This window comes from Lygodium microphyllum, chromosome 18, assembly GCF_053477565.2.
Source record: "Lygodium microphyllum isolate KBCC chromosome 18, Lygodium_microphyllum_v1.1.10, whole genome shotgun sequence".
In the NCBI taxonomy this organism is placed as follows: Eukaryota; Viridiplantae; Streptophyta; class Polypodiopsida; order Schizaeales; family Lygodiaceae; genus Lygodium; species Lygodium microphyllum.
In genome coordinates, this window is record NC_141152.1 from 89709084 (window position 1) to 89853262 (window position 144179).

The 144179-nt window shown below is 42.1% G+C and overlaps 1 protein-coding gene across 1 annotated transcript; it reads right to left on the bottom strand.

Moving 5' to 3' along the window:
* Positions 1–31791: 31791 nt before the first annotated feature.
* Positions 31792–110056, bottom strand: LOC148021135 (protein ENHANCED DISEASE RESISTANCE 2-like). The gene is made up of 22 exons (XM_087698978.1): positions 109179–110056; positions 109021–109095; positions 77865–77918; positions 77700–77765; positions 77485–77588; positions 77065–77123; positions 76836–76952; positions 76685–76722; positions 76458–76558; positions 76260–76355; positions 75093–75157; positions 74867–74938; positions 74582–74743; positions 64930–65132; positions 64803–64842; positions 64445–64608; positions 64225–64326; positions 44665–44709; positions 44422–44565; positions 44209–44304; positions 43995–44096; positions 31792–33174 (listed from the first exon to the last, which is right to left on the bottom strand). Exons 1-22 carry the CDS (start codon positions 109401–109403, stop codon positions 33064–33066), a joined length of 2241 nt encoding a protein of 746 aa, XP_087555104.1. The 5' UTR covers positions 109404–110056; the 3' UTR covers positions 31792–33063.
* Positions 110057–144179: the final 34123 nt, after the last annotated feature.

Consider the following 144179-nt stretch of genomic DNA (forward strand, 5'->3'; position numbering starts at 1 on the left):
GCTAGACGTCCACCTGATCTATTTGAGCCATCGGATGCATTATGTCTTGGTTATAGATGTAGGAGAGCCTCTCACCTATGATGAGGCTATGCGCAAGGGTGACGGTCACTCATGTGAGAGGGCTATGTAGTCTGAGATGGACTCCCTGCATAAGAATATGACTTGGGATTTGATTGCATTGCCTAACATCAAGAAGGCTTTGCCAAGCAAATGGGTGTACAAGTTGAAAAGTACCCTTGGGCACCCTAAGCCGGCTTACGAGGCAAGACTTGTTGCTAAGGGTTTTAAACAGGAGCATGGAGTTAACTTTGATGAAGTATTTTCCCATGTGGTCAAGATGATGCTTCGTTTTGGCCTTAGTCGCATAGCTTGACTTAGACATATATCAAATGGATGTCAAGATTGCATTCTTGCATGGGGATTTGCATGATGAGATTTATATGGAGTAGCCTAAGGGCTTTTCAGAACCTGGCAGGGAGCACGCAGTGTGCAAGTTGAAGAAAAGTCTTTATGGCTTGAAGCAGGCACTTAGGGACTGGTATAATAAGTTTGATGCCTTTATGTAGTCTCACAGGGCTACAGTAGGAGTGCTATGGATCCGTGTCTTTACACGAAGAAAGCTCGTGATGGCTCATTGCTTATTTTGGTACTTTGTATGGATGATATGCTAATAGCAGGGAAAGCTCATGATGAGCTAGATGCTCTTAAATCTTAGCTGAATAAAAGCTTTGAGATGAAGGATTTGGGACATGCCTCTCACATTCTTGGTATGTGCATTAAGCACGATAGGCATCAGGGACTACTCTACCTCTCACAGAGAGATTATATTCATAAAGTCCTTAAGCGTTTTTGCATGCATGATGTGAAGCCTATTAGCTCTCTATTACCTTCTTATGTGAAGGTCTCACAAGCCGATTGTTTGCGACGATAAATGAGCAGAGGGTCGATATGGCCAAGATCCCTTATGCATCAGTCATGGGCAGTTTGATATATGCCATGATAGCCACTCATTGAGATATTGCCTTTGTAGTTGGTGTTGTGGCACGCTATATGGCTACACCTAGTAAGAAACATTGGGATGCCGTGAAGGGTATCATGAGATACTTGAAAGGAACATCAGATATGTGTATTTGCTATGGCAGCCAGGATATTGGAGTTTTGGGGTACACAGACTCTAATTATGCAAGACATGCAGATAGTAGGAAGCCCACTTTTGGCTATGTAATCACCTATACTAGAGGTGTTGTCTCTTGGATGTCGAGGGTTCAAAAGTAGATGGTGCTCTCTTCCACTGAGGCCAAGTATGTTGCAGCCACTAAGGTTTGCAAGGAGGCCATATGGTTGGGCCATTTGGTTCATGACCTTGGGATTGATTCTATACCTACGCTGCATTCGGATTCTATGAGTGCTATTTAGCTAGCCAAGAATCCAATCTTCCATGCAAAGACAAAACACATTGAGGTGAGGTATCACTTCATACGTGGGGTTGTGGAGCACAAGTCTGTTGATGTTGTCAAGATCTCCTCTGACAAAAATCCTTCAGATCTACTCATGAAAAGCCTCACTACTGAGCGCTTTGCCTTCCTCAAGAGATTGATGGGCATTGGATGAGATGACGTTTTTTCTCATCTTGTTGTACATGTGTACATTGTATTGCCTTTTCTTTTTCTTTTCACTCCTCACAGGGGTAGATTTGCCTTTAAGTGGGAGGTTGTTGGGGATAAAGGCGCCTCTACCTAGCCGCCTGTGTATTACTACACTGACAGTACCCGCCACTGCACATTGTAGGTGGTGGGCGGCCATCACTGTCATTTTATTCTTTATTCTTTTAGTCACAGTTTGAATAAAGGAAGGCCCGATCACATATTGTGACTATTGGAGTTCCCATTTGGTCTCTTTCTCTTTCTTCCTCTTGCTCTCCCGCCATAGCTCTTCCAAGCAAGCTTCGATTCTTCTCACCTTTCATATTGCATTTATCGTTATGCAGTTAGTAAAAAGTTGGAGTTCCCATTTGGTCTCTTTCTCTTTCTTCCTCTTGCTCTCCCGCCATAGCTCTTCCAAGCAAGCTTCGATTCTTCTCACCTTTCATATTGCATTTATTGTTATGTAGTTAGTAAAAAAGTATGTGTGTCTATTTGTGGTGCACCTGGTATAAGCTTAAGGTTTTTTGTTTTGTCAAAATGTCTAACAACTTCAACTAGATTTTCAATGAAAGCTTTACAAGAACAATTATTCTTCATGGAAGTTCAAGATGATAATTTTCTTAAAAGGCAAAGGTCTTTGGAACTACATTGAAGGAGACATAGCAGTAGCACCTGAAGTTCTTGCATGAAATACTGCTGCAAAACAAGGCTAAGAAAGATTGGGAGTAGACATAGAGTAAATTCATATACTAGATGTCTATCAGTATTACAGATAGTATAATGGACTATTTGTAGGAATCTAAAATCCTTAGTATTGTATGAAAGAATTTGGCAAGGCTATTCAAAGTAAATACAAAGGCTAGAAAGTTGTAGCTCAAGTCAGAACTAAACCAAGTGAAAAGAGAGAACTTGTCCATTAATGATTATTACTTGAAGATCAAGATTATTATGGAAGCTCTTGGATCTATCAGTGTGGTAGTTGATGATGAGGATGTTGTGTATGCATGCTTAGATGGACTTGGAGATGAATACAAGAGCTTCATATCATTTGTAAATACAAGGGATGATATTTCTAATTTTATTTGGTGATAATAGAAAGTACTAGCATTGTGGTCAAAAAGACCACATTATAAAAATTGCTTCAAAAAGAAAACTAAAATTAGAAATGGAAAAAAGCAACAAGGTAACTATGCATCCAGTAGTAGAAACAATGATGATAAAAGTGAAAAATTGTTTGTTAAGAAACACTTTATGAATGCTATGACTGCTGATGGTTCATTAAAGAATGATATATGGTATGTAGATTCAGGTGCCTCTAAACACATGACTTCTCATGGAGAGTGGTTTAGAGAGTTGTGCACTCTAGAGTCTTCAAGCTATGTGGACAGGGGATGGATATAACTCCCTCATTATTCATATTGAAAATGTTTATTTGACTATGTACGATGGCAAAACTAAGTACTTGGCTATTATGTTGCATGTACCATATATTATAAGAAACTTGGTTTCTGTTGGTCTAATGGTAGAACATGGATTGTAGGTTTGGCTCACATTTGATGGTTGTTATGTAGAAGTTCTAAAAATTGATTGCAATTTGATTGCAAAAGGAACATGTGCTTGTAGATTGTTTACTCTTGATGTAAGTCTGCTTGAAATGGATGTTGCCAGTAAATAATCTACCAGCACATTTTCCTTTTGCAATCAACTTGTAATCATTTTTGAGATCTTCTACATATCAACTATCAAATGTGAACCAAACATGCAATCCGTGTGCTATCATCTAACCAAGAGAAACCAAGTTTCTTGTAATATTTTGTATATGCAGCACATCAATCAAGTACATAGCTTTACTATCCTACATACTCAAAGGAACATTTTCAACATGAAAAATGGGGTGAGATGTAACATTCCCTATATCCATATAGCCCAAAGACTATGGATTGTCCATCTCTCTAGACCACTCTCTATGAGAAGTCATGTGGTTGGAGTAACCTAACTCAACATATCATACATCTTTCTTTGATGAATCATCGATAGTCATAGTATTCATAAAGTGCTATATAACAAAAAACTATTCACTTCGATTTAAGTTGATATATAATACTTAGCTTCCTTAATTAACCCTTTTAAAATGATGCCTCTTTACATAAATTATGCACGGATATAAATACAGTTTCAAATAGTCCTTTGCAAACGATTACAAGAAATATATTACCTACACCTTCTCCAAGGTGCAATGCCATGTCGGCATTCTATCCCTTACACCAAGACCTATATCCAAAGTATCCATATACCTATGCATAGGTAGAATCCACCCTTATCCAACATTAGGTTATTTTGTGAAGACCACCCAAGTGTTCAGTCAATCCTCAACACCCAAGTAAGTTACAACTAGAGCCCCCTCTAACACCCTTGTCACCCACCAGCCTAGCATCCTCCCTGTAGAGAGACTTTATGCATTTGGGGCTAGTCCTAGCACCTATAGACAAATCTAGCCCCTTGGTGAATGGCTTCATCACAAATCTTGGGGGAGACCTAGGGCATATCCAAGAATCTTCTTATGAGGGCACATTATCTTTTTCCAAAATCCATAATCAAGGCAATCATCATATTTCCAACTAGGAAAACATCTATTTTCCAAGAAACAAGCTTATCCTAAAACATTTCATCAAAATCAAAACATTTTCTTTTCAATATCCCATAATAGAATATACAATCCACGACTTATCTCTCCTACCCTAATGTTTAGGGTGCAATACTTCTCGACTTCCTTTGTATTTTTCAAATGTCACAAGCTTTTTTCCTAGTAATATAACACTTTAACATGTGTGATTAGGCACCTATCTTAACTCCTAGTAGTTTTTTCCTTTAAGGAATAATCATAACAAACAATTTCCTTTCCATATCCTAGGGTCATTGTTTTGCAAGTTGCAATATTTTCCTCATGCATGTATAATGATTTAAGGGTATTCAAGGTTCTTCACTACATGAACATGAACTGCTCTTTAACCATCATTGTTGCAAATAATGACAATAGCTAATTAGTTATAAGCTAATCAATCAATTAGTCAATTATTTGACTTAAGCAAAGTCTATCTAAGGTACCTAAGTAGAAGTTGGTGTAGGTGGAGCCTCATTCACATATGTAACCTCTTGTCCCACTATCTAAGGTGCCTAAGTAGAAGTTGGTGTGGGTGGAGCCTCATTCACATATGTAACCTCTTGTCCCATTATGGTTCTCCGCCGCTCTTAAGCCATCGTTGTAAGAAATTCCTCAATTCCCCCTTGTTTGCTCTTCTCATGTTTGAACTTTGAACTAGGAGTTTGTGGAAGCATAAAAACACTTGCAATGGAAGTGTGAGTGGGATTTAAGAGATTGGGAAATTTTATTTAGAGGGGTAGGTTGAGTAAAGAGATTATGATAGAATCTTCAAAGGGTTGAGGCATAATTCTACGAATAGTAGATATAATAAGAGAAAGTTGATGTGATGACACAAAATGGAAAGAATGGTAGAGACAGATTGGTATTTCTTTGAAATAGACCACCAGATTGAAGAAAACAACAACTAGTTGGGTGGAATGGGGGAAGAAATCTCTACATTGTAGATGCAAGTGAGAGTCAGTGCACAACTCTAGTGTGGAAATAGTCCCCTTGGCTCATGTAGATCCTTAGCTATCACTTGTCATACCCCCTTCTCTCTCTCTCTCTCTCTCTCTCTCTCTCTCTCTCTCTCTCTCTCTCTCTCTCTCTCTCTCTCTCTCTCTCTCTCTCTCTCTCTCTCTCTCTCTCTCTCTCTCTCTCTCTCTCTCTCTCTCTCTCTCTCTCTCTCTCTCTCTCTCTCTCTCTCTCTCTCTCTCTCTCTCTCTCTCTCTCTCTCTCTCTCCAAAACATGGCCAAAGGGGGGGTAATTATTAGCATTTTATTCCTTAAGGCTTGAGCCTTCTATAGCCTCTAAGCTATCCCTATGCCTACCAGCCCTTGCAGACACATGCTTGTGCTTTTTGACTAAAGGATCATTGGATAATCAAGCATAAAGCTTTTCCCTACCTTTGTTGATCTGTGTGCCTACTTGAATCTCATGTCAGAGGTGACTACTGCAATGATGGCCCCAAAGATAACATTGATAATGAATGTGATGATGGCTTAGAATGAGCAACATTCATCTTTTTTCATTTTTCATTTTTCATTTTTCTTTATTTTTTTGTATTGAAACAATTGTAAGTAAGATATTAAATCCTCTCCCCCTTTAGGAATCAAGATGTCCTCACCTTGAGAGAGAAACTAGGGTTATCACTCTTTCCATGGTAAGTTTGATTGTACAACCTATGAGTTAGGACCCACCATGCTTTCATTGTGCTACTTCATTACTAGCATTTAACTTCAAAAGTGATGTTATGAATTCAAAGATTGGTTTCTTGCAACATGTTGACTAAATTTATTAGAGTATATGATCTATTACAAGTATAAGGCTTATCGCATCTTGTCTGTGACTTCAACTCATCTTCAAAGGATATAATGTACTCTAGGTTTGTATCATTATCTAATTCTTGCAGTATACCAAATGCTAAACTTATCTGGCTTTTCTTCTTTGTTGGTTCCTCATTCTTAATCCAATTCAAGGCAATCAGCTTGGATATGCCCTAGCTCATGCCATTGGAAATATCAACAAGTAGGGTAACCTCTCGAGGTATATCCTAACTCTTCGCACTTGTGGCACCTCTTCCCTTCATTTCTTGGATCATCAAATTCTTTCTTGTAGTACATTGAGAGGTGGTTATCTCAAGACATTGGCCTCTATTTAAACCAATCAAAATTTTGCCTCTATGGAGAGCATCCTGATGATCCTTGGATCACATGAATTCCAATTGAGTGTCCAAGGGAGGATTTAACCCTCGATAAAGCTTTTCCACCTATTGGGTGATATTTATAATCAAAGCATATTTCTAGAGTAATATGCTACTAGGCTCAATCCAAGCTGGCAAAGCTCAAAGAACTCGTTTATCTTTGAGGCATGATAGGAAGGCAAAAGATACCTCACATGCATAGCTTCTTTTATGAGTTCCCATCATATAATAGCAATTTTCAAGACTCTAGTGTTCTTGTCCCACTACTTCCACCAGAGACATGCTTCCCATATTAGCTTTTGGCCATCATGGCTTGGTTAAGGGTACTCGTCCTTACAACTTAGAAATAGTCTTTCTTGGACTGAATCTGAGAGTGGAATTTTAAGCTGTTGGAAAAGAAGTCAAAAATGTGCCAAAGTTTATCATTTTGTAGCAGAAATGCAACCCCACTAGAAGTGGTGGGTGCATATTCAACCATTTTAAGTAACAATGGAAGGCGGGATTTCAAAGCACTTCGAAAGCATTGAAATGAAACATATAGAGTTCATTTAATATTTTTAAAGGAAAAATAGCATGGATTAGTTTGGTCCTGTCCCTTTGCAATGTAGCACTTCATTAGAAAGAAAATAATTAAAAGATTGTATTCACACAACACATTGGGGCTTATTTGTAGTTAATTTGTTTGAGCACAATGTGTCATACACTTTGCATTTGCATTTTAAACATGGTACCAAGAAGAAAACTCCTGGATGCATTTCATTTGTATACCTAGGTGATGACCAACATTAATTGTGTGAGGTTCCTTAGCTTTAGGGTAGTATGGTAATCTTTGGGGTGGATTTGTGTGAAGGAATAAATCTATCTCCTGGATCAATATATATATATAATGAGTGGACTATGATACATTTGTTCTCTATGTTTAGGTGTGTGAGGTTCCTTGGCTCTAGGGTAGTGCGGTAATCTTTGGGAGGTATTTGTGTGAGGGAATAAATCTATCTCCTAGATCGTTATATATATAATGAGTGGACTATGATACATTTGTTCTCTATGTTTAGATAGTACATCATCCTAGGGCCAAATCCTTGGGGTGTAGGAGATCCCTATAGGAGCCATAGTGTTCAGCTCTAGGGAGGGTGCTCTATTTGTGTGTGATATGAGGGGTTAGTCACCTATATGTGTGGGATACTCCCTTTGTTGGATTTGGTAATGTGCAAAACCATTGGACTACAAATTTTTACAAACAGGTAATTTAGCTAGATCAATATATATAGCCTCCAGACACTCCTAGCTACAAGGCAGTGAGGGTGGTTTGGTGAGCATAAAAGTCCACTAGAGCCCCAGATTGAGTGTCGGGGCCATTTTTGGGTCCCAACCAGTGGTGCATTTGCTAGGAGCTACTAATAAATGGAAGTTCCCAAAACTTGGTCAATTAGGGGCCAATCAATCACTTTATGCCAAAGAGCATCAAAAGAGACCCAATATTTTCGGATAAACACTATCAAGCCAAGATCCAAAGACAGAAAAGAGCCCAAAGGGATAAACAATGTGTTGAAATCCTTGAGAGGTAATCCCCTCAACATAGCAACCCGATACCCCTACAAAGAAGAGGTCTTAGTGACTCTATTGCAACAAACAATTAATTAGGAAGTGGAGGAAGCTCTAGCACTCCCCTTTTCCTAGTAAGTCATCCCACTTTCAGTGGGGATGTAGTTTGATTATCATTATGGTGCAACCTATTGCAATCCCTATAGGAACACCGAATTTGCCAGCCTTAGATTTTCCTCTACCTATCTTTAACGGGTTATAGAGGAGGATGCATAGCTCCACATCAATGATTTCCAAAAAATCATGTTCAATTACCAAATTCAAGATGAGGGACATCTGATGGTGTTCTTTAATATGACCTTGAAAGGGAGGGCTACAATGTGGTATCATGGCCTAGAACCCGAAACCATAACCACGATGGCCCCATGAAAATATCCAACCATATGCCAAGAAGTTGAAAGAGGTCTTTTGCAAATTTCAAGCCTATATCCCTATCCCACCTGCTACCCAACTACAATATTTCTTACATGGAGTTAACTTCAATATCCAAGTGTACTTGAATAGTGCCTGCCTAGCAGATATAGATACTGTTATAACCCAAGAAAAGGGGGTAGAGTCTTGCTTACAAATAGCATATGCATTGAGTAAAAAACTAAATTCAAGCGTAACACTTGGAAATAATTTGGTATTGGTTAGTGGAGATCAAGATGTGATCAATACCCCTGTGTGGCCAATCCAAATGGTAGAGGAAGCATGATGTAGAATGTGCCCTTGTTGTCAGCTCCTCCTAATGCTACTATGCCAATGGCTAGCCAAAGATCTCCTTTTGCAAACCAAGGGTCAATGCAAGTAGCACCCCCTTTACAAGTTGTGCAACCTAGTGGGGGTAGCTCCTGAAGTCACTACTTATAATTCCTCTGCATCAATCATTGTAGAGGAAGTAAAGGATATGATGAAACATTATATGGATATGATCATTGAGCAATACATCTAGATCATCATAGATGATATTTTTTAAAGTGCCGACAAAATTTGATGGGTACTAGGAAGCCTAATGATGTGGGCCCATCACGATCTAGCTATAAGTGGTGTGGTGGGTAAGATTTCCCTTGGAACTATCCCAATGCTAAATACAATATATGCAAGAAGTCTGGCCACCACTGAGCCAATACTTGTTGGAGTAGGGTTAGTTCTCTCCAGCAAGGTAGTCCAATAACCTCGGTCTATGAACCATCGTGTGAATAATGGAAATATTAAAAAGGAGGGCTCTAAGCAAATTTTGCAAAGGGGTAAAGCCACCCTTGAGAAAATGCATGGGATAAGTTTGGTTGATTGCCATCAATGAGAGTACAGCTTCTAACAATGTTAGGGTAGTAACTCAGGGCCAAAAACTGAAAGACGATTAGAAAGATGACCCAGTACAAGCAAAGTTACCCTAAGTCTAGCAAGGTTGAGGAGAAGGTGTTGGATTCCTAGACCTCTTAAAAATAATGGTGCCTCAAAGGCACATGTGGTCAAAAGCAAACATAAATCAAAAGAAAAGGAGGGTACTAAGACTATCATGAAGCCAAAGGAGTGGATGGTATGGAAGGAGAAGAGAATAGAAGCAAACTTCTATGAGTTTGATTTAGAAAACACACTATGTGATAATAGTAGCAGACTTTCGTGAGTTTGATCTAGAAAACATGCTATATGTGAAGTCAAACTAGATGTGAATCTGCTACAATTAATCCAGTTGTCACCAAACATGTCTAAAGAATTCAAGAAAATTGTGTGAATGGGTTATATTCACATAACCTTTTGGTGTCAATCAAGTGAGTACTGAATGATGGGAGCATGTAGAGGAGCACTACCCTAGGGTGCTGGCATATGTCGATGGCATTTTGATAGAAAGTGTTGTGTTGGACCTTGGCTCATCCATAAACATTATGAGTATGGATGGTATTGTAGATCCTAGTGGACTTTTGTGAGCCTAAGAAAGAGTGGGTTGATATTAGTGACTATGAGGATTTAGGTTACTCATTATCTATCCACATGCAACTGATGGAAACTCTTTCTAAATCTGAGAAAAGAAAGATTAAGCAACAAGCATTTCTCTTTTCCATCATAGCAAGTGTCTTACATAAAAAAGGTGTGGATGAGGTTTATCATCATTGTGTGGTGCCTGATGAGCTATCATTTATTCTAGAGGAATGTCATGATTCACCATGTGGGGGTCATTTTTGCTAGATGGGTTTATGGCCTAGAAAGTTGTATGTGCTAGCTCTATTAGTGGTGGTTGATGGTTTTCTAGGATAATTTCAATTATGCCAAGTGTTGTAATATTTTTCAAAGATACAATGCTCAGGAAAATGGTAAGTGATTGCTTAATCCTATTCTAGTGACTTTGCCCTTTGAAAAGTGGGGCATTGATTTTGTTGGATCAGTACATCCTTCATCTATTATACGGAAGCGTTATATCATTGTGGCAATGGACTACTTTACAAAGTCATCTGAAGCTCAAGCTACAATGAAGGATAATGCCAAGGAAACAACTAGTTTTATTATGAAACAAATTGTATGTTGTTTTGGTCCACCTAAAGAACTAGTGTCCCCATCCCCGACCATGGGACACACTTTCTAAATAAGGTCATAGAAGCGTTGACTGAAGCTCTAAAAATTAAACATGATAAAACCACTCCATATAATCCCCAAGAAAATGGACAAGTAGAGAGTACCAACCAATAGCTTGTGGGGATTTTATCCAAGACTATATCTAAGGGTAAGCGCGATTGGGACAAGAAACTTCATGTGGCTTTCTAGGATTATAATACAATGTTCACGAGAGCAAGAAGCCACACCCCCTTTAAGTTGGTATATGGGGAAGAGTGTGTCTTGCCCTTGGAAATTGAGTTACCCACAGTGAGGTTTGCATTGAACCATTCTTTGGGTGAAGAGAAAGCATTGCAAGAAAGGTTGACCACCGTATCACATCTTGATGAGAACTTATTGTAGGCTTCATTACATCGAGAGGTAGGAAAGAAGGGATGAAAGCGGTTTATGATCTTCATGCTAAAATATATAAATTTTTGAAGGGACAGTTGATCATATATTATGATGCACGTCGTATTTCCTGGCAAGCCAGAATCAAAATGGGATGGCCCTTATAAGATTGCCTATATAGGAACAATGGCTCTACAATCATTTTAGGATATTTGCAGGGGATAGAGTTTAAAAATAAAGGAAACTTTAATAAGTTGAATCCCTACTATGTGTAGGGCTGATGTCGACCTTGGTGCCTTGGTAGGTCCTTCTAGATTCAACTTAAACTTGCAGTGGATGCCAAGGAAATTGGATGGGCAAAATCATTCCTTATCTTGAATATTCATATTTAGAATAGCATTACTACCAAGGCCAGTGATCTAGTGGACTAAGGGTTATCACATCACTGAGTGGCAAGATTGATCTTTCATATGTGATATTAAGGTCTATTGCCACCACTATCATAAGGTTCTTACTAACATCCCTATTGAGTTTAGTGAGGAAGAAGGGATTGTACATGTCATAAATCCTCTCTCTCTGCCCGACTTTGACTAACATAAATACAAGTAGGCTTATTAGTATGGTGTGGCCTATCAATAAAGAATGGGTCTATACTTTGTATTTTGATGGAGCTTCTTGAGGGCTCACTAAGATGCAAGTGTGGTTGTGGTCATTAAAGACCTTGAACATAGAATGGTTATAAAAATGGAAGTTTATTTAGGTACCATTTTTACTAATAACATGTCAAAATAGACTGCCTTAATTATGGGGCTAAATTTAACCCGATGTGGTGTTATCCCCCATTTATTGGTGAAAGGTAACTTGTATCTAATGATCAACCAATTGATGGGACTTATAGTGTGAGGGATCCCATTCTACAAATATACCATTGTGCATCCCTGGAACGCTTTAAATTTTTGAGATGGTGACTTCTAAGTTGGATCCCTATTAGTGTAACTGCTTTGTGGATTCATTAGCTAATTATGCTTTTGTTGAGGACATATTTCTCAACTGTGGTCATGAAGGGTTATTAGAATTACCCGATCCTATTAGCCTAGTGCTACTTTGGGGGCTACTTGTTGACATGTCCTACTATGGCTGTCGATGGTTAGTATGGGTGATGAGCTAGATAGTGATTGACTATCTTTCTATTCTTTCATGGATACATCAGATAGTTTTACGTCATATTTGATAGACACCACTTGCCATTTATGTAGGGGGTTAGCTAATGATTTGATACATTTAGTGTAGGGATTGAGCGGTCTATATCCTTGGTCTAGTTTTATGCTTGAGCTGGGTTTATGTGGGGACCAAGGGTTTGCTTTTAGCAATAGATTGTTGATTGTGTGATGTACAATTATATTTCATTTGGCTAAGAGGGTCATTTCTTTTGTTGAGAAATGATTTATTTCTTTAGGCCAAGAGGGCCATGTGTCTGTTTGGTGCAGGTGTATTTGATATTTTTCTATTTTAGTGTTGCACCAAATAGGTCAAAAGAAGTGCCTGGAGGGAGCCTCTTGATACATAGAAACTTCTTGTGGCCAAGTCCACATGTTATTATTCCTTTCCAAGAATTTTACCCATTAATTTGAATGTATATGTGTTTGTGGGAGCTTTTCTTCCTTTGGGGATTGGCAATCAAGGCATGAAATCCCAAGACTAGGTTAGGTATGTCTGGGGAGGTTTGAGCAGTTGGCTACTTCCTTTAAAGACATTGTCTGGTATGAAAATAGCTAGTTTTTAGAGTAGTCCTAGTGACCTTGCCCTTCTAGCCTACTAGGAGGGTGATTCTAGGAAGTTTGGTTAGTTGTGAGGCAGTTAGAAAAGCCTTCCAATTAAAGGAAGAACATCATAAATATGTTTAAAATATATACAATATGGAGATATGTAAAAAGGGGTTCTAATTCCTAAACAAGAACAAAATAATAAAAAAGGAACCAAAAAAGAAGACAAGCATATGTTTCTTACCCTGTGTGGGCTTGGTAGGTTCCTAGGGGGGACGAGTCAATTCCTAGGGATAGCATCTAGCCAAAAGAAATAAGGATGGTTGGAGCAAAAATAAAAGTGAGTGTGGAAAAAGGATTTAGTGTCACCTTGCAAGAGCTTGGTAGGTTCTTGGGTACCAAGATTGGACCTGACCAATGCCCTATTCTCCTTGGGTCACAATACACTTAGCTCCCTCCTTTTTACACATCTGAGTATAAAATAATGAAGGATAAAAATTTAGATAAATGGAAAAATATGATTTGCATGGATCAAGCTATAAGGATGCTCATCGAGTGAGAGTTTTCGGTCTAGTTAACCTAGGTTAGATAAAAAATTAGATAAATGGAAAAATATGATCTGCATGGATGCTCATCGAGTGAGAGTTTCCGGTCTAGTTAACCTAGGTTAGCTAGGTGGGTCAAACCACCACTTAGGATGACCTCTTTGGCAATCCTTTTAGCCGGTCTATGTTGGAGCAATTGATTAACAACTAGCTTTTAACTTCTTGTTAGATTTTTCTTGGCCTATCCCTCATGGAATTCATGCCTTGATTTTTGTCAAGGAGTAGGGTGAGAGTTGTGTTTTGTGTTATGTTGTGTTCTTTATTTGAAGCAACTTGATGCTCTTTTTATGTGTGTGCAAATCACTTCATCACTTTGAGAGATGAGTCACCCTATCTCATGGTCACAAATGAGAGTAGGATTTTAAGCTAGAAAAGAGGCAGAAAATGTGCCAAAGCTTATCATTTTGTAGCGAAAATGTGATCCCACTAGAAGCAGTGGATGCATATTCGACCATTTTAAGCAATAGTGGAAGGCAAGATTTCAAAGCGCTTTGAAAGACGGACCTCACAACAATCACGGATTCTTATTGATTTTTTAAAGTGGCAAAATGGATCACAAAAAGTGCCAGGCAGTGTGGGACTTCAAGGCGATCATGCAAAAATGGTGACCTTTGGGATCTCCCTCCCCTAAATTCAATGCAAGGTGGTGATGGGGGGGCATTTTTTTGGTGATGGGGCAAAAAAAGGCCCCCATGGCAATGCACAAACGAAAAGGGACGAGGCCATAGGCTGTCAAGAGCCTCCATATACCCATAGCAACAACTCACATCTGGCTTCTCTAATTTTTTACTTTTGATCACCACTCTCACCTTTGAACATGGCTACCTGAATAAGAAAAATCAAAAATAGTTTTTCTCTCTCCTCCCATAGAGCATTCACACGGTGATTATTAAGAGGAAGATCAGGATGGAGATTGGTGGTCTCTCAAATGGACATGTAATGATGTTGATGGTAAGAAGTGATGGCTAGTAATATTGGAGATCAATTGGAGGCCTAATCACTATCCATGTATTCAATTCTTAAGACTCAGAACACGCAAAATGGTGGTAATCCTCTCTTTTTTAATAGAAATTTGAATCATTTTGTCATTTTATGGTGCAAATCATATTCATGTGTGGAAAAAATTGGACTGAACTTGATTATGATGTATTGGAGGGCTACAAATGATAAAATGCAGAACTTGTGTCCGTGGTTGTGAGTTATTAATTTTTAAAATTCTGAAATGCATGTGTTAGGGTGAAAATGGTATTTTCCTTGCTTTCATGTGAATATATGTTGTTCATGTGGAATGATATCAAATGTGATAATGGATCACTATCCAATTATTTCCTTAAATTAGAAAAACCAAAAAATAGAGTATTTTATATAGAGAAATTTAAGAAGAATACCAAAAATGTTGGGTTTTGGGGCAAAAAAAAAAGCTAAACATTAGTTTAAGGGTGAGAGAAATCACCAAAAATTAAGAAAAGTACATGAACATAAATGAACAAATACAAAATGAGACTGAAATGCCAAGTATCTTACATGGAAATATAACTTCTTATACATTGAAATAAAGCATATAGGTCCCATTCAATACTTTTAAAGGAACAATAGCATATATTAGTCCGGTGTGCTATCCCTTTGCAATGCAACACTTCGTTAGAAAGAAAAATCATTGAAAGATTGCATTTGCACAACACGTTGGCTAATTTGTAGTTAATTTGTTCAAGCACAATGTGTCATACACTTTGCATTTGCATTTTAAACATGGTACCAAGAAGAAAACTCCTAGATGCATTGCACTTATATGCCTAGGTGATGACCAACATTGAGTGTGTCACGTTCCTTGGCTGTGGGGTAGTATGGTAATCTATGGGGAACCTTTGTGTGAGGGAATAAATCTATCTCTTGGATTGCTATATATATAATGAGTGGACCATGATATGTTTGTTCTCTATGTTTAGACCTAGGCCCAATCCCTTGGGTGTAGGAGAGCCATGTAGGAGCCACAATATTCAGCTTGGGGGGGAGGGGCCTATTTGTGTGTGACATGAGGGGTTAGTTACCTATATGTGTGGGATACTCCCTCTGTTGGAGTTGGGAATAGGCAAATTTGTTGCACTACAAATCATTACAAACACGTGATTTAGCAAGATGAGTGTATATAGCCTCCAGGCGCTCATGGCCGTGAGGCTATGAGGGTGGTTTGGTGAGCAAAGGAGGTTGGCTAGAGCCCTAGAACTAGTGTCGGGCCCATTTTTTGGTCTCGATAGAATCCAAACTTCCATATCAATCCACCTACTTCCCTTTAGGTTTTTCTTTAGTTTGCTAATTAGTCCTAGCATGATTTAATTTGACATATAATAATCAGCTTCCTTAATGAACCCCATTAAAATTATGTTTCTTCATGTAAATTATGCACAAATATAAATACAATTTGAAAGAATCCTTTGCAAATAGTTACAAGTAATATATTACCTACACCTTCTCTAAGGCACAATGATGTGTCAGTATTTTGTCTCTTACATGGAAACCATATCCAAAGTACCTAGATACCCATGCATGGATACAATCCACCCTTATCCAACATCAAGGCCTTCCAGAAAGACTACCCAGGCTTGTAGTCAATCCATGATGCCCAAGGAATTGACAACCAAAGCCCCCTCTAACACCCTTGTCACCTCATAGCCTAGCGTCCTCCATATGAAGAGACTTCTCACATATGGGGCAGGATCTAGCACCTATTGCAAACAAACCCAACCCCTTGCACTGAATGGCTCCACCACTAGTCTTGGGGGAGACCTAGGGCGTATCCAAGAATCTACTCATGACAGCACATTATCTTTTTCCAAAATCCACAATCAAGGCAATCATCCTATTCCCAACTAGGGAAACATCTCTTTTCCAAGCAACAAGCTTATGTTAAAACATTTCATCAAAACCAAAACATTTTCCTTTGAATATCCCACAAGACAAGATACAATCTCTACTTATCTCTCCCAAAGTGCAATTCTATAGAGCGATACATAATAGTCTCCCTAGTGTTTAGGGTGCAATACTTCTCAACTCCCTTCATACTTTTCAAATATCATAAGCTTTTCTCTTAGTGATATAACATGCTAGCGTGCAACACTTTAACATGTGTGAGTAGGCACCTATCTTCACTCCTAGTAATTTTGTCCTTTAAGGGATGATCATAATAACAAACAATTTTCTTTCAATATCCTAGGGTCATTATTTTGCAAGTTGCAAATTTTTTGACATGCATGTATAATAATTTAAGCATATTCAAGGTTCTTAACTACATGAACAAGAACTACTCTTTACCCATCATTGTCGCTAGTGACAATAGTCAATTAGTTATCAGCTAATCAATCAATTAGTCAATCTTTTGACTTAAGAAAATTCTAACTACGGCACTTGAATAGAAGTTGGTATAGGTGGGGCTTCATTCACATGCACAACCTCTTGTCCCACTCTAGTTCTCTTCGCTTTCAGGCCATCATTTTCAACACTTATTTCTTAAGTCCTCACTCTCTGGTATTTATCAAACTTAAACTTTGAACTAGGGGTTCGTGGAAGCAAGGAGACACTTGCAAGGGAAGTGCAAGTGGGGTCTAAGAGATTGGAAAATTCGCTTTAGAGGGGAAGGTTGAGTAATGAGATTATGGTGGAATCTTTAAAGGGTTGAGGTGTAATTTCACAAATAGCAAATATGATAAGAGCAAGTTAGTGTGATGACACAAAATGGAAAGAATGGTAGAGGTAGATGAGTATTGCCTTAGAATAGGCAAATAGGATGAAGAAAATGGAAAGTAGTTCAATTGAATGGAGGGAAGAAATCTCTGTATTCTAGGCATGGGTGAGAGTCAGCATGCAATTCTAATGTGGAAAATGTCCCCTTGGCTCACATGCATCCCTAGCTATCACTTGCCATTCTCTCTCTCTCTCTCTCTCTCTCTCTCTCTCTCTCTCTCTCTCTCTCTCTCTCTCTCTCTCTCTCTCTCTCTCTCTCTCTCTCTCTCTCTCTCTCTCTCTCTCTCTCTCTCTCTCTCTCTCTCTCTCTCTCTCCTTCTAATTATTCTTCTCTCTATATATATGTGTATGTATGTCTTTGTGTGTGTGTGTGTGTGTGTGTGTGTGTGTGTGTGTGTGTGTGTGTGTGTGTGTGTGTGTGTGTGTGTGTGTGTGTGTGTGTGTGTGTGTGTGTGTGTGTGTGTGTGTGTGTGTGTGTGTGTGTGTGTGTGTGTGTGTGTGTGTGTGTGTGTGTGTGTGTGTGTGTGTGTGTGTGTGTGTGTGTGTGTGTGTGTGTGTGTGTGTGTGTGTGTGTGTGTGTGTGTGTGTGTGTGTGTGTGTGTGTGTGTGTGTGTGTGTGTGTGTGTGTGTGTGTGTGTGTGTGTGTGTGTGTGTGTGTGTGTGTGTGTGTGTGTGGCCAAAGGGGGATAATTATTAGCATTTTATAGGTTTTACAGCTCACGGTTTGAGTGTTATATAGCCTCTAAGGTACCCCTATGCCTACCAACCCTTGTAGACACATGCTTGTGCTTTTTTACTACAGGATCATTAGATAATTGAGTGCAAAGCTTTTCCCTAGCTTTGCGGTGAAAACTGTGATGGCATCCCCAAAGATGATGTTGATAACAAACATGATGATGGCATGGAATAGGCAATGGCCATCTTGTTTTGTTCTTTTTCTTCTATCTTTCTTTATTTTGTTTTAAAAAAAATGTAAGTAAGATATTAGACCTTTCTAGTAGATATATGCCTCTTTTAGAATGCCAATATCTCTTCCATCATCTTCTTTTCCACTTCTTTGCAAGCAAGCTTCAAGTTTCATGTTTAGTCCTTCTAGATGTGCCTCTTTTAGCCTTTTTTCACATAAATATAATACAACAATAATCCACCAAGTGCACGAGCATGCACATGCATTTTGCGTACATGTATCCAAACCGATTGCATTCTCTCCACATAGTTATCAACAAACAAACAAAGAATCACCATAAGCTATGCTATGGGTAATAGGCCCCTAAACAAGCATCCAAATGAAAAATATAAATGTGTTTACAATATACTTAGTTTGTAGTTACTAAGTCCTCCAAAAAAAACAAAATTCGCTCTTCTTGGTCTCACCTCTCTTGATGAAAACAAAGACTATACTCAACCCATTGCCTCTTTCTACTCATTTGTAAAATTGAAGCCATGTACCTCATACTAACTAGATGGGAACCTACACAACCCTCAATGTATCTAAGAATAATAACATGATCATGTACTTTCTCGATATCATGCACTCATGTATGAATTAGGAACCCCTACACATACTTGTTGGAGTTTTGCATGGCCTCTACTCACCTAACCCCTAAGTCTCTCACTCTAGGGTTCCTAGTTAGTGTGTTAAATTTCCCAGTGTGATGTGCACAATATCTATACTTAATGATGGTGAAAACTCTCATGCTCATGCAACTAGGGTTGCTAATATAGCCTTAGCGAGCCTCGTGCCATGATAATGCATAAAAAAAGGTCTAGTTCACTGCATCATCCCCCATGGCATGGATGTAGTTGAGAAGTTGAGGTATAAGAAGCCGCGATGCAATGCTTTGAAACAATGTGCAAAAAAGTGCTCGTATCCCTTGTCACTAATTATTTGCAATCATTTAGGATTCAAGAAAACCTACCTCCCCTCCTTGCTCCTTGACTCTTTGCATTATAATCCATCATTCATCTTATACAAACAACCATCCTTAGCAAACACATTATAGACATTATTAAAAACTAACCATGAAGCAAGGTTTGAACTCCTAATCTACCTAGAGTTTGAGTTTTTTTGAATTATCAAGACCTAAAAGCAATAGCCACACATTCAAAGAAGATTAAAAAGCTAGCTACTCTATCTTAACTTAGGCATTTTCTTAGTTTTACAAAACATGCATCAAAACATCACCATGGACACCCATGATATGTGGTACTTCAACAATGGCCCCATTGTGTTGAGCTATACTTGCATTTCTTATGAGGCACAATTGCAATTTTATTCTCTTTCACAATGTGAAGTAAGCCAATATAGCTTACAAACTAGTACCTAACCAGGCTTTAGCATGATGGATACACATTGTATGATGAGATCTATCAATCTCCATAATGATGACTAAGCATTCATCTAATATAGAAACCTTTTAGAATGATTCTTTTATTTGCAAACTAGCCTACTAATATTTTTTAAATTTTTGACATAATAAGTTGACATCCCCAATGTCAATGGATTTATTATCCACCTTTGATCACTATGCAATCTAGTAGTCTCTCTCAAAAGATAGAGATTATTACTTTCCATCATAAGACTTCTTCCCACATTGTCAAGAGATCAAGAATATCATGGACATGTCTACATGCATTGCTTATATGCCTTTGGCCATGGTTTTACTCTCATCGCTCTATGGTTCTATAATAACTTCCCAGCCCCTTTACCCACTAAAACTAGGCTTCAAACTTTGTCATCATCTATGACAAATGGAGGTAATTCAAAATAGCCATGGCATTACATTGTGTGTGTGTGTGTGTGTGTGTGTGTGTGTGTGTGTGTGTGTGTGTGTGTGTGTGTGTGTGTGTGTGTGTGTGTGTGTGTGTGTGTGTGTGTGTGTGTGTGTGTGTGTGTGTGTGTGTGTGTGTGTGTGTGTGTGTGTGTGTGTGTGTGTGTGTGTGTGTGTGTGTGTGTGTGTGTGTGTGTGTGTGTGTGTGTGTGTGTGTGTGTGTGTGTGTGTGTGTGTGTGTGTGTGTGTGTGTGTGTGTGTGTGTGTGATCCCTTCAAAAATGAAACATGTAGAATTATTGAAAAATCTATAAATTTGTTAAAATTTACTCAGTAATTCCAAATTTATACATAGAATTTAACTTCTCACAAAGAGATTACCTTAAAACAAAAAATAATATATATGTACATTGAATTTCTTATATAATATAACAAGTACATGTTTACTTTGAACATGTAAGGAGATCTCCTATTTCTTGAAAAGTACCATGGGGGGGAAAAAGAAAAGTCAATTTTGTCAAAAAGGAGTCCTTATGAGAAACTAGTCTTTCCAGGCTAGAGTGGGTGAAGGGTCCAATTATTACTTGCATCCATACAAAAGTATGCAAGTAAGAACCTTCTTGCTTAATGTGTATTGCAAGTGTTGGCGCAAGACTCAATTGTCATCCGTACTACTACTACAAAGCTGCTTAAAATAATAAACCCTAAGGACGAATATCAATTGTCTTGGAAAAAATAATGCACCATATCAGAACTCTATTGAGCATTCACAAAAGTGGATAGAACAACTAAGATATTATAATGGGTTAAGTTACCACTACACAAGTACCAATAAGAACACCCATCATACCACTACTGATTTATCCAATAAATGAAGCTTGGACTCATAAACACTGTCTTGTGTGTTGACAATGATACAGACACTTTGCTAGAAGCACAGAAGTAATATGACATTTCATTCAAAATGAGAGCAAGTACAATGCTTTATAGGAATAGACTAGGCTACACTTTCCTCCACTGTGCATATGGGATCCTGCATCCTGAGCCCACACTGCTCCATACAAAGAGGCTAAGCTAGGTATGATTGCCAATATCTCAACACAACTACAGAAGTACAAAGTGTGTAGAGGCTTTAGTGAGCAACCAATTGCAAAGTGTGGGCACACCACAAACATGGTAAACACGAGAGACTATCGGAGAATAGGCTAAGTGTGGGTACCAAAGACATGGTGGACATCTAGAGGCTATAACAAGGGCCTCACAAAGTGTACAGAGGCTGTAGTACAAGGTTACATGAGGAGTTTACAAGCTTATGTCAGAAGAATTAGGGTTAGGCAATACAATAAAAAAGTCTAGTAAAAATTTGGGTCAAGGACCGATAGGCCCTTATGGTTTTTAGCATTTTTAGATGTCATTGTGAATCTTCTTCCCGTGGAGGTCAGTCACATAAATATATGTATGTATCACGTGTAAAGCAGCTCACCTAGTGGACCATTTGAGTTGAAATTTTGTCAGGAGGTAGCCCATATGATAAACTTCAAAATCCCTCTAGTAGCCCTTGACATTGTGAGGCATGATGATGGCGCCATCAATTGAACAATAGTAGACTCTAGCTATGGCTTCTTACAGTACCACCTCTGAGTAATCTTCTAATATCTCTCTACTGGAGTGAAATTTTCTCAAGCCCTCTTAGCTGAAGTAAGTCACGTATATGAACAACAAATGCTTTATGATAACTCATGGAATAATACTCATAGTAGGGAGAGAGAATAAGTCCAATTTGCAGCATAAAAATTTACACCACATTTGTGTTTTTCAGCAATATCAGGATGTATGTTGCACAATGTCAAGCAATTTTGGGCTGGAAAGATACGCCTTGACCTAATAGAACAACTCCTGAGAAGAAATCTTAAAGAGATATGGTTCCTTCAACAGAGGTAGGTAGGTGCTGTCTATGGCCCCCAAGAGAGATAGAGTGAAGATGGAGGTGGAAGGTGAAGGGTTTATGTCAAGCTGAGCTAACCAAAGGTTGAGAGGAGCTGAACGAGTGATTTATAGAGCTGAGCCATGCCCAACTGGGCTCTGATACCATGTAAAAATGTCAGATCTAGAGCATGGCTATGGAGGTTGAAAGAGGAAGAGTGAGCTCATGAGGTAACAAACATCAAGACCAAATGTCACACAAGTGAATTAGGTTCCAAGATGGAAGCTTGGACTCACAAACACAGTCTTGTGTGTTGACAATGACACAGATACTTTGTCGAAAGTAAAAAAGTACTATGACATTGCATTCAAAATCAGAGCAAGTATAATCCTTTATAGGAATAGACTAGGCTGCACTTTCCTCCACTATGCATATGGGATTCTGCATCCTGAGCCCACACTACTCCATACAAAGAGGCTAAGCTAGGCATGATTGCCAATATCTCAACAGGCTTACCATCTTGCCTAGCATTGGCCTTGATTACATCGGCTAGAAGAGACATGGTAGTAGCATTCTAAGCTAATCAACCAGCATGACATGCATATTTTGAAAATATACTTTCAGCTTTGATATGTAAGAGAGTATAATAGAAAAATTGGATGGGGAAGGGTGTTTCCTTAGCAATTTAGTGACTCATGTATTACTTAACTTACCCCTTTTACAATTTAAAATCACAGCCAATAAGATGGTTATGGTTAGGAGTATGATGCTCAACTAAAGAGAGGGATTAATTGAATCATAGGCATGAATGCATTCATAAATGATTGAGTAGATGAAGGAGTAGGCCAATACATTCCCTTGATTTAATCAATGCCAAGAGAGGGCTGATTCTCTAATCTCTCTCAAATAAGAGGATGGAGCTCAACAAATGGATGAAGAGAGAGGTCAAGAACTATGAGACATACCTCAAAGATGCTTGAAGAAGTGGTGGTAGGTTGCCCAAATCAAGAACCCATGTTTCTCCTCTAAATCAACCTATGCATGGAAGAAGGCCGCCAATCCCATGAAATCTTCAAGGGGAAGAGTCTTGAGCTATTGCCAATGGCTCCCGAGGCAAGAAATTAAAGATTCTTCTATAGATCTTGAGTTGCAAGGAAGGTGCCATGGGCGCCATTGATGTTGTCCGCTCCAAGGTTTCAGGAAAGTGCCAAGATTAGATATCTCAGTCAATAGGGCTAAATCTTGCTCAAACAAGTGCCAAGAACTAGGGGATAAAGTTGGAGATCAATGCCTTGTGTTGGAGCAGGAGGAGAAGGACCGGATGCACCACCATGAAATGCATCAGAAAAAGCAAGGCTGTCCTTCCTAGAGGCTCTAGTTGGGTGAGATGAGGCTTATGGGTGCTCTACAAGCTACCTAAGGTGTCAGGGAAGTAATGAGAGATGGCACTCAAGCTCAAGAGAGAGGAGGAAGATCTTGGGAGCTCAAGGGTTGGAGGTTTCATTGTTGCCTCAAGAAACTGTTAGGAAGAAGAGGGAAACTCTTTTTTGGAAAAAGTAGTCACAATAGTTAAGCCATTGTGAGGTGCCCCGGAGGAGTCCTCTTAGTAGTCGATTAAAATTCATATCCATGCACATCACCATCCAGTCTCCCCATGGGAAACCTAAGACTTAGTTGAATATGGGAATCTCAATTCTACTTCACAAGGGAAGCGTGGACAAGTCACCCCTAACAGCAATCTAATGCCCACCTAAGAAAGACCACCTTGTAATCAATCAAAGGTAAGAGTAAGGTTAACACCACACTTGGTTCAAAGAGAGTGAGAGACGGGGGAGAGTGTAACTCAATCCCCCTACCTATAAGGTAAAATGTCAACTCCAGTCCCCCCAAAACAGTGTTAAACCTAGTAGCTAATCCTACCGATATTGGGAGGGTCACGATTTAATGAGCTCTATCTAGTGTTGAACCATGGCATACATCAAGCTATCAATTACAGATGCATAAGGAACATTGACCAGTTTAGCATTTTTCTCATCGAACTTGGGGTTTTATTCTTGGCTAAGTTTCAAATATGGAGGTAATGGAACATTGATTTCCTTCACTCTTTCCATGTTGAAATAGTATAATATATTTCCAATGTATTCATTTTATGATAAATGGAGTAACTTTTTGTCTTTGTACCATATAATATGCATACCAATGGCATTTCCTATACTATCCTTGATATAAAAGGTTGCAGGCAACCTTTTCTTTAGTGCATCCACATCTATGACTGACTTTCTAGCAATCAATGTGACAACCATATAGAGAATTAAAGTCATAAGGCTACCATCCATAGCCTTCCTAGTGTACATGCAATAATCAGTCTCACTTTTAATGTATCCTTGAGCCTATATGAAGGCATCAAGCTTATGGTACTATTTCCTCGAAGCTTGTTTCAACCCATATAAGCTCTTATCTAGCTTGCACACCAATTGTGCTTTTCTTTCCACAACAGACCCTTCAAGTTGTTATATATAAGTGTCCTCATGCAAATCTCATGCAAAATATATGTCTTTATGTCTGTATGAACAAGCTCAAACTCTTCCTTGGTAACCAATGCAAATACCATACAAATAAGTATTAGTGAGAATATCTCATCAAATCAAGCATGGGATACTAATGTTATACTTAGACAATGCATCAGATGGAGATATCTTCAACTTGTAGATCCACTTGTATGGTAATGTGTGTTTTCCCTTAGCTAAATGAATTAACTATTGGGGTAAAGGCCAATGGCCAATAGCCGGAGGGTAGGCACCACCTCTATATATGAGTGTATAGTGTGTACATTCATATACATATACATGAATGTACACATTGTACATTCATATAGACATGAAGATAATAAAGAATAAGCATAACATTCAATGTGCCTACAAAACTCTCATGTGCTTTTCTCTCTCTCTCCTGTAAACCTAGCTTAAGCACAAATTCAAAGATGCCCTTCCCTTCTTTCTTCTATTGTCAAGTGTGAATGTAGTCTGAGCACAAATTCAAAAACCTTAGATTCTCCCTATCCATTAGCTAAGTATTCACAATTACATGAAGTATTTCTTACATGGGCTTTGTTAACTTCCTTTCTATATAACGAGAAAGGATCATTCTTTCTTCAATTTCCTTGGCTTTATGATCTACGAGAATAATGATTCTATGTTGACTTCATGTATCTCACTTTTGCATGAATAGAATTGTGTTGTAGTGACGGCCTTCACTGGAATAGTTTGTGTAGATTGTACCTCCATGAGAGATGTTTATGCATAGTCCAATCATTTACATGTCTATATCGACTGCAAGCCTACATAGGCTTTAGTAGTTCAATTTTGGTTGATAGAAGTGAAGCTCTAGGGTAAAAAGAACAACTATAAAACAACTAATAATTTGTGGATTGATCTCATCATATACAAAAGAGTTTTCAAGATCTAAGATTATAGAGGTATGCTTAATAGCAAAGAGCATATAGTAAAATAGTTTGAGCTTTCTTTCTAAACAACTCGGTCCCCCCACTCTAGGGCCAACCATTTGCTCTACTATGGGACACTATTTAGTAGTTTTATGCTACACAAGGTTCGAGAAAACTTTGGTATGCCCTCTGATGAAGGAAAAGGTTAACAAAAGATTTATTATGTGTTATTTGCATAAAGCTCACTGCTTATTACCACCAATTCTAAGTATTGTTTGTTGTAAGAGGTTAGCAACAATAACCCAAGGAGTGGTATTTTAGCAACAAAACCCAATTGAGCAAAGCTAACATTTCAATTGCACACATATGTGATGAGTCTCAATTAAATGCACACAAAATTGTCATTGTAAAGAAATATAGGATGGAACTTGCAACCTACCACTACACATACTCAATTGTTAAGGCAAAATATACAATTTTCAAGAGTGTAAACATCTAGAAGAAACTATTTTACCACCACAATCCATGAGGGTAATAATATGAGTGATGGAAACATATTTTCCTTTAGAGAACAAATAATGATAAAAGGATATTGCACCACAGTTCCCTAGAGATCATGGCCATAATAAGTTGATAATGGAACCAAGTTAATAGCTCCTTTGTCAAGTGTTTCATGTGGATTTGTGATGATGTGGTCCTCTCAATTCCAAATCAATTATGTATAACATCAATGCACACTAGCAAAGCTCACATTCTATAACTTGAGCAACTATCTAACTTTTCAAATGAATCCCAAGGTTTTCTCAACTAACTTACCTCAATGATCTTGTCTAAAAATTGATAACCTTGTATTTACAATTACCAACCCAATGAGTAAAATCCCTATGTGCCCATCCATTAGTTAGACCAATACCTTGAACTTTGACCTATTTTGAAGAATTGATACCACTACTTCCCACTTCTTCACCTTTCGCTTTATAAGTGACCCACTATAGACATGCCTTGTCAATTTCGATCATGCTTTGTATTATGGTTTTTATATTTACCAAAACTACGAAATAGGACCACATACACTCCCGTCGTTTAGCTTTGGTTTTGCTTGTCCAACATCTTGAACCTTGGTCTATTTTGAAGATCCATACACCATCATTGCCCACTTTGTTTCCTTTTTCCTTATAGGTGACTAACTACAAACATTGCTTCAAATTCTAGCCATGCAAAATATTGGCCTTCAACCCAAACTACTTGCACAAACTTGGAGAATTCCTTGTGAAAATAATAAATATTGTCATATTCAAATCAACACATAACAAACAATTTCCAATAAATATTTATTTAATAAGATATATGTTTGAATAGTATCAGTCACATATTTCTCAATCATTTATACGTGGCAACTCTTTTGAATGCTTTTTAGTAGGGTTCAAATCCACCATTTAAACCAATTTATTTTGCACTCAATACGACATGGAACTTCTTGATTGATGGAGTTTCTTCAATCATGAATGGATTCATTCGTGTTAGCACCCATATTTCATTCAAGAATGCTTACGAAGATATCAAAAATCAAACTCACAAAAATTCAATATCGATCCATATATTTCACCAAGAATATTAACAACATAGGTGGTTTCACTATTAAAATTTAGTAGAACAATCCCTACAAGTGAAACACTTACCAAGCATTTAACACAAAGTTTCGATACATTTGATTATTTTACTTTTTAAACCTTTAATTCGTAGTTCTAATAGATGTACAACAATAATCTTGCAATGACATCAAATAAGTTTTACACCTTTAATATTTTTGAAATACACTTAATACAGCAAGCCTACGTATCAAATATAACATCCATTGTTAATGGACAATGGCAATAAATTTCAATGACAAAAACATACAAAGGACACTTGAGAAAAGATATTGTTCAAGGGGAAGTTTTGTTTGTCTTACATAATGTTGTTAATGTCTTGGATGTGAGAGAGAGAAAGAAAGAATGTGGTATTAACATCCTCAAAGGCACATAGGATAGAACGACAAACTCAAGATCCATATTACCAATGGCACAAAAAAAACGTGAACTACTAAGGCTACAAGAGTTATGATATAAGGTAATGACCCTAAAGTAGCCTAACACTTAGGATTTTTAAACTCTTCTATGATGGCTTTACTGTTGAGATGACAAGCTCAACACATGCGGACATTGATGATGGACCGCCTGGTTAGATGAGTCCACACATCTACACTTAGCACATCGGTGGTCATTATGGCTCACACATGGCCACTGACTCATTACTTATTATATTCAGGTTGTTACACCTATTTACAACTAGCATAGTTATAGCACCAGTCGACTAGTGTAGTCGGTTATGCATTGTTTGACTTAGTAGGCCACTTTCCTTTATGTTGTATCTTATCTATACTTTGTGTACATCGTAAAGTGTGTGGAAGAAGAAGAAAAAATCAGCAAGAAAATGTTTTGGCCTCCATCTCTCTTCTTGTCTCTTGAGTGAGCTTCTCCTTGTGCATTTTGTGTATGTTCGGCGCAGCATCTTGAGCAAGTCCCCCACCACGCGATTCTTGACATTTACGACCTTAATAAATTGCCCATTCGCCCTCTTTTCTAGTCAATTTTATCTTGGCAGAGAGAGAGAGAGAGAGAGAGAGAGAGAGAGAGAGAGAGAGAGAGAGAGAGAGAGAGAGAAGAAGAAGAAGAAGAAGACCACCAAATGGGTATAGCTCCATTGGTTAAGTTGAATGCATGGTGGTCTTAGTCTCAACTCTATATTCCACACAATTATTTTATATAGGTATAGAAAGAGGGGGATTTGAACGAGAATTAATGGGTCTCAACTCAATTACAAGGAGGAGGAGGACGGCTTTTAGGAATAATCCCAAGATGCCATAGAGCATGCTGCTCTAGGGTCCAAGTTTTGAACCTTGGTTGATCTACTTGGAACACTTTCTTTATCCATACACCACTATGAATGCAATATCTATTCTACATATTATTTAGAGGTTTTCCTTGGGAATGCGGAACCAACTAGAAGGCTCCCAAGCCTATGTGGCACAAGGAGGAAGTTTGGTATCCAAGAATAATTTTATTGAAGGGTGAGTGGGGGTATATTCTCTCTCTCTCTCTCTCTCTCTCTCTCTCTCTCTCTCTCTCTCTCTCTCTCTCTCTCTCTCTCTCTCTCTCTCTCTCTCTCTCTCTCTCTCTAATGAATTTCTATTTTAATTAAACATATGAAATGATATTATACTTTAATGGTTGATTATGTTCATGGAATGTATAAATACTCTAAAAATATCCACAAATACACATATACTATAAAAATAGAGTTGAATTTTCTTTTTTATTGAACACATGGGATCAACCAATAATTTTTATGCTTGAATATGTTGATGTAATGCATATATGCTATACAACCAAACACAGATGCACATATATATCCTATATATCATTGAGGGGTTTGCCTTGGGGATATCGAAGCAATCAGAAGACTTCCAAGCCTATGTGACACAAGAAGAAGAAGTTTGGTATTCAAGAAAAAAAGAGACATTTTTCTTGAAGGGTGAGTGAGGGTTTCACATGAACACATACATACACACATACACCCCGTGTGTGTGTGTGTGTGTGTGTGTGTTTTAATTGGATATATACTCTTTTTTAACTAGACATGAAATGATATGATATTTTAACAATAAATATATTTATGCAATGTATATATACTCTAAAAACATCAAAAGATACAGATACACTATAAAATAAGAGTTGATTTTTTTAATTGAACATATGGAATGGGACAATGGATTTAATTGTTGAATATGTTCATGCAATATATACATTCTCTAAAATCACAGAAATACATGTACATACACATATGTGCACGCATATATGCATATATAGATATATGCATATGTACTCACACACATGTAAACATATATGAGAGAAAAATAAAGAGAGCGCATATGAGAGAATGGATACAAAAACATGCATGCACATATGTAGTTACACAAATACATACATGTACATACATATACACACAAATGTATATACATGCATACACACATGTACATATGCACACACACGAGGTGAAAAAGGATGAGAGACGAGGAAGAAAAAGAAAGTCTAGAAAATAAAAATCATGGGAGGAAGCAAAAGAGGACACATTTACGAGCACACAAATAGATACACACGTATAAAACACATATATACATATGTACACATATATGAGCATGTATGCACACGTGTGTGTGTGTGTGTGTGTGTGTGTGTGTGTGTGTGCGCACATATACAAGGCATAAAAAAAACAAGATGTAAAAAGAAAAGAAAAATGTGTGTGTGTGATTCGCATACATACATACATACATGCATGCATAATACATACATACATGCATACATACATACATGCATACATACATACATACACATGTATACATATATGCTCATACATACGTTCATATATATGAGAGAACAATTATAGAGAGAGAGAGAGAGAGAGGAGAGAGAACAACAGATACACTTATAAAACATAAACTTATATGCACACACACACATACACATATATATGAATATGATATTACTAATACATATGATATAATTATATATTGATTCAATAATATATGCATTAGTTGTAGTAATTATTACATTAACATAATTGACTACATATTAATCATTGACAATTCATATATTACCTAAATGTAAATAAAAGATGTATAATACACACATATAATAAGTAATATGTATAATAATGTAATAATTTTATCGATTAGTTTTAATTATTAGTAAGTCAAATCACTATTAATTTCAAAATATATACTTTTATTTTTATTAATAAATTATATATATATACATAAATATATATATTAATTACTAATTATGAGAGAAGAGTAATAGTCCCATTATGAAAAAATAATAGTAGTAGTAATAATAATTCTTAGTAATATAATTTATGGGTTGCCAAATTTATGTAATGTTATAAGCTCAATGTGTAAGGATGGTATGCATGCCATGATAAGCTCAATGCGAATAGAAATCAATATTAAATATATTTATCTGTGAGATACATTGAGAATGGCCACTGTGGAAATATAGTTTAGGCTTGATCCTATTAGTATTGGTCTTCCACTCCCTATATATTAGTGAGTGCCACATTCCCATGTATTGTATTTTCGTACATTCAACATTGTATTAGTCTATGTTGCCAGAGATGTTGAAGTTCGGATTGAGTTCCTTATATCAACCTCCTATGAATCCTCTTACCGCATGAAACATACTTTTAAACCCCCTAATACAAAGCATCGAGAAAACACCGACGCAAAGTGCCAAGAGAGTCTAGGCACAAAGCACCTAGTATCCTTCATACAAAACATCACATGCTAATGGAAAATAGCAATAATTTCAAATGACCAAAACATATAAAAGCCACTTGAGAAAATACACTATTTAAGGGAAATTTTTACTTGTCTTGAATAATCTTCTCCAAGTATGATCTTGGGTATGCCACAAAGAGAGAGAGAGAGAGAGAGAGAGAGAGAGAGAGAGAGAGAGTGTGTGTGTGTGTGTGTGTGTGTGAAACAAGAGTGGTTTTTAGGAACGATCCCAAGGTGCTTTAAGGCATGCCCCACAATTCAAGTTTTGAACCATGTAACACATCTTATCCATCCCACCACCATGAAGACAACATATCATTTACACCACCTATCAATTCTACGAGAAACAAAGAGGGAAGACGAACAAACAAATGTAAATAGATAGATTAGCATTTGTGGAAGTCCAAAATGGCCTAAAATCCAAGCATGGAGTACAACTAGAGCAGTATCTCATCATAAAGTATGATGAGACCTAGTCATACCAAGAAGTATAAATCTTATCCCAAAATTTAGCATGCACAAAGAGAGAGAGAGATTTCACCATGTCAAAACCATTTGAACTCTCAAAAAGCAACTGTTGGTAAGGCCTTCAATGAAATCGGATAGTTAGCACAAAAGTTCAGGCATAATAGCAACAATAGTTAGAAGTGAGCTAATTTTTTTAGAGAGATCGTACCAAATCAAACCCCCGTGTGATGCCATGTTTTGCATCACATAAAAATCTGCTCTTATTCACATGATGGGGAATTGACATGCTCTCTCTGCATGATTTGGATGAAGGGCCAACTAGCAAACACATATTGGTCAAACACTTGATTTACTCAATTGACAAAAACATAGAACATACGTGCAGATTATTAGAATACTACACATATACAGGTGAAGAGAAAAATGTCAACAGTATTGCACATAAACCACTTATGTCTTACTGGCTTTGCTGCATAATAACCAATTGATATATATGCTTCACAACCCTCAATCCCAAAAGATTAGAAGGAAGAATAGCTATTAACCTTTCATTGGCAAAGAGCTGTACATAGAAAGTTTTTTACTTATCATTAGTTTGTGTCACCGTTGAGCTGACTAAATAAAGCCAGACTAGAATAATCGTTGTAAGACAATCCGCCCACCAAGGCGAGCAAATGCGATGCCTCCCATAATATTTTATGATATAAGCGCAAACCTTCATGCATAATACCGATAACAATAACAATAACAATGATACTAATAAAATACAAAAGCACCCGTCGCGACACGAGAACTGAAAGGCGTCAATGTTCTACATCATAGATGCATGGGCTGGGTGAGTACAAATAGGCTTTGATGCTGCAATCCCCCACACTACTAGACCGTGCATCAACTGTGCGGAATATATAGGTGAGGTGCGTTCTCTCATTCATTAAATAGATTACTGCATTTATATATTGCAGTCTAACGCCTGGTAATAGTATGGAGCATGTTGTTGGCGTATACATTACAGGCCCAATATCAGCATTAATGGAGAAAGTAGCAGCACGTTGCTGACCTGAGAATGTGCTGGACGTGGATCGGATTGTGCGCAGCACGAGGCTGCCGGTGAGGTATCGGTGTTTCTACCACTTATCTCAAGAGGTTATGGCCAAACCCGTGACAACTTCAGGCAGATGGCAACAGTAGATTCCAGAAAATTTGGTGCGATGCCGTATCTGTGGCAACCCCCATGCGGCGTGTTTCCATTATACCAATACTTAAAGAACAGCCAATGTCGAGGCCATGTCAGTTTCTCCAGCCCGGACACCTTTGCCGCCATGGGGTTTCACCAAGTCCAAAGCATTTGAACCTCTAGAATACAATGGCAACTCTTGATACAATGTTTAATTGCTGCATGTATGTCCAAAGATGTTGGCACTTCGCACCATTTTGTTTCAAAAAATATAATGTTTTGTAGGGGAAAAATCGGAGACAAAGTAGTCTCAATCTAAAATATACAGAGACTGAGGTCAAAATTAGCCGGCAAAAGCACTCTGTTGGTGCCATAACTCTGCACGTCTAGATTTTGTACATCGTATCATGGCCTGTTAACCTCACCAGAGCCCAAGCACTTGGTGTTGAGCATTCAATATCTCACAAGCTACATGTGAGTCTATGTGATTTACCTGTAAGCCATGCATGTTATACCTTCTCTGCTTCCTAGGTGTATTCTCCCATGCCATCCATCACTTTCAACTGCATATTTGGCTACCCCAAGCGCCCCAGCAGATACATGACAAAAGAAATGTGATGCTGAAGCATGCAAGTTGTTATACCAAGGTTCTTCTTGAATGACAAAGTATAAATTGCATGGTTTTGATCTGGCATAAGTCCCATCCTCCTGTGCTGCAAAAATATCATTTTACAAGTGCAGAAAATTTGACAAGGTTGAAGGCCTATGCTTTATAGCCACACAATAAAGCTCAGTCAATGGAGTCCCTGTCAAGGTTTGGAGGTACAGCTTTTGAAAGTTCAATCCGCGATACACGCACTGTACCAATCAATCTCTCAGGTAGTTCATCCACCGAGTTTCCCTGTAAAATCCACACACGATGAGTTTCTGAATTCGTACAAAAGATTTGCTTTAGTGCATCACTAATGAGACCATATTTTCAATCAGAAAACAAGGCCTTTCTACATTAAGCAAAAGGGCACTAAGTATATCAGAAATCAAGAGAACTTTTGAGGCTATCATGAAATGTGTGTGGGTGGGTGGGTGCATCGGTGTGGTGGTAAGACTAGCATGCATCCAACAGAGTGGGTTTTGGAAAGCCAAAATTGACCAATTCTATGCAACCACACATGAAGGTTGCTTTCCACTTTTTGCATTGCTGCGGCTATTGGCATATCTTCTACAAAACGCCACTGTGTTTGAGACAAAACCAAAGTACATCTATGCCTAATGTCATCTCATCATGAAAGTGATATGCATCTTAGTACAAGGCTAATATCTAAATATCTAGAGATCTCCAAGTCTGAAAACTGTATGTACTAGATATCTAGATACAGTAGCTACTCTTTGAATCTCAAGGTCAACACATGATCCCGGCTATGATGTGGTCCAAGGCTGCTCTGCTGATGTGTCGGGGGTTGAGCCTCCTGTGCCTCGCAATGATGGCTCTAATCTATGGTATAGGCCCCTCAATCATGAACAAGGTGGTCAAGGTCATCGTGCTTGGAAAGTGCAAAGGCCATATCTAGTGTGACTCCATGGTATGGGGTAGGTGTAGTTTGGTAGGATGACTTTGTATTTGCTGAGGTAGTACTGCCTGTAGATGTTGGTATGTGGAAGAAACTGTCACTGCTCTCTGCCTAGGTACCTTCAAGCGAGCTGGTCTCCTATCTCGTAGTAGTGTTGTGCAGTGTCTCTGGAGCTCCACAAGAAAAAACCCTAGACATCTCTAGTCCTTATTCCCCATGACACGCCGAAGGGGTCCAAAGCCCTTACAAAAGAGGCAATAGTACCTTCCACATATGCCAAGGTACACTATACATCTGCATATGTAGTGCTCCTCTGTCTTGGGCTCTCAATCACAAAGCGAACGTTTCTTGTTCTCTGTTGGAATATCTATCCATCTACTTGTCTCTACCTCAGCTGATGGGAGGAGGTGCATATCTCCAATAGCAACCACAAACTTTTCACTTTTTTTTTGGTGGGGGGGGGGCCGAGGTATACAAACTCTCTCACATGCTCCACTCCATCTCCTTCGAATGTGAACTAGTACACAAATCACATCACCCATGCTACCCAAGTGTTAAACACCATGGCCTTAGTCTTTCCAAGATTTACTATGTGATCTCTATCTCTACAAAAGGCATGTAGTGCATTCAAGTGGCATTGCAAGCCCTCCAACAAATCCAAAATGAGTACAATATCATTGACATATAATAGTATATATATCAACACTCTAACTAGACTAGCTCCACCTTCAACTCCCCTATTAATGTAGTCAAACACCTTGTTTATGTATTACTCAAAAAATGTAGGTGAAAGCAAACATCCTTGTTTTACTCCTATGGTGCTGTCAATCCTCTCAAACATCCCCCCAAGTGTCCATATACAGCCTGTCACTTTCTCATATAATGCATAAATATTCAACTCCATACACTTTGGTACTCCAATGTCCTACAATCTTTGAATGAAACATGCTCAATGTATTGTGTCAAATGCCTTACGATCGATGAAGCAAAAGTAAATCCTCAAGTCTCACGCTTGGCTCTCAATAATCGCCCTTAGTGTGACGATATGGTCTAGTGTGGTATATCTATGTCTAAAACCAGCCTGTCCCTATACTCTCCTACGTCGCATCTCAACCATGCAATGAGCTCATGCTCCAAAATAGATCTTTATATCGTAACCAATGTGTGACCAATCCTGATGGTCCTATAGATACTAGGAACCAAAGGGTCATCATTCTTAAAAAGTGAAACTATGGTATGGCGATCTGACAAAACTTCAAGGAATCCCCCACAAATTGCTCTATTGAACATACATACCAATATGGGTGCCAATGTGTCACAAGCATACGAGAAGTGCTCTGCCACCAAACCATCTTTATCATGTCCTCTTCCATGAAGGACCACTCTGTTGGCTTATGAGCCTATGGAGGCTGCATGGGTGGCTGTCCCGGTACATCATACACCGTCTCCCATTGCGAAACCAAGCATCTAGCACTGTAGTCTATATGGGGGGTTGTCTCTTAAGCAACGTTCTCCGTGCTCTTTTGTCATCTTGTCTTAGGAATAGCCTGTGAAGGAAACTGCTAGGGTTTGCACTGAGGACACACAGAGTGTACGACCACGACAGAAACACAAAGAGACAGACACAAACACAGAGCAAAACTCAAACCCTAAACGCAAAACTCAAAAACTCAAACCCTAAACGCAAAACTCAAAACTCAAACACAAACAGAAGAAGGGAGAAAGAGAACACAACTCTGAAGTGAATGAATGTTGTAAATGAATGTAAGAGTGTAGAGTGTGCTCAAGGGCAGAGCAATGTCGGAGTGTAACGTCCACCGAAGTCGGATCTCAAGTCTGTGACCACCAGTCGGAGTGTATGAGTATTGAATAGTGAATGGCAGCAGACTAATCACCAAAGCGCAGCAATCTGGAGGCTGTAAACTGGTAAACGCAGCAATGTACCACCTATCGGAGGCTGGAAACTGTGCACAGTCTGCTATAAACGGTAGGCTGAAATAGTGTCTGAGAGTGTCAGGGCCTGCAATGCTGAAAACGTAGGCTAGCTGACCCTAGAGATGATAGACAGCAAGCTAAACAGCAATCTGGGACAGTCTAGAGCAGTCGCCAGCAGCTGAGAGCTGTCACCTATAGCAATGGACAGGCTAAAGATAATGTGGCTGCAGTCAATGATGGCTGTACAGTAGATGGAGACGGGCTGCAGGCTGGAAACTAGGCACCAACAGCAGTAGAGGCTGTGTGGGCTGGTGTAACCTGTAAACAAGGATAATGGTTGAATCAGGGCAGCCTGTCTATTGATAGATGTGAAAGGGCGCCCCAAAAATTAGGGTTTCCACTAAACTCTCTCGAAATACTCCCCATTTTAGGATTTTACTCTAAAAAAGCATTTTTAGTGTGTTTTAGGGTTTTTTTAAGAGGCTAATCAGCAAGTAATGCATATTTTAGCTCAACACCTCCTCTCAGGCCCAAAACTGAGCTCAAAGGTTAAGCCAACCATTGTGATGTTTATGTACCCCAAGGCGTCCCACCCCAAAGCAGCCAAGGCATCGGACAAAGAGTGCACGTCAGCTGCCCAGTGGCCTACCAAGACTACAGAGGCGATGGTTATCTTACCAAGGGAATCCAAGTAGTCACCCCAGAGAGGACAGGGCATCGGACAAAGGGTACACGTCGGCTGCCCAGTGGCCTACCAAGCCCTACAAAGACGGATGGAACTACATGGATTTATTTTTTTTTTAATAAGTGAAGTAAATTTGATGGGATGCGGCCGATTGAGTAAAAGTGACCCAAAAGACGGGAGTAGGGAGGGTATACCCAACACACCACAAAACAGTACAAGCTAACCCATCACTCAGGGTGTCGATGACGATAAAAAATAGGTGATGAGGTATCCATGTGATGAAGAAGGATGGTGGTATGGTAACAACAGCTGCCGGTGGAAACAGCCTAGGATCTGTGCAAGTGGTACTCTGCACAATGAGATGCAAAGTATGCTACATACTGAAGAATGCTCATGTAACAGGTGCCACTTGGACAGTGTCCTGCGTGGGAAAATTGTTCACTTGTCCAAGCGTCCTAGTACAAGGATGATGTAATCATGCAATGCAAAGGGTAAGGTACAACAGGGAAAATAAGCCGATGTCGAAGACAAAGTGCTGAAGCCTGTAGAATACCAAGAAGGGTAGGAACCCCCTCTCAACCTGGATGTAGATGCCGAAGAAGGAAGAGGAGCCTGATGTCGGTCTTCATATGGTGCCGAGAACCATAAGGAATGAAGTGGATGAAGCACCCAGCTAGAGCAAGGTAGAAGTCACCGCCATGATAGCATCAAGAGAGATGCTGCACGATCCGCCTCGGGAGGGGAAACTGCCATGCTGGAAGAAGAGCAAGCACTCCTAGGATGAGGAAACCATGAAAGGAACGGTGTGCATCCCCACATCTCTAGCCCAAGGAGGACCAAAGCAATCTACAAGTTAGCCATATACGAAAAGACAAAACCCTACAAAAGAGATGAGAATTTGCAAAACACAGAGGTTAGTGGTGAGATGCTCCAAGGTAAAACAGAACAGAAAGAAAATCTAACTCAAAATAAATGCAATGAATGTATATGTGTGTGAGTAAATATAGCGGAAGACAAAAAAATGGAAAAACTAAGCATAATGAATCCTATGGGCCTGACTCTAAGAGTGCAAAAATTTAATACTGAACTGACCTAGGGTATCCGAAAGGACCTAGAGACATGCGAGTCGAAGAAGGTGGCTACCATCGCGTATGTCCTGTAGCAAAACTCTGCTAAGGGAACACCTGACAAGGTGGAGAGAAAGGTGAGATAGATGCATGAAGTGAAACGGGATCGGAACATGCTAACCAATCAACCAATCCTTCAAGGGTAGTAAAAGAGATGGGCCGTTAAGGCTGTACTCGAGCCACATATCCAACAGCAGCAACAACGAGTGCTGAAGGAGAAAATGAAGCAAGAGCGGAGGGCGTAGCCCCACTGGACTGTGCAGTCGCAGCGGTCTGCTGAGGCTTTTTAGGTGAAAGACCTTGGACCTTAGAGCAACACTCCTCGTCCACAATGCTTGTTCTCTGGCAATGTGTGCAAAACCAGTTTTTCTTAGGAAGTTGCTACCAGATAGGTCTAGATTCTTTGGTTCCATCTGAGAAAGAGGAGTCACTCTTTGAGTGACTTGCCTTCGCATCTAGCGAGTTCTTGCCACTAGTGGTTGTCTCTCCCGAAGAAGGGGCAACCAATCCCTTCTGCTCTGAATAAGGCTATAATGAGGATTTTTTGTGGACTTGATTATATAACCTCGCGTAACGCAAGAACTGGCACTCAAAACCGTAAAAGGTTGGCAATCTAGATTGGGAGATGATGGGTTGAATGAAATTGAAGTACTTGTCGGGCAACTTATTCAAGAAGAATATAACCTGATCGTCATTTGACTTTGGAGAGCCAGTAGTAGCGAACTCGACAAGTAACCGCCTATATTTAGCCAGCTTGACTTTCAGATCATCCCCTTCCTTAATAGAGAACTCTTGAAGCTCAAAGTCGAGATTGATGCACCGAGTCCGATCACGAGCCACATAGCGGTCGAGAAGGTGACTCCAACGCTCTAACGCGAGCGAGAAGTGCTGCAACTAAGAGTGAAGCTCAGGAAACAATCCCTGCATCAGCTCAACATTGGTTGTGGCATTGCGGGCTCTCCATTGACGGATGTAATCAAGGTGAGCTAGTCTAGGGTCCGGCATAGGCTCTAGACCAATGACGAGGTCCCAAAGACCCTGAGACTCAAGCACTTGTTGCATGAAATTAAACCAAGTGGTGAAATTTGACCCGTTAAAACGTATCTTATCCGTGAAGGCATTCTTGGCCGTTGCAACAGGAATGGTAGTGCTCAGAGATAGATAGTGTGAAAAAGTGTAGTGTGGGTAGGATGGGGAAGTGTAGTATACTTGGGAATGAGCCCCAGAGTGCCCACCAGGCATGCGTGTAGTGTGCAAGGTGGATCCATAGGTAGGGATAGGTTGACTAGGCATGGGCATGGTAGCCACATAAGGAACCCAAGGAGGTGGGACGGAACCACGGTGAGCAGAAGATGGGAATCCCTACGTAGGTGTAACCCAAGGAGAGTGTGAAGACGCACCATAAGTTGAGGATGGAAACCTTGCATATGAGTGGCCATGGGAGATGTGAAGCTGGGGATAGTGAGGGGGATGTCCATTGCAGTCGTCCCAGGAGTTATGGGTGTGCTCATGTGCTACAAAGTGAGAGACACTGTGTTAAAGGGTGGCATTCCCCCTAACGAAGTACCATGGTGCAAAGAGATAGAGAATGGAGTGGAGAAGGAAAATGTACTAGAAGCGGAGATGGAAGATCCAACCCCTAGGGTGTGTGATGCAGATGTGGAGTATAATCCAAGGTTTTGGAAAGATGATGAGAGGTGTGATATAGAAGAGGGTGGGATGGGAAGGAAGTGAGAAGTGTGTATGATATACTCAAATGAAACAGAAGCTATAGATGTACCTTAAAAGAACATACGCAAAGCCATCCGGATCCTGTACCTTAAAAGAACAAACAAGCGAGGGTTTTGATTCATGCAACACAAAAGAATTATACAAACCTGACATTGGACCTGGCTGAGATGATGAAGATGGATCGCCAGACGTTCCGAATGCCGTATGTCCTCCGTGATCGGAGACGTAGCTAGCCTCACCAACCGGTCCGGATATGGTAGCAAAACTAGTAGGAGGTGTGTAAACATCACCATACTTGTTGCAATAGTACTCCTCAAAGTCCTCCTCTGTCATGTTAGTGAAATCTGGTGAAGATGGAGTGTCGTCCTCCTCGCCGAGTCCATAATGCCGTCTCAGGGCCTCCAATGATGGAGAAGCCTAATAAGACATCATAGGAACTGGAGAAGAAGATGTCTAGAACATTGTAATTCGGTTACGAGTCATATTGTTTGCCTCACACAAAGACTAGCTCTCCACAATATCCGCAGGATACTCTTTACAAGAGCACCGGCTCTGATACCATGTAAAGGAAACTGCTAGGGTTTGCACTGAGGACACACAGAGTGTACGACCACGACAAAAACACAAAGAGACACACAAACACAAAGGGCAAAACCCAAACCCTAAACGCAAAACTCAAATCTCAAACAAAAACAGAAGGGAGAGAGAGAACACAACTCTGAAGTGAATAAATGCTGTAAATGAATGTAAGAGTGTACAGTGTGCTCAAGGGCAAAGCAATGTCGGAGTGTGACGTCCACCGAAGACGGATCCCAAGTCTATGACCACCAGTCGGAGTGTAGGAGTACTCAATAGCGAATGGCAGCAAGCTGGTCACCAAAACGCAGCAGTCTGAAGGCTGAAAACTGGTAAACGCAGCAATGTACCACCGATCGGAGGCTGGAAACTGTGCACAGTCTGCTATAAACAGCAGGCTGAAACAGTGTCTGAGAGTGTCAGGCCTGCAATGCTGAAAACGCAGGCTGGCTGACCCTGGAGATGATAGACAGCAGGCTGAACAGCAGTCTCGAACAGTCTGGAGCAATCACCAACAGCTGAATGTTGTCGCCTACAGCAATGGACAGGCTGAAGATAATGTGGTTGCAGTCGATGATGGCTGAACAGCAGATGGAGGCAGGCTACACGCTAGAAACTAGGCGCCAACAGCAACAGAGGGTGTGTGGGCTGGTGTAACCTACAAACAAGGATAATGGCTGAATGGGGGCAGCCTGTCTATTCAGAGATGTGAAAGGGCCCCCCAAAAATTAGAATTTCCACTAAACTCTCTCGAACCACTCCCCGTTTTAGGGTTTTCCTCTAAAAGAGCATTTTTTGTGTGTTTTGGGACTGTTTAAGAGGCTAACCAGCAAGTAATGCATATTTTAGCTCAACATAGCCCAAGCTCAAATGTGATGCTCTACAAGATGAGATAAGGGATGATGACAATGGTCTATGTGTTTATGACTAACATATAGCCTTACAATGATCAATGGGATGATGATACTTAGGCACTAACTAATTCATGCTTAAGGTCTACAACTTTTCAAATTTCTAAAAATAATCAATAGGAAGATAATAGACAAATTTATTATTAGTGCTAAGAAGCACTCATTACCAAGCATAGGTGAAGCACTTGACATTAACCCAATTGTAACCGGCTTGAGAAGTCACCTTTGGTTGAGGATGCTTTGAGTTTAGAGCTTTCAGCTCTGCAACAAACTCCACAAAATCTAAATCAATGATCAAAATCACTGATAATGACTTCAGTGAGTGAAAAAACTCAAAAAACCAAGCTTTGAAGCTTTTGTTAGCTAAGCGCGAGGATCGAGACACGTGAGGCTGAGATATGCGCAGTGAGAGAGAGTGAGTGCAGAGTATAGAGTGAGAGTGAGAGAAAGCAAAAGACTCGATGTGGGTATAATCACGAAGTGTTCCACTTTAGGTTTTTGATAATATATATAAAGTACATGTGTAAGGGTGTGTGCACACCTGAACACCGTAAAAAGCACAATGACCCTTTATTCCCAACAACCTCCCACCTAAAGGCAACGTGCCTGAAGATAGAGGAAAGAATCAGCTAAGTCTATATATGTACAAAGCTGAAATCACATATACTATCCAACCCCCACCATCTAGTGGCAATGAGCAAACCGCTCTACTAGAAGACCCTTCATGAGGTCTGCAGGGTTATCATCGATATGTACCTTGACAACCTCAATGCTCTTGCTATCAAGTATATCCTTGACAAAAATAATACTTCACTTGTATGTGCTTTGTCTTTGCATGAAAGACAAGATTCCGTACTAGCATGATAGCACTCTGACTATCACAATGGAGGATAGGAACCTCTGTAATGCTAAGCTCTCTCATCAAACATAAAAGCCATAAAGCCTCCTTACATGCCTCAGTGGCAGCCACATACTCTGCCTTTGTAGTAGACAATGCAACACACTTTTGCAACCTGGATATCCAAGAGATTGCCCCCCCTGTGAATGTGAACACATCTCCTTAAGTAGACTTCTTGCAATCAAGATGACTAGCATAGTCTACATTCGTGAAGCCAACTATAGATGACTTCTACTTTCCAAAGCAAATGCACAAGTCCTTTGTGTCCTTAAGGTATCTCATGATACCTACCCTTCACTGCTTCTCAATGCTTATTGCCAGGATGTGCCATGTATCTGCTAACCACTTCCATTGCAAATGCAATGTCAGTTGAAGCATAAGGGATCTTGGCCATCTCAGCCTTTCCATCATCAAATGTAGGGATGTCATCTGCATTAAGTTTCACATATGGAGACAAAGGTACACCAATGGCTTTCCCCCCCTCCATATTGAAACGCTGCAAAACCTTAGTAACATACTCCTACTGTAACAGATAGAGAAGACCCTATGATCTGTCCCTGAGTATACACATGCCAAGAATATGATTGGCCTCACCAAGATCCTTCATATCAAAGCGACTATGTAGGCTTTGTTTCAAGGAGTCCAAAGCATGAACATCCCTGCCTACAATCAGCATGTCATCCACATACAAAACCAAGAGAATAAGGCTGCCATCTACTACATTCTTGATGTATAACCAGTGATCAACTTGAGATCTATGAAATCCTTGAGATTGCATAAAAGTATCAAATGTATGATACCATTCTCGTGGTGCATATTTCAGCCCATATAAACTCTTGTTGATTTTACATCAGAAAAACATTTTTCAAAATCAATTTCATGTTCTTGCTTGTACCCTTTAGCAACTAGTTGTGCTTTGTACCTTGGCAAAGAACCAGAAGTGACTTTCATTTTGTAAACCCATTTGTATGGTAGCACTTTCTACCCTTTAGGCAAATGCACCAAATCCCAAGTGCCATTTTTCATGAGAGACTCCATCTCTAACAGCATAGCCTTATGCCATTTCTTGCAATCTTTTCTATCCATTGCTTCCTTGAAGCATGACGGCTCACCACAATCTATCAACATGATATCAACCACATCATTGACACCAGGAACAAACCTATCTGGCTATCTTTGCATTCTGGTCCACCTACGAACACAATGATCAAGATTTGCTGGTTGTTCAGCCTGCAAATTTGCATTGATAGCTTGCTGTTCTACAAGTTCAGTATGTTGTACAGTGGTTCTGGTTGTTCCAAAGGCGTCTGTTCTTGCTGAAATTGTGATACATTATGGGCAATAGCTTGTTTGTCATTTTCAGCATCATTCCCTGCATTTCCAAGGCGGCCATTTACAGCAAGTATTTGCTGCTATCTAGCGGACATCCTTTGTTGTCCTATCAGTACATCTTCCCGAAATACAACCCTTCTAAATTCCTCAGTCTTTTCAACTTTTTGGTCAAACATATTGCATACACCAACACCTGTAATGCTGAATGTGCAGGGAATTCCACTTCAGCAACATGTTCATCCATTAGGGAATAATGCACAGCATGTTCCTTATGGACAGCAAACAATTCCTCAATGTTCTGCGCATCTAGGTTATCTTGGGGGTGGATCAGTCTTTCAAGCTATGGACACCACTACACCGCCAATGTTGACATGCAAAATGCAGTTGGTTTTCCGCCATTTATGCTAGGTTTTAGGGGAATTATCATGGGGCATTGCAATTCAAATGCACATTGGCACGTATGATGACATTGGTATGTAGCCAAGAATGCAAACTGAAATGTTTGGTCAATTGGGAGGTCATGTTGGGCAACTATTAAATGCAAATGCAGCAATGGCATCATTGTACCCACCATTTTTACAGCCACTAGTATACGATAACTTGACAACTTTGGGTAAAGTTAAAGACTACAAAGAAGGTGGGGCAGCAGTCAAATTTGAAACCTTTGATGGTATGCAGGATAGATTGAAGGCTTTGACCTTCATTCAACAATTTGATGCAGCCTACTCTGGGAGAAATTTTTTGGAGCATTTGAAAGTGTGCGAGGCAACCACTTTCTTAAAAGGGAATGCAATTTAGTGGTAGACAACAATTTTGATGCAAGGCAAGGCACCATGATTACAAAGAGATAAAGAGAGACATAACTCTAATCTGATTTTGTGAGCACAAAATGCCACTTCTTAGCTAAGAAGTACCAGAAAGTCAGAAAATGAAAACTCAAAAAAGTATTAAAAAGTACCTGAACCAAGAAGGCCATATCAACAACTAGTGATGATATTACGCCAAAAACTAGTCCAAGTACTCCATTAGCTACAGAAGACGACCCAATATCAACATCCACCTGCAAATGCATACACATTAACTTCAACCTCAGCACCATTTTCTAACAAGAAACCCACTCAAGGTGAATCTAACATCACCAACTCAAGTCCTAAACGACAGCAGATGGCCACCTCTAAGTATCTTTTTCCCCGATAATAATTGCAATCCACAGCCTTTCCCAGAATACAAGGGGTGCTCCCAACACTTTGTCTCACTATCCAAGATCCCTGCAAACAGAGCAAGCACCGACTCTTGAAATACCTAAAGCAACTAGAAAGGCAAAGTAATGAAAGTTGTGTACAGCCAGTCTACAGGTTCAAATAGTCCAGAAAAGTAAGTATTACCTTTGGGACTGATGGAATTAGCTTCAACCTGTTGTTCCTAAACCCATCATCACCATCAATAAACCTATGCAGCAATGATCCAGGAGGAATCGGCTTCTTTGCAACAAAGTACAGAACCATACTGTAATGCATTGATGCGGGGACCTATAGCAGTAGATCCATTCAAATAAGTAAAATCACTTTCAGCATAGCGGCCATACAGCTAAAAGAATAGACAATGTTAATGTGCAGAACAGCATTGACCTGTAAATTGAATAATAAGGTGAAGAGACCCTTTTCAGAAGCCACCTGATGCCATTCCCACACCAGAAAAACAAGCTTGTTACAGAGCTTTACACACTTGTCAATAGTACTAGCAAAGTTTAAAACTTCTTTAGATTCAAACAACCTTGGAAACTCTCTCTCCCTCTTTTTTCTCGTGAAGATAATCGAATTAAGAAGTAAATATTTACATCAGACCATCAGGTCAGCAAAGAAAAAACAGACACAAATGAAAGTCTACCAAGACTGTAACACAAAAATATCACACAGAAAGGACAGCTGGTGTGGAGCGAACAATATCCAGCCAGGGAGCAAGAATGTCAAGAAGAACCAGATCAGCTGACACCATAGAGGAGATCTGCCATAACACTAAACCACGAACATGGGCCACATGACCGTGGATGCCTGATGCTAAATCAAAAATAAAGGCATTCCGAGTACACCAAATATGCCACAGGGCTATCCATCTAAAGAAATGGACGAGGTAGGAATAATCTGAATGCAAAGTAGACATAGAGGTCATCTATGTGTGAAATATGCTTTAGTGCATGTTGAGAGTGTGTTTAGGTGTGAATATCTTCTAGTCCACTCAACAGTTAATAAGGGTCAAAGGTTTGGGTGAATACCTAGGCATATATATTGGGACCCTGATCTATTACTTCAATTTATCTTGTACATCTCTCTCTCTCTCTCTCTCTCTCTCTCTCTCTCTCTCTCTCTCTCTGTGAGTTACATCCACCATAGCTTCTCCTATCTAGCTACACCAACAAACAATGGTATTAAAGCTACCACCGCCACCACCACTATGGAGACTCAAGCTTAGCTTCCATTTCTCTTCCCTATCTAACAACTACCACCAACTCTTCACAGTAGCTTCTCTCTACCTAAGTCACATTGCGAGTTGTTGCACTAGGACTGCCTCTAGCTGTTCAACAGACTACAGCCCATCATCACTACCTATTCACCACATCAATGCCACTACCACTAGGTTTAAATGGCCTTCCACCAATTGTCCGCCTACACAATGTCATCACCTCTAACGCTCTTTACATCAACTCTATCGACTACTTGCCTAAGTTGCACACTCGTTCCCGTGCATTGCCGTCTAGCCTACTACTTGTCGCACCTTCTTGCAGCCACCTTTGCTCATTCACCTACCGCCTACTTCCATCTTCGATGCCAATTGCTACAAACCATCGCCCCCCTTCCTCAATTGCTGCCACTATCCGAGTGACCCTCACTTGCTTCTCTTCTACTTGTCATTTTCCTAAACCACGAACATTTTCCAACACTATATGCACCTCATCCAAGAGCACCACGAAGTTCCCAGCTCTTTTTTGCTTCTCAACCGCATCAATTTCTATTTTACAAGAAGTAAATCTTTCTACTCTTTTTCTATCTTTGAAAAAATATCATGAGCAAAATGTCATCCTACATTGGCATGTTGTAGTATGAAATTACCATTGGAAATTTCTCGAGCATTGGCTTCTCAATCTAGAAAACTAAAATCTAGCTTATACTTGTGAGAGAAGGCATGTGGAAGGCAGTCTCCACCAACGAACCAAAAGACATTCGAAAAAATCTCAGACTCCATCATGACTAGTCAGAAAAGAATGAAAGCATACTAGCCATCATCCAGCTCAATCTCTCAAAACACCTTCTTCTTCATCTTCATCTCAGCAAGATGGTCAAAAAGGTATGGGAAGACTTCAGTACCACTTTCAAAGGAAATATAAATAAATCAAATGCAACTTCATAGACTTCCCTATAATCCATTCGACTCCTCCCTCGAGCAACATGTAGATGGCCTCAATCTTCCCTTCCAACAACTCACCACACACAAAAGTCATCTAGACGGTAAAAACAAAAAGGTCATACTTCTTAACAGTTTGGTAAAAGAAGACAAGCTCATATTGATTATTACAGCTCTCAAGGTAGGACAAAAAATATGCAAGGAGATGGTCGCCATTCTCATGGACGAGGAACAACCAAGTAAAGAGAGAGAATTGATCCCCATTGTCTTCTTTACTAAACACAAGGTTCCCAAGTGCAACCAAAGCAAGCAAATTGGTCATACAATTGACAAATGTTACAAGAAGGAAAAAAAGCAACAAGAGAAACTGTAGTGACGGGTTCGTACGGAGATCGAGACAGGCAGTCATTATGCGCAGTGATAGACAGAGAGAGTGAGATAGAGCAGAGTCGAGGGTAAGCACGTTTGTAGGTACAATGATGAGAGTGTATCTCTAGGTTTTTAGATAGATATATATGTGTCAGTACAAGTGCTAAGGGTGTGTTCACACCCGAGCACATTTAAAGGCACGAGGCCTTTATTCCCAACAATCTCCCACCTAAAGACAATGTGCCTTAAGAGGAGAAAAGAATCAGCTATGTCTAGGTATGTACAAAGCTGAAATACATATATCTATCCAACTCCCATCATATGTCAGCAATGAGCAAACTGCTCTACTAGAAGACCCTTCGTGAGAACGTCTGCAGGGTTATCATCTGTATGCACTTTGACAAGCTCAATGCTCTTGATGTCAAGTACATCTCTAATAAAGTGATACTTCACCTGTATGTGCTTTGTCTTTGCATGAAAGACAAAATTCCATGCTAGCATGATAGCACTCTGACTATCACAATGGAGAACAGGTAACTCTAAGATGCAAAGCTCTCCCACCAGACGCGAAAGCCATAAAGCCTCCTTGCATGCCTCAGTGGCAGCCACATACTCTGCCTTTGTGGTAGACAATGCAACACACTTTTGTAGCCTGGAGATCCAAGAGACTGCTCCTCCTGTGAATGTAAACGCCCCGAACAACATAGTATGCTTAACAATTATGATATTCGCTTGTTTTCGAGATTTAATATAAAAGAGAATGAACACTTAAAGCTGAAAATAAAAATTACTCACAAAATTACAACCATGAAAATGTAAAAGTAATGGAGACAAGATTGAGGGTTGAAGATGGGCAACCCTCCCCGAAGGAATGTATTTCTGCTCAACCCAGGTCCCTTAGGAAAGAGCTCAGTTACAATCAACCTGAGAGTGAGGAGAAGTAATTCTCACTCTCACAAGATCATGCAAAGATGTACAAACACACATGCATTATCTATTATGCAATGATAAGAACTGATTTCTTTATAGTATGAGAGAAGAAAGAGGGAAAATCAGCCTTTCTCCATCGTTGAACAGTAGTACATGGATAGGGCTTGCTTTTTGTTGCTAAAATGGAAGAAAGAGCTTGAGAAGGAGGTGCTGTAATGAATTTACAAGCTTGATGTCCTGTAAAAGAGCAGTGATAGAAGAGGGAATATGGAGGAATTTGATGATAGAGAAGTGGGGGATGATGATGGGGATGGATGGGGCCAGTTTCTGGCTATCTGTGGGTGCTGTACATGAGTTTACAGCAAAGAAAAATGATGCTGAATGAAGAAAAACGAGCTCTTATTTATAAGAGAGGGAAGAGCTAGTACAAAAGGGGAAAGTGGAGTAGCACAAGACAAGTGTCCAGCCACATGTCATGAGATGTGACAAGTGGTGGGACACTTGAAAACTTGTGTGACAAGTGTCTTGACACTTGTCTCTTCTCTATGGCCTTCCTTTTTGGGCTGAATATTGTCAAGAATAGAAACAATCAAATTTAGTAAGCACAGTCAAAGTACAGAACTTACTATTTTTAGAATGACATCCCTATTTTTTAGAACTAGCATTTTTAGGCTAATTCGAGGCTCCTAAAATTTAGGGATCTCCTAAAATTTAGGGACCCCCCCAATATGGGTGTCATATGAAAGCTTTTAACGTATACATCGCAAAAACGGTATCAGAATCTTCATGTGACTTTCCTATGCAAAGAAATGTTCATTTCAAGCTTTCAACCCACACATGCACATTATACAAGCATTTCATGATCATGCCATCTTGTTGATTGTAACTGTCTGTTCTGGTGGATCTAGCCCACACTTCAAGACATCAATCCTTTCTGTGTGCAAGTCTAACCCTAATATGCGTGAGTTCTAGTCACAGGCGCCCAATCGGGCCATATAGGTGGAAGTGTGAACTATCTTTTCTCTAACCCACCGCGTGGGTCCACCATAACCTGTGACCACTCATCAGTGGCCAGCTCCAATGCACTTTTCTTTATATCTAATTAGTGCAAAGGAAATAAATTTAATAAATCATTATATAGACAAATTAATGAAAAAGGATACAAATTCTGTTTCTATAGAGTTGTGACAGTGAAAACAAACACATACCCACAAGGGGACTTCCTGCAGTCTGCATGACCAGCATAATCTGCATCCGTAAAGCCAACAACAGATACCTTCTGCTTTCCAAAGCAGATGCACAACTCCTTTGTGCCTTTTAGGTATCTCATAATACCTTTCACTGCATCCCAATGCTTCTTGCCAGGGTTTACCATGTATCTGCTAACCACTCCCACTGCAAAGACAATGTCAAGACCTGTAGCAACCATAGCATACATCAAACTGCCAACAGCTGAAGCATATGATATCTTAGCCATTCCAGCCTTCTCATCATCAGATGTAGGGCTATCCTCTGCACTGAGTTTCACATATGGAGGCAATGGAACCCCAATTGTTTTCCCCCCCTCCATATTGAAACGTTGTAAAACTTGGAGATGTACTCCTGCTGAGATAGATAGAGTAAGCCTTTCGATCTATCTCTGAGTATTCGCATGCCAATAATGTGATTTGCATCACCAAGATCCTTCATGTCAAAGTTGCCATAAAGACTTTGCTTCAATGAATCCAAGGCATGAGTATCCCTGCTAGCAATTAGCATGTCATCAACTTACAAAACCAAGATAATCAGCAGGCTGCCATCTGCTGCCTTCTTGGTATACAAGCAGTGATCCACTTGACTTCGATAAAAGCCTTGGGATTGCATGAATGTATCAAACTTATGATACCATTCTCTTGGTGCTTATTTCAGCCCATACAAGCTCCTTTTGAGTTTACATACCATTTTTTCTTTCCCTTGTTCAACAAACCCTTCAAGCTGCTGGCAACTGCATATATATGTCTTCATGCAGATCACCATGTAAAAATGCAATCTTTACATCCATCTGTATGAGCTTCATATCCTCAACTACAACCAAGCCCAAAATGGTTCTCAATATAGTCATCTTGACTACAGGAGAGAAAATCTCATCAAAGTCAATTCCATGCTCTTGCTTGTACCCCTTTGCGACCAATCTTGCTTTGTACTTTGGTGAGGAACCAGAAGTGACCTTCATCTTGTAAACCCATTTGCATGGAAGGGTTTTCTGCCCTTTAGGCAACTGCACCAAGTCCCAAGTGCCATTTTTTTCAAGAGATTCCATCTCTGACAACATGGCTTTATATCATTTGTTGCTATCCTATCTATCCATTGCTTCCTTGAAACAAGACAATTCACCACAGTCTGTCAACATGACATTTGCACCAGGAACAAATCTGTCAGGTTGTCTAGTAGCCCTAGACGATCTCCTAACCCAATGGTCATTATTTGCTGGCTGTTCCTGCAAATTTCCATTTTCAGCATGCTGTCCTGGCATTTCAGCCTGCAAATCAGCATTAACAGCTTGCTGTCCTGCTTGTTTCTGCATATATAGTGGCTCATTTTCATGGGCAATAGCTGGCTGATCATTTCCAACATCATTTCCTGCATTTATAGATTTATTTACAACAGGTATTTGTTGCTATACAGTGGGCACATTTTGCTGTCCAAAAGGTATTTCTTCCCAGAATACAAACCTACAAACCTCCTCAGTCTTTTCGGGCTGTTTATGCATGCGATATTCCCGGAAGATAACGTCATTGCTGCATACTACTTTCCTTTTCTCAGGATCCCATAATCTCTACCCCATTTCACCCTCGTCACCATATCCTAAGAAAATGCATTTACAGGACTTTGGCTCAAGTTTGCTGCACTTTTCTTTAAGAATGTGCACAAAAACCTCGCAGCCAGACACTTTCAAATGAGCATATGAAGGTGGCTTGCCCGACCACGCTTCTTGGAGAACCCCCCCCCCCCCCCTGCATTTTTCTTTATGAATGTGCACAAAAGCCTCGTAGTCAAACACTTTCAGATGAGCATATGAAGGTGGCTTGCCCGACCACGCTTCTTGGAAAAACCCCCCTCCCCCAAAGACATGTTTGGTGACCGATTAATTAAGTGAACAGCTGTCACAACAGCCTTTGCCCAAAAACCATGGGGTAATGCAACATGAGACAGCATCATATGGACCTTATCCTGTATGGTCCGATTCATACGCTCTGCAACTCCGTTTTGGGGCGGATTATGAGGGGCAGTAAGCTCCCTCTTTATTCCTTTGCTCTCACAAAATGCCTGAAAGGCCTTGGACACATATTTCCCACCATTATCTGAGCGAAGACACTTAAGTATCTTATCTGTCTGATTTCAGCCAATGCCCAAAATTTGACATACACCCGAATGTACTAACTATAGAGAAGAAGATTTCAAAGAAAGAGACTTTTTGTGAGACATCTGTGCATGTTTGCCATAAATACAATGATCACAATGCTCAAAATCAGCATAACGAAGACAAGGCAAGTAACCCAAACAAAAAAGCACTTTCATTCCTATTTGACTCATGTGTCCCAACCGGCCATGCTACAAAGAAACGCTTGGTTGTTCAAGTCATGGCAACAACATGGTCACGCACACTAGGTACATGAAGTGGATACAAAGTATCACTCTTGCAACCTCTGGCAATAACCCTAGATCCCTTACAGATCTTCCATTTTCCATCACCAAAGGTGGTATGAAAACCATCATCACCTAGCTGCTCTGTGCTAATCAAGCTCTTCTTGAGCTGAGGTACATGCCGTACATGCTGAAGTTTAAAGACAGATCCATGCTAAAACTATAACTGCACACTGCCAATACCTGCAATCTCACATGCATAGTTGTCTCCAAGATGGACAATACCATACCGACCCCCTGTATAGGTAGAGAACCACTCATGATGAGGGGTGACATGAAAGGAAGCACCTGAATCGAGAATCTAGGTATGCATGTCATCATCTGTATCTGCAAGTAAAGCATGTGCACCAAAATGTGAAGAGACTAAGATTACATCACTCCCACTATCACTGTCATCAGTGACTACATTCACCTCTTCAATTGTTACACTATTCTTCTTAGGCTGACTGTCCTTCTTCTCTTTTTTGCTATCATCTGTCTTCTTGCCTTTTTATTTCTCTTTCTTCCATTTGTAGCAATCACATTTAAAGTGACCCTTCTTGCCACAATGATGACATTCAACATCTTTGCCACGTGATTTACTGCGTCCCTTGCTATCATATTTGCCCTTTTGCTGTGATCTGTCCCTAGTATGCAAAGCACTCGAAGACTTACTAGATGCACTGTTCTCCCAATTCATCTCTTCTATCACGAGGACGTGAAAATTTGATGCTTTGCTTATATTTAATTGACATTTGATTAAAGGATTAATCAAAAGTGCAATTAAAAGATGCACATGTGTTGCACATGTGAGGTGCAAGCTACTTTTTCACAATTGAAGGCCGAAGGACCCTGTGAAAAAGATAGGTGTCAAAGGCAAAAGTTGTAACAAGTTACGCTTGTTAGATTCTAGGTGAATTTTGGTGTCAGTTTGCCCCTAGGACCATTAATTGGCCATTAAGTGTCAGTGGTGACACTAGGGACTAGGCATTAATTAATGGATTAATGCTTGTCCAAGGGTCAATTAATGCATGGGACCACTTTGGGTTGCAAATGGCCTAGCCAATTAATTTTTGGATGAGCAAGGTCAATTTTTTGGGCATGGATTAAGAAAGCTGCCACTTGGCAAAACTTTCCCATGCAAGTGGGGGAAAGGCTAAATAGGGCTGACAGGAGAGAGAAATCTCGGTCTTTTTCATTTTGGACCTGTTGAAAAGAGATATTGGACTGTTGCTGCCAGCTTTAGGGGCCATTGCCCAGCCATTGGAGACCATTTTGGTCATGGAGATTGCATATTCTTGACCTTGGGAAGCTGGCAATCGCTGTTGATGCAATTTCTCTTGAAGATCACATGCTCTGATGCTCCTATTGTTGTTAGTGCATCCGTTTGGGGCTGGTACAGCAGGGCAGCAACTGATTTTGATCAGTTCTTCGCGACAAATCTCGGAATTCTCTCTCTCTACAGCATTCTCTCATCTCCTTCAACCTATGCTTAGCCATTCTCAACGATTCTTCAGTCATTCTCAGCCATTTTTGGTGGGCTGATCTGTAATTTCTGCAGTAAACCCTAATTTACAGCAGAAATTAGGGTTTGACAGCCACCTTGGGATCCGTGCCAAAGATTGAAGGCTCAAGGGACTGAAATCAGCAGCTGATAATTGAAGATTATCAAGGGATTTTAGGAGTTAGCCCATCCCGAATTGATTTGGGGCAGCATTTGGTCAACCAAGGGTCAAATTGGAGAAGAAGTCTTGGGTGAATCAAGGGGCAAATGACCCAAAAGGCTTGCTGGTCATTTATGGCAACAAGAGCAATTGGTTAGCAGGAGGAGATTGAAAAATCTCAAGTCGTACTCCTTTCAATTGAATGAAAGCTAAAGAAATACTGCAAGGGGCGCCAATTTTGGGGCCAACAGGGTGTCTACTATCCAAGAATATTATGGTAAAGTGTGTATTTCATTTTATGTGCATTTATTTATTGCTGTAATTAACTCTTAAATCAGGTTATCACCACCCATTCCAAGAAGGAAGGCTAGTTTCATCTTCCATAAGTAAAGCACTCTCTACATCAGCATACAAAAGGATCACATTAGAATCGCTCATAGCAATCCTAAATGTATCCCAACTCTCTGGTAGAGTGCAAAGCAAGAAAGTAGCCTTAAATTCCTCATCAATCATGAACTTCAAGGCAACTAGCTGGTTGAAAATGGAGTTAAACTCACTCAAGTGAGTAGACATTGTTGTATCCTCTTTCATACGCAAATCCATAAGCTTTTTCAGCCAGTACACTTTGCTTACAGTACTCTTTTGTGCATACAGTTCTTCCAATCTAGTCCATATAGCATATGCGGAATCCAAACCTTCAATGTTGAACGCCAAGGCATCAGAAATCGATAGCTCTATGGCTAAGCATGCAAGCTCATTTAACTCATCCCAATCGTCCTGTTCCATGTCCGCGGGCTTTGCCCCTTTTGTTTTGATCGCCTTTGCCTGCTTCTTTTGCAACAGGATATTGTAGCACTGCTTTTGCCAAACTGAAAAGTTATGTGCACCTTCAAGCTTCTTTACGTGCATCAGATCATTGCTGTCATTGCTGCCAGCCATGATTTTCAGCCCAAATGTGACCAAAAAACAGCAAATGCAAGCCCAAAACTATCACCCAAGTGACCAAGGTACAAACAAGTACCAATCAACAATAAATGACCACGCAGCCAAACACTTTCAGATGAGCATATGAAGGTGGCTTGCCCGACCACGCTTCTTGGGAAACTCCCCCCCCCCCCACAAAGACCTATTTGGCGGACTTAGCTAATTATTTTCTCCTCTTAAGGCACATTGCCTTTAGGTGGGAGATTGTTGGAAATAAAGGCCTTGTGCCTTTAAATGTGCTCGGGTGCAAACACACCCTTAGCACTTGTACTTACACATATATGTCTATCTAAAAACCTAGAGTTAGACTCTCGTCATTGTACCTACAAACGTGCTCACTCTCGACTTTGCTCTATCTCACTCTCTCTGTCTCTCACTACGCATAACGATTGTCTATCGACTATCCTCACTACCTACGACTACCCATGATGCCTGCAGCTATCTCTTGCCAACTCTGATACCAGTTTGTAGTGACGGGTTCGTACAGAGATCGAGACAAACAGTCGTTATGCGCAAAGAGAGACAGAGAGAGTGAAATAGAGCAGAGTCAGAGTGAGAAAATACCAAATGATGATCACTAGAGTGAGGAGAGACTGAGGCGACTGCAACAAGAGGTGATTGATGAGGTGGGCGGCACCAAAAAGCTGCAAACCTGGCCATAGGAGAGCCACCAAGAGGATGGAGAAGCATGTTAGATGCCTCTTGCAAAGGAGAAGACCAAATGCAAGTAACAAAGGGTCACCTAATGCTGGGGAAGGGCTGCTACTTAATCCCAAGGATTGTAGAGTCCAAACACAAGCAGCAAGAGAGGCTGGCAATGGCAAGGATGCCAAACGCAGCTAGAGGAAGGGCAGCAGCAATGGATGGAGGAGTTGTAAAAGGTGTGGCCGTGGCAGCCGTCACAAAGGTTGAACCACCACATGGATTAAGACTACTGGCTGAAATTTGCACAAGAGGAGTGAGAACCTACACAAACAGGGATGAGGCTGAATGGTGGGCAACCTATCTATTTATAGATGTTGAAGGGTGCCCCAAAATTTAGGGTTTTGGGGGACCACTAAAACTCTCTCGGACCGCACACCAATTTTGTGTTTTGCATTAATTAAGCGTGTTTTGGGGCTGTTTAAAGATGCTAATCAATTGTAAAACGTGTTTTGGCTCAACAGTAAGACCTTTCCATCACATATTAGGGGAGGATACTTTGCCCAGATTTTGAATTAAATATGGTTTGTACTTCTAAGTATTTTCCTAGATCCTCAAAGGAATTATATCTTTCAAGGGGGTTTATAATCAGTTCCTATGCCCTCTACATGGAGCCCGAGAGTTATACTTGAGTTTTTGGACCCCTACTCATGTGCATTGTGCCCCGCAGCCATGCTGCCCTTTGATAAGCCTCTGATCCATGCACATGCACCACCAAATCATTCCCAACTTTAACTCCTTGAGCTTGTCGGTAGACCATCCCATGTTCTAGCTCCAGTAACAAATAACCTCTCTATCTTGTTATCTCCTCTCTAGAATCTTTTGTATGGGATTACAGATAAGATCTTCCATTTTCTTTTTATGTTTCATATCATGGATTCAATCACTCGTGACACGAACAGGGGTTTATTAGTTTTTAACACCTTGGTATGTGATCTTCATGTGTGAACACACTTTGGTATGTCTTAGAGTATGCATTTAGGTGTGAACACCTTCTACACCACTCGGCATTTAATAAAGGTCAAAGGTTTGGATACATACCTAGGCCTATATATTGAGGCCCTAGTCCTTGTACTTTGATATCACCAATCACATCAATCTATTAACTATATTGCTTGATACTTGTAGATGGAGAGGCCCCAAGTCATAATCATCTCCCGCATAATCAGGAGTAAGTCCTCAATGCCCAATGAGATAGCCAAAGTAGATATGGGAGCACCACCTATTGTGGCTAAGGCCCTTTTCTAGACAATGATTTTTAATACACAAGCTTTGGAGCCTTCCAAGATCTAGACAACTAGCACTACAAGGTGACACTGAGTGTTGATATGCTCAAACAAACACATGGTTGCAGCTACATGGGCTACATATGGATCACCTTCCACCTCTACAATATAGCATGGATTCTCCTTTTTTAGAGCTCCATAGAGAGAAGCTCAACAAGATCATCAAGATGGACGTTATTCAGCTACACACAACGAGAACTTGGTTGACACCTACCCAAGATCTAGGGACAAAGATAGCTTTCTACCACAAGCATCTTCTACATATATTCCCCGATGGTTTTGTAATATGGTCAAGATACATAGACACACACCTATCCCATAGAGTATAGTGTGCCATTAGTCAGCTTTGCACATCCTTGCACCAATTATGAATAGAGACCGGTTGCTATGGAGCATATTCCCTACCCCCAAAGAGACAAATTTGCCAGCTTTGCTAGCTTGAGCCGAAGACTGAGGAGCACTACATATGCGGGTGCCCGGTGTACTATGAGATCAAAGGATGCTTCCACTATTTGTTCCAAGAGGGATCCAAACCACTATCTAGGGTGATGGACTTCCCAAATTAGCATTGCATTGGACTCTTTCTTTTCAAGTTGCACCAGTCTAGAGACCACTATCTAGGGTGATAGACTTCCTAGATTAGCGTTGAATTTGACTCTTTCTTTCAGAGTTGCACCAACGTAGAGATCACCTCTTACAATCCCAAGGAAGGCAGTTGGGGATCCATAGCAGCACACCATTACTTTTTTAGAGTTGCAGCTACATTTGACACTTCAAAGTATGCTGAAGACCGATGACTGCTTCATAGGGACTCACCTTAAAGCCACGAGAGATATTGAGCATGCCACCTACAACCCTCCAACTTGAGGAACCATTGAAGGATACACACAATATCGGAACATTATCAAGCAGCTCTACCTTAGTGCTGCAACTTATTCATGTTGGATACATCCATGAGAAAAGAGATATTTTGGGATTGTAATCATCCTCATATCAATTCCACATTGTATTAGATCCCTAGTATTTCTTAAAATTTTTGGTTATTTGTTGTTGCCTAGGTAGATGTTTCCTTCTCAATTACAGTTTCTTTATTCTATTTGGGAAACATGATAGTTTCTTGAATTCAAATATACCTATTTTTGTCTTTTGTAGGTGATGTTGCAGCCAAGATGATGCCAGTTGCCTCTTTCTCTCGCTATGCAGCTAGTCTCTACACAACAGCAAATCAGCCTCCTCTCCACGATCCACTAGAGCCCTGCCTAGAGACCACCACCTTCTTCACATAGAGTAGGGTCCGTGATCCTATCAACAAACTCAACAGAGGCAAGGCATAGGATCACAATGGATTAGTAGTCGAGCACCTAATTCGTGCTAGGGAGTTGGTGGCAAGGTTCCTAGCATACATGTTTAACAAAGCCATGTGGAAAGGCCTCCCTGAGAGCTCGAGCACAAACACTATTGTGCCTATCCTCAAGTCATTTTCAAGTGATAGCAATCATCTCCAATCATGTGAAATCAAAATGCATCATAAAACAATGAAGAATCCCACTTATGCATTAAGCCACATAAAAATCCATATGTATCTCGCGTTTGAGAAGCCACTGACGCTCATCAATGGCCACTAACGCCTCTCTAGCCATCAATATATGCTTCATAATGCTTCAACATCATCCACGTTCAAAATCTTTCATCTCAGCTCACCCCTCTCTCATGTTGAATCAGCCATGGAAACAAGCACTAAGAGGAGAGAGAGAGAGAGAGAGAGAGAGGAGAGAGAAAGACTGAAATCAGAGACTTTCATTCCTAATGTCATATCACACATGCATATAGTCAAATTTAAGCCCTCAATGCATAGATTGGGAATATGCCTTTCATCTCTGATCAATCGGCCTAATTGAAAAGCCATATTCATCCAAATCAAGGAGATGTTAAATAAATTGCATCCCCTTCCTCCTCCTCCATGCTAAAAAATGCTTTTTAATAAAGCCCTTAACTTAATTCTTAGCTTTGGAAGTTAACTGGTTCAATTTCTGCATGTTCACATTGCTTGAAAGTGATTCAAGCTTGGATGGAGGACCAAACAACAAGTTCGGAATCGTGAACAGACTAGATGCCTAGCTTTGTAGCATCCAAATCTATCAAGCCAGTCTCCTCATGCACTTTTAGGCTCCCGAATCCAGTAGCTATTTTATAATGTGAAACCTTGCGGGGATTAAATGGGGGGTTAAATGGAGTTCGATCGACAAACAAAGACTTGCATTGGGTTCCTGGCATCAAAATAAATCTAGGAAAACTCCAGCTCATTGATCCATACTCATTTTATTTTTGAATGAAAATTTTCTCTTTTACACCTCTCAAGCCACTTTTACGCTCTAAATTAGGCTCCAAAAATCCACTCTCATTGGCAACCATGGGATAGGACGGCTCAATCCGTCAAATCTACGAAGTGACATACACATCCAACAACCATAAAGAGCATCAAACCTGCTTCAAAGAAGAAAACACAACAAAATACAAGAATAGCTCTCCCCCTATCCCCTAACCAAATTAAGGCATGAAGATCCACAAGGAATAGGCCAAGTATAACCTGACAAAGATCTAGAGCTAGTTCATTCCACCTTGACTGCCAGTCCCCAACAAAAGAAAGAAAAATCCCCAAAGATTTACATAACCATTCAACATAAAGGGAAAGAACTCATAAAGGAAAGAGATCACCTAGACTTGGCCACAAGAAGCATTGGTGTAGCAAGAGGCTCACTTCAAGCACTTTGTCAGACTAGCTAGATGCAAAACTACAACAAAATACCATTAAATATACCCGCACCAGACAAACACATGGCCCTCTTGGCCTAATGATATCACGACAAAAGAAATGGACATCTTGGCCTAAAGAAATAGAAAATTTCATGTCAAAAGAAATGGCCCTCTTGGCCTAAAAAGCATACGTCATTTTGCTCTAACCAAATATGGTCTACTAGGCATATGAATTGCATCTTATCAGACTAACCAAGCTAAACCAAAGCGACATAAGGTGTGAGGGCTAGCCTCATGCCACATATGCATGCCAGCTCACTATAATTCAATCATTGAGTTATAATCCTGGAGTTTTTGTATCCACAAGTCCAAGCCTTCCCACTGATATAACATCAATATGGGCTTTTCCTTTTTGTGTGCTATTAGCTAAATGAATGACCTCCTTGGGCTCATATGTTCCACCTTGATTGTCATTCCAACATATTGATCATCCAACCTTTCTAGAGTCCCTTCCTACAGGGAGAATCATAGATTTATGCTCATTCAAACCTTCACTATTTGGATTTTTAAATATGTCATTATTACAACCCAAGCTAGGTAGGGCTTAAATCCTAGGCCCATCACATCGATGCATCCCAGAGCGACGTCTGATCACATCAAAGTGAAGATGACCATAACCAGCATGCCAAAGCAGTCGAAGCTCGTGGGAAGACCGCGCAGCTAAGGCTATGAGCACATAAAGCCCACCCTCCTGGAAGCATGTCCAAAGAACGGTACCTGTAGAAGCACACCGCATCCGGTGTAAAGACCACACAGGTACCAAGCCATGTAAGACCATGAACAAACAATAGGTTAAAACCTAAATCCAAGAACTTTGGCCGAAGAATACTGCCTATCGGACAATAAAGGAATAGTTCCCACTCATCAGACAAGAACTGTAGAGTTGTCGCCAATGGTGAGAGTGCCCCCCCTGGCATTCAAGTCCCGAAGCCAATCGTGTCTATAGGTCATATGAGAAGAGGCCCCACTATCAACAAGCCAAGGCTTCTCCTAAGTGAAAGAAGCAAGAGTTTTATCCTCCTCGGTAAAGACCTGACAAACTCTATCGTCGTCGTGGTAGCCTTCGAATCCTTCTCCTTTGGCTTCAAATTTTGCCAACACTTCTCCTTAAGATGAGTTCCCTTCCCACAGTGTGGCCACTATCTACAGTAAATCCCTTGGTGGAGTCAAAGCCACGGGCCCTGAGTCGCTCGTCATGCTCCAAGACAAGTGGTGAAAGTTCCTCTCATGAGAGGGTCTCGTGGGTCCTCGATGTGATGAGGCTAATGTAGAAGACCTCGAGCCGAGGAGATGGCAACTAAGTCAAAAGAATCATGGCCATGTCTTCAAAGAATATTATCTAACCAAGAGAGACAAGCTCACCTCTCATGTGGCATGTCCTCCATCTTTGTGATGTGCTCCTTCATACAAAAGGAATCATCAAGATTGAGCATCCGCAAGGATTGGGCTTGAGAGTTGAGATGATCCCACAAGGCTACACAGTCCATAGAAGTTCCATTTGCAAGATCCTCCTTAGGACAGGGGATGGAATCTGAAACAAGAGCCCAAAGATCGAAGGTGTTGAGTATGCACTCCAGCTTACACAACCACAATGAATAGTTCGAACCATCAAGTTTTTCTTCTTTGGGTAATGAAGGTAAGACAGGCACCTACACTGAAGGTAGACGGTATCTTCACTGAGGAGCCTTCCGTGAAAGATGAATAGAAGGGGGGACTCCTCATGCCGACTATAAATGCGAGAATTGTGTCTCCACTCAGAAGAGTATCTGGAAAGAAGCTCCTCCTCTAAGTCATCAAAACTCGTGAATTGGTAAGATATCTTCAAACATGCAATCACCCAGAAAGTTGTGTTTGACAAAGAAACAACTGTCCCCTGCCACTAGGAAGTAGTCGCACAAAAAGTGGTCGCCTACAACAAAAAGCTGTTGCCAAGTCTCAAAAAGCTATCGCTTCCAGCAATATGTTGACGATTACACCAAGAAGCAAGCACCGACCAAAAACGCATATTTGCATTTTGATCAAAAATGCAAAAGTTGATGCCACCTGATGCCAGAAAACTGCCGCCTCGTCCCTGGAGACTGTCACCTAGATGCCTGGGGGTGCAAATGGGTAATGGACCACCTGCTCAGGCAATAAATGCAATAAACACAAGCTGGAAATCTGCATTTGGGAAATTTGGGCTGCTCCTTCGTGATGAAAACCTGCTCTTTAGCAAGAAATCTCCAAACTGTGTCCTCACTTAGGCGATGATACCATGTGAGAGTGCACAACAAAAGAGAAACACGAACATAGAGAGAAGCAAAGAGAGAGAGAGAGAGAGAGGAAGCAGAAGATGATGGAAGAATACTGAACTAACTAAAGAAGAATGCTAAAACAATGACGATGGACTAATCACTCCATGCATGCAGCACCAAAGCGTCAATGAGGGCACCGGATTAGGCTGATGACAATGGCAACACCAAGCAAGGAACAGAGTGTGCACATGCAAAGGGGAAGACTGAAGACTAAAGAGTGTGTGTCTACCAAGTGGGGGGGCTGGCCATAAATAGCCATAAATGCCCAAATCTGGCCAACCTGCATCAGTGGAGGCCAAAAATGCTGGCCTAGGAATGCACATAGGAAGCCAACAAATAAGGAAAATGTACCTAAATTTCCAGAGCTTCTATGTCTCCATCAGACTCTGACAGGAGCTCACAACCACGAGATGACAGACTGAGATGACTAACACAAGCAAGCTAACAAGCACGGCATGAACAAGACGGCAATCAAAAAACAAAGGCACTTTTGCTAAGAGATTATCACAGAGCGTGGCTGACTTTAACATTACCATAAATGCCCCATGGTCCCACAAAAATCTCTTCCACAAAGTCACCCAATAGAAGAGAATTCAACCAATGGCAAATCCAAGAAAGCACAGGGATTCGGCCTATAAAGAAAAGGATAACCCTCTTTCATAAAATGTCAAAAATGAATGCAACACTGTCTTTGTATCTGTGAGAGTGCGCAACGGAAGAAGAACATGAACACAGAGGAGGAGAGAGAGACAGCAGAAAATGAAGGAAGAAAATCTGCACTGACTGTAATGAATGCTGAATACAAAACTGTGGACTGATCAGTCCCTGCACGCAGCCCGAAGCGTCAGTGAGGGCACCAGATCAGGCTGATGATGACGGCAGCACCGAAGACGGAGGAAGATGACGGAGTCGGAGTGTGCACCTGCCAAAGAAGGAGGGAAGATGATAATACAACTGACTGCCAAGTGGGAAATGGCTATAAATAGCCAAAAAACCCAAAAACTGGCCGACCTGAAATTTGAGGCCATAAATATGTCCGACCAGCATTTAATGCTGGTAAAAATGCCAGGAATGCTCAGAAAAATCCCAGAAAGGGTGGACAATGTCCGGCAGGTGAGGCAGGTTGAAGAATGCAGAAACTGCCCCGGGAAATGCACATAAAATCCCAACTAGAGGAGAAAATGCACTGAAATGCAATAAACTGAGTGCTCTAGAATGAGCTACCTCCTCCGTCAAAACAAGTGATAGACAAGTCAGAGCTCCTAAAGTCCTCATCTGACTCAGACTGAGGCTCACAAGCAGGAGATGACAAGGCATGACAAACATGACTACTAACAGTATCCACAATAGCTTCCAAAACATCATCTTGAGCTTGGACATGGAAGGTCTCACAATTGTGTTGGACATAATCTCCAAGTAATGTATTAGTAAACTCCGAAAAGTTTTCCCAATCTAAATCTTGTGATTCCTAAGTGGTAGATGTCACCTGTGCATAGGAGCACGGCCAACGATCATCCAGTGGAGGTTCCTTAGGATCTTTCATCAAAGCATCAGAACCATATTTGCTGCCTTTGACAGGTGGCTACGCATTAGGATCAAGGTGAACTTCATAATAGGGGACTGCCATCTTGGTACATGGAACCATTTCTTCCCCTCCTCAGCATCTAAATCAGGCCCCAAAGCCTCCATCACCTAATCAATAAAAGTGGGGTTCAATTCAGATGACAGCTGTAGGAGCACAGACACGTCTCTCTCTCTCTCTCTCTCTCTCTCTCTCTCTCTCTCTCTCTCTCTCAAAAGGATGAAGAGCCCCCCTATCCATCCACCCTAGACTTTGCTTTTTGGTATGATGTATTCAATATACACTCCCATCTGTCTACTTCTAGTGCATTGTGCATGAGGTTTTGCCTTGTTACCCTCATGTATTCATCCTATTACCTCAAGTGACATTGCTACCATCTATAGTCCAAAATAGTCAAGTTTTTTTCTTTTCGTACTAATATCGTATCATATCTTATAAAATCTTAAGGTACCAATTAGTATCTATCATATTTTATCATACCTTTCGTACCTAACAATCCTGATCTCAATATGTCACACTTTGATACTTAGTGACGATCATTTTTGTACATGGTTGTCTCATAGGCCAATTTTGGCCTCAATAGATGTTTATATATATAGTACATAAAGACACCGAGGCATGATACTTTATGGACCTAGGCTACAGAGATGGGCTCACAAAATTGTATGTAGCAATTTGCTATTCTTCTCTAGCCAATTCTAGGTATAGACCATCAAGAGATGTAGCAATAGGCCCCTCTTATACACCACTATATGAGGATTTTGGTGGTTTGCTTGTAAGGGTGACATATTGCTAGCAGGGGGCTTTAACACAATCATAGATACCACTCAAACACTATTGTATGGCACACGCGATGCCATATCTTGAGTTGCCCCAAAGAATGGGAATATGCAAATATCATATTGCGACATTGGGGAGATGACAAAGTATGGTATATACTCCATCACACTAGGGATGCACATGTGATGGTCACTACCCTTTCCACAAAGGATACAGTCAAGCCAGATCATGGCATTTATCATCACAAGTCCCATAGAGCACCAGCTATAGAGACAGAGATATGTGAAGCAACATCCACACATGACATCAAGATTCGGGCCACTAGCTCCCATCACAACAACTAGTGCCTTGGCAACTTGCCTAAGCAGATATTGTCAAAGACATGCTTGAATCCTAATCACATGGGATAGGAAATGGGGATGGGAGACAAGGACAGGAGATGGGCAAGAATTGCCATCCTTGTGACAACATAGCCACATGGGACAAGGATGTGAATGGGAACTCACAACCATCCCAATATTTCTAACCCAAAAATAGAATTCCTTAGGTAACTTTCACCTTTATCTTCCCTCGCTCCCCTCTCTCACCACATAGAAACACGCTTCTTAAAGAAGGCACGCATCCCCCTCTTTCTCACACGCACTTTCTTAAAGAAGACATGCATAAGTTGCATATACACTAAAAACACATCCTTTAATCTGGTACTATTATTAGCAATTACTTGTGCAGCACAACCCTTCCGACGTGCAAGATGATCCATCCGCTCATTATCCTTGAACCAGTCAACTGAAACCAACTGAAGTAAAGATTCTCCTGCTGGAACCTGTTGCCATCGAAAACTGTGATAAGTATGAAAAAGAAAGTTCTCAGACATCTGAGTATCTCAAACAGAATAACACATGTTGGGACAAAACAGATTAAAAACACAGTACATGACTTACCTTTGAGCGATCAAATGGGAACAATCTGCTGCGAACCCTGAAGTTATTACAATGAGGAATGCTCCAGCAATGTCGAGCATTCCCTTGATCATCTTGAGAGACTGTGCTTGGAAAGGCTGACAAGTCTAGCAGTTCAGGAGTTTCTACTTCTGCAGACATTGGAGCTGCAAGCGCAAGTGCATGTAATTTTTTATCCAAATTAAAGGTACGCTTAAAAGGCTTCTGAATGTTGTCTTTCCAAGATAAAGAAGAGACCATTTTATCACCCTCAATGAGTTTTTCTAAATTAGACTGCCTTATAATAATTTTATCCCACCGAGAGACTGACTGATCACAAAAACCGTGAATCTAGCTATACCTGGGGCAATGCTCTCCTTACATGACTTCTCCTCGGTTGCCTGACCAAGAGAGAGATATACAAGCACTTTAGAAATAACCCAATTCTAGTTATAAAGAATAAACAAACTAGTGAAGAGTATCAGTACATCTTGATCAGCAGTTTGCACATCATCTTCATCATCAGAATCATCATCCTCTAAGTGCACAAAGGTATCAGAAGTGACATGTTGGATGGCTGGCCGCTTCCTTCCCTTCTTGGCCGGGGCAAGCGGAGGATCCAGCTTTACAATTCTATTAAATTGTGGCACAATCTGGGTATCATCATTCTGAGCAAACCATTCACGCAAGCCTGAAAAAGGCAAAAATGAACTACCCATTTAATATTCAGTCACCCAGAACCAAGTATTTGACAAAAGTGCTCAAGCCCTTTATTAGCAAAATATTGGTAATTGCATCCACACTGCAAGAATTCTAATTAGCCAGACAATCTTAGTAAAAGCACCTAAGAAACTTGCTTCTAACAAACTGAGAGGCCCAGGAAGTTAATTCTCAATATATATTTATTGATGAACATGAGTTTTTTTCTCTTGCTAACCTTCCAGCATAACTTGTCCACAACTTTACATATAGCAGCTGGCATATCCAAGCCCAGCTAAGGTATCAAATCAGCCAGAGGATACCAGTATCAGCAGCTCATAACTTGACAAGTTACTAAAAGATCCCTGACTTGAGTTTCACCTCTTTCAACATAATGTTTTCAGGTCCCATTCTCAAATGAGCAATTTTAAATCATTTGCATCACATGATTTAAAATGATGTTATGTCCACACAGGATGCAGGAGGAAGTAAGGAGGAAACTAGATGCAGTAAGCACCAAAGATTCACCAGCTTCTTAAGGCCCACCAGTGCACCACACCCATCCTCCCATACCATCCACTTTACTACAGGGGCTCATAGTGCAGACAGCACTAGAGATCGAGGCCACAGGGAGATCCAGACTATGCAGACACAAACCACTGCACACATATTAGACACAAATTACTCAAATCCAGGCATGACATCATAGAGATGTGGAGGAGAAATTACACCACCTACAGCATAATGATATATTTTATCCGCTCATACCCACTGATTGGAGTTAGTGGTGGATGATTCTTTAATCATTGACCATCATGATTGTACCCCTATAGCATGCTAGATAGGAAGTAAAAGATACCATGAACAAACACACAGCAGTACGACAAATGCCAACTGCAAGGGAAGTCGAACAAAGGTGAAAGCTCAAACCAAAGGGTGAGCATTGGGGTCAAGGACTTGGGTCCCGATTATGATGAGCTGAATGAGAAATCGGAGACACCATGAACAGCATAAAGGAGTGCGCCGTACTCGGACGATCCCAGATGCATCCAGCCATCCAGCTGAATGAGTAATAGGAGATGCCACAAGCAGATGAGGCTGTAGGACATCAGTGGCACAGTGAAGACTGCAAATGCAGCTGAGATGAGCTGATCTGATGTGGCACAGCACCATGTTGTCCCTGTGTTTTCTGTGAAGGACAGCAGCAACATTAATAGAAGACTCCTCAAAGCCAAGAGGGTGATGGTCAGAGATGTGGCAGACCTAGGATTTCTCCTAGTACAGCAGTGTGATCAGCTGGCACAGAAAAATAGCGCAGAAAGGCTGTGTTTTGGGTTGGACCACCTGCATAGAAGGAGCACCACCAGTGGTCAGAGATGTGCCAGCTGGGGCAGCAGATATCTAGAACTGCAGCACTAGAGACTGGAGCTGTTGCCAAGGGATGGAGAAATGAAAAAGCCAGCAGTTGGGGCAGGCGTGGAGGCTGGAGATCAGGCAGAGTGATGGGATAGGTGGTATAAGAATGGCAGTCCCCCCAGCCCTGTTTAGAGAGTTTTTCTGGACATTTGTCCTACCAAAAACTCAAAACAAAAGACAAATAGATTGGCCAATAACTGTGAGATTAATAAAGGCCTAATTTTTGGTAGCTTAACACAACACCATTACATGGGATATACCAAAAAATGTGGTCATTTCTCTTCTCCAATAAGAAGTCTTGACTTCTTTTCTTCTCCCCCCTTCTCTCAAACACCCTAACTGTGGGCAACGGTGGGCACCATGCAAGCATGGGCAATGGTTGTGTTCCCATGTTGTTACATCTTTGGACATTTCATCTTGGTTGATGGATCATGGCATTAGCTCTTGGGATGTAGTCATGGTCCGATATGCTACTACCTCCCAGGCTTGAGGGTGAGCTTGTTTGGCACTATCAAGGGAGGTGAGTCTGATGTCCATTCCCTGCATGTTCTGTCATGGGTGCGACTCGTGTCTATGAGAGTGCGTAGCGGAGAGGAGCAAGAACACAGAGTGAATAGAGAAGATGGAAACAAGAAAATCACAGTGAAACTGAAGGAACAAACTAACTGAACCAAAGGTACAAGGCTACAACAGTCAGCCCCTACACACAAAATGGAGCATCAATGAGGGCACTAGATAGAGGCAGGAGAAAGATGACTGAATGCTAAGAAGCACTAGCGATGGAATGAACAAAATGTGGAGCCATGATAAATAGCCAAAACTGATGAGACTGGCTGACCTGATCAGGCCAACCTGCATTAAACTGTGGAAAATGCTGCTCATGTGATAAATAATGCAACCAATGCTGCCCCTGCCCATGACAATGTCCGCCCTGCCATGTGACAATAAATGCATGCCCAGAACGAAGGAGAACAGACTATCCAGTGAGAAATGCAAAAAGGACCTAACTTAAACAGCCCCAAAACACACTTAATTAAGAAACCTTCTTAGTTTAAAAAGAAACGCGATCCTAGAGAGTTATTGTGTCCCACATGCAAAGCCCTAATTTGGGTACCCCAAACTTTCTATATATAGGCATGCAACCCACCACTCTCCACTAATCCCGTTTTTGCAGGTTTCAAGAGCCGTATCTTTGCTGCCCACACCCCGTTCATGGAGGACATCGCGGTCCGAGCTTCCCCCAGCCATCTATTACCATCTGGAACTTGATCCTAGCCGTTGTTCACATCCAGCAGTTGTTGCCTGCTACCAGATCCTTGTGTTTACTGCTGCTGCCATCAGCTGGACCTATCGCCTACTACCAAACACTATCGCCATCATCAACAAGCTGAGTTTTGATGAGTTTCTCTCTCCTCCAACTATCACCGGCATCTTCTACACAGTCCTCTGCCCCTTCCAACTGTTGCCAGTGTTTCTCTCCTCGGGTACTTGCGTTTTTAGTCTTTCTCTCTCCTGCACTGCCGTCTGCATCAGATCCAACCTTCCCTGGCTGCGTTCGCTAGTGTTCGACACACGAAGGCTGCCTTGCTCATAGAAATAGGAAACGGCCGGAGCAATCCCCCTAGCACGCGGAATCGTTGTCCCTGGCACAAAGCCGTCATGGGATGTGTTGCTAATCGATGGAATGTTCCCTGTCTGAAACGGGACAGGGAACGCCACATGGCACCCACTTACCTTCGGCCGGCCGCTACTCCCGCCCAATAGTCTACAGACTGTGACTGCACATTTCTGCCCGCTTTGTCAGCCCGTTCCTGCCCCCGGTGACCAATCCGCCAAGCTCCAGCCACCAATCCCCCCGATGACCAGTCCCCGCTAGCCGCCAATCCCCCCATCTCCTCCCGCCTCCAACCTCTCTTCTTTCTTCTTCCTTCTCTTCTTCCTTCTTCCTTCTCTTCACTTCCCCCTTCTCTTCTTCCTTCTTCCTTGGACCTTCTCCCTTGAACCTTCTTAAGTTCTCTTCCTTCTTCTCCTCTTCTCTTCTTCCTTCTCCCTTCTCTCTTGACTCTTGACTCTTGAGCCTTCTAAGTTCTCCCTTCTCTTGAGACTCGAGATCTCACTTCTCTCGAGTCATTTTTATTTCAATTTTCAGCCTGAAATGGATTTATCTTTCCGCCCTGCTCGTCGGGTTGGTGGTCGAGGAAGAAGGTTCGATGATTGGTCATGGTGGAAAGAAGTAAATGCTGACTGCCCATTGAGTGGTGGAGGATCTCGACCATGGACTTGCAAGCTTTGCCCATACAAGCGAACTAGTTAGTAAACAAGTTAATAAATTGAGCCGAGCATTTGTATTTCGAATTTTTATTGATTTTTAATTTTTCAAAGTTACTTAAATATTAGAATATGGAATATCAATTGCCACTTGTTCCGTTTTATGCATAATGAGGTCCGAGCTCATCTCCTACATGAGCCAAATTTAGAGGTACAGTTTTGTCCGAATGTGACCTTGGAGAAGCAAAGGGAGCTTCATGACCGTGTAGCAGGTCAACAAGCTTATCTTGCATCTAGACCACGACATATTGCAGTTAACCCTGCAACTTTTGTGACACCATCCCCATCAGATGTATCTAGAGCAGGGTCACTATCAAGAAGTGCTACCTCCACACCTACTACAGGCATTGCATCGGCCATGGCATCAATAGTGCCACATGTTGCACGTAGACAAAGCACACTTGATCCTAGTTGGGATCCCAAGAAAAAGAAAGAGGTGGATACATTAGTGGCACGTTTTTTTTTATCATGACCACATTCAATTTCAGGTAGCCAGGTCAGAGTATTTTAAATTGATGTGCAAGAAGATTCGTGAGTATGACCCTTCGTATGTACCTTCATCATCAGAGACCTTACGCACCACTTCGCTCGACAAGGAAAAGCACCTTGTGGAGCAAGCAGCAGTGACTAGAAAGAGCCTGTGGGCTAAAAATGGAGTTTCCTTGATTGCTGACGGTTGGAGTGATACATGCAAGCGATCCATTCATGGTATGGTTGCTTATTCTCTTGGGGAAATGTATTTCATATCTTCACATAATGCATCAGGGACAGGAAAGTCAGCAAATGTACTTGTAGCAGAGTGGGTTACAAGTATTGAGCTTATTGGCCCAAAGCATGTTGTGGAATTTGTTGCAGATAGAGAGCCCACAAATAGGGCAATAGGTGCTATTATCCAGGGATATTATCCGCATATCACAGTTTCATATTGTATGGTTCATTGCTTAAACAAACCTACTTAAGGATATTGGCAACCTGTCATGGATTGCACCTGTCATAGGGAAGGAGCTCAAATGGTTAGCTTTGTTTTGAATCACCAGTTTCTTCGCCATCACTTCTCTTTGCGGTCGAAGAAGACACTTTTAAAATACTCCGATACTAGATTTTTCTTTAACTTCTTGATGCTAGGCACATTAAGAATACAGTGGTGCCTTGAGGCAGTTATTTCTTAGTGATGAGTTCACCTCATCAACATTGGAAAATACTCCTACATGTATCTTATACTTGGAGAAAGCAAATAACTCTACTTTTTGGGATGATGTAAAGTAGATAGATGCTATGGTATCACCTATTGTGCATTTATTGAGGGTTATGGATGCTATGCAACCTTGCATTGGCAAGGTATATGAGGCTATGGATAGGTTGAATGAAAAGTTGCAAGAGTTGGCACCAATTGCTGACATAATGAACTCCATGGTATGTGCAATATCATGCATACGAGCTTGCCTTCTAGTACGACCAGCCATGGGTGCATCCAGATGACTTGTAAATACCATCTAGGCATTTGTCTTGCCTCCTCACTGTGCATAAGCTCTTGCTGAATTTCAGTTTCAGCACTTTGCTGAATATTCAGATCAGCCAATGGCTGATTTTCTGCATTTTCCAAAGGAGCAGCTGGCTGAACATTGAGTTCACTTGCTAAAATTCCAGCTGAATCACCAAATGTAATGGGCAACAGCCCTTCAAATACATCACGGGCAGCCTGATATGTGTCTAAACCAGGCAAGGACAATTCTGATTTTTCATCAAATGGTACATCCCTACTGACATACACCTTTTTAGAAACAGGATCATAGAGTCTGTAGCCTTTGCTCTCACTGCTATATCCCACAAAAATGCATTTGACAGCCTTGTTATCCAACTTTTTCTTGAGAACCTGTGAAATGTGTGCATATGCAAGGCACCCAAAGGTACAAATGTGTCCAACAAGGTTTCCGCCTGTTCCAAGCCTCAAAAGATGTAAGTTTCTTCAATGCTTTGTAGGGCATCTGTTCAGAACATGGCAAGCACACATGACGGCTTTCATCCAAAAGCTATGTGGCAAGCTCTTTGCTTTCAACATGCATCTGGCCATCTCCATGAGTGACCAATTCTTCCTCTCTGCAACCCCATTCTGCTGTGGAGTATAAGCAGTAGTGTACTGATGGGCAATGCCCTTCTGCTTCAAAAAAGAATTCAGCATAGAGGACATGTATTCCCCCCTCGGTCCGAACGGAGAGTCTTAATTTTACAACCATACTGGTTTTCAATAAGTGCAATAAAAGCCAAAAATGCATCATACACTTCTGACTTTTTGACCAAAGAGTAGACCCAGCAAAATCGAGTAAAGTCATCAATAAAAGTCACAAAATAGTAACATCCTCCCAATGACCTTGTCTACATAGACCCACATACATCTAAATGCACTAATTGCAACCTGGCTATTGCTCTAAAAGCAACATCACGTGGAAACGAAAAACGATGTATTTTTCCCAAAATACATCATTCGCACAAGTGCTCAAGAGATCACACAGTAGAGGTAATCCATCTAGCATCTGTGTACGTTGTAAGAGCGTCAGCTGCCAAAGTTTACATGCCCCATCCTAGCATGCCATAACTTTGCCTGTATAGCAGGAGTAAGAGTGGATTCCAAGTACGCTGACTGATCAACTGAAAGAGCATCATCTTGTATAACCCCGACATAAAGTGTCTGTCAAGATCAAAGTCATGTGTTCTTTGTCTCTCACCATGCATCTGTCATTATCAAATGTGACCTGCAATCCACAACGCACCAAAGAAGAAATAGAGAGTAGATTCTTCTTTATGTCTGGCACAAATAAAGCATCCTGCGGGCGGAGAATAGAGCAATCAATGGCTATGAGCACAATCTCCCCAATACCTCTAGCAGGGTATAATGCATTGTTGGCACACTGTACAGACTTGCCAACTAGAGCTGCACCAACAGAAGCAAATAAATCTCTGCGAGATGTAATATGCCTTGAAGCACCACTGTCAAAAAACCAAGTGCCTACATCCTCAGTAGAGATAAATGCTCGATCAGCCCAAGATGTGTCATAACTGCACGTGTAAAAGCAATAGTCCCTGCCTGCAGCAAAGGACGCGGACTTAGTAGCAGTGGAAGGAGCATCGAAAACAAACATTATTGACTCCTCCTTCTCCTTGGAAATGCGCTTTCTGCACTCAATGATGTAGTGGCCTGCCTTCTTGCAATAATGGCATTTGCCCTTTTTGGCTTGCATGCCCCCTTGTTTTTTTACTTGCAAGTGATGTGCCAGAAGTCCTAGAACTCTACTGAGCATTCTTTACTTGGTTGCTTTTGCCTTTTTGTCTAGCCATAAAAGCCTGCTCAGAGGCTATGGCATCCACACCACTATTTCTTCTTGTTTGCTCCTCCTCTAGAAGCAAACTCACTAGCTAAAGAAAAGTGATTGGCTGCGCGGCAATCCTCATGGTGAGGTTTAAGGCCGTATGAAAAGCCAAGTACGAAGGAGGTAATGAGTTCAAAGTGATAGATATCATCTATGCATCCGAATAGTACTCATCAACATTCATGAGTTGTTCTCGCAAGTCCTGAATTTTGTTCAAGTAATCCTGAATAGAATCACCCTCATCCCTTTTCAATGTCTCTAGCTCTTTCTTTAAGAAAGAGATGCGTGTCTCATTCTTGCCTACAAACATCTACTCCAAAGTTAGCCAAGCTTCTCATGAAGAAGCTGTTGAACGAATATGGGGGATTATTGACCGCTGAACTGCTAATGTAATCAACGACAAAGCCTATGCATCCCGTGTATCCCATGCTTTTCGAGCTGGTTCTTTGGGAAAGTGGTTGAAGTGGAGCAAGCTGAGGTGCCCGTTGTGCACATCCTCCTAGAGAAGGAGTAGCTAGAGCCACAACTCCAAGTCTAGCTTCTTCTCCACTGACATAATCCCAAAGATTTTTCGCCACAAGTACATTCTTCATCATGAAGGAGCAAATTGAATAGTTATTTCCATCCAATCTGTCTTCCTTGGATACATAGGTGAAGATATCTCCTCCCTGATTTGCCATGATAATCAATTACCAAAAGAAGCAAAAGTGCAATGTCAAAGCAGGACCAAACTAGAAATCTGAAAATTTTCAAAAATTGCAAGAAATAACTTTCTGCAATTAGTATACAGAGGTGCACTCTGTCAAAACTGTCATTAATGCACGCAGTCCAAGGTGCAATCAGTATTCGACAACACTGTATCAGCAAAATCCCAAAATTACTTACCCTAGATTTGTTCAAAACAGTCTATCAATGACTGTAACTGCAATACATATGCCAATGTCCTCAAAAAACATAAAAGCCCCAAAAAATTTTATAAATGTGCCTAGAAATTTGCATCCAATGTGTCCCAAACACGTTTCCAGAAGTCTGTGCCTACTTGCATAGAAACCCCCTCTTCCAAAAATTTATTCTAGAATAAAAAAGGTTTTTAAAAATACCTTGGTAATGACGGGTTGTCGCTGACCACAGGCAGGTGCCAAGTCAGAGGGGTATTCAGGGTGGTGCTAACGGGCGACGCAAGGGCCTGATGGTGGCCGTGGAGAGGGCGGACGTTGGTCAGGTCATAGGCGATGTCAGAGGTGGTACTCAAACAAACGGGTGGGCAACACTCAACAGGCAGGTGTCGCCGGTGACGGGCACAAGGGGCAGAGTTGGGCAAACGGAGGAGCTATAGACGCAAGGTCGAAACGGCACAGGGAGAGGCAAGCGCCTGAGGTCCAGGCGGCAAGCGGCAGTGTCCAAGTGGGTGGGCGCACGTTGGCGGCGCTCCCAGCAAACTGGCGGGCTCAAACCAGGGCAGAGGCAGCACAAAATAGGCAGCACAGACAGGCAACGCTGCTGGCACTGGGAAAGGCTGCAGAAGACGGGCAGCTCTGGCGCTAGCGAGCAGGGTAAGGGCAGGAGCTGCCGCTGAGACTAGGCACTGTTGTGGTGGACCTTTCGGGTGCAGGACGACCTGGCTGACGAGCTCCTCTACTGACTGGTGCTGACTGGACTGAACAGAGCCAATGCTCTGATACCAAATGTGAGAAGAAATCAGGATCGAAGCTCAGCATAGCAATCAGTAGACAGTATGAGAGTGAAGCACGACACCCAATGCAATAGTCTAAAAGAGTATAAGCTGAAAGTACCAAGGTACAACCCTTAAACCTTAGGATTGTAAAGGGTGTTCACACCTGAACACGGTAAGTGCCCGTAAGTGTGTGTCATAAGCACATACGAAATAATACCATAAGTCTGGGGGAAAAGACTCTCCTACCAAGACTAAAAAGTGCCCCAATGTCCTACTGATCACTGACACTCCTATGTGAGCATAGGTGTAAGTGAGGCGTAAGTCAAATACCCAACAATTCATAATCCAAAATGAATTTTTGAAGGATTCTAATAGTGCAGAATAGCAACAGCTCGATATATTCTGGCCATTGTGAAGCCAGAACACAGCACAAAGTACTCAAACACCCCTTCCTTACCATTTTAAAATTTATGTTAGAAAGAGACAACAGCAAACAGAAGCCAGCTCCTGACAGTTTTCAGCAAGTAAAACTGGTATTGCCATGCATCAGCAAGAAAGGAAAGCTGGAAAGAAAACATGTGTTTTGACTTGCACTTGTATCTTCTATTATACAAACACATGCTAGAACAAGTGGGGCTAAAGACCCAAGTGATTTACCTGCTACACTATTTAGCATCTGCAGCAAGCAGTGCTGCTGGTAGAATGGGAGGTAACTAACACCCCAACCTCGCAGATCAATGTGAATTTGATGCTCAACTCTAGCCCGAAATCCTCCAGAGCCTGGACGAGGTTTGAGGGGTGAAATTGTAAAACCTCCACCTGCAAACAAACAAAATCATGAATGGAAGGCATGACACAATTATGAAAGACAAAGACTGAAGATAAAGCTTCAAGGATTTCAGAGCTACAAGTAGGTTCCGGGCCAGTTACAGAGTTACTCACTCTCCATATGCGCTCGCACACAACCTGGTTGAGGAGGACAAGCTGCATGTTCCCTTGATTGAAATACAATAACTGCAGAAAAGTTGAATCTGACCTCAACAACTATTTTATTAACTCCCTGCTGATTAAACCATAGACAACCAAAAAACATATGTTCTACCTGATACAGAGACAACATAATGCTATGAGAGAGTATATTAGTTATGAGATCCAGCTTGTTTCATACCATATAGCCCAGTGTCAGTGCGTCGCCAATACCGTGTATAGCATAAATCTCTGGGCCATACTAGCCTACATGTCATGGTATACCAACTTAGGTTACAAGGGACCACCATGTGAAAGCATACACTTGAATATGCATGATTTATGAATATCTCAATCCTAAGGGCAACCATAAGATCAGATCCTTAAAACCAGCAATAACAAACTAAGGTTGCAAAGAAAGAAGATCAAGCCAATTACTAGACAGTGAAACCAACTTGAGGTTGAATGCCAATAACCAATCCACAGCAGAAAAACGGTGAACCACAAAACCCATTGGGAAGTCCAACAACCAGAGCTAAAAGGTTTTTCAACAGAACAGAAACATTGATAAGGTTATTCTTGATGCATCACTTGTGCCTACCATGCTCGGTGGTGTACTAGGCTCATTTTAAAACTTAACTATTACTATTCTCTTGGTTGCAAAATGCAATGACAAATGGTATTCTTTTCACGAGTTGGTTTGCGATTGCTCTAGGAGAAGCTTTAACTGCACCAGTATGAGCTCAGGCAAGGGCAAGGTCAAGTCTGGATCATCATTAGCTGGAAACCCAAAGGGAAAACTAAACTGTTTGATACTTAGAATGCAAAGAATGATGGAAAAAAGATAAACAGATCTAATTTTCCAAGAAACCTGGCCATGTTATTGAGAAAATACTGTAGATGCATAGCCTGTGAGAAACAACAGCTAGACAAGTCAGCAAAACGAGCTCATGGGAACACTGCATCAGATTAGGCATTTGTGCAAACAAGCTAATCAGCAGCTGGGATTTTCAAAGCTCGCAGATGGGGTAACCTGTTATTGAGAAAATACTGTAGATGCATAGCCTATGAGAAACAACAGCTTGTCTAAGTCAGCAAAGCTAGCTCATGGGAACACATCAGATTAGGCATTTGTGGCATGTGCAAACAAGACAATCAGCAGCTGGGATTTTTGAAGCTCGCAGATGGGGTAACCCATGAGTGTCAACTTTCCTAGATAATGTTCCAATCAGAACTAACCTGCCATTACTTAAAGAACATAACAGGATAGAAACAATAAGAGTTCATCACAGGTAGGAAACGATCCCACTTTTCATGCATGCAACATTAAAACTTGCCTGCACATCAAATAACAACATTAATTTTGTACCAGTTACACCAAACAAGTTGCAACCGCTGATACAATATGGCTGTGTGCCCGTTTACTTCCTCCACCATCATGCCATTATGAAATGTACTGTCCCATCTGCGGCTCAAACAACCCTCAGCAATCAACAATACCACTCAACAAAATATCATTCTCAATATTGCTGATTTACAGAAGATGAGAAGATGATCAAGGATTTACTCATTTCGTGTGTCATCCATTCCCATAATCAAGGAAAATATGTCTTCGCATTTTGCATCCACAACACCAACTGCTTTCATTGCCCTGCTATGACTCGGGGACTGTTGCAACAGATGTATAGAGAGCACATGTTTTGGCCATTAAAACCTAATCCTGAACAGATAGGTGCAGAATAATTCAATCTGATGAGACAATATTTACACATTGGAGAAGGTTACAAAGCTCACACTAGAATCATCTGGAATCTCTTCAAATATTCGTAATCCTGCAAGCGCAAAACTTCACAAGCTAAGAGTGTGCATATTTGATCATGAAAATAATCAAGGCTTTAGGTTAGGCATTATTCAACAAACATGCTATTGTGAAACTATGAAGTACCATTTTGGCAGCGAACCAAGCGCCAATGCTTTCTATAACCACTTAAACCAGATAAGGTTTTGTGGGTAACCTTGGAGTCTGCTTCATTGCTCGCATCGGTATATGAATCAGGCAGACCTGGAAAACCAGCCTACCGTGGTTTAAATTCATAGCACATTGTGAAATTTCTGGATCCAGATATGAAGATGTCCCTTTTTGGAAACAACGATGGTCAGATAAATTGGCATACCGTTACGATTTGGTGGCTCAAATTTTGTAACATTCTCATCTTCCTGTGTCATAGGACTCCTATAGAAATAATAAACCACTTTTTGGCTGTTAAGAAGAATGAATCCTCACCGAAAAAAAGTCTACTAGTTTTGAGAAGAGCCAACATGTTCTGAGTTTCTTTGTAATATCTTTAATCTAACAATGAAATCTGAATTTTGATTACAGATTCTCATTGATTTCAGACCTCAGATGTAGATGAAATTGGACATCTCTACTCAGGATTGCATGTAAATTTTGACCTTAGATCAAATTTGGCATCTCTACTGCATATAGTATTATGTAGTCTAAAAGTTAAGTCATTATATTAGCATTGACAGCAAGCACTTTTGAGACTCTCCACACAAATGTGCAAAAACAATAATTACAATAGCTGCCATACTTGTTTTCACCATCAGATGAAGAAGTCCTCTCATGGCAGACAGCCCCCTTAATGTCAAGCCGTGACCCTTGAGTGTTCCCATTAGTTACTTGTAGGTTCGGATACTGCCATTATTTGAAGACAGTTGTCATTCTTTATAACATTGTACTAAAACACCCTTTGCCAGGTCAGATAGGCCTCTTATACGAAAAAAAGACAGAAACTAACGTAAGCACCTGCTCGATCACTTGTTCAATCGCTTCCTTCCATAGGTTGGCCTCAGGAAGCTTAAAGGAAGCCATCTGCAATATGTTTTGTCAAATAGCCATATTGTGGCAAGCTTTTAGCAATAGTGAACTTCAGGCATTTCGCTTTGCAACAAAAATAAAAAGACATCATACCGTGATATGGCTGGACTTATCTTTCTTGTTGTAAACAGAAATAACATACACACCCTGCAAAAAAGTCGGTATAATGATCATCCCTTCTAAGAATAGTAGAGCTTGATGGATTTATTATGTTGTTGGGTACATTTTTATCAAAGAAATATGAAGTAAATGTCACATCCATGAGCTTTTGCAGCTTACTAATGCTCTAGCCTCTCACATGCATATGAAAAGCCAGATTGTCTGCACAAAAACCAATAACCTCAGGCCCTTTATCAGTTATCAAGGAAAAAACAAGAGTAGAAAAGCAGGTGCTATGCAAAGTGACCTTACATCATCTATGGGCAGGATGCAATCCTGCTTACAATGGAATTGATTTCATTAACAATCCAAGAAATCCAACTCAAACAAATTTAGTAAGGTAGCAGGTTATCTGAGACCAGTGATATCTACTGTCAGACTTCAACTAAATCATCCTGGAAGACCAGTGCGGGTACCTCCTCAAATTTGCTGGACCACAAGTGAAGTCAGATAGGCACCTAGATCCGACTTTCTGTCACAACTGAGACATTCTAGGTATAGCCTCCAAGAACACCTTCTATCATCCTGGAAGACCAGGGCAGGTACCTCCTCAAGTTTGCTCAACCTCAAGTGAAGTCAGACAAGCACCTAGATCTGGCTTGGTGTCACGAGTAAGACATTCTAGGTATAGCCTCCGAGAACACCTAATTCGTGGCTGAGAAGTTCTGAAGCTCGCTAATCACCTGAAGTAGTGATGCGGCTACAGATTCCCTGGCCTTCTGTCAGTTTCAGAGGGGGGATTCCCAGGGTTGTAGGAGCTTCTGTAAGGTTTTCCATCTTCACAGCGCCCTTTCATCATGCAGCAGTTGCTTTTCCTTCTCTAAGCCACCCTTCCTTGCTCCTAACACACACATATCGTGCCCTTTGTCCCTGATGTCTTTGACAGGAGTCCTTTTCGGTGTTAAAAGCACCTTGCTATCATCATTTGGCCGAGCCAATAACTATTATCAGTCATGTGTGCCTTGTGTAGTCATTTGCCGCCTGTGAACCTCAGTCTGAGTCAAATGAGGACATTAGGAGCTCTGACATTGTACTTGTCTGCCACTTTTATGTGTTTTAGACACTTTGGATGGAGGGCACATTAGTGCATTTCTTTTTGTGCAATTTTGGCTATTTTTTAGGGGTTGGAGCACATACAGGGTTTTCCCTCTTTTTCACCTATATATAGGCAGCTTGCCCTCCCACTTTCATTATCCATCATTGATCCTTCGTGATCAGCCAGCCCTCCTCATTTTCTCATCCCCTTGCTACCATCGAGTGCCCACACCGATGTGTAGAGCCACATGTTGGGGCTGACCGTTGCAGCCTTGTACCTTCAGCCATTGCAATCACATTGTTCCTTCTCTCTCCTGTGTTCTCTGTCTCCTCCTCTCCATGTTCACTTTCCTCTTTCCGTTGCCCACTCTCACATGGTATCAAAGCCACACGTAGGAGCTCGATCAGCGACAAAACTTGCCAGGCATCCCCACGTGCTGCCGACCTTGAGCTTGGAGTCAAACAGGGCAGGGCAGCCCCATTGCTAGGCTGCATTTACCAAGGCATATTTGTGTTTCGCTCCTAACTGGCCTCTACCAAGCTGGGCGGCACCATTACTACACCTGGACAATGTCAAAACAGGCTGGGCGGCCATTCTATTGGCTGGGAGACACCAAAACAAACCTGTGTTTTCTACACACAGCCCCCAGCACACGTGCTGCAGAGCCAAGCCCTGCATTACCTGCGTTTTTGTGCAGGCAGCCCCTATATCTCTGCATTTTGTTAAAGCAGGCCATCGGTCCTCCCCACATGCTGCAGACCTTGCGCTTGGAGTCAAACAAGGCAAGGCAGCCCCGTTGTTAGGCTACATTTACCAGGGCAGATTAGTGTTTTGCTCCTAGACGGCCTCTACCAGGCTAGGCAGCACCATTACTACACCTAGGCAATGTCAAACAAGTTGGGTGGCCGTTCTATTGGTTGGGCGACACCAAAACAAACGTGTGTTTTCTGCAGGCATCCCCCAGCACACTTGCTACAAAACCAGGACTTGCATTACCTGCATTTTTGTGCAGGCAACCCCTGTATCTCTCCGTTTTCTGCAGGCAGGTCATCGGTCTTCCTGGGCGGCACATTTGCAAGCTGGGCAGCACGTGTTCTCTAGGTGGTCTGTTTACAGGCAGACATATTTCTTTCTTTGCTACGATCTCATACTAACTGGTCTTTGTTGACCAAGGCGACTTCTTTTGGGTGCTGGGCAGCCTCTTTTTCAGGCCAGCAGCAGGGCAAATTTGCGTTTATTGCAAGTACACCATTTCGGGGCACTCTTGGTACATTACCAGCACTTGGATTGGCTGCGATTACAAACTAAAGACCTGTTTGGTCGTGCCGCATGGAGTGTCTCCTTGACGATTGTGACCTTTGGAATTTTGTTTTAGTCCCTATACCCCCACCAACCGTGGATCCTCATGATGGTGTGATCGTGGATTTGGCGGCTTTATGGGATCGGTTGAATGCCAAAGCCCGCTCTTCTCTCCTTTTGAGTTGTACAAATTCTATACTTATGCATGTTAGACATCTCCGCCCTGCTGCAAAAATTTGGAGGAGATTGGCATCTCTCTTCCAGATCGAGATATTTGGGTTTTTCTTATCTCTTGAGTCGAAGCTACGACAACTCTCCATCTATCAGATTCCCCTACGATGAGGGATCACATCCACAAGATGGAGGAGATTAGGGATGAGCTTTCACTCCTTGGTACAAACATTTCTTCGGAGGACCTAGCTATGTCACTTCACTCACATCTTCTGTCACCAACATATGATGTGTTCTACACCAGTCTTCTCACTTCTCGTAGCCGGGAGACTCTTACTTGGGAGGAGCTAGTCCCATTGGTGCTTGAGCAGGATGCACGTCGCAGTGAAACTGATTCTTGTGGAGCTCGTGCATATGGCCGTGCTTATATGACTTTATCTACAAGTACAGGACAAGCCAAGCAAAAGAAAGGAAAGAAGGAGAAGTTGGAGTCATCTTCCGACTCTAATATAGCTTTCGTGGGGCAGCATAGAGGATATCCCATGTGCCCTCATTGCGGGAAGACCTCGCACCCCAAGGAGAAGTGATGGAGGATATACCCTCACCTTCATCAAAGAGCAAAGGGTGGATCTACATCGGAGCCTTTGTGGAGGATCCTTCTTTGATTCTCTCTTCTTCTGAGCAGCCTTGGCCCATTGCCAATGATGCATCAAGTCCTATGACTCCTCAAGGTGATTTGTTATACGTTCTCCGTCCGTCAGAGGGTATCATCACTATTGGTGACCTTTCTTCGGTGCCTATTACTGGTGTTGGCACCTTGCCTCTATTGTCTAGCTGTCCATCGAGCTCCATTTCTAAGGCCCTACCTGTTCCAGACTTGGGCTTCTCTCTCCTCTCACTTCATGGCCTTTCTCAACTTGGGACCCACGTTATCTTCACCGAGCCAGTCATCTTTGTTAAGGATTCTTCTCTAGGAGCCCCTTTTGGAACAAGTTGGCATGAGAGAGGGCTGTCTATGCTCCCTTCCCCTTCCCCTTCCCCTTCTATTGTGCATGGCCCTCAAAGGCAAATTTCTATTGCCGCAACCATTCCCCATTGTACACCATTTATCCCACAGGTTCCATCCCATCCCCCACCATCTCCTCTGGTGGTTCCCTCGTATCTCCCATCCCTTTCAAAGAGGGCTGATATTACCCTTTGTGTTTCTAAGGAGGCTTCCCAAGATCGTGAGAAGTTTTTAAGGTTTCCAATCTACTTTAGGCCTTTCTTTTATATAGCTACCCCTTTTCTTTGTCATCAAGCCACCATTCCATGCCGCTTGACCCTTGGTCCTTGGTGTCTCTATGCAACTTATGGTGCCTTTGACAGTTCCTCAGAATCGTCTCATAGTTGGATTAGAGGCTTGGCTCACCCATTCCTGATTGGAGTTTTCAGGAGTGAACCGTTCAAGGCCTCTCCATTTCCTTTGCCCTTTGGCAGCCTTCCATTTGCTCGGATTTTTCTATGGAGAGGAGGTCTTGCTCCTTGGCTAGCTCTCTTCCACGAACTACATTGGCATCGGCACTCTTCCTACCACCCTTGGATCCGCATCTCCTTTGGCCTTCCACCACATCTAGGATCTGAGAGGGATTGTTAGCAATCGTGTGACTTGTCGTGTGACTTGTATGTGTTAGAGAGTCATTTCCTGGACAATAGTGTGCAGAACCGTACCGCTAGAGTGCCATGTCAGTAGAGCAAGTGCCGAGCAAGAGCCACGTCAACTGCCACACATGCCAGGTGGCAGCAGACTGATCAGTCAGACAGTTTTACCATTATTTTATGCAGTCGGCTGCATTTACTGCAGCCGTGCTGGGCACTATTTTTTCTTGGCTATTTATAGTTAGTTTGTGGCACTCTCTCAGATATTCTGATCTGACATCTGACAATGTCGGCTTGCTGTGACAGCGTTCGGGCTGACGAAGATCGAGGTTCTCACGGCGGAGACACACACAGATATTTTCTCTACACCCGTGTATATTTCTACACCCGTGTATATTTCTACACCCCTATACAACATACTACACTGCAGATTTTCTGCATTTCACTGTCTCCTCTCTCTCTCTTCTCTCTGTGTTCACTCTCTCTCTCAGTCTTTGTCCTACGCTTCCGCATTGCTGCACTCTGACATGGTATCAAAGTGATGAAATCGGATTGACTGATTGAAGAACCTACCTGAAGAGGAGATTTCAGCGCGACACAAGGCTATGTTTTCAGCATCCGAAGGCGAGCTGGAGGGCTGTGCATTTGAACAAGGCTGAAGCGAGTATGGGCGTGCGAGAAAGAAGTCCAGCTAGTGAATTTGTTGCAGGTTATTGCTGTTCGAAGGGGAGGAAGGCTGTGTTTTAGGCCTTCCACTGCAAATTTTACCTTTTCATCCCCTCCAGCGGCTGAAGAAGGTTCGGGAAGCAGAGGAAAGAGCCCTAACAGGTTGCGTTTACACAGTCAAAGGGGGCTGATTTTGCGTTTGTGCAAGCATTGCACGTGAAATGTCTACAAAGACTGATTTGTATTGCTGCGCGGGGTGAGATGCAGCTGATTCCAAATGGACATGGTGGTACCCACACTTCAGAGGTGTTGCATGTGCCACACTTGGGGTATCATTTGCTTTCGGTCCATAAGATTTGTTCCCTTAGTCTCTTGGTGGAATTTGCTAGTGATGCTATTCGAGTCCTTGATCGTGGATTGAGGAAGGTTCTCTCTACAAGGTATGAGGAGAATGGCATTTACAAATTGAAGTCTTCTATAGCGCTTACCTCTCAGACACAGTTTGAGCTATGGCACGCTCGGTTTGGCCACCTAAACTATGAGTACCTTCGGAAGACATCGCGAGGATCGTTTGTCTGAGGTTCTCGAACATAGTGGTGAGCCATTAGCCATGCATCTCCTGCATTCGTGGAAAATTGCATCGGGATGCGATTTCCAACAAAGCTTCAAGGCGGTCTACTTCACCTCTGGAGCTTGTATCTACGGATCTATGTGGCTAGATGAAGACCAAGTCCCTGAAGGGAAGCTTGTACTTCATGTTGATCGTAGATGACTACAACAGGATGACATGGGTCTATTTCTTCACCTTGAAGTCGGAGGCTTTCTCCCACTTCAAGAATTGGCTTCTCTTTGAGGAGAACCGATCTGGCCGCCGACGACTGAAGACCTTGTGCTTAGACAAGGGTGGTGAATTTGTGTCTAATGAGTTTGCTCATTTTTGTGCAAATAGGGGCATTCACCAGGAGTTTGCTAACACCAACACTCCTCAAGAGAATGGCATTTTGGAGCAGAAGAACCGAAGTCTGATCAAGATGGCGCGCACCATGATGGAGCACCGACAAACACCTCAGTTTCTGTGGGCCGAGGCAGTGGCTACCGCAGTTCATATCCTCAATCAATCTCCCACTTCGGCCGTTGACAGAATGACACCTTTTGAGGCTTACTTTGGGACTAAGCCTGATGCCTCTTATTTCAGGATCATTTGGGTGTGACGCCTATGTGCACATCCCAAAGACGCAGCGTGACAAGTTTGAGGCGGCTTCCCAACGACAAGTTTTTGTTGGCTACAGCTCCCAATCCCAAGGTTATCGTCTGTTTGATCCTGTCAAGCGGGATGTCTACATGAGCCAAGATGTGCGGTTCGTGGAAGTTCCGGCTACAGAGGGGGGTGAGGAGCACCCAGGGGAGAGTTGGGCTCCCGAGACAGTTCCTTTGGAGCCAGAGCCTTCTAATGGAGATTCTTCTTCTAATTCAGAGTCTTCTCTTCCACCGACCACCCCACTGGAGCTTCCGCCGGTGGATGTCCCCGAGTCTTCAACAAATGGAGAGCGACAAGGACCTCCTCCTCGTTGGGCCCGTAACACACTACGAGATTCAGGGATCAAGGGGGTCCCTGAGGAGTGGGAACCGCAGGATGGACCATGGAGATCACGGAGGAACTAGGCACATTCTATGGAGCTTGTTTGCTCTAGCTATTGTTTGATGACCCGTGTTATGCAGGATTGAGAGCCCACTTCAGTGAAGGAGGCTTTGCAATCTGACCATTGGCGAAAGGCTATGGAAGCCGAGTTGGAGGCTATTGAGAGGAATGGCACTTGGTCTCTTGTGCCTCGTCCCTCCCACAAGAAGGTGATTGGCATCAAGTGGATCTTCAAGACCAAGTACCTTAGCGATGGTTCTTTGGACAAGCACAAGGCTCACCTTGTTGGTAAAGGTTTGCTCAACGCCCAGGTATTGACTTCCATGATACTTTTGCCCCCACTGCTCGTATGGCGACTATTCGAGCTATTCTTGCTTTGGTTGGCCATAGGAGATGGCCTGTCTATTAGTTGGATGTGAAGTCGGTTTTTCTCAACGGTGACTTGCAGGAGGAGATCTATGTTGAGCAACCTCCTGGCTTTGGACCGTCGGACGGGAAAGTCTACAGGTTGAAGAAGGCCTTATATGGCCTCAAGTAAGCTCCGCATGCATGGAACGAGAAGATTAACTTGTTTCTTCAGTCCAACTTGGGCTATCGGCACTCCAAGGCCGATCCCCACCTTTATGTGCACACTTCCGAGGCTGGTCATGTGTTGTTCGTGTTGTATGTTGATGATTTGATTCTGACAGGGGATCATGCACAGAAGGTAATTTTCTGTGTTTCACTGTCTCCTCTCTCTCTCCTCTCTGTGTCCACTCTCTCTCTCAATCTTTGTCCTACGCTTCTGCATCGCTGCACTCTGACAATATGGTCATCTCTTACCTATGTGAGCCTTAGTCTAAGTTAGATGAGGACATTAGGAGCTCTAACATTGTATTTGTTTGTCATTTTATGTGTTTTAGACACTTTATATAGAGGGCACATTAGTGCATTTCTTTTAGTGCACTATTGGCTATTATTTAGGGGTTTGAGCACATTTGGGGTTTTCCCTCTTTTTCACCTATATAGGCAGCTTGCCCTCCCACTTTCATTATCCATCATCGATCCTTCGTGATTAGCTAGCCCTCTTCATTTTCTCATCCCCCTACTACCATCTAGCGCCCATACCCTATGTGTTGGGGTTGACCATTGCAGCCTTGTACCTTCAGCCATTGCAATCACATTGTTTCTTCTCTCTTCTACATTCTCTTTGTCTCCTCTTCCTATTCACTTACTTCTTTCCATTGTGCACTCTCACAATAACTTGGCCCATCCATTCCAGACAGGATACCTTCTGTGTGAACCACTTGAGGCCTCTCCACTCCCACTAGCAAATTTAGACCACTCATTTCTTTGGGTTTTCTTTCAGAGGGTGGTCGTGCTACTCAATTGAATTTCATCTTCAACGGATTATACTGATATTAACATGTTCCACTCTTCCATCAGAGATTTTGCTACCCTCAAATCTACTATAGACCCTTGGAACCTTCTTCAGAGGCTGTTCCCATTTAAGTTTCTTGTTCTACAAGCGATTCCCCTCCGAAGTTCCACCTAAAGAGGATAGTAAGGCTTTCCAATACAAAGAGGAAGATCCACTTCCTTTCACCAAAGTGTGGAGAGATGGGAGAAAGACCTAAAAGTGCACCCTAATTAGGTTCCAAGATGAGGTGGAGAGATCGACTTTCATGAGAGAGAAGACCATACTACGTGGACTTCCAAGAGACCCCAGCTACATAGACGATGATCTCACTGAAATGTCGGTGGAACATAATGAGCTAGTATGCCCATAATAATCAAAGCTAGGAAAGAGGGCAAGACAGCAATATACAAAGATGGTCAAGTCATCACCGATGGCTAGGCAGTTGAATAGGGACACAAGGACTATGAGACAAACACCCCAAAGATAACGGATGACAATGTGGAACCATAATGGTTCACTCTCGACACACCCAAGGAAAATGGAGGAGGTGATGGAGAACTAGGATTTGTTCATGATTACAGACACGCACCAAAGCCCTGAGAGGGGACTGCCTAGAGTACAAGGATACGTCTAGGAGACCACATGCAAAGGCTGCACAAGACATTAGAGCATCATCTGAGGGTCAAGAGGAGCAACAATCCTAATCAGACAGGAGCTACAGGACTAAGTCTGTATCATGGCATGAGACATTGACGCATACATGAGAATCAAGGTGGAGGTCTCCTAAGACTAGATGCTATACTTCGCCCTATGTTACTTTCCTCTGAGGGGATTAAGATATGCCACTAGGGAGACACGACAACAAAAGCGAGTGGTGGGTAATGGAGAAATAAATGGGAAGCCACCATTCACAGCTCTCTCAAATGAGATTGTACACTAGGAGAGATTCTCCTAGTGGGAGATTTTAATTACAAGACACATAGTAAACACTATGATACATGATTTTGAAGACCTAGGGTAACTACATGTGATGGATGTAGAGGATGCAGACATGAGCAGGGTATCAACTAACACTGGAGGCGATAGCACACGATATGGCCAGTACCTGTTAGAGCTACGGTCATGACACCATCTCATTATCTACAACGAGATGAGGAAGCGGCCTAGAGCATTGATCTGCTTCCAACCCATTGGTTCCAGCATAGTGGACTATGTCCTAGGCTCCATTGAGACAATGGAGCTACTCGGATCCTTCACCATCCCCCCTACCAAATTGGAGTGGCCCATACCTACCTATCCCTCACCATATCCACTCCCCATACCCATAGGTTCTAGCCGCCGCCAACACCCAACCCACCACCTTCTATTTCACACATGAGCTAGCTAACATATATGCTCACCATGTCTATGATGGGCTCACCTAGTTCGAGCACAAAGCTTCCCACACTCTACACATACTATGGGATACACCCAAACTAGGACCATACCCCGAACTTGATGGTATGATGATTGAGTACAAGAAGCTATACAGACACCTCCAAACCTAGAGAGGGCTATGGCATATTACAAAGAGAGAGACATGTATGCAGATGAGGAACCTTGCTCATGCAAGCATACAAGGAAGCACAATACTAGGATATATACCACCTATTCATGAGCAAATATGTGGCCACAGCATGGTGCAAATTACAGAAGCCATGCCACCTCACACCCATCGAAGGCCGAGAGACACAACACTCCTATGCAAAGACTATGTGATATACCACATCAGCCACTGATTCCACACCCTCCAAAACCTTGCCCTAACACATCCACTTTCTTCACACATGATATGGTGAGAAGAGCAGCAAAGCACTGACAACATGGATGATCAATGAATCATACAAGTATACAAGGTGAGCATTTCATTTGTGCAATGGGCATTTTGGCCCCTCTCCTTGCTTTCATGTTTAACAGGACACTAGCAGAAGGCTTTCCAAACAAGTGGACCGTGCATACCATTGTGCCTATCCACAAGATTGAAGATCTCCTAGATACTAGTAACTACAAGACCATCATAGGGACCATAGATTGGCCAAAATATATGGCGCAATTATGGTAGAGCTAGGCACCTATGTAGACAGAGGGAGACTGAGAGCCACAAGACAACCTAGATTTAGATGAGGGTTTTCTACCCTTGACCACATCTTCACCATAAAAGGCATGATTGAGCAGGTGAAAGCTAGGAAGAAGAGACTCTACTACTTTATGGATTTCCACAAAGTTTTTAAGTTTTGATATAGTCTCACAAGATAGGCTAATAGAGAGGTTGCAGACACTTGAAATCCCATCAAGCATGATTTAGGGCATCTATGCACTATACGAGAGGGTGATAGACCGAGTGAGATGTCCAAGAGAAATTTTAGACATGGTCTCTAGCACCATCGGTGTAACACAAAGATGCCCTCTTCCCCCCTACTCTCTTTGGACCCTACGTCGACAAGATAGAAGATCACATTACACAAGGAGATGAGGTGGACATAGTAGGTACATTTGCTTCTATTATGCTTTATGCTAATGATATTATCTTGGTCTCTGAGTCGCATGAGGGTATATAATGACATCTCCATGCCCTACATTGTTGAGCTAAAACACACTTTACAGCTGACTAGCACTTTTAAACAATCCCAAAACACAATTAATGAAAAACACAAATTTGGTGCACGGTTCGAGAGAGTGTCAGTGGTCCCCCAAAACCCTAATTTTTTGGGGCAACCTTCAACATCTATAAGTAGACAAGCTGTCCACCATTTAGCCTGATCCTTTTGTGCAGGTTTCTCACTCTACCATGCAGAGTTCAGCCATCAGCCACCTACCATCTATTGTCCAGCCATCACCAACTACCACCCATCACTATCCAGCCCTAGGCGGCCTGTTTTCAACCGTCACCCTACTATTTGCAGGTCTCCATTTGTTGCATCATCGCGTCATCATTGCACGTGATTATCCTGCGTTTTCAGCATCTGGTGCCAAGCAACAGGCTACTACCATCTCTCCCACCGGGCAACTGCTTCAGTACCTGCGTTTTTGCTATCCAACAGGCCGTCTACATCAACAAACGCATATCTTATTGTAACCTTAGTTCCCTAACACTTTGGTGATCAGTGTTTGGTGTTTCCCGCACTCCAATACTTTGACTAGTGGTCACAGCACTTGGGATCCATCTCTGGTGGATGTCACTCTTTGACACTGCATTGCTCTGCCCTTGGGCATTCTATACACTCTTACATTCATCTACAACATTCATTCACTTCAGAGTTTCTTCTCTCTATGTTTGTCTCTATGTTTGAGTTTTGAGTTTTTGCATTTTGTGTTTTGCGTTTAGGGTTTGAGTTTTCTGTCTAAGTCTCTGTGCTTCAATCTTGGTCGTACATGCTATGTTTCCTCAATGCAAAACCTAGCATATCTTCACATACATGACCTCTACACACAATGTGGAATCATCGTGGATTGGCAATTAATCTTAGGAAAACCAAGGTCTTGATCTTCCACAGTGGTTTTAAGTCATAGTTCATTGGGATCCATTTGTTCCTATTTTCACGCTTGGTCTAGACCCTTTGCATCCTTTTGCATTTTGATCCACACTCCGTTACTTTGTGTTTGTATCTTAGACAAGGTTTCTTTAATGTTGATTCAGTATTATCACTAAATTCCATGCATTGTTGAGCCTATTCTTGGCATATGTGTATGTCGTTCGTGTCGTGACATTCATCTAATCTCGCCACATGTGACTTGCTTTTCACTGAAATTGTTGAACTTAGGTGTTGTTTGTTTGGCTCGCCAAGGTCCAAGGATCTCTTACCAACTCCAAGTATCTCTCGTATTCTCTACTCCACTTCATTGCTTTCTAATTGGAATATTATATATTTAATCATGGCACTTCTACTCAGCTTTGCCTGTAACTATCATGGCTTGACCTTGTTCTTTAGAGGATTTCTTTTGGAGCTAAGAGTTTGTTCAAGACAATATGGCAATTGTGAGTATCCTTCATTGTCCTTAGATCAAGACTTGGACTTTGTGTATCTAATTAGTGCTTTTAAAAGCTTTCATCAAGGATGGTGGTTTGCAATGCTAGTTCGAGGATATTAGTGGCATCTACACATGCTATGTTAATGAGTTAATGTCTTTGCTTCTTTGATGATGATCATGTTGATGTCAATCTAAAAAAGGTTAATTACACATTAAACCTTAATTAGTTCATTTAACCAGCCCCAAATCTCAAACTTTAATACTAAAAGAGTTTCTATGTCCCATAAGCTATCTCTCAAACTTTGATTGGCTCCTCATCCATAAATAGATGGTGTGCATAGTTACTTGCTTACTTGTTTCAGCCTACCCACTTAGTTAGACTCTACATCATCACATGGCCACCAACTCCATCGCCTCCTACTACTACCCTTTTGATCCCTGCCTATTTCTCCAACATGTCTCAACTCCGACTAGTAGTTTTAGCACTCGGGTCCCTCTCCATTGGATGTCACATTCCAACACCTCCCTCAACCTCCTCCCACAAGAGCAATCACCTATTGGACAGCTTTGCCTTTGAGCATTGTAGGCATGCATTCATTTGCTTTCAGCATTCATTCACTTTCATCAAAATATATTCTTCTCAATTTGTGCTTTCTCAGTCCAAACCCTAGCACATCTTTATAGTTGGTTGGGCTAGTTCCATACAAATGGTGAACAAGTTGCTTCTACACCAAGCTATGACTCCTCAATGTGACTTTGATGCTTCCCAAGGTGGCTTCTGTGACAAAGATGGATGGATATGTCTCCTATATGAGAAATGGAAGCGGAAGAGAAGCACTCAAACAAGAAGAAACGATGAAGGCAATGAGAAGAGAACTTAGCTGAATACTAGGTGAAAGCTGAATACAATGATCGGCCCCTCCACCCGGTACAGTGTGTAGCTATAGTGAGGGCACTAGAAGTGAGAAGGCTAGAATAGGCAAGAAACCCTAAAAATAACTCTCATGTGGCCTACCATAAAGAAACCCTAAAAGTGCTCTTGATTCGCACCCCAGCTAAAAATATGGATGGGGCCAAATAATGTTGGGATATGAAGGCCTGGTAAACTCCGTGTATAGTACACGCACATTGTACATGTGAACGCACCCTTACGAGCCCCAAGTATAAATACATTTTATTCTTTGTGTACCAATACATTGGTTGATACACTCTTATCGTCTCGTACTTTCATTCTGCTCACTCTCTCTCAAGTCGTCACACTCACTTGTTCACTCTTGCTCGAGCTGCATCCCTATCGCTTCCAACAACTAGTATCAGAGCTTAAGGTTCTATGTACGCTTACCAACTCGAACACGACCTTCAAGAGGCAAGCGACAGGCAGAGTCGACTGGTAGCAGACGTGCAGACAGGTCGTCGGGAACATGGACCAACCAGGCGGTAGCTACTCTCGTGTGTACCAACCAAGCGGCACTGGGCAGCAGGCGTGGACGAGGCGCCTATTACTGCGTGCGGTGAAGACATGAGGCAACTGATGTGTTTGGCAAGGAGACGCCGTGTCGCGACGGAGGGGGCCATCATGGAGAACTTGTTAGCAGTCATGTTTGTCATGCCTTGTCATCTCCTGCCCGTGAGCCTCAGTCTGAGTCAGACGAGGACTTTAGGAGCTCTGACTTGTCTATCACTTGTTTTGACGGAGGAGGTAGCTCATTCTAGAGCACTCAGTTTATTGCATTTCAGTGCATTTTCTCCTCCAGTCGGGATTTTATGTGCATTTCCCACTTGGCAGTCAGTTGTATTATCATCTTCCCTCCTTCTTTGGCAGGTGCACACTCCGACTCCATCATCTTCCTCCGTCTTCGGTGCTGCCGTCATCATCAGCCTGATCTGATGCCCTCACTGACGCTTCGGGCTGCGTGCAGGGACTGATCAGTCCACAGTTTTGTATTCAGCATTCATTACAGTCAGTGCAGATTTTCTTCCTTCATTTTCTGTTGTCTCTCTCTCCTCCTCTGTGTTCGTGTTCTTCTTCCGTTGCACACTCTCACATGGTATCATCACCTGACTGAGAGCACGGAGGACCTAACCTTGTGGAGAGATACCTCACCCCTCTTCTGCTGCTGTCGCCTCATCTCCAACTACCCAAGCGGTCCATCCAGGTGGCCATTCTTCTTGTGTTTGCTGCAGATGACTACTCCCGAGGCTACCACGTCATCAAACGATCCCTCCTGCTTGCGTTTACCATCAGGCGGCCCCTCCTTCAACTGGGCGACACATCATCAGGCTGCATTTTCTTAACCTGGTGGTCGTTTCCACTCCTGGTGGCTCATCTCCTGCTGGCGACCCACTCCCAGGCTGCGTTTTGGTGCTGGCAGCTTCTTTTCTAGTGATCTTCATCAGATATCCTTGCGTTTTGCAGCTCCAGGTGTTTGTAGGCTATCATAGCCTGTGTTTTGGTGGTTGGTGACCAGACTACTGGTCCTACTTCAGCTTCAGCACAGTTTTCTTTGGTGTTTGGTGTTTTGCAGATTGGAAGATGTCTTTTCATCAGTTTACAGGCTTTGATGACTTAGATGACGAGCTTTTGTCTCGACACTCATCTGAACGAAGGCGTGATTTCTATCACGAGGACCGTCGTCCGGAGTCTATTCCTCTTTCCCGTCCCCCTTCTATTCCTGTATCTCGGCGATCCCCTTCCAGTGGGCCGAAGATGCAGCCTTTGGTACCCCCTGTACAGGTACCCGTACTTCCTCAGCTGCCCAATTCTAGAGCCAGATCTTTCCTCTTTCTGAGTTTGCAGGATTTTGTCCTTGTTCATGTTCACAGGTTGAAGATTGCAGCAGACGTGTGGAGAAAGCTCGCGTCTCTCTATCAACAGAAGACGTTTGCCCACCGGATATCTCTCGAAAAGAAGTTGCGGATGCTCGCTATTGATGATAGTCCTTCCATGAAGGACCACATCAACAGATTATAGGATATGAGGGATGAGCTTGCATCCCTCGGTCGGACGATATCTTCTGAAGACATGGCTATGATTCTTTTGACTCAGCTGCCATCGCCTCGGTTTGATGTCTTCTACACCAACCTTCTTACATCGAGGACCCGTGAGAAGCTTCTATGGGAGGAGCTATCCCCGCTTGTCTTGGAGCATGACGAGCGACTCAGAGAGGTCAGTGCTAGTGGATCCGACTCCACTAGAGCCTTTGTTGCAGGTTCGGAAGGACAGAAGAAGAAGAAGACGAAGTCAAAGGCTAAGAAGAAGGACAGTTCTTCAGGCTCTGACTCAGATTCACAGAGACCGAAGTGCCCACACTGTGGGAAAGGGACACATCCAGAGGAGAAATGTTGGAAGAAGTGTCAGAGATCATAGCCTGTTTTCAGGCAGGCAGCAGCAGGCAGCAGCTGCACAGTCCAGCTGCACAGTCGGACTGTGCAGTCGGACTGCCACGTGGCAGTCCGACTGCCTGCAGCTGATTTTTATCAGGCTGCGCCCTATTTTGGCGCCCCATCCTAGGCAGATTTTCGCCTATTTATTGCTGACGTTTTCAGCAGTCTGGCATTCATTCTCTGTCGCAGATTACAGACCGGTGCCGTGCAGATCTCTGTCTCTGTTCGCAGATTTCAGACAGCAGACAGTGCAGACTGCAGCAGACTTCGAGGTGGACAGCAGGTCGCATCGTCGAGGTGGAGACACGCAGTCCAGCGCACTGCGCCCGTGTATATCTTTGTATTCAGCATTCTTTATACAGCAGATCTTCAGTGTACACTGTCTCTTTCTCTCCCTTCTCTCTCTGCGTTCTCTCACTCTCAGTCCTACGCTTCCGCACCGCTGCACTCTGACATGGTATCAGAGCAGTGTTTGAGGGCTGACTGAGCGCAGAATCAACCTGAAGTGGAGTTTCCATCGCGACACAAATTTGCGTTTTTTTGCGTTTAAGGGCAGACAGGAGGGTTGTGCCTTGGAACAAGGCTGAAACGAGTGTGGGCGCACAGGAAAGGAGTACAGGTGGTGGATTTGCTGCTGTTTACTGCTGTTTGTCGAGGAGAAAGTTTGAGTTTTCAACCTAAAAGTGCAGGTTTTGCTTTTTCATCGCCTCCGGCGGGTGAAGAAGCTTCGGGACGCTGAAGAGCCTTAGCAGGCTGAGTCTACTCAGTCAGAGGGGGCTGCTTTTGCGTTTGAGAAGGCATTGCAAGTGAAGATGTCTACAGAGATGGACTTGGAGTTCCAGGCGATTATGGACCGGAAGGTGCCTGTCCTACCGGCTCTTCCTACAGATCAGAAGCTCGACGGCGACAACTACCGCATTTGGCGCGTTATGATGTTGGCCATTCTGGAGTCCTATGATTTGGCGGAGTTGGTACAGGAAGATATTGACCGGCCCTCGGTAAGAGATGAGTCCAAACTCTCTTCCGATGCTCGTGCGGAGTTGGCCAGGGCCCAGTCTCATTGGGACAAACTGAATGCCAGGATTCGATCCTTTCTCTTTCTATCATGCACTACAGCCGTGATCGCTCACATCGAGCACTTGACGGTGGCTCGTGAGATATGGCTGGAGCTTGATCAAATGTACAATCGGATGACCCTAATGAAGAGGGTTTCTTTGAAGGTACAGATGCGGACCTTGTCCGTCAATAAGTCTTCTTCGCTAAGGGAACACATTAATAAGTTAAGGCAGCTACAGATGCAGGTTCAGAATGCGGGGAAGCCGATCTCCTCCGAAGACATGGCGATTACACTCTTGTCCCAGTTGCCGCCACGATTCGGTACATTTTACTCTGCCCTTATTGCTTCAGGGCGAGAGTCTACTCTTCGTTGGGAGGAGTTGGTTCCTATGGTCTTGGACCAAGAGGAACAGTTAAAGGGACAGAATGCTTCCAAGACGGAGGCGTTGACAGGTCAAGCCTCTCAGAAGAAGGGGAAGGACCAAAAGAAGAAGAAGGGGGATAACAAGTCCAAGAAGGACAAGGAGAAGGACAAGGACAAAGACTCCACATGCCATATGTGTGGAAAGACTGGCCATTGGAAGAAGGATTGCCCTGACAAAGACTCGAAGGACACCAAGAAGAAGGAAACCAAGGATTCTGGAGCGGTGGCTGCACCCTCATCAGCTGCATTTCTACATCTAGTTGTCATTGAGGACGCTTCACCGAATGTTTCTGATGCTGCGATGGCGGCTTCCCAATCTCGAGAGTGGATTATTGATAGTGGTGCCTCACGGCACATGACTCCTTCATCAGATGGTGTTGCCCAGCTGCGCCCGTCGCGTGGGCAGGTTCTCATTGGAGACAGCTCTTCAGTTTCTATTGCAGGTCGGGGTAAGATGCAGCTCATTCCGGATGGACGAGGTGGCACCCATACTTCAGAGGTTTTGCATGTACCAGGATTGGGGTACCATCTCCTTTCAGTCCATAAGATTTGTTCCCTTGGTCTTCTGGTGGAGTTTGACAGTTCTACAGTGCGAGTCCTTGATCGTGAATCGAGGAAGGTTCTATCATCTGGATATGAGGAGAACGGCATTTACAAACTGAAGTCTTCCACTGCCCTCTCTACTCTTCTTCTTACCTCACAGTCACAGTCTGAATTATGGCATGCTAGGTTTGGTCACCTGAACTATGACTATCTTCGGAAGGCGTCACGGGGACAGCTTGTTCGAGGGTTGCCGGATATAGTGGTGAGCCAGCAGCCATGTGTCTCCTGCATACGGGGGAAGCAGCATAGAGATGCCATTCCCCACACCGCTTCGCGGCGGTCTACTTCACCGATGGAGTTAGTATCTACGGATCTATGTGGCCCTATGAGGAATGAGTCCCTGCGTGGGAGCTCGTACTTCATGCTGATCGTGGATGACTATAGCAGGATGACATGGGCCTACTTTTTGGCACTAAAATCAGAAGCTTTCTCACACTTCAAGGATTGGCTTCTCTTTGAGGAGAACCGATCAGGCCGGAAGTTGAAGACCTTGCGATCCGACAAGGGAGGTGAATTTGTCTCTAATGAATTTGCTCGGTTTTGTGCAGATAGAGGAATTCACCAGGAGTTTGCCAATACGAATACTCCACAAGAAAATGGTATTCTCGAACGGAAGAACCGCAGTGTGATCGAGATGGCGCGCACCATGATGGAGCACCGACAGACCCCCCAGGTTCTGTGGGCCGAGGCTGTGGCTACTGCAGTCCACATCCTTAACCGATCTCCTACTTCGGCCGTGGAAGGGATGACTCCATTTGAGGCGTATTTTGGATCGAAGCCAGATGTTTCTTACTTTCGGGTCTTTGGGTGTGATGCCTATGTTCACATTCCCAAAGCTCACCGTGACAAATTCGAAGCGGCTTCCCGCAAACAGGTATTTGTTGGCTACAGCTCCCAGTCCCAAGGCTACCGACTCTATGATCCCGTCAAGCGGGATGTATATACTAGCCGTGATGTGCGGTTTGTGGAGGTTCCGGCTTCTTCAACGGGTGAGGAGCATCCCGTTCTTGGAGATCCAGGGGAGAGTTTGGCTCCTTCTACAGTTCCACTGGAGCCTGTGCCGTTTGATTATGATTCTGTTTCTGACACAGAGTCTACTGTTCCACCGGATCCTTCTGAGGAGTTACCACTGGTGGACATTCCAGAGTCTTCTACTGATGGAGAACGACGAGGGGAGGTTCGGCCTCCTCCTCGCTGGGCCCGTGACACACTCCGTGATTCAGGGATCGAGGGGGTTCCTGAGGAGTGGGGACCGCAGGATGGTCCGCGGCGGTCACGGAGGCACCAGGCGCATTCTTCGGAGCTTGTGTGCTCCAATTATTGTTTGATGTCCCGAGTTATGCAGGATCGAGAGCCCACCTCCGTGAAGGAGGCTTTACAGTCCGTCCCATGGAAGAAAGCTATGGAAGCTGAGTTGGAGGCTATTGAGAGGAATGGCACTTGGTCACTTGTGCCACGCCCCCCGAAGAAGAAGGTGATTGGAGTCAAGTGGGTCTTCAAGACCAAATATCTCAGTGATGGTACTTTGGATAAGCACAAGGCTCGCCTTGTTGCTAAGGGTTTTGCCCAACGCCCAGGGATTGACTGTCATGACACCTTTGCCCCTACAGCTCGTATGGCAACCATTAGAGCTGTTCTTGCTTTGGCTGGCCATAGGAGATGGCCTGTTTATCAGCTGGATGTGAAGTCGGCCTTCCTGAATGGTGATTTGAAGGAGGAGATCTACGTTGAGCAGCCTCCTGGCTTTGGTTCTTCAGATGGGAAAGTCTACAGGTTGAAGAAGGCCCTGTATGGTCTCAAGCAGGCCCCGCGAGCTTGGAACGAGAAGATTGATTCGTTCCTCCAATCTCAGTTGGGATATCGGCGGTCCAAGGCCGATCCGCAGCTGTATGTTCACACTTCCGAGGATGGTTGTGTGCTGTTTGTATTATATGTTGATGATTTGATTGTCACAGGTGATGATGCACAGCAAGTCCAGGAGACAAAGTCAGCTTTACATCGGACGTTCGAGATGACGGATTTGGGGCTACTCCATTTCTTTTTAGGACATGAGATTTTTCAGTCTCAGAGGGGGATCTTTCTCTCCCAACAGAGATATGTACAGGAGCTCTTGGTGTCTTTTGAGATGGAAGATTGTCGGGCCCTCTCTACTCCTATGGATCCGAACTGGAAGGCCACTTCCCACTCAGCTTCTCCTTTGGCGAATGCTTCCCGCTATCGACAGTTGATAGGGTCTTTGATTTGGCTTCTCAACACCAGGGTTGATCTATGTTTTGCTGTTGGGCTCTTGGCAGGGTTCATGAGTGAACCTAAGACGGTGCATTGGCAGGCTGCTCAGAGGATACTTCGGTATCTGAGGGGGACGTCTGATTTGGGGATTCATTACCCCGCAGGGACAGATGGGTCAGATCTTGTACTTGCAGGTTGGAGCGACTCGGATTGGGCCGGTGACGTGGACCACAGGCGGTCTACAACAGGTTACTGCTTTACTTTGGGTGCAGGTGTTATTTCTTGGAGTAGCAAGAAGCAGCCCACGGTAGCCCTTTCGTCTACTGAGGCGGAATATCGGGCCGCATCTTCCCCCACATGCGAGGTTGTGTGGCTTCGGAGATTGTTGGAGGAGCTTGGGTGCCCCCAGACTCGTCCTACATTGCTGCGATGTGACAATGAGAGTTGCATTGCCTTGGCAAGGAACCCTGTTTTTCATGCCCGGACGAAGCACATTGAGATCCAGTACCACTTCATCCGAGAAAAGCTTCTGGATGAGACCATCACTGTGGAGTATTGCAAGACGGAGGATAATCTTGCGGATTTGTTTACGAAGGCGCTTCCTCAGGCTCTACTTCGGCAACATTCCAGATCCCTCAGGCTTCTGCCCTGTCCAGGCTCTGAGAGGGGGTGTCAGAGATCATAGCCTGTTTTCAGGCAGGCAGCAGCAGGCAGCAGCTGCACAGTCCAGCTGCACAGTCGGACTGTGCAGTCGGACTGCCACGTGGCAGTCCGACTGCCTGCAGCTGATTTTTATCAGGCTGCGCCCTATTTTGGCGCCCCATCCTAGGCAGATTTTCGCCTATTTATTGCTGACGTTTTCAGCAGTCTGGCATTCATTCTCTGTCGCAGATTACAGACCGGTGCCGTGCAGATCTCTGTCTCTGTTCGCAGATTTCAGACAGCAGACAGTGCAGACTGCAGCAGACTTCGAGGTGGACAGCAGGTCGCATCGTCGAGGTGGAGACACGCAGTCCAGCGCACTGCGCCCGTGTATATCTTTGTATTCAGCATTCTTTATACAGCAGATCTTCAGTGTACACTGTCTCTTTCTCTCCCTTCTCTCTCTGCGTTCTCTCACTCTCAGTCCTACGCTTCCGCACCGCTGCACTCTGACAAGAAGTACCCTCACCTTCGTCCAGGAGCGAAGGGTGGATCTACATCGGAGCCTTCTTCTACCTCTACACCAGCTGTTACCCATGAGTCAGTGTTCCTTCATATCCATGCTTTGGAGGAGGATCCTTCTTCCGTGGCTGCAGTGTCTTCTGCGCAGCCTTGGTTAGTCGACAGTGGTGCTTCGAGTCATATGACTCCCCGAGGTGATTTGTTACAGGATCTCCGTCCATCAGAGGGTTCAGTCACTGTTGGTGACATTTTATCGGTGCCTATTAGTGGTGTTGGCACATTGCCTTTGATTATCGACCGACCTTCGAGCTCCTTTTCACAGGCCCTACATGTTCCGGATTTGGGCCTTCCCCTCCTCTCAGTTTATGGCCTTACGAGGCTTGGCACACACGTAATCTTCACCGAGCATGCCGTTGTTATTGAGGATTCTCTTACAGGAGCTGTCTTATCTACAGGTTGGCAGGAGAGCGGGCTTTACAGGCTCCATTCCCCTTCTTTGATGCAGGGTCCTCCGAGGCAGTCTATTGCTACACCCGTTCCCGCTTGTGCACCTTCTATTCCACAGGTTCCTTCCCATCCCCCACCCTCTCCTCCGGTGGTTCCCTCGTACCCCCCATCCCTTTTAGAGGGGGACGATCTCAACGATGCGGCTGTGGATTCCCTGGCCCCTAGTGTTTTAGAGGGGGATTCCCAGGATCATGAGGAGCTCCTTCAGCAGCAGTCTACATCGATGGACTTCATCGACCTTGGCATTCCTCTTGCCACCCCAGGATCCGTTTCTCCCTTGGCCTTCAGCCACATCCAGGATCTGAGAGGGGGTGTTGTGTAACTCCTTACTTGGAGTGTTTTGCTATGTTCAATGCAGGCAATTATGGAAAGATGTACCTTGGAAATAACCATGCTTGCAGCATTGATGGGATTGGCACCGTACACTTGTCTTTAGACAATGGTCAAGAGCTTGTGTTGAAAGATGTCAGATATGTGCCTGGTATTAAAAAGAGTTTACTGTCTATTTGTCAGCTTGACTTGCATGGCTACACCACACTGTTTAGTAGTGGTTTGTGGAAAGTGAAAAAGGGTTCCATGCTGATTGCAAAAGGAACCAAGAAGGGCACATTTTATTGTTTGCACTGTAAAGCCTTGAATGGCAAGTTTCTTACAGTTGCTGAAATTTGCAGCCACTTGGAGTTATGGCATAAGAGATTAGGCCATATGAGCCAAAAAGGACTTAATATCCTTTACCTCTCTGAAGAGGGTTGATGGAAAAGACTCTAAACTTGATTTTTGTAATGAGTGTTGGTTTGGAAAGCAAATAAAAATTCTTTTTACTTTGGTGTCTCACGTAAGTCCAATGTCTTGGACTTAGTGCATTCTGATGTATGTAGTATGCCCATGAAATCATTGGGTTTTGCAACCACTCTCCAAACAGGTCCTGAAATACCACAGGCTGAAATTGATGATCAGCCGGTTATTTTTGAGCCAGATGATGATGGACAACAAATAGAAGCACAAGGAGGTCATGGACAGCAAGTTAGGCTTGCTGATTATGAAAATGAAGGTGCTGTACAGCATGAACAGAATGCTGAAAATGGTTTACAACAGCAAATGAATGCTGAAAATAATATACCTCCTGATGTAGACCCAATTCCTGAAAATGTTGATCATTGGGTACGCAGGTCTACACGCGTAAGAAGGCAACCACATAGGTTTGACCCCTCCTTGCATTATGTGATGCTTACAAATGAGGATGAGCCTCTTACATACAAAGAGGCCAAGTCATGTGAGTTCAGCAGTAAGTGGGAGCTAGCTATGTAGGAAGAGATTAAATCTCTATATGCAAATGATACTTGGGATCTTGTGTCATTGCCAAAGGGAAGGAAGCCACTTCCAAACAAATTGGTGTACAAAGTCAAGACCGTTGATGGAAAACCCAAGTACAAGGCAAGGCTAGTTGCCAAAAGTTATGCACAAAAAGAAGGGATTAACTTCCAAGAGGTCTTCTCACCTATTGTGAAGATGACCACTTTACGTGTGCTTTTTGCTCTTACTGCTGTTTTGGATTTAGAGCTATATCAAATGGATGTAAAAACAGCTTTTTTGCATGGTGACACTGATGAGGAAATCTACATGAAACAACCCGAGGGCTTTCTAGTTCCTTGAAAAGAGCAAATGGTGTGTAAGCTAAAACGCAGCCTGTATGGGCTGAAACAAGCACCACGGCAGTGGTACAAAAAGTTTGACACTTTTATGCTATCTCGTGAGTTTACACGCAGCCATGCAAATCATTGCTTGTACATGAAAAAGGATACAGATGGCAGCCCCATCATACTTGTTTTGTATGTGGATGATATGTTACTAGCTGGGAAAAGAAAGACTAGCTTGGATGCTCTCAAAAATCAGCTGAAATCAGCTTTCTCCATGAAAGATTTGGGGAATACATAGCATATTTTGGGCATGAGGATATGTAGAGACAGAATGCAGAAATTGCTGTTTTTATCTCAAGAAAAGTACATTGGAAAGGTACTGGACAGATTTAACATGGCTGAAGCTAAGCCTTTTGGGGTATCCTTACCTCCTTATCTCAAGCTTAGCAAGGCCAACAGCCCAAAAGATGACGTGGAAGCAAATGCTATGAAGGGAGTTCCTTATGCATCAGCTTGTGCTCTCTTATATATGCTATAGTTGCTACTCGTCCAAACATTACTCATGCAGTGGGAGTTGTTAGCAGGTTTATGTCAAATCCTGGCAAAGCACATTGGGAGGATGTCAAGTGCATTCTTCGATACCTTAAGGATACACAAAGAAAAAGTATTTGCTATGGGCAGGGTGCACTTAGTTTGCAGGGTTATTGTGATGCAGACACGGCAGGTGACTTGGACACTCGTAGGTCCACCAACGGGTATGTCTTTACAATTGCTCGTGGGGCTATTTTCTCGTGTTCTAGGTTGCAGAATATTGTTGCACTGAGTACCACTGAAGCTGAATACGTATCAGCTACTGAAGCTTCTAAGGAAGCTATATGGTTGAGCAGACTTGCAGATGATATCGGCATATCTATGGGTACTGCAGTTTTGGGATGTGATAGCCAAAGTGCTGTGTATCTGGCTAAGAATACCATGTATCATTCACGCACAAAGCATATAGATGTGCAATATCACTTCATCTGACAGATTTTGGAAGATGGTCAAATCACATTGACCAAAATTAAATCACAAGATAACCTTGCAGATGTTCTCACTAAAAGTCTAAACAAAGCTCAGCACGAGCATTGCATTCGACTAGTGGGAGTTGGTTAGCTAGAGGTTCATATCCGACCTTTAAGTGGGAGGTTGTTGGTATATAAAGGCTTGGTAACCTCCGTGTATAGTACACGCACATTATACATGTGAACGCACCCTTTACGTGCCCTAAGTATAAATACATTTTATTCTTTGTGTACCAATACAATGGTTGGTACACTCTTATCGTCTCGTACTTTCACTCTACTCACACTTTCTCAAGTCGTCACACTCACTCGTTTACTCCTGCTCGAGCTGCATCCCTATCACTTCCAACAAATAATAGAGATAGATGACAATAAGACAGAAAGTGACCAAAATGAGTGGACTTAGCAAAGCTCCTAATGGCCCTCACTAACTTAGTGTAGGGCTTATAACCAGGAGATCACCATGACAACTAACACCCCCTCTCAGATCTTGGGTGTACCCAAACTCGCAAGGGACACAAAAGATAAACAACTAAAGGTAAGAAGTGAGAAGACTAGAATAGCCAAGAAACCCTACAAATAACTCTCATGTGGCATACCCTAAAGAAACCCTAAAAATACTCTCGACTGGCACCCCACCAAAAAATATGGATGGGGCCAAATAATAGAGACGAATGACAATAAGACAAAAAGTGACCAAAATGAGTGGACTTAGCAAAGCTCCTAATGGCCATCACTAACTGAATGTAGGGCTCATGACCAAGAGATCACCATGACGACTAACACCCCCTCTCAGATCTTGGGTGTGCGGCGTGCCAAACTCCCAAGGGACACAAAAGATAAACAACTGAAGGTAAAAGAAGAGCCTTTGTTGTGAACCTAGACAATTTAGTGTCTCACGTGCCTATAAATAGGGCATGGGCTTCATCCATCGTCTCTTTGTTAACAAATATGCCAGCTCATGTGTGAGTCTGTGCATGCTAGATTGGGCTGGGCAAATGATCGATATTTAAGGCATTTTATTGTGCATTATTTGTGGCATTTTAGGGCATTTTATGCCAATCATGCTGGCCGACCAGCTGCTATTCATGGCATATTTATTGCCTATATATTCTATGCTCCTTCTTAGTCATTGTATTCATCACCTGGAGGTCCTAATTGGAGATAGGAGCCAATGCCAATGTCTCTGTACCCAATGAATCACTGTTGTATGCGACTGTCTCGTGTCTTGGTATATGGATTCCATTTCCCAAGCATTCTTCTGAGTTCTCCTTCTTTTGCAATGTTCTTCTTCTCTCTCTATCTTGTGTTCAACAGTCTATTTCAGCATACATATACACTTCCATTGCTACATCCACTTCTGACATGGTATCAGGATTCAGACTACAAGATGATGGATCTATGTTCCTGCTGATGTTTTTCTACTGATTGCAAGTCTGTTTTACACCTTCTGATCAGATGACCTGCTGCTGCTTGCTATCCAGCCCATTTTTAGTCTACTCCAGCCTGCAGTTTGAGCACACGAATCTGCACTTTCAGCGTGCGTCAACATTCTGCCCTGTTTTCATCAGTTTGCTGCATTTATTGCTTCATTTAGCCTGTGTTTTGGTTTTTTGGCCTTGATTGCTGGTTGGGCGAATGTGTGTACAGGTCGTGTTTGCTGTTTCTAGATTTTTTGGCTGTATTTTTCACTTCTTGCAGCAGTCACCCTCCTCTTCTAATCAAATCTTGGTTTCCACTACACATAGACTCTCATTTTGTGCAGTCTTTGCTTTGGTTTGGCTATCTTCTCTCTCTATCCACTTTCTATTTTCTATCTTCTCTTCCTATCCTCACCAGATGGCTCCTCCATGCACTTCTACTAATGAAAAGTTACATGGCCTTGACTATCTAAGTTGGAGTGTTGTTATGAAAGCCTGGTTTGCAGAAGCAATTATGGTACATTGTTTATGGAGCTATTCCACGTCTTCAACACCCTTTTCTAGTTCCAAAAGATTTTGATGAGGACAATCATGAGGAAGTTATGCTTACATGGGATACGGATGATGCGTGTGCCTATTCTGCTCTTCTTCAATGTATTTTCTAAAGAAGTTCTACCAATGGTTATCTCCTACAAGGCATCTCCAGAAGTATGGGTGAAGCTTTGAATGTTATACAAGGCACCTTCCACCAAGAATGCAATGACGCTTTATGGCCAGCTCCAACAGATGGAGTTCGAGCCTCTAACGACACTATTCAGTCATTTTTGCTCCATGTTATACAAGTACAAGACCACCTTTAATACATGCAGTCTGCTCTTCCAAAGGCAATCTTGTGGGGATGATACTCTATAAGCTCCCCCAAAGTTTGATGGAGTGGCCAATGCTTTGAGGACGCAGACATCCTCAACACCTATGAGCTTTACCTATATGTCCTCCATGCTGCTTGAGCATGAGGCATCTTTGCGTCTACAAGGCAAGCTTCCACCTCATTATATAGGTTTCGATGAGGTTCTTGCAACTTCCAAGAGGGGTAACAGGAAAAAGAAGTCGAGGACCCATTGTTATCACTGTGGTAAGAAGGGACACTTGTAGAAGGACTATAAAGAGTTAGCGGCTTCCAGGAAAAAGAAGAAGAAAAAGACGCAGGATGTGGACTTCTCTATTAAGTCATCCTCCTCCTAAAACGCCGATTCAAATCCTCCGGTCCACGTGAGGGCCAAGGCACGGAAGGGATCCTCATCTTCAAATCGAGGGAAGGGCTTGCTTGCCCATTCCTCTGCTACTTTCAATACAAGTAATGCCATCATCCCTCACGACTCTTCGATGCTAGAGAGGGAAAGTGAGAGGGTGGTGAGATGGGGTGGGTGAACCTCATCTATATAGGTATACCGGTGCACAAGTTCTAAAGAGAGACGTCCCCGATGCATAGATCAAAATCCGGCAGATTTGAATCCTAGAGCTGGGATTGACATTCAAGTTCATGATGGGTTGGTATCAAATAGAGAGTGGGATTGGCTCCTAGTCTAAGCTCACATGAGGGGACACTCAAGCGGTCTAGTCAAAGACTCGGGGAATCCATGGTCACATATATTTAGAGGTATTTTTGACAAGATGGACTTAAATGCTACTACAAGACATCATTGACCGACATTGAGAGCTGCTTTGATTCTCCCCTATTTTCAAGAGCTCGTACAATTGACATCAACATCAAGCTCTCTCCAAGTCACCTCGGTGGTGGCTTGCGCATCCATTGCTTGGGTATCCATGGTTCTACTTTGGTGGACATTGTTGTATGTACTATGATAGGACATTATCATTGCATATTAAATTTTTATCAGATCACCCATGATCTGAGAGAGGGTGTTAGCAAATATGTCAGCTCATGTGTGAGTTTGTGAAACCAGCCTTCCTCCTCGAATAAGGTGGTAAATAACCTAATTGAGCACTAATTACAGTAAGCATAAAACTCACATAAACTGAAAATGCATACTTTACCACTTTAATCTTGGACATTGGACACCCTGTTGGCCCCAAAGTTGGTGCTCCTTGCAATATTTCTTTATCTTATATTGCAAATGGAAGGAGTACAACTAAGATCCTTTGATCTCCTGCGCTAATCCAAGTGCCTCTTATTGTCAAAACTAACCAGCAAGCCTCCAAACCAATTTTCCCCTTGGTTTGCCTAGGGATTGGCCTTTACCCTGCTCCTTGAAAGATGAATTCAGTCCCAAATGTGATATTGGCTAACTTGTCTCTTGAATCTCCCTGAAATTTCTCAATTTCAAATACTGGAATTCCAATCCTAGGCCCTCAATTTTGAGCATGCATCCCAAGGTGGCTATCAAAACCCTAATTCCTGCTGTAAATCAGGGTTTATGGCAGAGATTGACTGAAATCTCTTCCTTTGATTGGCTCAAACTGATGGAAAATGCTGAGATAACTTGAGAAATGGTTGGGGGATGAGAAAGAATGCTATAGAGAGAGAATTTTCAGAGTTTGATTGTGAGAAACGCTAAAAATCTACTGCTGCCCCTCAAACAGCAATGGAAGCTATCATCTATAGCTTAGGACCACCAGCAAGACTGCTGCCCCCTCTTATATGCTGTCATCTATAGCTTAGGTCCAGAAAGACTGCTGCCCCCTCCTATATACTGTCATCTGCACCAAAAGGACCTTGGGTTGTTGTCACCTGCTCTAGGAGGGCTCCAAATTGCTATCACTTGAGGTAGGATTGGTCCATGGTGGCTGTAAATCACATCAGTAGCATCTCCTTGCTCTCTAACAACCTCCTTCTCTCTCACAATGGCTGAAATAGACTTCCACCAGCCCCTAAAAACGTTTTTCCCACTTGCATGGACAAGTTTTGCCAAGTGGCAACCTTCTAATCCCGTTTTCCAGCATTATCCAGCTTATAATAATTATTCTAGTGCTCAAAAAATCAATTTCACCTACCAATAATTAAATTGGCTAGGGCAATTTGTCTTCCAAGTATCCTTGAGCAGTTATTGACCCTTAGACTGACATTAATTAATTAATCAATGCCTAGTCTCTAATGTCACCATTGACATTAGTGGCCAATAAATTAGTCTAGGCCCAAATTTGACACCCAGTAGCACCTAGAACCTGTAAGGCATACTTATTACAACTTTTGCCTTTGACACGTACTATATCCTCGAGGTCATTGGCCTATTACTATGAAATAACTGCCATGTGCATCACATGTGCTAAATAACCTTGCACATTTAAAATCAAATGTTATTCACAATATTAGAGCATCTCAAAATTTCACATTCATGTGATAGTCTATACATGCCAAATTGAACTGGACACATGACCAATATTTTAGACATTTTATTGTGCATTATTTGCAGCATTTTAGGACATTTCATACCATGGCATATTTATTGCCTATATATTATGTGCTCCTCCTCCTCAGTCATTGTATTCATCACCTGGAGGTCCTGATTAGAGAGATGAGCTAGTGCCAATGCCCACTCTCTCATTTATTATTCATCATCCCTCATTACACATTCAGTCTTAGCCCTCTTACCACTGTTGTCCACACCCCTACCCTGGCAAACATCTCAGTTTGTGGTGTTGTCCAACCGATTGTGACACCATACCAATACACGATTTCATTATAGTGGTCTTCTTAGCATCACCATCAACTCTATACACTCTAGATTGCTATGTTTTGAGTCCGTACTGCTTGATGGCTTGTTCTTCATCATCTCCATCGATGTGTTTGCTCATTTCATTCCTCCCTAGACTGATACAATAAATCATCTTCATCATTATTGTGTGTTTCCAACTCCTGCTGCCACCCCAACACCCAAGCAATAGTTCCCAGCCATTAGCCCCTTAATGGAGACTGGATTTGCAGCAAATTCATGCCATCTATAGTAGGTTACACCCTCTTTATTAGACCTACCTCAGATACTTGCGTTTTTGTGTTTTCTTCACTCCTAGAGGCTGCCCAGCAAAATCGCCTTGATAGCATCCATCACCCTGGAGAGATTTCAAGATGTCCTTTATCTCCGACAACTCCTGAGGACTGCATTTGTCCCTTGATGACTCAGTGTAGGTTTTCAAGTAGGAAATGACCAAAATTCACAGTAACATGGGATGGCCATTTTTAAGCTTCTCGTCCTAGTCCTAGCCCATCCATGTATTGTCCCAGTCTTTGTCGAAAGATAGAACGTTATGCTTTGATACCATGTTGAGAGATGGTAGGGTTTGTGGCAGTGAAACATTGAGTGTACGGAAAATATTGAGACAAAGAAACTAAGAAACATTGAAGAAGATGAATGAAGGATGATGAACATTGAATCATGTTGATACAATGGAGCAAGAGCTCAAAGATGGCAACGTTGTTCTAGCTGATTAGGCAACAAAACCTAGAAGGATTCCGCATTGTGAAAGGAGCAAAATGCAATCCTTTAAGCAGAGGGGTTGATAACAAGAAAAAGATTGATAACTTTCATTGGACATGGTTCAAGCAACCACTTTGACCCTAACATATTTTTCATGTCTCAGAGTTTTTGGACCCTCATGCCACAAGCAACTAGTGCCTACTCGATCGAGGTTCTTTACTATTATCTTGCTCTCAAGTTGGCTTTCCTGTCATAGAACTTTTCCATTGTCTCTAACTCCTCCAAAGACATTTACTCATTTTCGTATTTTCTTGTGTAAAAAGGAACTTGCTATATCCAAGTGTCTTGTCCTTGAAAAAGAAATACCAAGAGATCCTAAAACAAGGGATTGGGGCTAGTGCTCCACGTTTAGTAACATTCACAGTGTATCCATCTATCAAGTTCAAACCAGTAAGGGTAGCTTTTATAAAGAGAAAAGACAAATAAGACATGTTTCACTAACAAGAATCTAATAGCATATGAAAAACCTAGTAATTACATGCTCTCACTCAAGCTATACAAAGATTGGACCTCCAAAGTTCAACTTCATATGTGATTGACACCTCTCATCATGCAAAGGAGTCATGAGAGGCCTCCTTCATTTTCTCAAAGTCTACCATGTCAAGATTCCTCTCTTTTGCCCAGTGGTTTACTACAGCATTTGCCAATTCCATTTATTGACTTTCTTTTCAACTCATTGATCTCATATCACCCCTATACTACTTCAGCCATTCAAGCATGTGCACGTTAGCTTGCATTCAAGTTTTCTTGTTTGGATCTCACTCGTTGTTTGACACTCCAACTCATAGATCTTAGGATCCAATCGGCATTCGCAATTACTATGTTACAGCAGCCAACAAGATTTTACACACTATTAATTGCCATACAGAGACTAGACTAGCAGACTGCTACTCCAATCCATTCCCCTTAAAGTTTGCCACATCCAACTTTTTGTTAATTGATCATCACTATGGAAGATCAACCTTCTGATTGTTGGATGATGAAGTAGGTTAGCACCATTGATGGTTAGAGCATCAGAAAAAGCACACATTCATAGGATGAGAAAAAGTATGGATCACCAAATGCATGCAATGCCAGATTTAGTAGATTATACTTAGTCTGATCACTGCAGATGTCTGACAACTTTCATCACCAAAAGCAAATCCAAACATTACAGGATATCCAGGACAGGCTCCCCTCTCAGCATTTGCTTAAACTTTTCTCAACAATTACTGTTTCGGAGGAGGAAAGACGTTGCTGAGCGAAGTTCACTTACATGACCATGGTGTGTCTCCATGCCTCTGTCTTCGACTCTACAATTGGCATCAAGAGAAAGCGACTTGATGGGAACCTGAATAAAAATCTGTAAGGGAACGTCGAAGCCATAAAAGACACAAAGTCAAGGCAAGGAGAAACAGCAAAAGCTCGAATCACCTCGTTGTCCAAAGGCTTTCTCTTGTAATAGGCCAGAAGCCTAGGCTCCAAAACGAAATATCGCTTGTGGAAAAACGATCGGCCAATCTTTCGTCGTCCATATCTCACCATGAACCCTTCTCGAATGATCTTCGTCATGTCCCTTACGTTGCTTTTTATTGAAGGCTCAATGGACGCCTCCTGACTTGAGCTGCTCAACCTTTCTTGTGAATCTGCAATAGCCATTACCGGGCCAAATTCGTCCGCAATCTAATGGAAAGGGCCGGTCCTGTGCGGATCAACTCGACGATCCGTCCGCCAATGCTGCTCTCCTACAGAAAGGTCTGTAGGGAGAGCAGTAAAAGACTTTTCGACTACACGATCTACTTTGAAAGGAAAATCGTCTCGTGATCGATGCGGAGCTTGATGAAGCGGAGAGATGGATGCGAGCCGAGGCTTTCAAACCCTGAGGAAAAGGCCAAGAAGGTAAGGACGATGCAAAAGCTGTGGTTTGTCAATAAGGCGATGGCTAAAATCTTCCTCCGACGGCCGAGGCCGGCGATGTGCGCCGTCCTCGTTAATAGTTGAAAGCGAGTGCCATTCTACTGCGTCAAAGCAGGAAAAGACTGCGAGACAGGAAGAAGGGAGGGGATTGGAGCTCCGGGAAGGGAGGAAGGAGAAGGAATGGGATTGCAGAAGTAGAAGAAGAAGAGAGGGACGGGAGGAGAAGGATGGACACTGAAAGGGAATGCGGGGAGACGACGATGACAGCTGGGGGCGGGGGAGCTGCCATCTCGCGCCCGTTCTTTCTCGCATATGACACCTCCCCTACACACGCACACATCTACCCTCCTGCGTCTTTTGATTGTCTGGTCATCGTTGACATCGTCCAGCCCGCCGTTTCCCGCATATGACACCTCCCTTATACACGCACACATCTAGCCTCCCTTTGTGCATTGGCATGTCCTTTGAATGTCTGGCCATCGTTGACATCGTGTCCCCCTAGCTGCTGTTCTCACGGGCATGCCTCAGCTGGCCAACAAACACCTTTTTGACAACTCATGATTGCACATAAACAATGAGGGATGACTATTCGGCCAACCTCCTATGAATTAGCATAGCATGTCTTTTGATTGTCTGTCCACTTTTTAGATACTTATAGATATTTGTGTCGCCAACGAGCGTAGCCTATGGTTTGAACTTACACACCTATGAAACTCAACCCACAATCAAACCAACTAGGCTACGACCCCATTGCCTTGTATAGCCATTTTTAACATCATGTCGCCCTAGTTGTTAATCTTGCAAGGGGGGCACATCTAGCCAAAGTGTAGGTTTCTACCATTTGATGCGTGTTGCCAGTCCAAAGAGATGATGATTGGCCATATATAATTTATTATTATTTTTCCTATAAGGGCATGCTACTATGATGTCTAATCTTGGATAGACAAATGAAATTATATCAAATTATCTATAACTCACTAGTACATGTGGCACTTCTCTCCCCTTTCTTTCTCTCTTCTCCTTGTTGTTTTTCCCCCTGTGATTAAACATCTAGAGCAACTTGACACATCATGTATGTTTGCAAAGAGCTAATCAAGTTATCATGTTTCGAGCAATGCTCAAGTTCACCCCTAGTGCCCATGTTAGTATTGATGTGACAATTGAAATTGCACCAAGTTAATCAATCTCACCATTGCACAATGCAATTTTCTCTCCTTTCTCTCTCATCTTTTTGTGTTACTTCTTTCAACACTCATTTTTGTGCACTTGGAACCAACAAACTCTTGTTGCCTCCTTGCAAGATTTACTTATTCCCAACTAATACTCCTATACACCTCATGCTCATTGCAATGCTATTGTAACAATTTATGTGCATTATTTGATATAGCAATTGAAGTGAACGTAGTCAATCAAAGTTCCCAAGTACATGTCAATTCTGAAAACGAACAAGAGGGGAGAGAGATGAAGCACCCAAGACCACACACACACACACAAAAGCAATGGAAACTTGAGAACACAAAGAGATAGGGTTGAAATCTTCTTCTTATTTTCGCCAAATAACTAAGTTTACAATATAATAAAGGAATAATATGAAAGTACCACGATGTATGTACACGTGGTCACTAAGTGTGAACCCATTAAGAAAAAAGAGGTGGCACAATGAATGTGCCATAACCAAGGATGGACTACGTGGATGTAGTCCAATTATAGAATCACTGGTGTATCCTCGTATCAGTTGCCTAACACATTAATGAATGATTTTGTACATCACCAAAGCACATAGTGGATGCCAACTCATGTAGAGCTCGACATCCCAACACTCCCCCTCGAGCTCAACATGAGCTTGTGAACTCCAAGCATAGTTCTGAAGAAGCATTGAAGCTTCTCAACTCCTAAGGCCTTGGTGAGAATGTCAGCAACTTGATCCTCTATGTTGATATAAACCAAAGTCAATATCACTTAATAGATCCCGCTCCTGAATGAAATGGCAATAGATCTCTATGTGTTTGGTCTGTACATGATATACTAGGTTCCTAGCCAATTGAATGTTGCTAAGGTTATCATAGTAGATGATAACCTTCTTATCCATGTGCATTTTCAAATCACCAAGTAGGGTACTAACTCCCGTGTATCATTATCCATAAGTGCAACCATTTCTTCCTCCATAGCACGATCCCAATACTCATTATCCAGTGCATCCTCGAAGCATGTGGGTTCCACATCCTACACAACCTTAGCCATGTATGCCTAGTGATGAGCTACATAGCTATCAACTGTCAATTGTTGTATTGGCTTTCTTACTCTACTTGATTTGCGTGGACCTAGATCTCTACCATGTGCTTTAGCATCTTCTTGTCCACACACCAGGTGTTTTAATAAATGGAATCCCAAACTCCTCATTTAAGCTCTACTTAGAGCCATCTCAATTAGCATCAACATGAGAGAAACTTGATGATACATCTATCACAATGTGTGAGTCCCCAACTTTCATTTTACATTTTCTTGACATCTGTAATGTACTTGATGGAGTAACATTTTACCTCAGTTTGCCATTCCAAGGCCTATCAAGAGGACCATGACTAGGAGACTCGTGTGATGCACTCAATGTATATGACTAGTGACCTATTTTCTACACAACCATACTCTCATGCTACTCATCAACCCCTACTATATTTTGCACATTACTGTATTAGCTACTCATTTCATAAAATACAATATCCATATTAACTCTAAGCTCACGTGTGACAAGGTTATAACATCTATATCCATTTTGCTCAAAAGAGTGTCCAACAAATACATATTTTTATGCTTTGGGATCCAATTTACTGCGCAACTCATCAGTAATATGCACATAAGCAATACATCCAAATACTTTTATATGGGATAAATTAGGTTTTCTACTAGTAAACTTCTCTTCAAGTGTCATACCATGTACAATAGCAGTGGGTGTATTGTTCCTAATGTTGTAGAGGGAGCTCACACTCAACCGCCAAGACCCACTGACCACTTATTGCTTCAAGCGTTTCAAGCTAGCTCTAATGGCTACATCTCACATAGCCGACGCGCCTTCGAACCTACGAGTGTAGTGAGCTTACCTCAATGCCGAAATGAGCTGCCTTCTCCCTCGCACACACCGGTAGCTCCACGATCCTAGATGCTAGCACAAGTATCCTCAAGCCTCTTCCCTCGAGCTCCATCCACCATTGCCGCGCAGATGCAAGAGAAGAGAAGAAAAAAGGACAAGAGGAGATGGTGAAGAGCTTCACCCTCTTGATCCCTCACTCCCACATACTCACTCCCTCACTCTCTCACACTCCCTCTCTCAAGAGCACACACACAAGAAAGGTAAAGAGAAGGAGAGAAGAAGAGAGGATTCTTGTTAGCCACATACCCCAGAATCAGCTTCCATTCACTTTTTTTGAACTTTATATACAAGCCCTAAAATCCCATGGGCACCCATCCCTTTTTACATGATCGACCGTTGTGACAAGGTCATTTTCCTATTTCCCTCTTCTTGCCTCATGCCTTAAGCCTACACCCATCTATTCTTTTATAAATGGCACAAGAGGGAGCCTGGCGCTCTTTTACAAGAGTTTTTTGAGGTGCCTTCTATTTAGAATTGCACTTTTTGCCTTAGCTTAACTATAAGGGCCGCCCTTGTGCCTTTACTCTTTTCCATCATTTTTTCGCTCTTTGCTTCATATTTCTGCCATCTTGAATTGAGGTTAACATTACCCCCCTCCGAGACAGGTGCCAATCCCATGGCACTTTGAGCTCTTTATTGTGGAAGGGGGGCACTGGGCAAGTGATTGGTGGAGTGGTGATAGGGCCATGTGTGGGCTCCGTTGATTGGGAAGCTTTGGTAATGATTTGGATGGAGAACCCAAGGTATGTTGGGTGGATGATGGGGGCCTCCGAAGTTGGTGGTTTGCATCATCTTGTTGTACCTTAAAGGAGAAGGTGCTCTACCTAAGGGGAGTGTCTACCTTACCATGCAGTACTCTTGCTCGTGATGGTGGAATGGGGAGCTGGGTCTAACCACAGGCAAGCCTGGGTGATGTCCCACACTTGAGGACCCCGTTCGTGCGAAGGGAGGTGCGGTGTGTGTAGCTTAAGGTAACATGTCTAACTATAGGCGAGTGTTACCTCCCTAGGTATGTCCTCCCCTTGAGGTGCCCTAAGCGTGAAGTGGGGAGTCAAAAATGGCTCAGGGGTTAGGAACGGAGTTGACCAATCCCAGCCACCGGACGTGCCTAACTTGAGGACCCCTAGGTGCAGTGATTGTGAGCTATGTGTCGTGAATTGTGTTTGGACGTGTCGTGTGCTCCTTTCATTGTTACTTGCTTGCTGTCTTTGTGTTTGGCCCCCTTTTTTTAAAAAAGAATTAAAATTGAGTTACTTGATTCGGGCAGTAGCTCATTGCTAGTTATTGTCATCAGAATGTGGTGGGGAAGGGGATTTAATGGAGTGACTCAAAAATTTCTAGCTCTGCATATAACCCTTAAGGTTCAAGTGGACCTGGAGAGAGGTGGTGGAGAGGAATGGGTAGTTACGGCGGGTGAATTGACTGTCACTCATTTCCTCAAGAATAGCGAGGTAGAAGGAGGGTAGAAGGTTGGCTCACATCATTAGGCGGGTCACTGCGCAGCTATCGTGGTGTTAGGATTAAAAAAGAGTGCTGGGAGACCACGTTCTGCTAGGGTGGGATCCTGCTTAAGTAAGATTTTTAATAGCCTAAGGTAGTTGCATGTGGTAATGAAGGCTGGATCGGGACAGGAGGAGAAGTCAGCAATGAAGCTGGTCATGGTAGCATCTAGGCTGTCCACCACGGTGAAAGTGAGGGCTTGTGCTAAGGTGGTAGTGCGGGGGTTATATATGATGGAGAAGTCGTAGCGACCATGGATGTTTACATCAAAATCTACCCCTACCCTACGAGGATACGTTATGAAGGTGGGGTTGTTTCTCTTAGAGGGGAGGGTATTACAAAAAGCCATCCATAAGAACACATTGTAGTCATAAATGTGTCTCTGCCATAGCGGCTCACACTCGTATCCAAGCACAAACCGAGGCACTTCAAAAATCTTATTGTGCCAATACTCCGCATCCTCGATGCCCCGGAGGTTGGGATTATTCCCTCTTTCTTCCAGCCATTGTTGGCTTAGCTGGCTTCCAACACCGATCACCTCTTCCACTACTTTAAGGGGAAGGACTCTACATAGGCCGTTGGGAAGGAGGAAGCGGAAGTTAAAAGGTTGTTTCTCTTTTTCTTGTCTCTCCCAGATTACAAGTTCAGCATGGAAGCTGGCTAGCAAGTCACTTAGGCATGGTGGAAGAGGTGCAGACGGTTGTGCCATAGGTTTGGCCTTCAATCGTTGTCGAGCTTCTTCTACCATTTTCTTTCTCTTTTCCCTTAGGACAGCTTTTCTTTCCGCATATGTGTTTGTTGACGGCGGCTGATTAGGGTTGTGGGATCACTTCTTCTTCGAATCTACCCACATCAAATTGCAGGTTAGCTTCACCCCTTAGGCGATCTTCTTGCTGTATCTCCTCTACAAACCCTAATGCATCAATCTCTTGGGGGATTAAGCTGCCATCAAACAGGTACTTGTGTTGTTTCTCAGGTCCATGAGTCTCTCCTCTCTTGGTCTTCCAATTCCCTGCTCATTCTCTCCTGCTCATTTCTTCCAAGGCTCAACTTTTCAGTCACGGTTTCCATCTCTCTGCAGTGTTGCTCTTCGTTTTGCTTCCTTTCTTCTTCCTTTGCGGCGAACTCTTCCATGCTTCGTTTGATCCAATCTGTTTTTTATGTCAATTTCTCATGTTGCATGATTAACAGCTTGTGTTCTCTTTGCATATTCACTAGCTCTTGAGTTTCATCTTCGAGCCATTGCCGCCAGCTTTCCTCCTTGTCATCTTTGGCCTTCAGTTCCTGTTTTGGCTCAAAGATGTTCTTTTGTTGTGTAGCTATTTGCCTTGTCTTTTCAAGCTGGAAGGTTTCCACAGACTCCTTTTCCACTTTCAACTCGACCACCGCTATCTTTCTTTCCTCCTTTGCCTTCTCTAGCTGAGAGAGCAATTCATCAACATACTCATCATAGTTTGTTGGTGGCGTCATAGTAGCAGGGGTTGGAGTGGTCAAAGCCTCCACCTTTTTGTTGAGATATCGAGCTCCACTCGTGATATGCCAGGGTGACCGTTGTGCATTTACGTCACCGACGTGTTAGTTGCAGATGCGGTTGGTACACCGCCCATGAATAATAGCTAGATGACAGCTATCCTTATCTACTCTAGTTCGTGGCTCAGTTAGTATGCCACCTTAGTTATTTGAGTTTGGTTTGAGACCCATATATAGGGTTCTTCTATTTCTTTGTATTAGAGTTCTTTTGGCTTACACAACTAAGAGGAAAACTGTTTTTCAGCCTCCACCCTTGTGTGTATTCCCCCATTGTGCAAGCAAGAAAGCTACAAGTGAGACTCCTTCCTTCTCTCCCACAATCTTGACATGGTATCAGAGCCTTGTTCGTGGTAAGGAGCTCAAGAAAGCAAGCCAAGCTCGCGGTGTTCTGGTAAGAGGAGCAGTGTTGCTTTCATTTTCTGTTTTGGGAGTAGATCTCTGCAGGTAGCACAGTCAGAAATTGCAAGAGTGCATTGTCTCAGGTTGAGACGCCCTTCGCGGTGAAGCAAGAGGGCAGTATATGCTGCGGGAGACAGGCTTTAGCTCTTGGCGACCCTGTTTTTTTGATTTGAGGCCATTTCAGGGCCTGTTTTGGAGGCGGAAGTTTTCTGCACGCACTCAGGAAAAGGCCCAATTTTATACTGTGCAGCCACTGTTCTACAGGTCGGTGAAAAGTTACTGTAGAAATTGCATCGTATGCCTGTGCGCAGAGACATTGGGAGTTACAGAATCATCCTTGTTGCCTGTTGATGCAAAATCGTCACTAGGAAGTGACTGTGTGGTTAAATACCACTTTCATCAGTTTTGCAGATTTGCCCTTGTGAGGCTGAAGCTGTGTTCTCTGCAGTGAGAATTTTTTGCAGTATTCTGTAATGGCGTCTGATTCTCTTTCACAGATTGTAACTGAGAAGCTTGACAAGAACAACTTCCAAGCATGGAAGTTTAGAATGACGAATTTCCTTATGAGAAAAGGATATTGGGAATTTGTTGCAGGAAATGAAGAAGAACCAGTTCTTCCTGATGTTCCCAATCAACAGCAAATGCATGCATTCAAAGCATGGCATGAGAGAGCCAGGAAAGTTATGTACTGGCTGTCTATCAGTATTTTAGACTCTATGATTGTGCATATTCAGGATGCAAGTACGCCAAAGGAGGCATGGGATACTTTGTCAAAAATGTATAGCACAAATACGCAAGCCAGGAAAATGCAGCTCAAGCAAGAGTTGCATAATGTGCAAAGAGAAAATATGAGCATCAATGACTATCACATGAAGGTGAAGAAGATTGCAGATGCACTTGCTTCCATTGGGTCGCCAGTGGAAGATGATGATTTAGCTTCTGTAACCTTGAATGGTCTAGGAAAGGATTATGCACAGTTTCGGACATCCATTTCAGTTCGTGAAAGATTTCCTGATTTTGAGGAGTTGATTGCTCTTCTAATTTCTGAGGAGCAAAGAAATGGTGGTGCATCTTCTTCAGGAGGAACTTCAAAAGAAACTGTCTTCTACTCAAATGCTGGAAGAGGTAGAGGCAGAGGTAGAGGAGGCTGATTTAGAGGCCGTGATAGAAATCAGAATATGCAGCAAACTCAAGAAAACCAGTCCTATGGAAGAGGGCGTGGTAACTCTAGAGGCAGGGGGAGCCAAAGAGGTCGTGGTGGATGGCAAAGAGGCCAAAATGCAAACAATAATGTTGAATGCTACTACTGTGGTAAAATGGGTCATATGGCTAAAGACTGCTATAAAAAGTAGAATGACATCATGAATGGAAAACTGCAACAAGGGAATTATGCATCTTCTAGTAGACAGGGTGATGATAGAAATGAGCATTTGTTTATGGTGCAGCACATGAATAATTCTGTGACAAGTGCAGAAGAAAGCAATGATGTATGGTATGTTGACTCAGGCGCATCAAACCACATGACAGGTCATGCAGAATGGATGGAGGATGCAAGGAAAATGGAAAAACCAGGATTTGTGGAGACTGGTGATAATACTGCACATCCTATTGTGCAGATTGGAAAAATTCATTTGTCTATGCAGGATGGGAAAAAGAAATACCTGTCCGATGTATTTCATGTCCCGAATATCACCAAGAATCTGGTTTCTGTTGGTCAAATGGTTGAGCAGGGCTTGCAGGTCAGATTTAATCCTTATGGATGCTTTGTTGAGGATATTAAAAATAAAGGTCGCTTGATAGCAAAAGGAAAGAAGAAGGGCAGAATGTTTACATTGGATGCAGACATGCCTGAATTGAGTGCAGCAATGTTTGCACATGGGACCCGTGTAGTTGCAGATATTGATATCTGGCATAAACGCATTGGTCATGTTAATATACAGCGACTTAAATCAATGCAGGCCCAAAACATTGTTGCAGGATTGCCTAAATTCAAGGTTGCAGAAATGCATAAGGTATGTGAAGCCTGTCAGTTTGGAAAACAGGCAAGGAAACCATTTCCTAGACATGTTCAAGAGAGTAAGAAGCCATTGGAATTAATCCACTCTGATGTGTGGACTACTAAAGCTGCATCTCTTGGAGGCTGTCATTATTTTGTCACTTTTGTTGATGACTATAGCAGAAAAGTTTGGGTATATTTTATGAAAAAGAAAAGTAAAGTTTTTGGGCATTTCAAAACTCTTAAAGCTATGGTTGAAAAAGAAACAGGCCTGCAAATAAAATGCCTAAGGTCAGATGAAGGGGGAGAGTACCTCTCAAATGAGTTTGCAAGGTTCCTGCAGGAGCATGGCATAAAGCAGCAATATTCATGCAGTCATACCCCACAACAAAATGGAATTGCAGAAATGAAAAACAAACATATTGGAGAGGTATCTCGTGACATGCTCAATGAAAAAGACTTGCCAGATTTCTACTGGGCTGAAGCAGTTGCTACAGCAGTCTACATAATGAACAGGACTCCCACTGCAGCAATACATGGGATGACTCCAGAGGAGAGGTATACTGGTAGGAAACCAGATATTTCTCATTTGAAGATTTTTGGTTGCATTGCCTATGTTCATGTGCTAGATGAGTTGAGATCCAAGTTGGATCCAAAAGCTGAGAAGTGCATCTTTATTGGTTACTCTCTGCAGCAGAAAGGGTATAGATGCTATAACCCTTCTACTCGTAAGTTTACAGTGACCAGAGATGTTGTTTTTGATGAGATGAGCAGCTGGTATAAATCAGTAAATGTGATTGATGATGTAGATGCACAAAATGGTAATGCTGCACAGAATTCACAGCAGCATCACAAAATATTAGTGGACCTGGAGTGTCCTCTAGCAGTGGTTCATATTCTTCGCCATTGACAGGCAGATTGAGATCAGGAGAATCTTCTCAAAGCAATGTTGATAGTGGTATGCAGGTATCACGAAAAGGAAAAGAGAAGGTTGATCAGCCCATGTTTGATGTGAATGCAGGTCACTCTTATGTGGATGGTAAATCCAGTGGCTCAGAACAGAGCATTGATGATGAGTTGGGTATTCCTTCTATTGTTATACCTGGAGTAAGGAAGACCAGGGATGTTTTGAGAGCACCTGGGAGTGAACCTACTTTGCGCAGGTCTACGAGAGCTAGGTATAGTGTGGATAGGCTAAAATATGATGGATTTATAGCCATTCACTATGCATATATGGTCAAAGTGATACAGGAACCAGAACCCACTTCTTTTGAGCAAGCCATGGGAAAAGAAAAATGGGAGAAAGCCATGGATGAAGAAATGGATGCCTTGGAAGCAAATGCTACATGGGAATTGGTACCTTTACCTAAAGGTAAGAATGCAATTGGCTGTAAGTGGGTTTATAAGGTGAAGCACAATGCAGATGGTTCTGTGAACAGATACAAGACAAGATTAGTAGTCAAGGGGTATGCACAAACATATGGCATTGACTATGAAGAAACATTCAGTCTGGTTGCAAGGATGGCAACCGTAAGAGCATTCATTGCTATGGCTGCATCAAAGGGATGGTCTTTACATCAGATGGATGTAAAGAATGCCTTCTTGCATAGTGATTTGCAAGAAGAGGTCTATATGGAGCAGCCACCAGGTTATGTGCATGCTGTTCATCCTGAGTTTGTTTGCAGGTTGAAGAAAGCCTTGTATGGCTTGAAGCAAGCACCTAGAGCATGGTCTGACAAGATAGGGCAGTATCTTGTCACTATTGGCTTTCAGATTTCCAAGGCAGATTTCTCACTTTATGTGAGAAAAACAGAGAAAGGTATTATGCTACTTGTCATTTATGTTGATGATTTGATTATGACATGTGACAGTGATGAAAATATCATTCATGTGAAAATGCTATTGAAGCAGAAGTTTGAGATGAAGGATTTGAGAGAGCTGCGTTATTTCTTGGGCATTGAGGTGATTAGATCACCAAGTGGGATACAGCTCTTGCAGAGGCGGTATGGATTGGACATGCTGTCCAAATATGGGATGACAGGCTCTAAGCCTATTTCAGTTCCTTTGGAGCAAAATGTGAAGCTGAGCACAGATGCAGGTGAGCTTCTGGAAGACCCTACTATGTACAGACGCATAGTAGGAAGCTTGATTTATATGACTATTACTAGGCCAGATTTGAGCTATGCTATTGGATTGGTAAGTTAGTTTATGCAGGCTCCAAGGAAATCGCATTTGGATGCGGCTAGACGCATACTCAGGTATGTGAAGTCCACATTGCAGTATGGACTATTTTATGAGACTGGGGTTCAGATACAGTTGCATGGATACATTAATGTTGATTGGGCTGGTAGCATTTCTGATAGACGATCTACCAATGGATATGTGTTCTCTTTTGGGAGTGCTGCAGTCACTTGGAGCAGCAAGAAATAGCCTACAGTTGCCTTATCCAGCATAGAGGCTGAGTACAGGGGCGCAGCAATGGCTGCATGTGAGGTAGCTTGGTTGTATAAGCTACTTTATGATATGCATCAGCCTACAGATGGGCCAGTTGTCATTTATTGTGACAACATGAGTAGTATACACTTGGCAAATAACCCAGTCTATCATGCTAGAACAAAGCACATTGAGGTGCATTATCACTATGTGCGGGAGAGGGTTTTACTAGGTCTTATTGATCTAGTTTATGTCAGCACAGAGGATCAGGTAGCTGACATATTCATGAAGGCATTGGGCGCAGAGAAGCTGCGCAAGTTCAGAGACCTGCTTGGTGTGCAGGAATTGGGATTGAGCTCAAGGGGGAGTATTGAGATATCGAGCTCCACTCGTGATATGCCAGGGTGACCGTTGTGCATTTATGTCACCGACGTGTCAGTTGCAGATGCGGTTGGTACACCACCCATGAATAATAGCTTGATGACAGCTATCCTTATCTACTCTAGTTTGTGGCTCAGTTAGTATGCCACCTTAGTTATTTGAATTTGGTTTGAGACCCATATATAGGGTTCTTCTATTTCTTTGTATTAGAGTTCTTTTGGCTTACACAACTAAGAAGAGGAAAATTGTTTTTCAGCCTCCACCCTTGTGTGTATTCCCCCATTGTGCAAGCAAGAAAGCTACAAGTGAGTCTCTTTCCTTCTCTCCCACAGTCTTGACACTTTTGGCATTTCGGATCTTGCCTAGACTCGACATCTGTGGCCGGCCTTTTCTACCCGATGGCCGTAGTCTCCACACTCTTCCCTTTGACTAGTTCCTTATTAATGAAGTATTGCATCCACGCCACAAAATTGTTTACATTGACACTGGTGGGGACGCTTGGAGTGAGAGTGATTACTTTGCTAGTGGGCACCAAGAGGGGTGGAATGGGATGAATGGGAGCCTTGTCTTTGCCTTTGATGACCATAGGCGGTATGCCTTCGGGTACCTGAGAGCTTGAGCCAAGTTTCTCATCCCTAGGCGGATTTAAAGCCCCTAGGTCATTGAATCTACTTTGCTGTTTTATGGACCAATGAGTTACTTCGGCCATGTCTTCCTCCTCCTTTCTCCTCAACTCCACCTTCTTTTCCGTAGCCCTTCTCTCTCTCTCTCTCTCTCTCTCTCTCTCTCTCTTCCTCTGTTTTCCTTGATTCTTTTGCCAGCTTCTTCCTTCTCTTTATTCTTCCTTTCTTCAGCCTCTCTTAGGTACCTTCTGAGCTGTCTTTTTAGTGGGCTTCTTTGTTTTTTTCCTTCTGGATTGAGCCTCCTGATCCTCCTTCTCTGTCTATGTCTCTGTCTTGTCACTCGATGGCTCTTTCTCCTGGTGGGTCGACAACCTATCCGGAGTCTCATCCCCTCCTTTTTCTCATTTCTAAGCTTCTTTTACAACCTCCTGAATGATGGCTGTTAGCACACTTCCATATCCGATGAAAGAGGCTTTTGAGGAAGGTCTCTTCCTCTTGGTACTTTTAGAGGCTAGGACTATTTGCTTGCATGTTTGCTTACTGCCCATTGCTAGTGCTTTGGCTGCTTGGTTTATAGTCTTCCGCATGTAGCCGTTCCAGTCTACCTCATCTAAGGTGCGAATTGTCACGTTCTCCAGCACAACCACACTAATTCGGTGCATGAGGGAGTTATAGCGCTAGCTGGAGAAGAGTGAGTGCACCAATTTTGCATGCATGCGGGCCTCAACATCAAGGATATCTTGTATGCTGATGCCATCATTTGTCAAAACATCCTCCCTTTTCATCTTGAGCATAGCATACACATCTCTCTTATGTTTCTTCTCCACCTTAGGTTCCAACCCTGGTGCCTTCTCCACCAAGGCTTGGTTCAATGGCACCTACACCTATTTAGCATTCTCCCCTCTTCCCACAGTCACCGTTCGGCATTCTTGATAAGGGTTGTACGTTCTCAAAAATTCCACACACTTTGTGTGATCGGGCTCCTGCGCAAACTTCTCCAGGTACTTCGAGAGGTTACACTGTTCCACCACTCTCCTTGCAGCCTCCTCCTTGGCTACCACCTCCTCGAAGTTGTGGATACTGCAGAATTTCAGTTGGTTATAAGCACAGTTTTCTAAGTTGATGCCGTATTGCGTCCTCTCCTCCTTTGTGAAAGGGAGTCGATGAGCACGATCTTACCACGACATCTTTCATTCATGTCATGAACCATCATTCCCATTAGTGCTTCCAAAATAGTTATTTGTTGAAAGGGAAGACTTCATGTTTGTTGAATGAAAACATTTAAGCTCCAACATAAACTTTCCTTTCAGACTTGTCACCCTTTATTTCAAAATTTTTGTGACATTTTTCCTCAATCTCAAGTTAACATGTTTCTTTCTTTTCTGCATTTAAGTGTAGACTGAGGTTTTCATAGCGGTGTATTTTTTCTTATGTGTTCGTGCGTTTGCTTGATTTTGATTAGTTTTGATTTAACTCACCTTATTGCTTTACTCTCATCTTATTGATTTAACTCACCTTACCCCCTCCCCTTCTGCATTTGAGAAGAATCCTTCCTAGGATTGTGGGCCAAGGGCATTCAGCGTGCGGGTCGAGTGTTTACTTTTATATGAGCCAAGCATACAAGTTTGGATTGTACTCCAACTGAGCTTCGCAGTTCAGATCAAAGGGTCGGCTACCTACATGTGTGATGTAAGTAAGGACATATGTTAGGAAGTCACTAGAATTGATACGGCTAGCAATATGTAGCTCTTTCTCGATTAGGAGGGCAATCAAGGTAAGGGCGTCGTTTGATGTGCTCTTCCATGAGTCGGCCACAAATAGTTGTTAGCACCCTATATAAAGTTGGAGAGACATAAGTTGGGTCATACTCCGATGTCTTGATTGCGCGTCGCTGCTCAGCGTTGGTCATTATTTGGCATCCTTTGAGTTCCCATTGTAATCGAAGAGCGTACAAGTTCTATAAGAATGGAGATTCGTTTTCGGCAAGTTGTTTCAACTCCTCAATTTCTTGGTCAGTGAGATGGTAGAAGTAGCTCGCTTATCGTATGACTTAATGAGATGAAGTTTGATTGCTTGCTCTCTAGATATCTCAGTGCTAAGCAACTCTCAACTGAGTGGGGTGCTTTGGCAAATGTGAATTCGAATGTGTCCCATGAACAAGGCATCGTACGAACTTCGGTTGCAAAGGGCTCTTGCAATAGGTCCAAGTCCAAGCGGTCATAGCTCAGAGCCAATGACATGAATGTGGCATCTAAGAGTCTAAGGCAAGTAATCATGTCATTCCCTGTGTCTTCGACTAGATTTGTGCGCCAATGTCAAGAATGATTTCCGCTCATAGGAGGGTCTAAGGCTTGCGGGTGGTTGGGGCGTGACAGAACTAGAAAGTTGAGATTGCGATTGGGTCCTTTGCACAACAAGTTGGGTCTGGACTACTAATGGGGTACTACTACTTGTGGATGCGACTTTCTGAGTCTTGATAGAGTTACATGGTACTGGTTTGGGAGTCGCAAGCTAAGATTTGGGCTGATAGACTTGGTCAGTCTTCATGGGCATAATCAGTTGCGACTTCACAGGCTTGGTGTCTTGAGGCTTATGCGGCTCCAGGCTTTGACACATGGTATGGTGGGGTATGGTTATGTACGAGGGCAGCATTTGATCAATGCCTTTGGCTGTTTTAGCCTTAGGGATCCATATCCACGCATTACTCTCATAATAGCCTTGCACTTGCAATAGGGTCTTAGGCATCCAGCATGGCTTGAATGTACCTTGCTGTCTGTAGCTTTGTCTTGGCCTCCTAGGTTTTCAGGTTGCATTCTTCACTTTGCGACGGCGTGGCCAATTGTCCCTCGGTGGTAGATTTTGATATTTTGGTACCCATCTAAACTGGGGTTCATGGCCATTGGCTTTGGCCTTAGCGGGTTGGTGGCGTAGAGGCTTGGGGGGTTGTGACAAGTCAAAAGCCCCTCCTTAGACTTGGCTCTGTAGGCGTTATACTGGTGGCTTTGCGGATCTCATAGGAGTTGTGCAACCCTTGCTGAAAGTTGTTACTATGTGAACATTGCCAATGGCTAGGTGGATATGCTGTGACTCATAATCTACATTACAGCAAGCTTGCTTTTTAAAGGTTCGACCTAGTAACGACTTTGTGCTTGCATCTTTAGGCAACACATAAAAGGTTAGTGGTATGCTCTCAGACTCGATAGAAACTGTGGCCCTGCACTTCCCTAGGAGTGCGTATGATCGGCCCCCATATGGGCTTAATTTGGCAGTAGTGGACTTTAATTGTGGTTTGCCAATGTGAGTCCAATGACTGTGGGTTAGGACATTGAAGTCAACTCCCTCATCGATCAAGGCGTTGAAAGTGCATGTTTGATTGGCAGTGTTGTAATGCGAAGGCAAGTAGGTTCGATGGCTTCCTCATCCTCATCATCAATCTCTATGATTGTGGCTACTCGTACCTTGATAGGGGATTCAAACATTAGTGGTTCATGCAGAGGATGCGCGGGAAGGTAGTACTTCTTGATGTGACTGCCATTGAAGAAGCCTATGCCCTCACCTTCTAGAGTCTCGAGTTCGACATTACCAAATCAGCTTATGGCACGAACCTTGAAAGGCCCTAGACCTTTGAACTTCATTTTCTATTTATGCCCTTTAAAGGAGTACAAGAGTACTAAGTCTCCCTGTTCAAAGTCACGCCACTTGACGTGCTTGTCAAACTAGCTTTTGCATCGTGCTTTCTCGCATATGAGCTCATGGATGGGTAGCTAGAAGTCGAGTTTCCAAGAGGCGTTCGAGTTCAACTAGATGTTCGATCTATGCCTCCCTCTCTTTCCATTGTTTGTGAAGAGTGATCCTCACACTAGGGATGAAGAAATCTACAGGTAGAATCGCTTCAGTTCCATAGGTCAACCTAAAAGGCATTTGGCCTACAGTCGTTTTATAGGCTGCGTGATAAGCCCACAAGGTTGCCATCAACTTGTTGTCCCAGTCACTGCGCGAAGCAGAGACTACCTTCAATAGGACATTTACTAGGATTTTATTTGTAGATTCTGCATGGCCGTTTGTGTGAGGGTAGTATGGCGAGGATTTTCGATGGATAATTAGAAAGATGGATAGAAGATCTGCAATCATTTCATTAATGAAGTGTGTACCTTGGTCACTAACCAATTCGATGGGGTAGCCGAATCGTGAGATTACCTACTTCCATAGGAACTTGACAGTCATCCTAGCGTCATTCTTTCTTTCCCACTTTGTTAGATAGTTAGTGGTGACAATGATGTACTTGGCTTGCGAATATTGTGCCACACGACTAATGGGTTCTATGAAGTCAATTTTCCATTTTTTGAAAAGGGCTGTCATGCAATTATTAGGGTTAGCTTCATCTGATCCTTGCAAATCGGGACCTTTGTTCGGTAACACTCGTCACAGTGCTTAACGAATTGTGTTGCATCGCGAAAAAGTGTGGGCCACCACAGTTGAGGCTGCAGCACCTTGCGGGTTGTTGTATCCCCGCTAAAGTGTCCTCCAGTGATTCCATTGTGGGCCTCTGAGAGTGCATCGTGCATCTCATGCTCGCATACGAACCTATGCAACAATCTGTCTTGCCCTAGCCTATATAGTCGTCCTGCTATCAACTGATAGGATTGGAGCTTGAGGATAAGTCGCCTAAGTTATGCTTTCTCTATCGGCTATTCTAGTAGGCCATGCTCAAGCACTTGGACTATGTCGTCTGCCCAATATGGTGTCAAGTTGGCTCAGAATAAATCCCTCTCGTTGGATAGGCTAAATAGGTGCATGTCTAGCAACTCATTGGTGATGCCTCGTCCAATGGCCTCCCCCGTGAGGATGCGCGACATGTGGTCGGTCATGTAGTGGTGCTTTCCTTTTCGTACAATCATAGAGAAGTCGAATTCTAAAAGTAAAAGGAGCCATTGAGCTATGTGTCCTGTAGCACAAGGTTTGCTTACTAAATATAGCAAGGCTTGATGGTCCACAAAGAAAGTGAAAGGCGTAGCTAATAAATAATGCTGAAATTTCTTCACTGCGAACACCATGGCCAAGCCTTCTCTTTCTATAGTCGAGTAGTTCGTCTCGATCTCAGTGAGTTGTCTACTAGCAAAGCTCACTGGATAGTCGAGATTGTACTCGCCAGATTGGCATAACACTACTCCCACAACAAATTTTGAAGCATCAATATATACACATGGAAGGTGATGGTCCAATTTGGGGCTTGTAGAATTGGTGCTATGGTCAGAGCCTTTTGCAGTTCCTCATAAGTGCATTGGCACTCTTCAGTTCATTTGAATATAATCAATAGTTTCTAAAGACGTCTAGCAATCAATGCATAATTCAGCACGAATCGCCGATGATGCCTCATATAATCTAAGAAGCATTGAACTCCCTTATAGTTGGTTGGGGGTGGAAGATCAACGATGACCCTGACTTTCAAAAAGTTCGTGGCAATGTCGTTCTTCGACATCACGTGCCCTAGGATGCATCTGTGCTTTACCCATAATTGGCACTTTAAGGGACTTAGAGAGAGGCGATATAGATGACACCGTTTAAAGACTGCTCGGAGTTTGTCTAAGTGTTTTCTCCAGGTCGAGTGAACACACAGGTCATCCACAAAGACTTCTAACTTTAAATATAGTGCACATAAGGCGTTGAAAGGTGGCTGGAGCGTTAGTCAACCCGAAGGGTATGACTATGTAGGCAAAGATCCCCCACTCAGTGGCGAATGCAGTCTTATGCTAATCATCAAGATGCACCTGCACCTGATTGTATTCAAAGAAATCATCTAGAAAACTTTAGGCCTCTTTTCTTGCCACTCTCTTGAGCATGTGCTCGGTGTACGGCAATGGATAGTTATTCCTCTTAGTGGCAGCGTTTACCTTCTTGTAATTGACGTATACTCTAATCTTTCTGTTTTTCTTTATTACAATGACTATGGGTGACACCTAGTCTGTATGCTCAATTTCGTAGATGAATCCTGATGGGACCTAAAATGGTCCGGCACTAGCTATGGCACTAGCTGGACCTCATGCACACAATAGACAACCCCACCACATAGACACACTCTACACTAAATGTTAATGTCAATTTTGGGTTTGTATTAGGTCATAGTCCACCAACATTTACCATCCCTTCTCCCTAGAGGGAGACCCCATAACATATAGGCATAGTACCTTGTAACATGAACTTAAGGAAGCACATATTGGCTGATTGTCGTGGCTCCATTGTGACTCTCCTACACCTCGAGGATTGGCCCCAAGATGTGTCGTCCAACATAAAGTACACACGATACAAGCTTCACTCTTTCATTTTGAACATATTCCAAGAGATACTATGTGTCCTTACCAAAGAATTCCCAAAGACCAATCGAGTAGCCTACAGATTAGGTTGTCTTCCACACTCAAGCGTAGGTCATCATAACAAAAAACATGTACTATACATCCAGTTCTTTGTATTTTGATACCATGGTTGATATGCATATGTAAAAGTGGATGATCTGAATGTGCTCAAATATAATTTTCAATCGAAAACGTATCATGCACAATTAGGCTTTCCAATGCTCATTCACTAACTTGTTGCGGCGATGTAAGGATAGCACCAAGACAATGCTCATGCTACTATCATCTTAATTAAAATACAACGAATCCTATATCATGCTATGCATAAGAAAAATCAACAATAATCAGCACCCAAATTGCATCATTCAAACACCCCACCCCCTACTTTTAGGTAGTGCTTCCGTTGCATAGGTGTAGGGGTTCATTTTGTCATGTTTTAATGTATGAAAAGTGATAAATCACGAACTTCGACAAAGAGAGGGAAAACTGAGGCTAAACCTCATGCTGCACCACTACTATACATTCACAAACACTCATTATATTTTTCCTTAAAGCATAATTTTTTTTTTCATATTTTTTATATTTTTAGCATTTATTTGATAATAATCACTATTATTTTTTAATTTTTTCATGCTACCCATTCCAACATGCAAAAATTAATTTTTATTTTTCATTTTCCCCCATAGGAACACATTTCACCCACCCGAAACGACAAAACCATCATTTTACCCTTGAAAACCGCATTTCGAGTTTTGCGGGATTTAAATAGCATATGTAAATCATTATGAAATCAGAATTTTTTTATAGACAACAATTAAACATGATGCAACCAGCACTCGAACAATTTTACATCGCATAAGAACATCATTTCCATCATAAAATATAAAAAAACCCTTTATTTTCTTCATAAAAAATAGTAATACCGTGTTTCTATGAAACTCAAGATGCATTAAATGATTGCGTGACCAGCGGATGGAGCCTCCATTGGTCTCAATTCCATGTTGCACATCAATCTTCAGCTTCTCCATTAATCTCCATCATCATTTGCTTCAATCTCCTTCCTGATTCCTCCTTCAAAGTAGTGTGCATAAACAACCCATAGAGGGGAGAGAGAGGGAGGAGAGAGAAAGACCGATTAGAGGCATCTCAGGCCTAAGAGGATTCCTCTCCGCTCTCTAGATCAGAAAACGATGAAAAATTGGAGATTTTGGAGGCACCGAAAAATTGATGCGTCCCCCCTCCCCTTCCCCGTTCTCTGTCGTTTTATAATTTTGTGATTAGGCTCTTTGTTAAGAGCTTTAAGCTTTAAACCAAATATCTAGTTCATGTTTCTTGGTTTCACACTATTGGCAAGTGGGTTTTTCGGTTTTGAGGGGCTAAACGACGTCGGAATTGAGATCCATCTGGACGGATAACTTCATGACATCAAAATCTACAAATCTGGGGCCTCTCCTGCTCTCCCAACTTTCGGATCCAATAGTTGCTTTAGAGCGCCAAACCTTGCGGGGATTAAATGGGAGGTTAAACAACCTCCGATCGACGAACCGAGACTTGCGTTGGATTCCTAGCATCGAAATGCACCTAGGAAAACTCTAGCTCGGCCATCCACCATAGTTGAATTTTCCATGAAAATTCGCTCTTTGGCATCTCTTGGGCACTTTTCTGCTCTAGAACCGGCCTTAAATGCATCAAGAATGCTTCAAAGTTGGCTCCTAAAATACGGCTCTCAAATCCCGCTCTCATCGGCTTGTCAATCTCTTCCTTGACCGCATGAGCATGTTTTGGATTCATAGGGTACGGTCGTTGCTTGACCGGTGTTGCGTCTGGCGTCATGGGTATGTTATGAGTCACTACACTCGGATCTACCCCCTTCTAAGGACCAAGCGAATATGTCTATATACTCTCGCAAGAGAGCAACGAGATTTGTCTCCTCTTCCTCTGTTAAGTCATCGGTAATAAAGACAGGTCGGGGTGTCTCCCCCTCCTTGGCTAGGTTCACCTCCTTGACTTTGGCAAGTCCCTCAATGGGTTCACTTGCTTACCTTTGACGTTTGGCACCCAGTAGGATCACTACCCTATCACCCTTCTTGAACTTCGTAAATCTCTTAGGGAGGTCCTACGATTTTTGTTATTTATCTGCTCGTGTGTCCTTAGGCTGTTCTACCCTTTCTTCCTTTCACCATCTGCGCTTTAGGTGGACAGGTAGGTCCACCTTGGTACATCTAGTCTTGGGAGGCCTAGGTATCTCTGGGTTGCTCTCCGAACTCACTTCCGACTAAGAATCGAACTCCCCTTCTTCACTAGAAGAGCTAGTCTCTCCTGGTGGTCGTAGCTCAAAGGGTGACTCTATTCTAAGCACTGGCGTGGTACCTGGTTGGGTTAGGCTTGCTTGTTCAAAGTCTATGGCTCCTATATGTTCCAACCGCGTGCGGTCACAGTCCACATGCATAACCCCTTGCTCTATCCTGGAGATGTTCTTTCTCTGTGGCTTGGAGTGAGCTCGTATCTGTTCTATCTCTCATCCTTCAGTGTCGTATTCTATGGTATCTATCTCATCCTTACTCTCAACACTGAAGGAGCGTCAGTCTTTGTATTCGTCATCGGAACCACTTTCATCTGACCACTCATCATCTCCTAGGTCTTGGTATGTCTCTATCTTTGATTGGGGACTAGAGCTTAATTGTACATGAGGTTTAGGTCATGCACCTTGGTCCATTGCCACCTTGGTTCATTTAAGAGATCTTGGAGTGGCTTAAAATTTGATGTTTGATTGCTAGCTAGCGTGCAAGTCAAATACTCTAAAATCTCTTGGAGATCCCTCTTATTGTTTTGCACTTTGAAAGTGACATGGTTGGGTCTTTTGCAAGGTCTTTTGCAAAGATTTCCTGCCATCATGCAGACTGGCACTAAGGGTGTATCCCTGGCCTTGCCGATCTTTTTAATGGCTTGTTCGCACTCCTCATTGTCCAAGAACGGCAGGTCGATGGTAGCAAGGACATGCTTCCAATCTCGCTCATCTTCAGGACATGGGATATACTTAGTCAAGGGCCCGTAGGATTTCTTAATTTGAGCATCTTCTTTAAGCACTACGGAAATGGTGTTGAGGTTGACTAGTCTAGTCTTCCAGGAGTCCATTTCTACCCTTATGGCTTCTATTCTATTGCCTAGGAAGATGAGACCATTCCCCCAATCTTCGATCACTTTCGCATTGTGCATCCAGGGCTGGCCCAATAAGATATCGTAGTCCACTCCCTTCATGACTATAAAGTCAACTGAGAATTGGACTCCTGGGATTTTCACTGGTCAGTTTTTTAGCACCCTGAATGGCTTCACTTTCATTCCATTAGCTAATGTGACATTGAACCTAGCAGTCTCGACTAGTGGGCTGCCCCAAGTCTGAAGCATTGCGTGGCTTAGTACACTAACTCTCGCCCCTGTGTCTACAATCCCTTTCCTTGTTGTGTCGCCTAGGGCTAAAACCGATAAGAATGCATGTATCTCGGTGCCTTCCCAAAAATTATTAATGTGTAAGGACTTAGGAACAGAGTGCAACGTCAAACTCGGTATCTGCGTCTCTGCATCATGTTCTTGTAGTTATGCACAACTTGCTCTCTTGATCCTTAAACCCATTGCTTCAAGTCTTGCCATAGGGTTGGATGTTGCCTAAGTAGATTCCGTAGACTTAGCGTCACAAGGGTCGTCACCAGAGTGATGAGTAGGTGGTTCGCTGCTTGTCTTTCTCCTATTCTAGATTGTTGCCCCTGTGCCTTTACTTTTTTTCTGTCATTTTTCTGCTCTTTCCTTCGTATTTTCGCCATCTGGAATTGAGGCTAACAAATGTATATAACAATAACAACTGGTTATTCCAATAGTCATGAGGCAAGTTTCTTTCTAATATCAATGTACGAGCCACCTCTACAATATGCTTGTTTTTTCACTTAGCAACTCCATTTTCCTGTGGACTATACCATGTATACTGCCTCTGTATACCATTTGTTGCAAAAAATCAAGAAACTCATTAAAGAGATATTCTGCTCCTCCATCCGATCTTAGACATTTAATATACAACCCTATCTCCTTCTCAACTAAAGCCTTAAAGCTTTTAAAGTGAGTAAAAACCTCTCTTTACTCACATATAAGTAAACCCATACTTTGCAAGTACGATCATCAATGAAGAAAACATAATACCTACAACCACTCAAAGTTGCAATCTTTGTAGAATCCCACACATCAAAATGCATCAATTCAAGTGGCTTCTTGCATATATGCTTTTCCTGTAGAAGTGCATGCATTTCTTGCTTTCCATATTGACATGCTTCACATACTTTATGCATCCCATCAATTCTAATCTTGGACAAGCCATCCACAATATATTTTGACTACATGTCTTTTAGCTGATGTACATTCACATGACCAATTCTCTTATGCCAAATTTCAATATTACCAATAACACCTGAACCTTGTGCAAACATGGCAACATCCATTTCAAGCAAACTTACATCAAGAGTAAACAATATGCCATCACAATTTTTCTTTTGCAATCAATCTATAATCATTTTTAAGATCTTCTACATAACAACAATCAGATGTGAACCAAACTTGAAATTCCTAATTTACCATTTAACCAATAGAAACCAAGTTTTTTGCAACATTTGGTATATGTAGCACATCAGCCAAGTACTTAGTTTTGCCATCCTACAAAATCAGGGACATCATCCCTTGTATTCATGGATAACTTGAAGCTATATATTCATCTCTAAGTCCATCTAAACATATATGCACAACATCATCATCATCAACTACCACACTGATAGATCCAAGGGCTTTCACAATACTCTTGATTTTCAAGGCATAATCAATAATGGACAAGTTCCCTCTTTTCACTTGGTTTAGCTCGAACTTGAGCTACAACTTTCTAGCCTTTGTATTTACTTCGAATAGTCTTGCCAATTTCTTCCGTGCAATAGTGGGGTTTCAGATTCTTACAAATAATCTATCATGCTACCTAATGACACTAAAATATAGCCAATAAATGACTTTACTTTGCGTCTGCTCCCAATCTTTCTTAGCCTTTAACTATTATATGCAGTAGTATTTGGTGTAAGAACTTCAGGTGCTATTACCATGTCTCCTTCAATGTAATTGCAAACACCTTTACACTTCAAGAAATTTGTCATCTTGAACTTCCATGTAGAATAATTATTCTTATTAAGCTCCTTGTTGACAATCTAGTTGAAGTTGTCACACATTTTGGCAAAACAAAAAACCTTGCAAAAATTTACAATTTGCAAGCAAGCTAATACCAAGTGCACCACAACTAAACACATAGCCTTTTTTAGTAACTGCATAATAATAACTATACTTTGTAATTTGTATACGAATTCCTTTTATGTCTACAATCCAATAAATACCTTAAACCTTACAAATTCAAAATTTGTAACCTATGCAGTTGTAAATAGCGAACAAAGCCAAAATTGTAGTATATCCAAAAACTACAATTGGAACCACTTGTAGGTCTAGAATGGAGGCTGAAATAACCTCAGATGTCAAAAATCACAGTGGATAGCTTGTATGTAGTATATACACCATTCTTCTTGCTCACTAAGTTTCACTACAATCGGAGACTGTCGCCCTACTAGCCTCAGGAGGTTCTTGCAATTATAACCTAAGCCAAATCGAGCAAGGTGAAAGAGTTTCTTACTCATTGCGTGCCTTGCTTGCTTCATTGCTCCAATGCCTTCACCTCAGCCTTCAATCAAGCTTTGTGTAGTCTTGGGATGGCTTTGATACCATGAAAACAGACAAGAGGGGAGATAGATGAAGCACCTAAGAGCACATACACACAAAAGCAATGGGGACTTGAGTACACAAAGAGATAAGGGTGAAATCTTCTTCTTCTTTTCACAAAAGAACTAAGTCTACAACATGATAAAGGACTAATATAAAAGTACCACAACATACATACACACAATCACTAAGTATGAACCCACTAGGAAAGAAGAGGTAGCACAATGAATGTGCCATAACCAAGGATGGACTACATGGATATAGTCTAGTTGTAGAATCACTAGTGTATCCTCATATATCAGTCACCTAAGATGCCAAGGAATAATATTGTGCCATATCACCAAGGCACATATAGTGGATACTAGCTCATGTAGAGCTCGACATCTCAACAAATTCTCTTCTATTTCTTTCTCCTATATCTTTTTGTAAATTTTTTCACAATCATTGTTTGTGCACTTGCACTGAAATAGATATTGAAATAGACACATATTGCTTGCTTGCAAAAAGCCAAATAATTAAACATGTTCTAATCAATACTTTGATTTGTAAATATGTATATAAATAAACAATGAATTTTGTGACCCTGTATAGACAATATCAACACACACAAGCAATGATAGTCAAGTGCAGGGAGAAGAGTTGGGTTTGACAAGCTAAGCTCCTCAGGTCCTCCTCTCACCACACATTTAGAAGTTGTGTGATCGTTCCTGCCTCCAGGTGAAGGGCATGCAACCCTCATTACCACCATAGGAAGCCCTAACCAACATCTCTGATGGTGTAGACAGGGTACCGTCCCTTTCTATACACCTTTTCCCCTTTCCGGTCTATCCTTCCAAGGATGAGCCCTGTCCCACTCCATGACAACCAATGCACATAACTTAGCATAAGCCAAGATCTGCTAATGGCTGGAGGCAAAACAAACATCATCATGGAGGCCATCCCTCTACAACAAACACTGCATGCCTCACCTCTCCCCTCCTCATCATATGCGCTTGATAATCCACTGTATAATCCCTTCCATGGGAATAGTTTTATCCTGCCTCAAGGCCTAATCCTTGGTTCACATTTTGCAGGTCCCCCTACGGTAGCCGACATGGAGCACCCAGTGCAGCTGGCTTGCAAGGATGCTATCCGCCGTCGAAGGGAGCATGTAGCACAAGCTCCTCCGCCAGAACACTATATACCTACCCTTAAAAGGTATACAAAGAAACGAGGCCCCAAGCAACACCGCCCTAGACGTAGGCCAAAAAATCCCCAGGCCAGGGGAATAGAAGCTCAAGGGAGCACATAGGGCATGGCAACACCGGTCGTGCAAGCTCCCACCAGACGCTCGGGCATCAGGTGCTCAAAAGAGGAGAGGGCAGCTCGAGACAAGTAAGAATTTAATGCATTGTTTAAAAGCATTCTGGAAACAGTTGCGGCCAGGGACTATACCATTCAGGTCCCGGCCAACATTTTCCGTGCCCAACCTCACAGGAGCCTTTCACTAGCACAGCCTCAGTCGCCCGACCACCCAGACTCGCCCCACCTCGTACAAATAGAGTAGCCCCATGTTGTATAAAAGGCTTATCAAATGCTACATGGCCATGACTTTTTGTCTTTAAAAGGGTTAAGTGCTGACATGTTCCCCAATCGTACAAACTTTTCATATTTGCATTTAATATATTTCACGTCTTTAGAAAAAGAAAAAGCTAATCAAACGCAGGTGATAAGTATCTAAGTCAACACCATGGAATTCAGATAAGCGATGTCTCCTTGCATTGCATAGGTTTATTATAGTTGCAGCATATGTCGTGCATGTACTCTCATGAAGTGACAAGTGGATGCAGGATGATGCAGGTCTTTGTGCGAAAGCGTTCAATGCCCAAGTCACCACAAGACCACTGATCCCACAAAGAGCCATGACAAAGCCACGCTGTCGGAAGCAAAAATCACCCTTGCCGACCACCCACATCGCATGGCCCAAAGCATAATCATGGGCTATGCTCTCTTTCTGGGTCAAGCTCTACATTTGGCTGACGGTAGTTGTTACCTCAATTGTACCAACATTGCATGTCGCAAAGAGGTTTGCAAAATCTCAAGTGTATCTCCCCATCTCAACAACTGGTTCTCTAACAACGAGGCTAGGGCACAATCATCACTGTAATATCCATTTCCTAAGCCTTCGAAGCTCAACATTTTCCAACCCATGGAAAGGCTGATAGCCTCAACATATTGCAATGATTGTACTCAAGCAAGTCCAAAAAAAAAGAAAAAAGAGAAGAAGAAGAAAGAAAGAAAGAAAGAAAAAAGAACAAGAAAAGGAAATGAAAAAGAAAACGGAAAAGGAAAAAAAGAAAAGAAAAGAAAAGAAAAGAATGAAAAGATACAAAACACCCACAATCACAGCACAACACCTAGGGGTCCTCAAATTAGGTACATCCAGTGACCTTGGTCGGCTGGCTTCGTCCCTAGTCCCCTAGCCCTTTAGCATCACCCACAATTGTTCAGGGTACATCAAGGGCAGGACATACCTAGGGAGCTTGTCTCACCGATGGTTAGACCTGTCACCCTGACCCATTCGCACGATTCCCTCTTGCACTTTGCCTTAATACCATTGCAATCAATTGTGGTAAGCACCAAATGAATGGCCATGAAAAGTACACCGCCCTCATCAAGCAAGTCCAATAGCTCCCAGCTATACTGAAAGTGCAGTGTCCCTGTGTTCAATTATGCTATGTCGTGCAGTCACAATGCAAAGGATGTCTCATACACCTTCACGTGTACTTTTTCTCAACATGGACAACTTTGCTTCATCCACACATTGTTACGAGAAACCAGCCCGTGGTCTTTTAACTAAGTAATATCTAAGTATGTACGAGCACTCACATAATATCTGCACCAAAATATATACACAGTTTGGGTCCTCAAGTGCAGGACAATACTCTCAGCTTGCTTAGAGTTCGACCTGTCTCCCAAACTAATTGAACAATGTCTTGTGCATGATAGAGAAGACTAGCACTACCCCTAGGGAGAGACCACCTATGAGAGGTTTTTAATTGCAGGTATTGAAGACTCCAACGAAAGTGTCGTTCGATCTTCATCAACACCCAACTCTGAATTCTTATCCTTTATCATCCTGCAAGCCCGCCAAAAATCGTCATGTGTTGAATCCCCAACAAACCAACACTTGTGCTAGCCATCAGTGCAATCCCCAACAAAGAACAGCCCTACCACCAGCCACCTAGGCCACTAAGGTTCCCCCAACGACCGTCCTCCACACCACCACCAACACTCCTCCACGGCAAGCACCGATGTCCCTTTCACCCATGTCTTTAGTGCATGCCAAAGCCTGCTACCTACGACGGCGAGTGCCATGGGACTGGCACTCGTCTAGGAGGGGGGTAATGTTAACATTTTTGTTGAAAAAGAGCACATGGACCACTTGATGGATTCTTTCTAGCTATGTTTTGATGTTGATGTATTAGGCTGAGCAAATTGTTGCAACAAAACAAAGCTTTGTTATCTTGGTGTGGATGATCCACCTAATTGGATTGTGTGCTCAACAATATGACCATTAGACACACCCTTATTTTTTCAAGGGCTCGATGCACAAAGCTTATGACTATCTCTCACCTAGTCTACTCACATGCACAAGCACACAAACTAACCTACCAACAATAGATCAATTTGAAGGAAAGTGTATTGAGTGCACTTACCAATACTTAGCACGTTGTAGTCATAATGCATTGGCAAGCATCATTCTATGATCCACATTACCTTGAAGAGACAAGTTGCCAAATATGAGCTTAATGAGATATAGAGAAGAAGAGGACTTGCTATGTCCCCCACACTCTCTACTTCACACACTCAACTCACCAAGAAGATGGGATGGAGAAGAAGAGAGGAGAAAATAAAGAGCTTCACACACCATGTCCCTGGCTCCCCATAGACTCTCTTACATTCCCTCTCCCTCACTCTCACACATGGACGATAGAGTAGCAATAATATAGGGAGAAAAAGTTTGAATAGATATTATGAATGGCCTCTTCTATTTATTTTCATCATTTTTATACATGATTATTAACCTTACTCTTAATGTGAAAATTAAATTGTGCATATCCTAGCCTTATGATGCAACTCAAAAATTTTATATAGTTTGCATGGGAGGGGCCTTAGCTCTCCATAAAATATCTATGATGATTAATATAATAGTTTGAACATTTCTTTTTAAAAATTGTGAAGGCCTTTTGCACTTTGCGGTTAATATGTATATAAGAGTATCTCCTAAAAACTATCAAGAAGGATGGATTATATAGATACCTAGGATGTCCTTTGGGCTTAGGGCTAACTCAACAACAAAGGTTCAAATGGTTTTTAATGAAGGCCAAGAGCAAGATTAGGGAGTGGGCTTTAGAGGAAGAATCCTTTGGGGGAAATTTTGTAACCTTAAATTCTATGCTTATTGCTATCATGGTTTTTATGGCTACAATTTTTGGCTTCAATGAAAGTTTGTTGGAATGAATTGGAGAAGGCATAGATTGCTCCTTTGGTCCTTTGGAGACAAACAAAAATGGCCTTCAATTGCTTAGATTTTGGTCACTACCAAGAAGAATAAAGGTAGATTGGTTGTTGAGCCTTTGAAGGAGAACAATAGAGGATTGATTTTCAAGTTACGGAGGGGAAGGAAACTAAATAGCCTTGGGCAATAATGGCTAGGCATTGGCTAGCTAGTTGTAGATTGTGGGGTAGCATGTAAGAAGGAGTCAAATGGTGGGATACCTTTTCTATAGTGTTTTACATTTGAAGATCTAGATAGAGAATGTGCAAAAGATGGTATTGGGGTGGGGAGTTGTCATTGATTTGAGACATAATGGTATGGTAGAGAAGATGGAAGGGGGAGATCTTGGTTTGTTGTGGATTGTTTGGTTGTGCCTTGATGCCTTAAAAGATGGAGGCCTACTAATTAATGAGGATCCACGCCTTGCCAAAGCCCAATGTAGGAAAGGGAATCATTGTTAGATCAATGTATCAAATGGTGAGACGTTGATATGGAGGCCAATTGGAGACATTGCACAACACTATAGCCTCGATGATAATGAAGCCTTAATATGGATGATGGAGAAATGAAAGGATGGTTGACCAATGTCATGCATAACTTGGAAAAGTAGTATGCTAAAGTGTGACAAAATAGACAAGGGTAGCATGCTTGAGGATGCAAAAAAGTGTAAGGATTTCCAACCAAGGGATGGAATGCACATCTTTAAAATGTATGATCAATGGAAAGGATTCCCCATAACCAAAGTCAACAAACCGTGGAAGACAAGGATAATACATGTATGGGGAGCACACCTTCAAGAAAGCTCAATCTAGTCATATAGAAAATATTTATGAATAAATGGCCTACTAGGGTGTGCTTAGAAAATTCAATACCTTCATGTGTTCATTGAGAATGGAACATTGAGTCACTACAACATCTTTTATGGGAATGCCATGAAGCTAGAAGCCTTTGGCATATGCTTATGGGGTGGGTGGATAAATCTAGCTTTTATTGGAAGATTGACCTCAAGGGAGCATTGTTTGGTGACTATTGTAGTCTAAATGACTCAATGGTAGAGCTTATAGTAATTGGAAGCTTATGGAAAGTTAGAAATGCTAAGCTCTTTAGGAAGGTAGATACAATGTCCTTAGTGCATGGGCTGTAATGTAAGGAGGAGATTTTGATGGTGCTAAAAGAGCTTGGTAAAAGAAACTATAGTTTCAAAGTTTATCATAGGTTTTGGAAAGCTTGTAATTGATGTTTAGCTAACCTATCACCAATGTTGGCTAGGAGATGAGAATATCTTAACTATAATACTATTTATTACCTTGCTTTTTAAAACTACAAAAAATGGCTCATTGTTATTTCATATATAAAGATGCCTTTATGAAACATAATTCACATGGTGATGTGAGCTTGGGAACTTGCCAACAGGAACCAATTGATTAAAGCTTATGTATAATAGGAATTTTCTTTATGTAGAGTTCTTAATCCAATTCTTTTCTAAAACTACCTAAATGCACTTTGCATGTCTCAATACAATTAGATGTCTAACCAACTTTTCTTAGATGATGTTTTTAGAATATTTTCATCACTTCATTTAATTTATTTTATTATTTCTCAAGTGTTGAGCTATGGCTTTAGATTAGCCTTCAAGAAGTGCACCAATGAAATACTCATGCAAAACCACACTGGATTCAGACTTACGATTATGACACTTCTATTTTGTATTTTATGTCATCTTTTGCAACACTTTCATTTGTTAGCAATGCTCATTAGGGTGTATTAAAATGGCACAATGATGAGATGATTCTAATTACCCCTAGTTAACTTCAATTAAATGGCCCCTTTTAGACTTGTTAAGAAAAAAATTATTTTTAACGTGAGTTCACTTTTTCACCTAAAATTTTTCTTTTTAAAGCGGGATCTTTAGACAACCTTTGCTTTTCGGAATTAAAGTAGTGCTAGGGGCTCTTCGTGGAAATAAAAGGGAAATTCTGTTTCTAGGAGGGAAATTCTCCATTGCACACTTGTGATCACTTGTTTTCGCATGCATATTGATGCTTTGAGTGATGTGATTTGTTTTGGCATTCTTATGCTACATTCATTTCAAGTACATGAAGAACTATAAACCTCTATTATGTTGTGACTAGACAAAATTGCTATTGCAATAAAGGATAACCAAAATACTTTACAATGAATGGGCATTTGCTTGGGCATTAAGATAGAAAGGTGGATATTGCCTTTAGATCTCATGAATATAAAAGACATCATTCAACATAAAAGAGCCTTAAACTTGCATATCACATTTAAGAAATATGTTCAATGCCTAAGTTGCACATGTTAATCTGTATTATAAAATTGTAAATATCTCTCATAAGATGGAAAAGAACTCCATAAAGTTTCTCTACTTATGAATAGGCTTAAGACATTTCTCTATTTGTCTTTAGTAGTTTTCAACCACTCTCTCAATGAATGTACCATACTCTCACTTATCACATTGGCAAATAGTTACTTTTTTTCCCACATCAAAATGTCACAAATTCATAGGGACATCTTGCATGTTGACATCTACTTGTGAGACTTGAAACTCTCATGTTTGCCACACACAATTTTTTGTGCATAAGTAAATGTAGATGCTAAGGTTAAAACTTACAAACCAAGGTCTAAGGCTTAGTGAATCTATCAATTCATATTCACTTTTTTTGTTGCTTGAATCATTATTCATGCACCATAATTTGCATGGATTTGATTATCTTAAACTCACAATTGGATTCATGTAAATTTATTTATTTTAGCCACATTGTGAACAATATGTGGTTGTATTTGATAACACATAACAAATCCTTAGATGTACATGCCATTACGTCATGTGTTCTTAGAGTTATAACATTGGGTGGTGTTTGTATGTGTAAAATTTAAAGTAGGCCATATAGCAAACAAAATCAACCACATATAGTCCAAAAGCTACACAATAGCAGAGGCCGCAATAACATAAGCCACAACGTACTTAGAGCTTAGTTTGGTTATAAGCTTCCTTTGTCTATGACTCACACATAGTCTTTCTTTCATCACCTTATTGGCACTAAGGTCCCACGCTATGCAGGCCTCTCTCTCTCTCTCTCTCTCTCTCTCTCTCTCTCTCTCTCTCTCTCTCTCTCTCTCTCTCTCTCTCTCTCTCTCTCTCTCTCCCCAATGCATGACTAAAGTAAAATCCCTCAACTTGGTACCTTTTCTCTAATGCTTCTATAGTACACACTTTTAGGTATGAATTCATAGATGTTTGCCTTTAATACTTCCTCTGCACCTCTTACATAACATGTTTGTATGCATCATATGCATGTGTATATGCATTTCCATATGTATGTATGCTAGCAAGCATTTATACATATGTATGTAGAAAGTGAGTATGTGTGTTTAAGTGGATTCAATAAGCTTGTAGCTCAATTGGTTAAGGTCTTTGAAGCTTAAAGAAAGGGTATTGTATTCAAATCTTGGCAATTATTGTTTGATACCATGTTCCTATGAAACATGTGATAGGTAAGTTATTGAAGGAGGACCATGGAGTTGGTTAAACATCCTTATAGTTGATCATCATAGGTGTTTGAAGCTTTAAGAAAGGGTATTATATTTTTATTATTGGCTATATATGCTAACTCTTTTTGTCATCATGGGGGGTCATTCCTATGATAGATGTCCAATTTAAGGCTTGATTTTGACCAAGGATCTTGACTATTGACAACCAATGGGCTATGTGAATGCCTATATCAATAAAGTATATTTCACCATTAGAAGAATCATTTGTCTCACATGTAAACTAGCAAGAGAAGCACCATCTTTGATTCATGGGCTACTTTGATGGACTAGTCTCCCCATGAGCATCCAACAATGTAGTGACACATAAGAATTGTGTGTGCAAATCCCTTTCCTTTCCAAAAATTCTAATGAGTAAAATGTCCAAAGGTTTAAAGAACAAATCTCATATTGCCTTTTTCAAGATGAAAAGATGATGATCAATCTTTTGATGGAGGAGGAAGATACACAACTTTTTTTTGTGACAAATTGGGAATTTTTAGACTCTACTCATTGAAATTGCTTCGAGTTCAATGCTTTTTTAGAAAATAGAGATCCTAGTACCTTGTTTACTCGTGTCATTTTTGAATATTGTAAAAATTTAGAGTATAAGAATTTTACTTGTCGATTTTAGCTCATTTTTCAAACTATGAATTTTTTTGAAAGGGTAAGCCTCTTATGCTTTATCAATTTTCTTAACGTCTAAAATACAAATATCTTAACTAGCACATTTCAAAGATTAATCCACAAAGAAATTATCCAATTTGGACTTACATGAAAATTTGTTTAAAAATCTTACCATCCATTTCCAAAACTATAAACATCTTGTTAGCATTCCAATGCTTTGAAAGCAGCAAAGATGCTCACATCGAAATTTTCATTTTCCAATGTACTAAGCATGAGCCTTTATTGCTTAGCTCTAGCCAAATTCCAAATGTTTCTACTTTTTGATTCCTATGAAAAAGGAGAGACATGGGCATAACATACCTCTTATCGAGCAAAAGTCATGAGCTTAACATAGATACGACTTAAAATTCTTGCATGGCAATCCTTGCTTCGTTTAATCAAGATGGTTGGGTTCTCCTTCCTAAAAGATAGAAATGAAGGAAGGCATGAGGTACTTGAAATATATGGAGGTGATGCTATGATGATAAGGACTCTTTAACATCAAGATTAAGGGCATTTTATAACACAACAACAAGGGGAAGAGCATCACACATGTAAAGAAGAGCAAGTACAATCATTTTGCAATTTATGTGAATGATTGAAATTCTAGTACCAAAGATTGAGGGTTGAAGTGCCCAACAATGTTTCTCAAATGGAGTTCAATGTTATAATGGATTATCACCCTTTGCAAATGTAGCTATTGATAGCTTGAAAGTCTAATCACATAGTTTGAGACTATCAAGCAAAATTCTCAGGTGTCAACCAAAGCTATATGGATCACCCAAGTTGATGCTTTAGAAGACTTTCCGGTCCTCTAAAATTTTGTGTTTTAATGTTTTAGAGAAGACAACCCACCTTGCATTTGTAGGAACACTCCAAAATTTTTATTGTAAAAACTTCTAATTTTGGTATTCTGAAAGATAAGATGGATGGCAATATAGAATCTTGAATAAAATTTGGGATCATGGGGTTTCGTGTTGTTTTGTCTTATATTATGGATAAGGATTATGGATTACATTTAAAATGTAGGCTCTTTATCTTGTTTTAATGCTAGTGCTTAACACGACCTTACTATTTCATGTAATGCAATATTTGAGGAAATTTGGTTTCAACAATTCTTTAATTTGAGCTTAGCTTAAAACTTAATGGCCAACTCTTTTCATTTGGCTATCTTAGAGGTATTCTACCAAGAGAATTTGGTTAGGAGGGCACTTTTGGATGGACCATGGATTTTACATTCTATACTTTTTACGCATTCTCAATCTAAGCAATCATTGCTTGAGACATAAGATTATTCACCTTCAAGTGGGTATTCCACTAGGGAAAAAATTATAAAGGAGGATCTCAAGATGACCTTTTCTAATTGTTGAACCCCTCATGGTCCATGAGAAAAATGTATCTCCCTTAAGATGAAACAGGCTTTGCTTTTGCAAATGTTAAACTTGGTTTAAAAGTCCACAATGGCATGTTAGTTGTGATCATAAGCCTTAAAGGAATCACTCTTTGTTGATTTGTCAAACAAATTGAATCAAAATTTTCAACATCACCTTTTCAAGCTTAGATGGTTTAGCTCAAAATGTGCTACAAATCCCATTTGGATAGACATAATTGAGTCA

Bases quoted from the DNA above. Each gene is read 5' to 3' on its own strand.
- LOC148021135 (XM_087698978.1), bottom strand. From the start codon at position 109,403: ATGGCTATTGCAGATTCACAAGAAAGGTTGAGCAGCTCAAGTCAGGAG. The intron at 77,919-109,020 runs GTAAGTGAACTT...ACTTTTTTGCAG, and splicing joins TGGAGACACACCATGGTCAT to GGTGTGTATGTTATTTCTGT. The intron at 74,939-75,092 runs GTATGAAACAAG...ACTTTTCTGCAG, and splicing joins CACTGACACTGGGCTATATG to TTATTGTATTTCAATCAAGG.